At 34.0% G+C, this 127,114-nt stretch overlaps 8 protein-coding genes across 9 annotated transcripts; 6 read left to right on the plus strand and 2 right to left on the minus strand.

Annotated features, from left to right (window-relative positions):
- Positions 1 to 2,728: 2,728 nt before the first annotated feature.
- RPN13 (regulatory particle non-ATPase 13) lies at positions 2,729 to 10,387 on the plus strand. The gene is made up of 14 exons (XM_020360023.3): positions 2,729 to 2,899; positions 3,066 to 3,125; positions 3,490 to 3,582; positions 3,683 to 3,742; positions 5,656 to 5,694; positions 5,775 to 5,849; positions 5,944 to 6,010; positions 7,612 to 7,693; positions 8,788 to 8,903; positions 8,985 to 9,008; positions 9,235 to 9,329; positions 9,404 to 9,481; positions 9,569 to 9,623; positions 10,064 to 10,387. The coding sequence occupies exons 2-14, from the start codon at positions 3,087 to 3,089 to the stop codon at positions 10,204 to 10,206; spliced, it is 966 nt and encodes a 321-aa protein (XP_020215612.1). The 5' UTR covers positions 2,729 to 2,899; positions 3,066 to 3,086; the 3' UTR covers positions 10,207 to 10,387.
- A 1,120-nt stretch (positions 10,388 to 11,507) lies between these two features.
- On the minus strand, positions 11,508 to 16,066 carry LOC109799453 (Protein kinase superfamily protein). The gene is made up of 6 exons (XM_020360022.3): positions 15,734 to 16,066; positions 15,371 to 15,651; positions 14,687 to 14,822; positions 13,822 to 13,958; positions 13,084 to 13,207; positions 11,508 to 12,459 (listed from the first exon to the last, which is right to left on the minus strand). Exons 1-6 carry the CDS (start codon positions 15,807 to 15,809, stop codon positions 12,062 to 12,064), a joined length of 1,152 nt encoding a protein of 383 aa, XP_020215611.1. The 5' UTR covers positions 15,810 to 16,066; the 3' UTR covers positions 11,508 to 12,061.
- A 2,345-nt stretch (positions 16,067 to 18,411) lies between these two features.
- Positions 18,412 to 26,765, minus strand: LOC109799472 (lupeol synthase). 2 transcript variants are annotated; one of them, XM_020360044.3, is made up of 18 exons: positions 26,382 to 26,765; positions 24,376 to 24,564; positions 24,050 to 24,139; positions 23,408 to 23,605; positions 23,020 to 23,104; positions 22,718 to 22,884; positions 22,273 to 22,461; positions 21,875 to 21,988; positions 21,332 to 21,451; positions 21,115 to 21,237; positions 20,644 to 20,742; positions 20,479 to 20,535; positions 20,324 to 20,370; positions 20,093 to 20,236; positions 19,804 to 19,981; positions 19,617 to 19,697; positions 19,132 to 19,215; positions 18,412 to 19,029 (listed from the first exon to the last, which is right to left on the minus strand). In XM_020360044.3, exons 1-18 carry the CDS (start codon positions 26,574 to 26,576, stop codon positions 18,895 to 18,897), a joined length of 2,295 nt encoding a protein of 764 aa, XP_020215633.2. In that variant the 5' UTR covers positions 26,577 to 26,765; the 3' UTR covers positions 18,412 to 18,894. The 2 variants fall into 2 exon arrangements, with proteins under 2 accessions (XP_020215633.2, XP_082925195.1); XM_083069069.1 differs by lacking the exon at positions 24,376 to 24,564 and having other exon boundaries at positions 18,427 to 19,029; positions 26,382 to 26,764.
- A 31,940-nt stretch (positions 26,766 to 58,705) lies between these two features.
- On the plus strand, positions 58,706 to 59,719 carry LOC145955196 (uncharacterized). Its single transcript, XM_083069903.1, has one exon. It carries the CDS (start codon positions 58,706 to 58,708, stop codon positions 59,717 to 59,719), a length of 1,014 nt encoding a protein of 337 aa, XP_082926029.1.
- A 2,560-nt stretch (positions 59,720 to 62,279) lies between these two features.
- Positions 62,280 to 63,755, plus strand: LOC109804683 (uncharacterized). The gene has a single exon (XM_083069904.1). The coding sequence runs from the start codon at positions 62,280 to 62,282 to the stop codon at positions 63,753 to 63,755; it is 1,476 nt and encodes a 491-aa protein (XP_082926030.1).
- Positions 63,756 to 83,018: 19,263 nt separating this feature from the next.
- LOC109799571 (beta-amyrin 28-monooxygenase) lies at positions 83,019 to 86,836 on the plus strand. The gene is made up of 4 exons (XM_020360153.3): positions 83,019 to 83,685; positions 83,780 to 84,198; positions 86,061 to 86,248; positions 86,446 to 86,836. Exons 1-4 carry the CDS (start codon positions 83,147 to 83,149, stop codon positions 86,743 to 86,745), a joined length of 1,446 nt encoding a protein of 481 aa, XP_020215742.1. The 5' UTR covers positions 83,019 to 83,146; the 3' UTR covers positions 86,746 to 86,836.
- An 8,588-nt stretch (positions 86,837 to 95,424) lies between these two features.
- On the plus strand, positions 95,425 to 98,942 carry LOC145954556 (uncharacterized). The gene is made up of 2 exons (XM_083069070.1): positions 95,425 to 95,873; positions 96,815 to 98,942. The coding sequence occupies exon 2, from the start codon at positions 97,270 to 97,272 to the stop codon at positions 98,935 to 98,937; it is 1,668 nt and encodes a 555-aa protein (XP_082925196.1). The 5' UTR covers positions 95,425 to 95,873; positions 96,815 to 97,269; the 3' UTR covers positions 98,938 to 98,942.
- A 3,256-nt stretch (positions 98,943 to 102,198) lies between these two features.
- Positions 102,199 to 108,788, plus strand: LOC145954558 (uncharacterized). The gene is made up of 2 exons (XM_083069071.1): positions 102,199 to 102,639; positions 103,581 to 108,788. The coding sequence occupies exon 2, from the start codon at positions 104,036 to 104,038 to the stop codon at positions 105,701 to 105,703; it is 1,668 nt and encodes a 555-aa protein (XP_082925197.1). The 5' UTR covers positions 102,199 to 102,639; positions 103,581 to 104,035; the 3' UTR covers positions 105,704 to 108,788.
- Positions 108,789 to 127,114: the final 18,326 nt, after the last annotated feature.

Below are 127,114 nucleotides of genomic sequence, written 5' to 3' on the forward strand. Positions count from 1 at the left end.
AAAATATCCTAAATAGTTTTTAAACTATTGAAATTATATAAGTATTAACTAAAGTATTGCATATCCATAAATTCAGTTTTGGGTTGATATATTTTACTATATTAAGGGGTTAATTAAAAGTATAAAATGATACTTTAGAAACTATGTCGCATAATACGTAATACTTTTACTTATACAGTTTTAGACTTTTAGTAGTTTTAAACTTGTTAAGAAGGAAAAGTGATACTTCATAGATCAAATCAAATTGAGTATTTATTTTTGTTTGTGTAGAGTATTGTTGTTGAAGTAAAGAGTTGTAGAACCTTTTTTTTTTTTTTAAATCAAGCAATATATTATTTAGTTTTAATTAAATAAAATAAATTGGAAAATATGTGAACTTTAAAATAAAATGTGTTCTCATAATTAAAAAGCTTTTAGAAAGTACAAAGGATTTTAAAAGTTACTTTAAGAAGTTTTAAAATTTTGCCTACTAAACCCAAAAAAAAAAACACTTTTTAAAACCTTCTTACATTATAAACCTAATTTTGTTCTTCTTCATGTCTCATTGGAAGCCCTAGTGCCATTAGAGTCGTTGCTCCCAAAAAACAATGAATCATAGGAATGTCATCACTTGTTTTTTTATTTCTCTATATGAGAGAAAGTCAAGTTGTCTCATTCATAGGCATGACTTAGATTTTGAATAGAGAAGTTTATCTTATATCTCAACTGTTTGCTATTGTATGATTATGCGTGAGGGGAGTGCAATGTTCCCCAAGTCCCTATTATGTATGGTGATTAATTTATTGACTGAATTGTATGTTAATGTAATGTAATTTTTTAAATTAATTAGTTTTCTTTTACCTTTTATTAATGGCTTGATTATATGTTCTTTGATTTTTTGGGTGGTGTGGTGTATAATAGGTAAATAATTATTGACTGTATTTATATAGTAAAAACATTTTCAAGAGACTATATAGTATTTGAGTAGAAAATTATAGTTTTGTGGTGACCTTAATAGGAAGAAAAACCAAAATTATAGTTTTATACTATCAATGCAAGATGCAAACAACGAGCATTGAAGAAATAAGAGTGAGGTTTTGCCAAATGTGTGAATCATGAACATTTGACGTTAAGTGATAATGCATTTTTGCTAGGGGTAAAAGTCGTAGATAGCTACTAAAGTGTTGGGCCAAGTGTGGAAGTCCCTATGCTAACAGTAGAAGGTGTTGTAGGCTTGGCTTTAAGCAAGCTAATGGTCTTACGAAGAGAGAGAAGAACAAAGACATGGGTTATGAGTATGAAGTGTTCATGCTATACAAGCATGCAACTGTGATAAGCGTGAGTAGTTTGAGCACCAAGTGATTCCTGTTCTCATGAAGTGATAAATTATTGCATTAAACAAATAATGAATTTAAAGTGTGATTCACTAATGATTCTGTGTTGATATTGATCATATAATATGCAAATGAGTGTATGATTTGAGACATATGATATCACTATGACAAGTGACCTAATATGTGAGAGGTACGAATAGGCTCAAGTGATATCATATGAAGAGTAATGTATATACATCGAATGAGACATGCATCATGACATTGTCATATTGTATGACAAAAAGTAGCTATTAATTTGGATGGTGGAGGTTATGCCAAGTTTAGCTTGGATCTTAAGTGTTTTAGAAGCCAATTTAAATCCTACAAGAAAAAGGCATACTTACAAAGTTGAGTAACGTAATTAGTCACCAAATGACATCAATATAGTGTAATATGATCTATATCATAGGCATTGGACGTCAATGTCCCTTCTTATGGATAATCATTTACTCCTAAACTAATTCTTTAGTACTTGTAAAGTTGGGTAACTCTAATTACTTATTAAAGGATATCATTATAGAGTAACATGGTTTATCTAATATGAGCTTTAAAATTCTAGCTATTAACCTACCACATGTCTACCTTAATTGGAGTTTGATTACTGAGTGAGAATATGATTGGTGATATTCATCTCTGTCGAAGCTCGCTCCCGAATTATGTATTCAAAAGTATGACAAAGTGTTTCTTAATGACAAAAAAACCTTAATAGTAACACCACCATCAACTATCTTATCCATTACCTCAATAAAGTTGAAGGATAATCCCAATCATATGCAAGTAAAATATTGTTTGAAAATTTGAACCGAGCCTAATTAGCTACAAGAATACTCATTTTTGAACAAAAAAGTCTTAAAGGAGACAATTTTAGAGAAACAATTAATCGCTCTCAATAAACAATTTTTATCTAACATAGAATTCTTATACCAAAATAATTATAATTAATTTTTTTTATAAAAAACAAATAATACTCATTTTACACTATCATTTGTTTATTATAAAAAACCTAGAAGAAATATAATTTATATATCATAAAATTTTAATTATAACTATTTATACCTATTATAAAAGAGATATTAATATGTATAATTATTTTTGATCTCCATTTTTAATACACTATTATATTTTTTAATATTAAAAAAGTAATAATCTATGATATTTTTTTTTTGAATATGCATCCAAACCATCTATTTTATTATTTATATATATATATACATGGTGCACAGTTGTGATGATAAAATTCAAACCTAATCGACACCATTTTGGTTAAAAATCTGCATATTTTATTATTATTTTCATATCTCAGGAAATGAACGGAAAAAAATAAATATTTTTTTTATAATATCTCAGGAAAGAAAAGGAAATACATTAATTAGTTAATTAAAAACAATGAGAGAGGAGCGTTAGAGGGAGAGAACAGTGAAAAATAAATTAGAGGAACCCTCGATTTGTGCTACTGCTGCGTCCGCTCTATCTTTTACAATTTTCTTTCCTTCTTCTGCTTTCCGTTGATTCCAGTTTCACAACCTTCAAGCTTCAACTAAGCACTTGTAAGTTCATTTTTCTTCCACTAGGGTTTTATTTTATTTTTGCCTTTTATCTTCAAAAAATCACTTCAACTCATATTCGCTGCTGAAAAGTAACCGATATCATGCACCATTCCGAATACATGTATGCATGGCTTAAATTTATCTGTAATTGATTGATGTTATGCAGTTAATTTTGCAATCTGGAGCCATGAGTTCGTCTTCAGTAGATGCTTTTCCAGCAGTTCAGGTAATAACGCCTTTGAATTTTGCATTTATATAGAGAAATAAAGAATAAAATAAATGATTTCGCTCCATATTTGGTCATGAAATTTTCTATATGTTGAGCCAAACACAATCTGGATTGTTGTGCCAAAGCTTATGCTGGTGCTGTGCTAGATAGTTTATTGCAATAAGGATCCACAATACTTAAAATGTAGATGGTGATGATGTGTGTGTTAAACTTGCAAAATGTGGCTTGCCATTGTGATTTAATGGTAAATTTGTTTTGAATTTGATGAATATTGTCAAAGAGATCTGGGATCAAAGTGTTAGTGTTTTTTCACTGTGTTTTTCCCTCTTTGGTTTTTGTTGGATGAAATATATATTGACAGGAAGTTATGCTGGAGTTTCGTGCTGGTAAAATGCTTCTCGAGGGAAAAAGGGTTGTTCCTGATACAAGGAAAGGTCTTGTTCGAATTGCTAGGGTATGGTTTACTTGAATGTCGAATATTTATCTTTATTATTCCTTGTGTTTTAAACCCATGACTGCCACTGGAATTTTTAAATTGATTGCTTTTGTCTCAGGGGGAGGAGGGATTAGTCCATTTTCAGTGGCTTGATCGCACTCAAAATGTTGTTGAAGATGTATCCTTTGCTTTCCCTCCCCAATTTTGCACACTTGGTCATCGTCATTTAAGTGATGCACAATTATGTTCCTTCTTTCTGGTGAAAGTATTTTATACTCTCTTGTTTCTTGATTTGGTGTTTGTTATTCTCTGGAAGTGAATATCTTTTGGTTTCTTTTTGAGGCTGATTCAAGTATTCCGTAATGAAATAGACATGATAAAGATCTGGGGTTTTAAAAATAATTATGAAAATACTACCTTGTTTATGGTAGGCCGATTGTGAATGTTTAGAAGGCGAGGGAAGAAAGGAAATGTAGAAGGAGGGGGAAATGTGGATATTGAGCATAAGCAGCAAGGTCTGTGGGTGTATGTGAGGAAAAATAGGCAGGTGGCAAAAGAGGTCAAGCAAAGAGAAATGTGAAAGGAAAATATAACAGAAATGGCATCTGGCAATAGTGGAGAAGAGGAGGGAGATGCAGGAATCATAGAAGGATAAAGAGAAAAGAGGTATTTAGAGGGAAGTAACATAATGGATGGGCATGCTAGGCAGTCAATTGCACTGCTTTAACAGTGATTTGTGCTTTGCATACACCCTTTTGCTGGAGGTGCTATGCAAAACCTGGGTGAGATGTGGATTTAGGGTCGCCGAGGGTGTGGCCATGTTTTGCAGAGGAATCGCAGTGCCCATCTGTGTAAGCAGCTGTGATTTCCATTGTCAGGGGGAAAATTGAAATTTCCCATGTTTTGTACCGTTTCAAATTTGTTTTTGTTTTTAATTTGTTAAATCTTTTCTGTTATGACCCCCCTATTAAATAGTCTTTTTCATTTCCCTTTGTAAACGTATTACCAAACTGCCCGTATGAATACTTTTGTCCCTGTTTTTAAGTGAATGTGGACGTTTTCTAAGTTGTGCCTATTACCAAATTACATTAACTGACTTGCCCTAGTTTAAGTTCCCACTTCCCTCACAGCTGTCCACCTTTGTTCTCCAATTTCATCTTAGTTCTTCTCGTTAGTTCTTCTCCTATTTCCCAGACCTTTTATTTCTTTTCACCATGACATCATCTCAACCATGACTACATCTTTACTCTTAATTTGTGTATTTTTCTATTTTTCAGTATTTATATTTATGATATAAAATTATGAATATGTATATTTTTTCTGGACTTCGCAATAGCAGAAGCCCCACTATCTGCTATCCTTCTTTAGTGATTTTGTGAATGGCCGCTCTGTGCCACTATCCGGGATTGACTACTTAGTGGGCGTGATGAGTTTGAGGTGGGAATTGTAGGGACTGAGCCTTGAGGAGCAATCCTCGTCTCTATAAGGGGGTATTCTCATTAGTGAGTATCTTTTTATTCTTCATTTCTGCTAGGAGACTCTCTCCAACCATTGTAGCCAATGTAATATTTCATTTGCCTTTCTACCGAGCATACTTCATCAGAATTTTATGAGAAGTACAAGTTCATTTCTATATTTTGTGTTAATTCTGTTTGTGCCTATTAGTTTTCACTTGATTTCTTATTTTAAAGAAATTATATGAGAAAAAGTTGAAACAGGATTCTTGCTGTGGGTTGTGCAATATACATATAAGTTTTAAGATTGCATTTTGTGTAACAATGATGGGTGAATGAAATCTTGAGATTGACCTGTGAACTTATTAATCTTTCACTTAGTTTGTTCTCAATGTAATAACTCAGTCTCTGTCATTCTCCAGGAGTTTTCATTTCTTTTACATCTTTAATTCAAAGTGAAAATTGGTTTTGTACTCAAATTCAATGTTTTCGGAGTTGTTCTTTCTGCTCCTTTCTGACCATTATTCTATTGATTATCATTCTTTTTATACTGTATCTCTGATATTTGAAAGTGAAACATTATGTTGCTTCTTGTTGCTGGATTTATCTTGATTTTCCTTGACCCAAGCTAACACAGGATCAAATAATATTTCCCAATGAGGCTATTTTTGAGAAGGTTCCATTGCTTTACTTTCAATCATTTTGGTTATGTTATTTATTTGATGATTCTGACTGCTCTAATTCTTGGTTGCATAGGTTAATCAAACATCTGGAAGGGTTTATATATTGAAGTTTAATAGTGACGACAGGAAGTTCTTCTTCTGGATGCAGGTTGTTTTTATTACTTAATGTCCTCTTATCTACCTAAGTACTTTACCCATATAATTAGTTCTTACATTTCTACGTGATCCTTCATTGTGTCTAGGAATCAAATGCTGATGGTGACTCACAACTGTGTAGCTCAGTGAATGATTACATTAATAGACCATTAGGTTAGTTGCCTTCTTTTTTGCTTTAAAGTAGAAAATGCTGAGCTTCCTTTCTGCTAACTTAAGCATTTATCATCCTGCTTAAATGTCATTGTGAAATATGTTTTTTTGGTTCTTAATGTGAATGAAAGCATTAGCAAAGTAGTCATGAGTCAATACAACAATTTTCTAGGTCAATTGTTGAGTAGCATTTGAAGTACAGAATAGTCTTCTCTCTGGTCCTTTATATAAGAAATAAATGGGTGCATTTTTTTTTGTCCCAATTTTTAGATACATAGACTCACTTTCAGTTGTATTAATTGCTAATTTCCTTTTATACCTTAATTTGTCGTGAAATCTGTTAACGAGACACTCACTTATTCCTCATGCAAGTGGATGCATTCATTGACTTATTAACCATACAAGTCTCACTCATTGGTGGGAGAAAATATCCCTTTGAATTATGTTTAGTGTCATTAAGTATAATTACTAAAACCATTTAACTCTGAGTGTTTCTAGAATAAAATTTAAATTATAACATTGTTAATTAAAATTAGTTGATGAATTAGTTATTTGTTTCTCATATAAAGGACCAAAGGGAGTATTAAAGTTTGCTTTCGTTTTGTTTGGTTCAGAGAAATTTAATAAATTGGAAACCACTTTGATAGGCCTCTTAAGAATGTATATAGAAGGAAAGGAAATAGAGGGGCTGTGGAGTAGTGAAGGGATTTGAATGGGCTTAGGAAACCAAGCCTGTTGGTGTATGAGATAAGGAATAAAAAGATGTAACAGATTGGATATGTGGCAGTAAGAGTGGAGAGGTTATGTGAGAATCATGCAGTGGGGCCCAAGGGGGGAGAGAGAAAGTGGCTATGTGTGGAGGGAGGTAAGTGAATGATCAATGAAGGGGGGATTACTCTCTGGGATTTTGGGTGGTGGTTTTGAGGAGAGGCTGGCTCTCCTCATCATCTGGGTGTTAGCTTTCTTTTTGTTTTATTTGCTTAGTTGCCTAAATCCATACTTTTAAGGAGATTATCTCCAACCACATTTTTTTTTGTGTTTTTCTTTGGATTTCTCTTATTCCACTGTGATAGACCTGGTATGGGTACAACTACTATTTAGAAGTATCGATATGTCAGACTTTAATTGATTGCTTAAGGACAGTAATTGACAGACCTTACAAGTATAACTTCTAATCTTAGATTGATGTTTTTGTTTAGTTTTCTGTTATTTTTTTATGGGATATATAACACTAAAGCATTTTGTAGATTTTGTTTTTTGGGTTGTTCAATCCTTTTGATTAAGGTGGCCCGTATTTTCTCATTATTGGAACTATATTATTGCAAGACCCAGTAGTCTGAGTTGGCTTCATATTATCTTACATATACGTAGCTTATTGAATCTTACATTTCATCAATCCACTGGCTAATAGATACTATGATAATATATTTAGAGGTGCTCTCTAGCTATGGAACACTACTGATTTTTTTTTTAAGTTGGCAACATTTTTTATTTGGTTTTGACTCCTGGATTACTCTGGATATTGTTATGAATAATTTATACAGTCATTTATAACATGCTTCAAATTATCCCTATAAATAAGACGATTATATACTGATTAACAGAGTTAATTGGCGAAGAGGAGCCTGATGGATCCCTTCCACTTCAAGTTTCTGAAGATATGGCTGAGGATGACATCTCATCTAGGTACAAATACTTTATTTCTTGGTTTGGTTTTCTCTCTTGTAATTGATGAAAGTAATCTGCATTTGCTAAAGATCTCATGTTGACTAGTGATATGATTGAAATAGAGAATACAAGTTTTTTTTTTGGGGGGGGGGGGGGGGGAGGGGATCTCCAACAGCACTTGTTGCTACAAAATACTATTTTTTGGTTACCAGCTGAATTTATGTTTAAGTTCCAATAAAAGTGGAAAATAGTGCATGCTCATGCATTTTCTGTGTTTATTCAATCCTTCAGATCTTCTCACTCTACTGTCTATTTTATTTACTTCCCATTTTTGACCCATTTGCTAGATACCTCCATGCCTGTAGAATTTCAGAATATACTGTTTCTTTTAGATGGATTTATATCCTTTGTGATAGACTGATTGATTCAAAAGTGAACCACTGGACCTTGGCTATGAATTTGTACCCTTGCCCTTCTGTAAGTTAAATGAATCAGTTTAAGACAAAATCATCATTACTCTGGAGCTTAGAACCAACAAGTAGATCTGATTTGGGTGCAATATATAAGCTGCTTTTATAGCAAATAGTTCTTTAATGAAGAGAAAGAAAGTAAAGGCCTGACTGTCATGTTTTAAACTACCAAATTATTTTCATTAGCAAATTTTCTCATATCAGCCAGTCAAAGTAGTGAGTACCAAATGATGCATGGCTTCATTTTTTTATCTCACTGCTAAATATCTTCAAATTTTTATTTCTTGAACATGAAATGATGTTATTTTTAGGTTATTTAAGGTTATTCCTTTGAGATTTGGTTCCTCTAAAATGAAGAGTGCATTTTATTTATTTATAGGGTAAAATGTAGAGTTATAACCATTGATTGGAAAAATCAATGGTTAGGATTGTGATAAAATACAAACATGTGTATAACAAACTATGAAGTTGTTGAAATCTCGACTATTTTTTATTCGGTAGACAAATTGAACAAAAGTGAAGCTAAAGCTGTGATCTGGTGATAGTTTAGTTATCAAAGGGTATCTATCCAACCCTTCTTATTGCTTACTCTTATATATAGCTAACTGAACACTGAATTTATTGGATTTTGTTGTATATAAGAGCTGCAAACTTAGGTGTCCCAAACTTGGGTGTGGAAGCAACTAGTGATGTAACGTCTTCTGGTCCGGTTAAATTGGCAGATCTCCAAAGAATACTGAGCAACATTGGGCCTGCAGGTAATAAGTGAAATTGAAAGTGATATCTTGTGTTTTTTTTTTATAGAGACCTAACTTCTTGTTTTTCTGACGAGTTTGCAGATAATATTGTGGATCCTGATGGAGGTAATCATTTGATACTATTCTATTCCTTGTTGTCTATGAATAAATTAATAAATGTGTTACCAGATAATATTGCATGCTATTACATTCAAAGTTCAAACCAGAGACTTTATAATAGCCCATACTGAAGCACATTTTTCACAATGATGATGAGAGGGAAAATATATCAACTAATCAGAATATTCTTAAAATTTAAATCTGCTTTGACAAATTTATTATATTTCATTAGGCTTGGGACTTGGGGATATATTCAAGCCTGATCTAATAATGCCATTGATGGAGACATTACCTTTGGAGCAGCGTTTAGCTCCCTACTTACCCGAGGTATATGTCAATGCGGTGATTGAGTTTCAGTATTCCTTCATTTACGGATTCATCAATGATATTCTTTGATGTAGGGTAAGTGGACTCCAGAAGAAATATTGGAGTTGTTGCAGAGCCCACCTTTCCGTCAGCAAGTAGATTCATTTACTTATGTGGGAATGCTGTGCCTCACTTCTCTTATTTTACATTTCTTTCAAAATATACTTAATAAATGTGTTATTATTTATTTATTGTTATAGGTACTTCGAACGGGACAGATTGACTTGTCTCAGTTTGGAATTGATCCAAGTAAATGTGAGTAGTGCTTTCTTAGTCTTTAGCATAGCATATGCATTATTGAGTTCTATACTAGAGTTTCTAATGCCCACAGTAGTTGTTTCTTCTCTAATCTCTCTATGGACATGCCATTTTCCTCGTTTATTCCCTTTTTCTATTTGGTATGGTAGGGGTTTCAGTATCATAAACTTTCTTTAACTTTGGAGTGGCTGGTATAAGTGGAAAATGGAATTGTCATTGAACACAACTCAGATTGTCTTGCAGCATTTTCTTTCAAACTTCCACGTCTTTTTAGGGTTCAAACATGTTGCATGTTCACTATTTTTAAATCGGTATTTAAATATCATGTGTTTTTGGAAAGGAAACAAAAATGAGAAGTGTTGTTAGAAACTATTATCGGATTATTGGTTTGATAATTCAACATTGCTGATTTTTTTTTTTCTCTCCTTTCTTGGCAGACAAGTTCACAGTTTTGTCTTTTCTTGAGGCTCTTGAGGATTCTGTTTCCAAGACGGTAGATTCTGAAGAGGCCAGGCAAGATGATCAGGATGTAAGATCTCAATCTTGTAACCATCAGGACCCAATGGATGAATCACAGTAGCGTGGCTCTTTTAGCATCGTTCTTTTTCTATAGATACAAGAAACATCATGTTTTTTTCTTTCCCTGACATTTTCTGCTCGAAAAAAGAAATTTAAAAATACAGTGAGAAAAAGGTACAAAATTCATTTGAGATCTTTTAATTAATATGCACCATCAAGCTATATAGTGATTTATTGACCAATGAAGTCCAAGCCATCCGTATCCGTTTCTTCAATTTTCTTGTTTGTAAATGGAAAATGTTTTTTTTAATAATTTATAACTTGTATAATGACCAATGCTTCTCACAAGGTTATTGCTCTGGGTCCATCGTCGAGTAGCATAATTAGTTTGATGGTGCATTTTGGTGTATAAACTTGGAAAAATGTTTTCGTTACATTTTTTTTCATCAATTTTTTTCTTTCGTTACATCTAAATCGGTCTTAAGCAACGAAGTAGTTAGTATTTTATTCTTTAGTTAACGTGGCAGGGCAAGTGAATGTTCGGTTTAGTGTAGAGTTAAATATAGGGTTAGTTACAGATTAAAAAGAACTGATTCTGATGAAAAATAATTTAATGATTTTTTTAGAGATTTTAAAAGCAGAAACTAATTATTTGTTTTGAATTATCAAATTATTTTTTTATAAGTAGGTAGTTTTATGAGTAATCGTTTAAAATTGTTTGTGAATTTTATTAGATTTTAGATTTTTTGATTCTGATTATTTTAAAAAGTTGAAGCAAATATATGATTTTTTAAAACTAATTATATATATATTTTTTAAAATAGGTTTTCTATGAAATATTGTTACAAACGAGCTATAATTGATTTTGAAAAGGTTGCCAGATGTGCTGAAACGTGTTATCGTTAAAAATGTAAAAATCGAATTTCTAACGGTAACAAAACGGCATAACCCAGCACTTTAATTGGTTTCCGCAATCGAAAAATTTACCGAAAGCCATGAAAGCAGATTAATCATAGTCGATTATCACTATGCTTAAAAATGACTCGAATACATTTACGCTTAATCAATGTCTTATGCTCCTTAGAGTCTTGAAGGTTGCCGAGGGTAGGGATCAAGGACAAGAATCACTTTCAACTTAAAAGCATTAATCCGTGCAGCCAGTTAAAAAAGTGCACATTCCTTACTGATGATTGAAGCCTTTTAATGCAACCGCCAGCACCATCATAAACAGAAGCGACCAATGCATCCACAAATACCAGCAGTTGCCAGGAAATCAATGAGAGCGTGTAGCAATTTTTCATAGCAGTAATACAGGTTTCAATTGTTATATAGATTTTGGAAAAGAAATAATATGTAGCGATATTTGTACATAATAACCTCAACTCATCTCAGACATTTCATAAAATCCATCGTAACTATATTGATCACAGGTGGCAATAGATGAGATTGAGCTTGAATCTAAGGTATTTCTTAAATTCAAAGCTTAAAATCACATCCCCACCATTGATTTGACGCACCAGATGCTTAACTAGTGCATTTCGGGCGCAGAAAGTAATTAAAAAAATGTTTTACAATAATTCTGTTAAACATTCCAATAAATAGCGTCCTGATCACTCAAAATTGGAATAAAATACAACATAGGAGAATGAATGCTTAAGCCACATAATTGCCTTCGCCAATTCTGCTCAAAGCAAACAAACATCTGGAAACACCAACCGGAACTACCTGCTAGCATTTTGTACAAATTTTAATTGCCATCCACATTGGTGAGACTTCTACTTCTGGAAGAAGACGACTTATCTGTCGAGAGCACAAACTTGGGTGAAGGAACAACATAAATTATAGACATCTAAAGGCTGGCTTCAGCTTTTTTTTCCCATCAAGCTTCGCTCCTGTAAACCTCGTCAGTTTTAGCCCTAAGATGGAGGGTCATTGCTGCCCTTGGGAACCTCATAAAGGGTTATACTGGTACCGCCATTCTGAAGAATTTCATCTTCGCCATTTTCCCCCTTTGACTGAAAGTTTTCGAGAATTTCAACAACCTGGCTCATTAGCGGTCTGCCTTTCGGGTTTTGGCTAAGGCATTGGTAGGCTAACTGGGCCACCTTTATTGCAGTTTTACTTGAATATTGCCCCTCTAGTTTTGGGTCTAAAATTTTCAGAAGTTTCTTATTATGATTTAATAGAGGGCGGGCCCACTCAACCAAGTTGTGCTCTCGGCTGGGCCTGCTCTTGTCTAATGCTCTCCTACCAATAAGCATTTCAAGTAGCACCACCCCAAAACCGTAAACATCACTTCGAGCTGTCAAATGCCCTGTTCATGATGACAAACAGGTTAGTTCCAAGATGTAATCTCATACATACTCATCTATGATATAGGAGGCAGCACATACTAAAATAGTGGCTCGATCATCAGTTTAAGATTTAAAGGACTGTTAACAAGAAAAAAAAATGGTTTCCCACACCATAAATAGTCAATGTTTATACAAACTGAAAGTTAGAAACAAAAAAAGGACAGTCAAGTGCACAAAGCACATAGCCTCTTAACATATTAGGGGCTGAGAAGGGATGTACCCAGTCATAATCCCACAGGAAGAGAGACAATTCTAAATTTTTAATGTCACAAAACTCCAACCACGGACAGAAATCTAGAATATAGGAATTCACATAATTTCTTCCTTAGACCTTATAATACCAATGACAGATAAATTTAGAGGCTTCAATTTGTCAATCAATGCATGCAGACTTTCGTTTCCAACAACGTGCAGTGAAGGCTCAGGCATGTCTTTATAACAGTTGTTTATGACAACTAACAATTGAGTACATTACATAAAAAATGAGATTGCATTTTTTTTATCACTTGTGAATTCATGATATTTCAGAGAATTTAGAAAAATGAAATGACAAAATTCACTATAAATAGCTTCAAGTAACTCACCGGTCATGACATACTCAGGAGCAGCATATCCATATGTGCCCATTACTCGTGTTGAGACATGGGTTTGGTCCCCCATCGGCCCATCCTTTGCAAGGCCAAAATCTGAAAGCTTCGCATTGAAATCCTGCAGGTTTATACTGAATATTAAATAGTAGAAACCTAGACAAAATTCACTTGTTTTATGGTGGCATACAACATTTTCAGAAATTACATCCGGTTTTAAAAGCCTTCTGAAGAAACCATTAGCTGATCACCATAAAGAAGATAATATAAATTTTTATACCAGGTCTTTTTAAAATTCAATTCTCAAGTAATACAGGGTTGATAATTAGGATTTAGGAAAGATACTTATGGAAGATGAAAATAGTTTTTTCCTTTCAAATTTTGTAAAAGCAGAAAAATATCTAATGATGTTAAAAAGAAGAAACTACTTTTGAGAATACTACTACAAATGTCAGCTCCTAGTAAAATGTTGGCTACAAAAACTTAAGGCCCCGTTTACTTGGGTTTTCATTTCCTATTTTAATTTTCTATTTTCACTTTTTAATTAAAAACTTGCCATCTTTTTTCAATCTATTACGTGCTTTCATTCATTTGTACAGGAAACAGAGGGGAAAATAAAGTTGTTTTCAGTGTTTCTGTACAAATCTTCGAAAATAGGAAACAAATTGAAAAACAAGATAACAATCTTTATATACGTTATATATAAATAAACTAGAAGTCTAGAAGGGAACAAACCGCATCTATTAAGATATTTGAAGTCTTGAAGTCACGATATATGATAGGCCTTTCTGCACCATGAAGAAAAGCAAGCCCTCTTGCAGCATGTAAAGCAATTTTCATTCGTTTGGACCAAGTCAACGTTGAGCCCACTCCTAGCATCAAGAAACAGTGTGATGGTTAGGATTGTAAAGTAGAGGCCGTTTCCTAACCACTTTTTTCTTTTAGTTTTTGGTTTACATTGATCTAGGAAATGCACTTAAGGATCAAAGAATTGAATGATAAGAATCATGAGTTTATTCAAGACTTCCATGTCAAAAGCAAGCTGTGACAAAAGATGGGATAGACACTCATTACATGAATTGATGACAAGACTGGGAGCTTTATTTGATTATATTTCAAAGAGGACATTTACAACTGGATCAGTTTTTCCAACATCTTGTTTGGCCATATAACTAACTCATCATGCTATGAGCCATATAGAAGATATATGCAAAAGGAAAGCACTCCAAAATCATGGACAAGGTTAAATGTTAGTAATATATTAAAGGTGTTAAAATTCTTGGGACCTTTGCTGCCCCCAAGAAAACTACATAATGAATAAACACCCACATACATAAAAGGAGAGGAGGGGACTGGAAGGTGACCAACACAGTTTTGAAGCTCAAAGAAGGCTTCCCCTCCAATCCACTAGGTGTTAACATAATTAAGCTAGTCTTTTATATAAAGAGAAAAATATGTGAGCCTTCGCCAATAACATGATAAAGCACAACCTCCCTGGTACTAATCCAATTACAGATCATGAATAATCTGATCTCAGTATATATAACCTTAGTCCAATTTAAAAAATCAGATGCATTAGCAAATTTCATGCAAAGCTTACTGCGAAAAAGATGCTTCTCCAAGCTCCCACTTGCCATGTATTCATAGACCAACAACCGGTGCTCGTCCTCACAGCAATATCCAATGAGCTTCACCAGATTGGGGTGACTGAATTGACCTAAATAGCTAACTTCCGCCTGCAAAGTAAACAAAACCATGCAACTAAGTTTGGTCCTGTCAACTCTTTACTTCCTTCCATAAATCCCCTTTCATTCACTCTAAATATCAATTCTCATCGTTCAAACATAAAATCAAATTGAACCACGAGGATGCTTGGCAACAAACAGTTCATCATTTTTTCTTCTCAAGTCCCTCAACTACAAACCCTATTTACTTACACCACTCATTTTCTGCAACAGCTGAAAGTATAATTTGTCTATATAACGACAATGTAAAGAAACACTATCATACAACCAAAAATTGTCATACATGGTAGGTATTATGTAACTTTGTTTACTCTTAAAATTACTACCTTAAAAGTCATTTCTATCTTGATTTTTGATTAGTTAAGGGATTACAACATTTTTAACATATAATGCACAGAAATTAAATCCTAGTGGAAAACCGAACAGTTATACAATATTTGCCTTATGCAACACGTTTAGATTATTACTACATTTAAAGGAATAACTCAGAAAAAACAATTCAATGTCAAAGCATAAATAGGAAAAGTAAGTTTACGTACGAGCCATTCCCTATCGCCCTGAAATCCTTCGCGATTAAGCTCCTTAATGGCGACCTCGATGGTCTTGTAACCTGACCTTACGCTATCGTCTATGACTCCTTTATATACAACTCCAAATCCTCCCTCTCCTAAAATGAAATCGGGACGAAAGTGCTTCGTCGCGAGCCTCAGCTCCTCGTACGTGAAAATATCCACATTGCAGTGTCCAGCGCTTTTGCGGAGATCTTTGATGTTCATCGAACTCGACACCAATGGAGCGCCAGATTCACGATCTGCAGATCCTATTTCACACGCCGATCAACGTGAATCGATTAATACAAAAGAATCCATATCGTATCGGATCGAAACGGAAATCGAAGTTACCAGCAGGTTTAGGCTTGGCGCTCGTATCGGAGACGGAAAGGCGCTTTTCATCTTCAATGCTGAAGCACATCCCCATGAATCTGGATCTGAAACGAAACCGCGTTCACATTCACGTTCGCATTCACGTTTACAAGCGCATTGGCGTAGAGTTATATGAATTGACGGATTTAGAGATGGTTCGTCTGAAAATGAACCAACTCCAGAGGAATTGGAAATGGAAACTGAATTTGAAGAGAGAAAGAGAGAGAGAAAGGGTTTGACTGAAAGGAGTGAAGAATGATTCAAAGTTGAATGGCGTTGGGTTCACCGATGGCCGCAGAAAGCGCCAAACTAAGGGCTCCCAATCTTCTTTCGTTTTTGTCCCGTCTCTGTTCAAGAGAATACCCTCCACTTCTTCACTATTTTCACCTTTGCCATTTCCGTTATTCCAACCCTTTTATATTTAACAAATATGCTTGTTTGCCCTAGTGTCTTAATTATGATGGATTTCAAAAATATTATACTATTAATGGTTTTCAATAATTTATCATCTTAAAATTATGCCAGTAATTTTTTTAAATATATAGGATAAAAGAGTGATAAATAACTTTAAACTTCAACTAAGTTGTTTAGAATTTAATTTTTGTCTTAAGAACGAAACAAATTATATTAAAAGAAAAATATTCATTTTATGTATATTCATAATTTTTGAGATATGACAATAAATAATTCATATCAATATTATAATTACACAAAAAAAAAAATTAAGAGTTTACTCTAATGAATTATGTATTACTTCTCTTAAAAAAAATATTTTATGTAAGAATAACAAAATGTATTAATCTGGTTTATTTAGGTTCAACCTATCATTGGTCCATCAGACAAAAACAAGTTAGAAATTCTGGCTCACCATTTGACTCGACAAACTAATAGGTTAGACTATGATCCATTTTGTCACCCTTAATTTTATATACTACTGAGAGAAGTAATAATTTATATAAAAACTTTAATAAAATTTATAATAATACTTTAAATCCAAAAGTGAAATTAAAAAAGTGATAAATAATTAAGACCTACGAAAATATGAGAGATTTTAAGTAAAATAATAAGAATAAAAATGAAAAGAAAAACCTTACACACTAATTTTTTTATTCAACGAAATTAATAACTCAACTAGTGAACAAAAATGGTAAACGAAATTAATAACTTATACACCATAAACTATTTAAAGTGACTTTTAAAATTAAGTTAGAAATTATTAAAATAAACAAGTTAATTTTAATCAAAATATTTTATAAGTTAGCTAAATTAACTTATAAGTTAAAGTGATTTGTTAAATACACTCTTATAAATCAACAAGTGCAATAACACTTTTATATAGGTTGGGTGTGATATGGAATAAACTTATGATTATAGAAATAATTTGATTATTGAATTTTAGATTATAAGTTCATAAGTTTAGTTTATTCTCATTTTGGGTGAAATAGGTCTATTAACATTATGTAAAAATAACTTACAATGTCAAGCTCTTTATCAATTTTGTTGCAACCTATGTAATAGATAGCGTGATAACAAATTTGTATATAATGTTATAATTTTTTTTATAATAAATTACATATAAACCAATGTTGTATATGATATATGACATTGGGTATGTGTAATTGAGAACTCATTTATTGATTGAAATTACAAATATTTATTTGATATCATATATAATTGTATTTGTAAGGATATGGTGTTGTGATGCTTAACGAACCTAGTTGTTAAAAATCCTTTTTGAGAAGTTAACTTTTGATGTGAAATGTTGAGTCTTCTCTATGACTCTAGTCGATGTCGTATGGGGTTATGTCGAGTCATTCGTGTATAAAGCGACCAATGTAGATTTGTATAGGAGCAAAGTCAAGTCATACGCGTATAAATTGACAAAATTGAGTAAAATACAAGGTTGAGGGTCAAAATTTCTAACTAAGTACTAAAAATGGTACAATATTTGAAGGGTAGTCGATATGCTAAATTCATAATAGACTTAGTTATGCATGATAAAGTCATGATAAACTCAACTCAAGTTGTTCTAACCTTGATAAGAATACTAAATTTTTCTAGTTTAAGTGGTGAAATTTGAGTTTAAGCCCAAAAAGATTGTATTCTTAAGTTGATTTAGTAGAGTCAAACCACTTAGACTGTTCAACTGTGTTGTAAAAGACCTTTTAGTTGAAATGAGTGATGACACATTGTGTTGATGAGTTATGAAGTTAATATGTGGAAATGTTGTCTAATTTGTTGTGTTGTGAACTATATTGTTGATTAATTGTTGTATTGAATAGTTGTAACTTTCATAGATGAAACTGACATGTTGATTTGTTGTATGTTGTGTTATAAGTTGATGTTGATAGTGTAGTGCATTTTACTTCTACACTTCTTACGAATTTTTTCATAAACTTACCCTTACATATTTTCTTGTTGTTGGACTATGATAATCATATTTGATATGAAATCATGGTAAAGATAGATCAAAGGAAGAGTATTATTGAGAGTCATGTTGAAGGATGGTTGAATTCTTTTGATGTTACCCTAAATAATTATTTTATAGTGTTACTTGACTGATAACTTAGGTTTATATTTTCAATATTGGATTAATGTATATATATGTATGTACGTGTGTGGTTGTATAATTATAGTTGCAAGCTCACTGAGAAATTTATTTTATTATCTCAGTTGTTGATGAAATTTTTACACATGTATATATCCTTACATATATATCGAAGTATTGATTGCATGTTAACCCTAGATAGTTAAATTCATGTTTTCTACTACTATAGTTGTTAAGCTGTAAAAGAACTTATTAAGTCGTTACAACTTTACTATTAACTATATATCGATAATCATATATAATAAGATACATTTATTTTTAACCACTTATGAAATAAAATCAATTATATTTAACACGGAAATGATTAGTCTACTAATATATTTTCTCTCTCTTCAACATCTCATTTTTTTTTCTTTTACATATACCCAAGTTTTACATAACCTATAGAAAATGATTATTTATATAAACAACTGTCTCTAATTTTAAAGAATTCAAAATACTAAAATAATATTTTATTTTTATACGATCTATAATCGGCTCTCATATGCTCTAGTGGTGCATCGAGGCAACAAGCCAATAAAATGAGTTGGAGTTAGGTGGAGCTAAGCATTTGATCTTTATGCGTAAATACACGACGACGATACTCTCCTAAAGCCCATATGGGAAAAATGTTTCGATATGAAGAGTAATTCAGGGTGCAATTCCTCATAAATACTCCAGTGATTTCCTGTATATGGTAGTGAATAATATATTCATGAGAAAAACATAAATACATGTTAATAATTAACATGGGTTCACTTCATTTGACATCACATAAGATGAGAGTTACCTGTTGCGGGAAGTCTCCATCTTCCATTTGTGAATTGATTAATAACCTTATTCCGCGCTCTACGGGTGTTCGATCTATCTCAACCTTTTTGTTTGGAAAAAAAAATCATTTTTAGCACAATAACATACTACATTTGCGAGGAAACTTTATTCTCTCATTCTAGTTTCTAACTATCTTACTACACTTCCATTCTGTTGTGTATAGTGTTATATAATATGTTTTCCTTTCCTCCTATAATTACACTTTTGTTCATGAAGAAATTATATTGTCATGTAAGATAATACAAATGAATTTAATTAAAGAGTATACGGACAGTGCAATTTTTTTTAATCTCATCCAATCACTTATAACTCTACTTGTAGTAAGTTTATTAGTTTTTATAATAAATACTTTAACTTTTAATTAATTGACAGTGTAGAACGTGAGTTACAATTAAACTCGTATGCAAAATTAGTGCTAAAATACGAAGATTATTGTTTACTAACCTGCCCTGCATCAATAAGGGACATCAAAGCCCATGAAGTTTGAACTAAGTTTGCCCTGTTGCCTTCCAGATTTGTATATACCTGTTTGTCAAAGTAAGTATCCAAGTATATTTATGTGTAGATAGAAATTTATTAATATTTTCCTCTTTCTTCAAAGTTTAGTGTGTTGTTTAAAGCAATTAAGTACCTTGTTTTGGCTTGACAAGTAACTCTCACCCCATCCTCCATTAGGAAGTTGTTTTGACAACAAAAAATCGCAAGCTTTACGCAAGGAAGGACTGTTATGGTAGTTTTTTCCACAGTCTGTTAACCCCTTTACAGAAAACCAAGTGCCATAGGTACAGCAAATTCCCCAACAACCAAACCTGAAAAGTGCAAGTGTTTAGCTAACGTAAATGAACTGAACCTTGTCCTTTGAACCAAACATTTCCTAAATATACAATTACCCATATAAAAATAATAATAAAAAAAAATACCATGATCCATCGTGATTTTGAGTTTTTTCAATGTAACGGATTGCTTTAGAAATGCATTTTTCAACATCCTTTCTTCTGTGGTTTGGATATAACTTTCTAAAGAGAGCCAGGGCCTGCAATGCCGATGATGTGCATTCCACATACCTATTTCACCACATTTCAGAGAGTGAGAACAAGAATTGGTGTATATAGTGCATCAAAAATATGTTCAATTTGCCGCTGTAATCTTACTCCATCTCAATGAGGGTGTCTTCAAAGATTTCCGTTGGATTGAATTTCTGCACAAGTAGACACGAGTTATCACTTATCTGATATCTTATCTCTCAGTCAAAACAGTGTTATGAAATATTTCGTTTCATGAAATAGGAAAACACATATTTTCATACCTCTAACCAACGATATGCTCTTTGAGGCTCCCAAGCAGGGAAACCACCGTTGTTGCTCTGTCGTTGAACCAAATATGTTTCAGGTGTTACATCTAGTTAATAAATTGCATACTCAAAGTTACTGATAGAAATTGAATGGAACATTCTAATTAGAGAAAAGCACACCTGAAGAGATAAAATGATATCAACAGCTTCATAGAACCGCTCATCTTCCATTCTCTCGCCTATTAGGTCAGGAGACATTTGTGACAATAGAAGTGCAGCCTGTAGAGAAATGTACGTGCAGTAGTCAAATTCTACTCTCTCGAGAATTGAAGTGCATGTTTAGTTTGGATTAATTTTAGGATTATTTTAGTCTGCTTATCCAATAGCTTTTGAAAAATAAGCATTTTTTTTTAATTTTTTAAAAGTTGGATTAAACAAACACCAAATCAAATAAAACACGCATGAAATACTATTATAGGTTATTGATTTCAGATTTCAATCAGAATTCAAGTTTCACCTTAGTAGTATTAATAATTAGGATTATATTAAATGTCAATGTATATTAATAAAGTATAATTTCAATTCTGATTAAAAAACATGTATTGCATATGAGTTTTGTTCGCTAAACTAATGGATATAATATGTATAAACCTTTAATCCTTCTGCTGTGCAGTCAGAGACTTGCCAACCCTGATCCTGCATTGAGAATGTCCATGATCCTTTGGATATGTGTCGATGCATTGCTTTGAAGTTACCTGATGGATTTTCCCGTACCTTCAATAAAGAAAAAAAAATGGTGTCAACTCTCTCATTATGGTCCTCGTTCTAAGGGTTTTTCACGTCTATGTAATATGTAATTAAGTATAACCTGGGAAGCCTTCACGAATTGATGTGCTTTCCGGAGTGTAGGTCCATACTCTTCACTCAAGTCACATGAAAGGATTGCTTGTATGGCTAATGCAGCATCCCAGAGTTGAGAGCCAAAACTCTGCAATTTATTTTAGTGAATTAATACAAGCAGTTGGTGCATATTCCAATTTGTTATTTTGTGGTTGTCAAGGACTATAAACATCAAGCACCATATACCTAATTCCTTAAGATATTTTATTGAATTTAGTGTGAAGTTCACTCATGTGATCCGAGATGAATATGTTGAAGGATATATAAATGTCAAGGATTCATATACAATTGAGTGGTTCCTTCATAACCTATTGATAAAGATTTTGGTGACTGTTTAAGGGATTTGATTGCCTCCAAAAGATTTTTTTTATACACACGGATCATGGATCGAATCGCTAACCACATACTTAAGGAATAAGATTATTTCTCAACCATGCCACATCTTGATGGTCCCATGTGCTACTACTTCGTTCTAGCCTCAAGTGATTGAAATTTAGAAGGTGATACCAACCTGGATTTTCAAGCCATCTTCCGCAAGCCAGAAGTAATCAGGGATTCTAGCTAAATGAAGTTTGTATGCCTCTGAGTTTGGATCTTCGACCCAACGTGCAAGCAAACATAACACCTGATATGTGAGTAACTTCATTTAGTAATCAACCTCTAAATGGTGATTATACTTTTATTTAATAGTCAGAAATGTTAGCGATATATTTTCTAAACACACTCTTTTAAGTGATCTTTTTTATGGAAAAATATAAGTTTTGGTGGATTTCACGTCCTATTTAATGATTCTTTCTCTTGATTTTGTAATTTTCAACAAATTTTAACCAATTAGAGTATGTTAAGAGGAATGTAACAAAAAAATGTGTTACTAGTATTCCTTTTAATGGTTAAGCTAGCCATATTTACCTTTTCCACACTACCAATGCAAAGGTATCTACTATTCTCATCCTCATAACGTATATGATTAATTACGACCTCTAGTGCCTTCTCTCTCAGCATGGAAAATGGCCAGCTGTTCAGAAGAGGCTCTGCTACGTGATGAAGAGATGCCCATAACATATCTTGAATTTGAGGATGTGGGTAGTACAGATCCTCCTGAAATCGCATATTGGTCGAGTTTAATACACAAGAACATCAAATAGTTTCCTTCACCTAACAAGTCAATAAATTTACCCGAAGTACTATTAAAGGGATAAAATTTAGATACAATTTCTTGATAAATTTTGATGCTACTCTCTCATCACAATTTTAGTTTAACAAAGATATGCATTGAAAGTAATCAAATTACTCAGATAAAACAACAATTTTAATAAGAGAACAACACTAGATATTTTGACATGGGTAACAAAACCTTGGCAACTCTGGTTCGAGCATCATTCCAATTGATTTGATCATAAGGCTGGTTATACATTTCTTTTCTTAATGACATGATTAAGCCTGTAATAGGACCCACGAACCTCTTCCCATATAAATATGACATGGGCATGTAGACTAAGCGACAGTAGCATAACATTTTTCCTGTACAATATATTATGCAACAAACAAAGGACTTCAATAGATACATACACAAGCAAATAGTTGAAAATAGAAAAGAAGTATATTCTATTCCCCTTTCCCTCCCCAATTTAATTATGATTAGGAGGCAATGTAAACCTGGATGAATAGGAGTGCATTCGGGCATAAGCCATATTTCTGGTGGAAGTGGGTTGCAGCCTGACCACTTATAAACTCCAAGGACCTGTAAATTGATTTTTTTTTTTAAATAAAAAGAATTACAATAACAGCAACAAGAATTAAATCTAGATCCTTGTTGCATATTATATTATCTTAACTCTTACCACTAAACTAATCTTAATAGTTAAATTGTATAATGACCGATGCAAATAGAAAATTATAAAAATCATTTTATGTGTATAAGAAAATTGCACCAATCATTTTCGGAGTTTTTTGACAACATTTTTATTTGAAGTTATACGACCCCTAGCGAGTGAAATTGGCTCACAAACTAGAGAAATGAGAAATGATATATATATTTAGTTACCGTGACCCAGAACTTTCCCCATGATGGAATAGCTTCTAAACCACCATGGTCGAGGATCCATTTTCTGGCTCTAGCCATTGCCCTGTCTTCACCATCTTCACGCCCTTCTCCAAGAATTCTCAAGGCAATGTAGCTCAACGCTGAACCAAACATTGTGCTGTGACCCTCTACATGCAATCCCCAACCTCCATCTTCGTTCTGTCTCGTGTCACAAGAGCCATAGGTAATTCAGTTGACACAAAATTACGTCCATAAGTCTTACTTTTTGTTTAGTTTGTTGAAGCCCGAGTTACTATATATTAATTTCCACTACATGTTCCTTCTATTTTTTTTTTTTGTTTATAATCGTGACTTTTTTTATAAATTTTATTATTATTATTTTTTAAAAATTAATGACTTATTAATTTTTTTTAATTTTTATTCTTAATAATAAATATGTGTTTACTGATTAATATTTTTATTCATTTCTAATATATCTATTTCTTTTTCAATCACGTAAAGGGTATAAAAAAAAATAAATGATAAATATTTTAAAAATTAAAATATGAATTATTTTCTTATTTTTTTATATAAATCTTAAATGTCAAAGAAAAAGAAAAAAAAAACCGAGGGAGTACTACTTTAGTACCATGATAAATATACCTGATGATTATACAAATAACGAATAATTTCCTTCTGGTGTTCTGGTCCTAAAACAGCATTGAGGGAGCCTGTAATATAGAGTGCCATAACCTGCATACGTACATACATGGTATAATATGAATATACGATGTGTATAGGAAGCGTATAAGCTTCTATTGACGACCAAACTTACGAGTTTAATAAGGTAAGTTTGATGGTTATATAATAGACAACATGAATCAACTTTAGTGGTACTAATACTAATTCAGAAGGAAAAGAAAAACGAAATAATAAATACTAATGCAAGGGGTTGTAATAAAGAGAAAAGAAAAGGTGTAAGTGGTGACCAAAGGTTGAAGAAAAAACAAAGGACCAGCAGATTCAGCTGGCCAGTGGCCATCGTGGGCCTGAATAGAGGAATAAAAGCTTATGGCCCTTTTCAGTGTGGCAATCACTGCTTTCTCCGTCACGTGCTCTGTGTCTCTCACGTTCACTCTTGCTGGAATATTGCGCCCACACGTGCTTTCATTTCTCAGCTGACAAATAATTATCAAATACGAGTCAACTTAGTTATCACCCGTACTCAAAACAGAAAGTCGTTACTCAATAAACACGTTTAAAATTTGAGAAATGACCACGTGTGCAAATCAAACAAACGAGCTATCGAATTTAAGAGTGAGATACTCCGAGGATTTAATTTCATCTTAATTTTAAAGCAATATATAACTTTAATTTCATGACATATAGTAGTACATATACACGTGTTGGGTCTGTGGGTTGGTTTATCTCTTTAAAGTTGTGCTATTTTTTTTGTGCATCAGAAAACATCTTTAAAGTCATGCTATATGTGGCAATATAATTAAACGCACTCGTTTCTCCTCTTTAAAAACTTACAATTTTATAATAAAGAGTTTTATTAGTTATTATATATATGAAAGAGTAATTGAGAGAAATGTTCACTTTCAAGACACGTTCGTCCGTAATAGATCTCTTTATTATACACAAATCATTTAAAATCTTATTTAATAAATTCTTATACAATAAAAATTTAAGTTATAAAAATGCTTAAAATTCAATAAATTGTTACATTTAAATATATACATTAACAAACATTTATATAATTTAAAATTGTTTGGATGTATCATATTTAAGTACTTATAACATATTATCTCATTTTAAAAATTAAAATTATTATAAATTAAATTTTGACTAAAAGTAAAATAAAGTACTTAAAAATGTTTTTAGATTGTATACAATTAGCTTCTTTTGACTTTAGTTTTTGTAATAAAAAAAATACATATCCCTCTAAAATTAAAATTATTGGTTTTAGTCTCTAATTTTTGTGTAATTATTTTAATCATTTTTATTTATCAAGCAAAAATTTTAAGTGTTACATACGATTGTTAGTAATATGATATTACTGTTTGATATTTTTAAAGTTTTGTAAAGATCATTAAAATAAATGTTATTCACGTACTTAAAATAATCGTTGGAGACCAAAAATAGTGACCTTAATATATATATATATATATATATATATATATATATATGAAAATTAAAGAAAAATATACATAAAATTGAAATCAAAACTCTTTAATTTTACATTGAATAAAATCATATTTAAGTCAAATAAAAATATAAAAAGTAATTAAATAATTTTTAAAAATGATATTATACATCACTATAATATTAAAAATTATTAAAAAAAAAATTATTACTCATCATTCACCCAATTTTATTTTATAAAAAATAAATAATTAATAAATAAGATAAATCAATTATATATAAATATGATTAAAAATTAAGAATAAAAAAATTTTAAAATTAAAAATCAATTTTATATATTTTATAAAATCATGATTAAAAAATTACTGTATAAATATAACAAGAAAATTATTTCAAATATTCCATAATTTAGAGGAAAAAAAAAGTTGCAAATCTTTTTATATTTTAGGGGAATATAGATTTTAAGAAGAGAAAACAAAATTTAAAGAGAGAAACGAAATTTTTTGGAAAGAGTAATAAAAAAATATAAGAACTAATTTTTAGTAAAAAAATAAAAACTATATTTTATCAGTGACAAGCTTTAACTTAAGTATTTCTCAATAAGTTTTCACATAAATTTAGTAATAAACTATATTGGACAACTTATTAAAATAAAATTAAAATATCTTATATATTATTTATAAGATATTTTATAAATTTGTCCAATTATTCTTAGGAACACGTATAGAATAAGATAAGTAGTAACAAATTGTTTATAAGCTGTTTTAAAGATAGCCTAAATTTCATGTAAAGAATTAAGATACATGTAATTGAGAAGTAAGTAATAATTTATCGGAATGGTAGGTACCTGCATTCTGATGAGAAGGTCAGCACTTTGCTTGATGCGAAATCGGTTGTTTTTGTATTCCTCCCTTAGGCTTTCAATTTGATGACGTTCCTCTGGAGTTCCGGCATTGGGATCAAACTCCCAATGTTGTCGTCCGATGAAGTTGTTCACTGAAATTAACCTATCTCCTCCTTCTGCTATCTTCAACTTCCACATGCTACCTAAAACAATTAATTTACTGACTCAAACCTAAAAGAGAGTACGTGAGTGAAGGTTTCCAACTTCCAACAAAGTTAACTCAGCAAAGGTGCAAGTGTATGAGCATGGATTAAGACTTAAATAAGAGTCGCGATGCGTTCATGAGACTTGACGATGTACATATAACCATAAAAGGACATGAACCTGGTCAGTGATATATGGAAAAATCAAAAATATTTCATTCAAATGATCTGGCCGGTGTCATTCTACTTTTAATCTACCCCCACTACACAGGACCCATCATATGTCTTTCTAGTACTTCAACAACCATTTCCATCGCTATTTTTTAAATTTAATTTACGTACCTTTTAACAACAATTATCTTAAATATTAATATTATAGGCCACTGTATTATTTCAAATTACCAAAAGAATATTATAAATAAAAGTTTTTGGTAATTGAGTCTTTCAAATTCCAGATGTGCTATTTCAAATTACCCCACTACACTTTAAAAGTTTGTAATTAATAAGTCCCTAATTTTTTAATTTTTTTGTGATTGAGTTTTTCTAGTTAATTTATGGCAGTTTCAAACCGCCACAAAAATAACAATTTGTGACGTTCTGGTAACTCTAAAGATCCAATTTAATTATATTTTTTTAATTTAGAATCCTAATTGAATTTATTTAAAAAAATTTAGATAAGAATGATGTATTAAATATTTTTTATATTATACTTTTTTTAATGTTTCTTTCTTCAAATTTTATTTTCATAAATAAAATGAAAATAAATTAAATTTGAGTATAAAAATATTGAGAGTAAAATATCTTGTATTAATTACATTAGGTTAATACAAGTGAATATTGAACTATTACCGTTAACCTAATGATAAAAGGTTGAAATATTATATCTAAAATTTTATATCTAAACTTTAGTATTGTCATTATAATTTTAATAAATCAAAAAATATAAATATATTAATATTAAGTTTGAATTATTGAACTAATATGTCGAATTCAAACTCTATGAAAAATAAAAATGTGATTAGAATGATAGAAAATCTTCTAGAACAAAAAAAAAATTATAATAAAGCTAATATAATAGTTTCAACAAATCATTTTCTATTAGTTGTAACACCTACACCGTGCAAAACATGATATCTATAGAAAATAAATTTGAGTTAAAAGGCTTGATGATGAAAACTTTGGAATTTTAAACCATGAATTTAAATTCATCAAAACCATGATTTTCAAAATATAGATTATTTTTTATACTATAAAATAGTAAAAAATAATAAATAATAATATAAATAAACGAGAATGTAAATTGTAATGATAAATAACTAAAAATAAATAAATCAATGTACATAAAGTATTAATCTTAAAGTGAGAATTCATAATATATATATATATATATATATATATATATATATATATATATAAAAATTAAATGTATCTTTTACAAAAATAGTATTGTTTGAGTCGTTTTAAGCGATAAAACTTTCTTAATTTCAAAATATTTAACACAATTGCATGTCTAGAACTTGAACTCGAAACTACTAGTTAAATTACAACAACATCATCAATTGATTTACGTCTTCATTTTAGTATAAAGTATTATATTTATTATTTTACCAATTATAAAAATAATGAAAATATATAAAGTTGACTCATAGGCTGGTCCAATTTGTAACATCCTCTTTTAAATATGAATTATAACTATTTATTTAATTATTTAAAAGAAAACATTATAAGAAACTTTTAGATTTACTAGTGGGAAAAAGACTTTTAAAATCAGTTATTTTCAATTTTTAAAATCGGTTCCGTAACCAATTTTAAAAGAACCGATTTTAAAAAGTTAGACTTTTAAAATCGGTTAAGTAACTGATTTTAAAAGTTAACTTTTAAGATTGGTTATTTTATAACCGATCTTAAAAGTTCTGGCTCTGAAAAAAATTAAACTGGAACGGGCCGTTCCAGGTTGTTAAAAAGGCCTAAAAAGATAGTGTGGAACGGGTCGTTCTAGCATAGTTTGGCATAAGTTTAACCAATCCAGAACGGGCATCAATACAGCCCGTTCTCCTTGCAGAACGGGTCGTTCTCCTTGCAGAACGGGCTGTTCTCCTTGCAGAACAGGTCGTTCCAGATTCAAAATTTACCCAAAATGAACCTACAACGAAAATAGAGACAAAAGAAGAGCATGAGAAAAGGAAAAGAGACACAAGAAGAGCATGGGAAGACGAAAACAAAAACGACAACAAAATTTACTTTATTGAAAACTTTAGAAAATGAGAGTGTGAGAGAGTAAAAAAAGGAATGGAGGGAAAGATTAAAAAGAATGAGAATGGAGGGAAATATAAAAGGTTTCTGACAATACTTTTAAAATCGGTTATTTAAGAATCGATTTTGTATACTACATACAAAATCGGTTCTGAAATAACCGATTTTAAAAGTAGCACTTTTAAAATCGGTCATAAAATAACCGATCTTAAAAGTGTTCATATTATTTACAAAATTGTCACCGCGTCACTTTTAAAATCGGTTACAAACTCCGATTTTAAATCCAATTTTTGCACTAGTGATTAAATCTCCTATTATACTAAAGTGATTTGAGATAAAGAAATAATAAGTTTATTTATTACACATACATTGATCAAATGTCATTCCTATTAACATTTTTATCATAACTATCCTACAAAAGAAGGAAAGTAGTATTTTTTTTACAATCCCCCTCTTATTTCTTATATTTATTCACAAGTAAATATATTATATATTATATAGTGGATTAACATGATTTGTTGGTGAAAGAGTGAACGAGATGGTCACACGACCATTAAGAATGATTGACATTGTTTGATTTAGTAGTGATGTTACTAAGGAACCTGTTGGGATGCAAACAAAGTCTCACATCGTTCAAATAAAATGATGAACATTAGTTTATACACACTTGTCTCCATTGGTCAAGAGGCCTTTTGAGTGATGTCCAAAAGAAAAACCGTGAGGGCCAAAGCGGACAATATCTCACCAATGTGGAGACATATGTATATGTGTGGTAACCCCCTCGGTGCACAACAAGTGGTATCAGAGCCGATGGTCCGATCAGGTAACTAGCTCGATGAGTATGATGAGTGACAGGTGGATCCAAGTTTGGGATCCCTTGTATCGAAAGTCTTCCTAATGGTGGATCATGATGAAGCGGCAGTGCAAGCACTCTGAGAGTGAGTGAGCTCTGTGGGGCCACAATCGGATAATACTTGTAGTTTCCACTGCAGGGGAGGATTGTTGGGATGCAAGCAAAGTCCCACATCGTTCAAACAAGAGGATGGACATGAGTTTATATACACACACTTGTCTCCATTGGTTGAGAGGCCTTTTGGGTGATGTCTAAAAGCAAAACCGTGAGGGCTTGGGTCCAAAGCAGATAATATTTCACTAATGTAGAAACATGTGTATATAAGTGGTAACCCCCTCAGTGCACAAGAGAACCTTATTCCTTAAAAGTAACATTATTGTTTTGATGTCTATAGTTCATTGCAATTTAAAAAAAAATGATATAAAAGAGTGTGATAAAAAGGTCGACCATCTATTAACTTTTTAAAATAAAATATGTTAAAAAACAAAAAAAAAATAGTGGGAACATATATTATATAAGTTATATAATAAAAAATAACTTTACAGCCATAAACAAATGTGTATATACAACACATCATTTTTTTAAAATATTATTAGTTTGTATTTTTTATTCATTTGCAAATTTTAATTTTATTTTATGAAGAGATTTTAATTATAGATTTGTGATGATTAATAGGATAAATAAGTTTTAACTATCTCAATAATACAAAAATATCTCATCCTGATCAAATATATACTCATTTAAATTTTTAAAGACAAATCTTTAACTACAAATACATATTTTATTCATAAATTCAAATTTTTACTTCTCATACATTAGTTAAATAATATCAATTTACTAATCACGATAGAATTAGAAATAATATTTATTACTATAATAACTATTATTATAATTTTCTTTTAATTTAAAATGCTAAAAAGAAAAGGATTTTCTAATTTCACCTTTTTTTAAAAAAAAGTGAAATCGTAAAGTCACTAACTTTTTTTATTCATAATTGATAACAACACTCAAAACGAAAAGTCAACTTCTTTTTTGGCCCTTTGTTCTGCATCTACCTCTTCAGTCTTCTTCCACTACAAAACTCATGGCAAATACAGAGATGCAACTATTGGGGACAGCGGGACTTGAAATAAAATAGTAATAATAATAGAGTCTCTCTTTTGGGGACTGTCAAATACGTAAAGTCTTAGTCGGATAAAGTACCATATTCGTGTAGTTAAAGTCAACAGAAAGCAGCCACGACTTCTTTTTCTTAGTGGTTTTATTAGCTTTGATTAAATGTGAGTCATAAGGTGTGCTCTGATTTGACGTGTTTACGTCTCTGAATTAATGAATGTTTGACGAAATTCTAATTTGGAGTAGCAAGTCAGCTCTGGCCTCTTAAAATTCTGTTGTCTCTTAATTTGTAGGGCCACCTAACATTCAATTGTACGAGTTGCAACTTGCAAAGGTTACAAGTGCCAGGGGCAACTAAAGCACGCACTGCATTTGCAAACAACCTCTGCCCTCAGAACCTGCCTACAAAGATTCTACTGATTAGGTTGCTAGGCATGGCACCAAATGTTCAATTTTTTTTCTTTTATAAATGTAAAAAGTCTAGTTATACCTAATAGGGTCACCTAATAAATTTATTAAAAAAAACAATTCCCAAATTGAAAATACGAAACTAATAAAAAAAGTCCCCTTTTATCAGAGAGCATTACCTTATAAAAAATAAATAAAACTAGTCCTCAATTAAGGATAATGAAACTATTAAAGAAAATTGTCTCACTCTATGGAGCAACATTACCTAATAAAAAAAATAAATTAATCCCAAAAAAATTAAAGGACAAAAAAATTATCTATAATTCTTACGAGGACCTCAAGTTATAATTCCATTATTTATAATATTAAAAATTATAAAAATTGTTACTAAATGTTAACAATTTGACATTTGCTCACTAAAAATGTTATAACTTAAGTTTTAAACCATCTTTTTTAGGTGATTGCAAAGTCATTGGAAAACTAATATATAAGATTACAACTTTTATGAAAATAACAAAGTCTAATTTGGAAAGCATTGATCATCTCAACCATTTCAAAATCGTTTAGAGGATTCCTTCCTAAGACACCCCTATTCTCGTATTCAATTTCGTTCAACTGTTTCAAAATTGCTTAGTAGATTTCTTTTAGAGATATCCCTAATTCTAATCTCCAATTTTGCTCAACAGTTTCAAAAACAGTCAATGGATTTATGCCATAGACACCCTTGATTCTAGTCTCATTCCACTCAGTTATTTGAAAGCTGTTCAACAGATTTATGACAAAGACAATCCTTGTTTCTTGTAATTTTGGGATTTTGAAGCCTCTTTAATTCATCCCAAGCTCACCTACAAGCTTTAAACTTAAATTTAAACCAACAACATTAATTTGGACATCGTCAATCCTTCATTTCTAACAACAAAACAACTTACAACTAGGATTTGGTATAAAATCAACAAATTCAAGACTTTTTCCCAAAATCCCCAAAAACCTAGAAATTGTCCAAGAAACTAAGAACGCCAAGCGTCTCCTTGCAAACCAATTTAGCATTTAAACAATTGTGCATCATATGAGCACTCATACCACACATACAACATGAAAATCTATACAACCATCCACCAAGATCAAGTCTTAGCTCCCTTTACCTCGATTTCAAGCTAAACAAAGAAAGGAGAAGAGGAAGAGGAAGAAGGAAGCAACTCCAAATTCTTCACATCGACACACTTCAATCTTGTGCCTCAAGCACTCATAAATGCTCCCAATAGCAAGAATCCCACTCTAAAGTTCTTAGGGCCTAAGAGAAGAAGAAGAAGGTTTATCAAACTGAAGTCTATCCTCTATTACCAACGTGTATAGTATTACAATGCTAAAATCAAATTTAGTCGCAGACTTACATTATAGTTAGGTAGACAAATCACCCCCTACTTTAATTAAACTATTGGTATATATATAAAAATATTGTATTTTGTAATCCTAATTTTATATATTAAACCTACTGATGATTCTTTTTAATACTTATATTTTGTTCTTTGTATATATGAGGATGATTAATAGTTTTTATTCTCTAAAAAAAGTTACCCCACTAACCTTTAGTTCTGGATTCACTATTAACTATATGCATTACAAATAATTTTGTTGTTGATTTCAACGTTATTAAAATGATATCATGTGTTCATTTTATAAACATTTTTTTAAGAAAAAATTATATGACATGAGTGTGTTAGTTGGGTTAACCAACGACATTCATGATTAACTATCCCAAAATAGTAAAATATTTTAAAAGAATCCCAATTAAATAATATATTTAGATAATGAGCCTACATGCGTAAAAAGCCACCAACTGAAAAAAGTCACGATTTGTATTTTTTTCCCCTGGCTTTGCTATGCTTTATACCTTCTTGGTTTTCTTATTACAATGTTTAAATTTTGAACAGTTTATTAATTTTTTTTTCTAAATTGAAAATTTTAGCATGTTACAGAAAAATTGGTCCAGATTATAGATACATGTGGTTTCATATCATAAAATATTTTTTCTGAGCGTATCAAATAAAAGAAAAAAATTAGGGAACAAATTCTCTTTTATACAAATTAGAATAATTATGTTAAGTAAAATTATTCATAAGAACTTTTTTTTAAGTAGAAAGTTTTTAAGAGTTTTTTTTTAATTTTTTTTTATAAAAAAAATCTTATGTTTTATTTTTTGTTTTAATTGTTAATACTTAATATATACAATTTTTTTTTGGGGGAACTCCTTTTTAATCCATAATTTGAAAAGACTTTTAAGACTATTCTCAAATTAGTTAAGAATAACAAGGCCTTAGAAAAAACAAAAATAGAAGCCGAACACTAGGAGTTCTCAATCAAAGTCAAAGCATATATATCTTTGTTGTTTTTTTTCCCTAAAAGTTATTTGGAGGAAACAAATGTACAAGACTTACGAGAGTGACAAGTATACAAGGTCGGTAGTGGTAATAAATTTTAAAATGGCAAGAATAATCAAATATCATTAATTATCAAGATTAAATGATAGTAATTCACAATTTCGCAAACACATTTATAATATGAACCGCAAAGGATGCTTTAGATTTGATTTGATTTCAGAAAATGAGTATAGCTAAAATTAAAAAGGCAGAAAATAATATCTCTGTGTTTTTTTTGTTTTTTTTTAGGAAATAAACACACAAGAATGCAAGAAATTTTTTTTTGCCATACGTTTTCTCTTTTATTTGGTATACAGAATGCAATAATTCAATATGAAAAAAAGGAAAAACATTGGAATCAAATATTATTCTATTTCACCTATAATTCCTGATATGGATTTTAATTCTGTGACACCCTCTACCCCAACATAAATACAATAGATATAAACCATCTATATATAAATTCTTTCTTAGTCTAATATAAAATAATTATCTCAAGTATCATTGGGTAAAAGATGCACATTCATAATTTTCAACTATTTGTATCAAATTGTCAAGAAATAATAAAATAAAGATTATAGATTAATCCCAGTAAAGGTGGCAGGGCCTCCTAGTTAGGAATTAACTTATAATCTTTTAGTAAAATTATAATATGACAAAAATACACACTTTCAACATAAATAACATAAAAATTACAAAAGAAAAATAATAATAATTTAACAATTAGTCTAGCTAATCCCGATGTCACATCCTATCAGAGCGAAACCCAAACAGAAGCCTAAGCTTCACCACCAACATCCTCAGCCTCATGCTAATTATCTGCATCATAATTTAAATATACACAAAAATGACAAGGGAGTGAGAAACTTCTCACTCAGTTGCAGATATAGAAATAAAAGTTAAATAGCACACACACACGCAATATAATTCACATATATAATCAATCTCACATATATGCTTATGTATAATGATTTCCTTGACTTGACTCACTAATGTATGCATGTGGCGCCATACAGAAGTTTCAGAATTTATCACTGGTGACCCAAAGGTACACCTATCACTGGTGTTCATACACCTCGTTAGCATGTTACATCACTGGTGTCCCGAAGGCACACCTATCACTGGTGTTCATACACCTCGTTAGCATATCGTGGGTGACTCAAAGGTACACCTTGTTAGTCGTGGGTATGCGGCCTCAGCGGCACACCTGGAGTAATATGTGCATATGATGCATGTCATACATTCACAGACTCAACCTTTAGCATGTTACACATATTATATTCATATTTCATAATTAAGAATTATTTCAATAATCCAATTTAATAGTCCAATAGTCCAACAGTCCAAACAGTCCAACAGTCCAAACAGTCCAACAGTCCAACAGTCCAACAGTCCAGAGGTTGCTTAGGTATCATATTTTTCAATAATAATATATTAAGATCTTTTAAGTAAAGTAGGAAGCTTAAAAGGTAATATAAGATAATAAGGAGGCTCAGCCTTCCATTTAAATAACAGATTATAAATTTATAAATACTTAGGAGGCTTAGCCTTCCATTCAAATAACAGATTCTAATATGTAAATAAATAAGATATAAAACAAAACACATCAATAATACATATTCAAAGAAATAAACAACAGGTAAGGGATCGGGAGCCAATCCAACAAACAAACTATTTAACAATTATTCCCACACCCCCAAGCGAGGTTTCCCACTCCCCCCTTACCTGGGTTTACAGAAATTTGGGCAGAATCTCCTCCTCTCTATCTTTCCTTAAAAGGAATCGGAATTAGGGCAGAATCTCTTCCTCTTTCTCCTTAAACAAGGCACTAGAGCAGAACCTCCTTTTCTTTCTCCTTCTCTCTCTCTTACTTTCTCTCTCTAATTCTCCAGAATTTCCTTCTCTCTAGAATTCTAAATTTTCAAAACCTTAGGCCCCTATTTATAGAATTTTTGAAGTTACTATGCACTATGCACTATTCATTAAAATAATATTATAAGTTACTATGCACTATGCACTATTCATTAAAATAATATTATAAATTACTATGCACTATGCACTATTCATTATTATATTCAAATTAATTAAAATTTTGAAACGGAAAGAATCCGCAGCCCACGTTTCAGCCGCCCCTTCACTGTGCAATTGCATAGTAAAATACTATTCATACATACGTATTCGTAAATAGTAAAATACGTATACATAAATAGTAAAAATATGTATACATAAATAGTAAAATACGTATACGTAAATAGTAAAATACATAAATAAAATACTTATTCACATAAAAAAATATTTCTTTTCATTGAATAAAATTTGGGATGTTACAATTCTCCCCTCCTTTTAGAAATTTCGTCCCCGAAATTTTTGCAATGGTAAACTCTTCGCATTCTTACTTCTAATTCTTATGCAACATCACTACCTTGTTGATGTACAACTTTTATCAATTTCCTCAAAGGATTTGCTTAGGGAAAGATCTTGACGAATTTATCCACTTAAACACAAACAAAATCAATTTCTTAAGCGTCTTAGACAAATCTTCCACTAGGGTCTATCTATTCACCATCTTACTTCCAAAATGGAGCATCTAAGTGCTACAAGATTCTTAAAAACTTTTAGTATGCTAACCATAAATATACAATTGCTTTATTCCTCTCTTCATCTTAGATCACAAAATATCTTCTTAAGATTTTGGTACATCTTAGTAGTTTCTGAATGGATACTAAAGATACTCTTATGACCTTCTTCTAGGATTGCTTTATTAAATTCTAGCACACTAGGAATGCCCAACTTATCCTTAAATCTCAAAACTCCATCCACTCTAAATTTAAACTCACTCTCCATACCTTGATTCAAGTTCTCTACTTCGCTTTCCATATTAGACCATCACGCTTCCCTTACGCCACTCTGATACATTTTAGTAACTCCTAAATAAATGTTAAGAGTACTCTTATGTCCTTTCAAGTTTTATAACTAAACATTCAACTGTGTCCTTTCTGATCTCTTGCTTACTTGGGTCACTAATAAAGGATCTAACTCCTAGTTCCTCTAATCTCATCTATTAATCCGATAGTTACTTCCAACATAAATAATTCAATGCTACTAGGGTAATCTTACACATCAAGCATAAGTTTCTAAATTCTGCAATCAAATTCAATCCTTAAATCATCAAAATAATAATTTGGTTATCATTGTAATCCAGATATTTGCCACAACATCAACACCTAAGCATTAGATACACATATCAGATCACTAATTTTACTACTCTATCTACAACCAATTCAAACTCTTCTATGATCAATTCTAAAGATCAGGTACCTAAGCATAATGTACACTCGGTATCCATATCAGTTCTCAAGTTCACCCAAGTCATAATCATATCCATCACCTTAACCTATAGCCTTATAACTTGTTACCAAAATAAATCAACTAATTATGCTCCTATAATTTTCTTCAACAATCCATTCGCTATTCATACTTAATCTCACAATACTAGAAGTAACCTTATAATCCAAACTTAAATTTCTAATTTGAGCCAAAAAGATTCATCTCTCTAATCATAATGAAAGATAAAGATTTCCTCAAAACATCAATCATCACAATGGCTTTAGCCAAATAATAAGATCAAAATTTTACTCCTTAAGAAATTTCAACTATTTCTTTTATCTCGTATTCAACCCCTTTGGTCAAAAGATATTTAAGGTTCTTATGATCACTAAATACCTCAACCATAGAATCATATAGTTAGTGTCTCCAAATCTTAGTATAAATGACAAAGTCGCTAACAAGGTTATGGGTAAGGTAATTTCTCTCATGAATTTTCAATTTCTTAGAAACATAAGCTACTATCTTTTCTTCTTGCCACAATATTCTTCCTAAACCTATTTTCAGAGACATATTTATATATCACAATAATCTTACTAAAATCTAGTAATATTAACACTAGTCAATTTTTCCTTAAGAGTTTGAAAACTACTTCCTCAATTGTTATCCCATACTAATGTAACTCCTTTCTAGTCAATTCAGTCAAAGGTACTAGTAAGTAATTCAAAGAAGTAAGCAACGAAATGATTTGGGTAGTTAAAAATATACAAAGGTTCAAGAATTCCTGATATAGGTTATCCTTACGGTTGATTCCAAGGGTAGGCAAGAAACAACCTAGTGAACTGAAACATCTTAATAACCAAAGAAACGAAGGCAAAAGCAATTTTTATAGTGAGAGCAGTTTAAACCATGAACAGCTGTTAAAAAAAATTACTCACTGAATTTTCATATAAACTATCAAACAAGACTCCTGATTTTACTAATTGACTCAAGTATCTCCTTACTTTTCTCAATCAAAACAACTCTCATGCTACCTAAACCATAAATAATTAACATACCAATAATAACACTTAAGGGAATTACCATCATTTCGATCTCTCACCAAAGAGACAACCACCTTTAGATTCAACCTGCTACAACTATAGATGTCAGAAACTTCACCAATCATAAACTCTTAGTACACTCAATATATCACCTCCCATCCAAGGTTCTAATAATTCGAGTTGGCTAACACTATCATGATTATCATTCCTCTGATTACAAACTAACTTAACAATCTCAAACTCAACAATATCAACACAGGACGAACATCATCATCATAATACACAACAAACAAGACATAGTCAGAGTACACAACAGAGTCATGATAAGCACATAACACACACGGTTGATAAAATCAACCAGGCTCTGATACCACTAAATGTGACACCCTCTACCCCAACATAAATACAATAGATATAAACCATCTATATATAAATTCTTTCTTAGTCTAATATAAAATAATTATCTCAAGTATCATTGGGTAAAAGATGCACATTCATAATTTTCAACTATTTGTATCAAATTGTCAAGAAATAATAAAATAAAGATTATAGATTAATCCCAGTAAAGGTGGCAGGGCCTCCTAGTTAGGAATTAACTTATAATCTTTTAGTAAAATTATAATATGACAAAAATACACACTTTCAACATAAATAACATAAAAATTACAAAAGAAAAATAATAATAATTTAACAATTAGTCTAGCTAATCCCGATGTCACATCCTATCAGAGCGAAACCCAAACAGAAGCCTAAGCTTCACCACCAACATCCTCAGCCTCATGCTAATTATCTGCATCATAATTTAAATATACACAAAAATGACAAGGGAGTGAGAAACTTCTCACTCAGTTGCAGATATAGAAATAAAAGTTAAATAGCACACACACACGCAATATAATTCACATATATAATCAATCTCACATATATGCTTATGTATAATGATTTCCTTGACTTGACTCACTAATGTATGCATGTGGCGCCATACAGAAGTTTCAGAATTTATCACTGGTGACCCAAAGGTACACCTATCACTGGTGTTCATACACCTCGTTAGCATGTTACATCACTGGTGTCCCGAAGGCACACCTATCACTGGTGTTCATACACCTCGTTAGCATATCGTGGGTGACTCAAAGGTACACCTTGTTAGTCGTGGGTATGCGGCCTCAGCGGCACACCTGGAGTAATATGTGCATATGATGCATGTCATACATTCACAGACTCAACCTTTAGCATGTTACACATATTATATTCATATTTCATAATTAAGAATTATTTCAATAATCCAATTTAATAGTCCAATAGTCCAACAGTCCAAACAGTCCAACAGTCCAAACAGTCCAACAGTCCAACAGTCCAACAGTCCAGAGGTTGCTTAGGTATCATATTTTTCAATAATAATATATTAAGATCTTTTAAGTAAAGTAGGAAGCTTAAAAGGTAATATAAGATAATAAGGAGGCTCAGCCTTCCATTTAAATAACAGATTATAAATTTATAAATACTTAGGAGGCTTAGCCTTCCATTCAAATAACAGATTCTAATATGTAAATAAATAAGATATAAAACAAAACACATCAATAATACATATTCAAAGAAATAAACAACAGGTAAGGGATCGGGAGCCAATCCAACAAACAAACTATTTAACAATTATTCCCACACCCCCAAGCGAGGTTTCCCACTCCCCCCTTACCTGGGTTTACAGAAATTTGGGCAGAATCTCCTCCTCTCTATCTTTCCTTAAAAGGAATCGGAATTAGGGCAGAATCTCTTCCTCTTTCTCCTTAAACAAGGCACTAGAGCAGAACCTCCTTTTCTTTCTCCTTCTCTCTCTCTTACTTTCTCTCTCTAATTCTCCAGAATTTCCTTCTCTCTAGAATTCTAAATTTTCAAAACCTTAGGCCCCTATTTATAGAATTTTTGAAGTTACTATGCACTATGCACTATTCATTAAAATAATATTATAAGTTACTATGCACTATGCACTATTCATTAAAATAATATTATAAATTACTATGCACTATGCACTATTCATTATTATATTCAAATTAATTAAAATTTTGAAACGGAAAGAATCCGCAGCCCACGTTTCAGCCGCCCCTTCACTGTGCAATTGCATAGTAAAATACTATTCATACATACGTATTCGTAAATAGTAAAATACGTATACATAAATAGTAAAAATATGTATACATAAATAGTAAAATACGTATACGTAAATAGTAAAATACATAAATAAAATACTTATTCACATAAAAAAATATTTCTTTTCATTGAATAAAATTTGGGATGTTACAAATTCCATATTTAATTTCTCACTTTGCCTATTGGCTATTGGATTTGATAATTTATCAAAATCCTAATTTCTTAGGTAATTAAACGTTTACCCTAATATTGGCAACCCTAATTCTTTTTTTTTTTTAAAAGAAACATTAATATTAGAAATTCCTAACAATAGAAAACATATGATTGTTATTCCCAGCTTAAAGGATTAATTACTATATTTGTATCTCAGAGCTTATCTGTAAAGCAAATTCTTATTCACTAAATAGATAAAAAATTCTCTAATGGTGATCAAGAATTTAGAAATATTAAAGAAATAAAATACAAACACAAAATAAGAAAACCAAAATTTCGTTAGAACTCTTAAACCAGGGATCCATAAGTTACATAAAAATCCACCTAACCCCAACAAATAAAAGGTCTAGATAAGCATAGGAAAAGTTAATATAACGAAAGATTAAGAAAAATAATAATCATATAACTCGATAAATGCTTGAAGAGAGCGTGAACTTCTAGCCTAATTGTCTTTGTCATATCGGTAAAACTCCTAAAAGAGGAGAAAAAAGATAAAACTCTTGATGAAGACGATGTGTTAATGCCTAACAATAATATTGTAAATGATTTTTAACTATTAGTCAATGACAAGGTACTGTATAATTTTTTAATTGAATTGCTGACAATATATATATTTTTTTATATTGACAATACACAGGAAATAAAATCTTCCAAATTTCAAGGGAACATTAATTATAATATTTTTAAAAGTTTAAATTTTAAGATATCACTTCAATTAGGGGTGTTTATCGTGTAATTTAGTTCGATTTAAATACATTGTGAAATTTAAATTAAATTAAACCAATCTTTTATAATTGGATTTAGTTTATTTTTTTGGGTTTTAAAAAATTATTACTTAAAAATTAATTAAAAACATGTAATGTGTTGTTATTTGTTTAAAATTGTGCGTTGAAAATAAAACTAAAATTATACAAATACTAAAATATTTTAGTCATTAAATATAATCAGAAACAATTCTTATCTTTTTTATTTTATTGAAATTTTTTCCTTAATACAATTTTATTGCAATATATCTACATCATGCATTTGGTGAAAAACATATTTACATATAAGTAGTATGTGATTTGATTTGATTTATATTTTTAAACTATAAATTGAACCGCACAATTTAAAAAAATAAAGAATTGAATTAAATTGCAAGTTTTTAATTTTCTATTGGTTTAGGGTTTTTTTAATTATTTTTTATTTAGTTTGGTTTGGTTTTATTTCCCTTTAACTTCAATTACGTTCTTGTTATAATCTACTGTTTGTGATTCTATTTTGTATTGTGATAGCCAAAAAGGCATTTTCCATGGCTTCTACACGGCCATTGATTGTCACGTTGTGCGTGAAAAAAGTCACACTGGCTTACTGTGTTTTTTACTCATGAATTCAACTTCTCAAAGTTGTTGATTTTTTCACCGAGAGTTTTAATACACGGGTGTTTCAAAATGTGACCACCAAGCTTGGAATGATGGAAATCTTCACCATGTTGGGTTTTATCATAATATCCGGGTATTGTATAATATATATATATATATATATATATATATATATATATATATATATATATATATATATTGTATTATTTTTTGGGTAGTATATTGATGATGGAACAATATCATAAATGCAATGTTTCTTTCTTCTACTTTGCTGAATTTATATATCTCTAGCTACTTTATTCGTTTATCATATGAATGCCAATCATCGATTGAGACAACTCATGGAAACACATACCCTTTTTTTTCTTCTTTCAATAATTCAAACTTGTAGTGCCTTTTGCACCAAAACTAAAGCAAAAGATGTAACCTAAAGAAGGAAGCACTACTCATGTTCCTTTATCGTGAGTTGCTTCAATACCAAAATAAAGGAGTTTATTGATGCTTTCTAGGGATGACAATAAAGTGAGTTAGGTATAAGTTTTATCATCCTATCTCTGTCATTTTTTTTTCGTACTCTATGCTCATCTTTATCTCTATACGTGATGTATATGAGATTTGTGTCATCATTCTCATCGAATATCGAGTATACTTATACTCGTAGTATCTATTAAGAAATTAATTAAATAACTTTTAAAAAATATATTAAAAAAATAAAAATTTCAACATAGAGTAAGAATTATAAAATAAGTGTGCGGGACGGGTATGTGTATACTCATCTCGTCCCCATACTCGATTTAATATATCAAATATTATTCGTACAGGTACCAATACTTGGTCAAATGATCATGTATTTTCCATTAGAGTTAGAACAAGTTCAAGCATTATCCACGAGTACAAATTTACTTCTCATTTATAATATTTTGTAAATAATAAAATAAAATTGTCGTAAGAGAAGGGGAATGAGGAAATCATTGCAATATTTATTTCTATTTTGAAATACAAACTCTAGCAAAAAAAAAAAAAACTATTCACACACATTAAATTCGATTGCTTATATTATGCAAAACTATTTTATACGCACATTAATACAAGTGTTTATCTTATACAAAACTATTTTTATCAACTTCATATAGAAGAGTACTTTTAAAAAAAATTTAACGAGATAATTTTTGTAACTTTTTATTTAATTTAATTTTTTATTTATTATATTTAGATTATTTGAACAGTAAAAGACAAATGCAATCAAAGTATTGTAAAACAAAGTTCGAGGAGATAAGAATAACTGTCGACATGAAACTAGGGCATAAGTCTCCTTCCTTCAACCTAGAAGGACTTAATAAATTTTATGCCAATGATTGTAGTTCAGTACAAGAAAAAAGCTACCACCGAATCTTCAATAAAAAAAATTATGAGTTGCTATCAGTGACTGAATCAGCAAACAAAACAAATATCACTTTAACAAAATAGAGACGACAATAGCGACTGAAAAAAAAAACTGGCAAATCATCAGTCACTAAATAAAAATCGATCTGTATTTCGGTCTCTAAGCATATTAGCGATTAAATTGTACATTAACAACTATGAATGTCAGTCGCTAAACTTTTTTTTATTATTTTTAAATGCATGGTTATTTTCTAAATTACTTAAAAATGTAGTTTGGAAAATCTAAAAGAACAAATATTCCAAGGAATTCAAAGCATCCAATTTCTATTTCTATCATGGCAAATTACCCAATTCTATCCCATGCCCAATTTCGCAATTGTTGTGCATGCCTAAAATAAATTCAAAGAGCTATAAAAACTAAAGAACCGCATAAAGAACAATCGCCGACACATAAGACATCAAACTCAAATACTATTAGGAAAGATATCACTGAATTAACATAGAGGTTTAAATAAGGTTCATCATCCATAATCCGAAGCACTTCAGTTATATGCAGACAAACTAGATAAACTCAAGAATATTACCAACTCTCCCTTTGAGTCTTCTAACCTTTTTGATTCCTAGGTTGCTCCACAAAACTTCTTTCTTTCATTCTAAACTCCAAAAAAATAATTAACTATCTTTTTGCTTCCCCATAATCTCATTTTAACCTTTCTTAACCATTTGTGTAGAGATTTGTAGGAACACCTTCAAGAAAAAATATGCGTTTTGGCCATTAAAGGGCTCTTAACGCCTAGCTAGCCTATGCTCGACATCTAGCAGTGGTGCCTAATGCCGGTTGATAAATTCATATTTGATGGGTTTATATGTATGATTTCAATGAAAAAAGAAGAGAAATCACAAAATTATGCATAAATTTACAAAATTTTATCTTTTAAGTTTTTTGTGGAAAATAAAGCAAAACAAATACGAAGGGGATGTTGCTTCTCAATTCTCATACGTAGGATTATGTTTTCCATTAGGAAAAAAAAATAAAGCTTTCCATTTATCAAGGCTTGTGTTTTTGAATTATGTTGAATTTGAAGTCTTATTACCATGCACCATTTAGTTGATTTTTTTTTTTCTCTCTCAAAAACTCATACAAAACATTAGTTTTCTTATGTATATGATAGTGATAAACATATTACCCTCGTTCTCTTACAATGTTTGTTTAAGGTTGCTATATACAAATTAGAAAACATAATAAAATTTTCTATTTTTCAAATAGAATAATTTTCATGTTTTTTATTATATCCTTTTTTATTTTTACTTTGTAATAAATATATATTAGTTATGATATGTAAATTAATTAAATTTAGGTGAAATGTAAGAATATAATTAATAATACAATCATTAATATTGTCTTGAGGTGAAAAAGAGAAATAAATAGAAACAAAATCTTAGTTAAAAAAATCGACAAATAAAAAGCAAATGAGGGATAATTGCTTCTATTACCCGTACTTATTACTAAGTTTACAATAACTATTCAACCAGTACACTTATTGGACAAGAACCAAATTATTTTCATATTTTAAACCACTACAGTTCAATAATATTTACATAGTTGAAATTGACAAATATAATTAAAAAATAATATAAATAAATAAATATTGCTCCAAAAAAAATTGTCATTTTAGTATCAACATGTATCTTATTGTTAATAAAAAGTAGTGTTTATGTTATTAATGTAATTTTTATTTGATAAAGAAGATGTCCATCACAAATCCAACACCAAACTGTTAATATAATAATTTTTCAGTACGTGAAAATTTTTTTATAAAAAAAGCTAAAGATTATCATCTTATTATATTTTTGCAGGATGGGTTTCATTGGTAGGTAAGGTAGGTAACAGCGTACATACGTAATTGAAGACGTGAACGCAATAATGAATTAATTTTATAGTGCATCTAGCTCTCCAATTTATTTATATATTTATGCTAACTAGTAACTATCAATTTCAGTTAGATATTACCAACTTGTTCATTAACACAGACAACATCCAGCAATAAATTAATGGAGTAGTTTGTTTCTTGTAAGGGTAAATATATCGATATTCCTCGTCTTCCTATATTGAAAACAAGTAAAAGATAATGCAAGTCATTCACTGTCTTCGATCGACACCTTGTAAATGATTTTGACAAATAAATTTCTTTTTAATATGTAATAGATGGTCTTTGATTTGAATTTCCTGCAAGAGCCCTTTGAAAATGAATACATACTTTATACCGTAAGCTCATTAAATAATTTTTTTTTATAAACACTAATTAAAAAATATATAAAAAAAATATTTTTTTTCAATAATTGAAAAAAAAAATAAAATATATATATATATATATATATTTTAAACAAATAATTTTAATATAAATAATTGAATAATATATTTTATTATATTATAATTAATTAATGCATAAGATCATACGGTTATGTAAAATCTATATATATAGACACATAAATATTATAATAAGATTATTAATTTGTGAAATATACAAAAAATAATAACTTATTTTTAAAATAATATGAAAATTTATCGTACACTTATATAATTTTTTAAAAACATTTGCACTCCTCTTTATCATGGGCGGCCACACCTCAAGGACAACATCCACGATCGGCCTTAGGGTTGATAGCTATAGTAATGAACATTTTTATATTTAAGATTTTTATTTATTTATTGAGTAATGAAAGATAATTTTTTTTTACTATCTTTAATTAATATATATATATATATATTTATTTATTTATTATTGTATAATATTTTTTCATTTTTTTTTATCTTGACTCATAACTTTTTACAAAATAAACGTGTAATTTATATTTATGAATATTATTATATCAAACAAACCCATAAATCATGATAATGTCGTATCACCATTTCACCACTGTCCCAGTTCGCACGCGATATCTACTATGGTCGCAACCTTAACTGGAACGACAGTGACTTAATGTTGGATGGATTTATTCCTTCTTATGAAGGCCATGTCACATGTGTTATATCTGCTATAATAACACCACGCTTGTGTTTGAAAAATAAAAGGTAAAAAAGTGGAGAGTAATAAATAAATATTAAAAATAAGTAAAAAATACAAAAATTAATTGTTCAGGTGAATAGAAATAAAGAAAAATAGAATATATAAATAGAAAATAAAAAATAAAAAAGTGAACATCCATCTTTTAATTTTTCACTTTTTTATTTCTATACTTTCAAATCCTCAATTCATTGACAAGGTCCAATAGAGAATTTTCATAGTATTGACACTTGAGTCTAAAGGTTATGTATCCATATCTTTTAGATTTCTAATTGATCAAGTTGATTGATTCCAGCCTTTACAGGTTGTGAATGCATGAATCTAAACACTATGAATGAACCTTCTAAGTCTCTAATTAATCAAGTAGGTTGAGTAGACACTCTTCACGTCTTTAATAATTAAGTATGAAAGATCATAAACCTTCCAGATTATCTTTCGATCGAATATGTTAAATCGAGAATTATTTATAAGGTCTTTATTGAGTTGATTTTATAAAACTAATCAAATTTAAAATTTATGTGATTCTTACACAGATTCAATTATGATTATAAATGTGATTTATAAGTTTATTATGAGAAAGGGAATCAATATGCATTTCAAGTATTGAGATTAAAGAAAAAATTTGTATTCTTGATATGATACATAAAAGAAAAATAGTTTGACTAAAAGGTAACTAACACTCATTAAATATTTTGGATCAAAATGATGATTATATTCTTTTAGAGTTGGTATCATTAAGAATCTTTGGACTGTTATTCTTTTATCTGAACAATTTCTTATTAACTAAATTTCTCAACTTATTTTCATGATCTTATTTCTCCTTTTTTTTCATCCATTCCATCTTATCCAAAACCAAACCAAGCCAAACCATCATTTTTTTAATGGTGTAAGTTTTTGAAGGGTTTGTTTCTTCAATTGTCAGACTGGTCTATTCGATTGTGCTATACTGGAGCCTGCAGGAGGTGCAGTACTTATTGTGCGTCCTGTTTAGGACTTGCGTATTGCATCGCTGACGCTGCAAGTGTACACCTGTCTGACACGGAGTGCATTATGTCAACCATTGAGTACAATATCATTTTCTTTTTTCTGTTTATTCATTACTTTTATGTCAGTAGTATTTCTGATACTCCAAATTCAAATTTCCCAACTTCGCGTGTTTCATCACGCTCATGGATTTGGTAACATTACATTTTTCTATGTATAAAAATTATATAGGATTTTGAGATAGCTAGAGTACGCTATTTTCAACAAATACATCAGATAGAGATGAGGTGTTCTAGGTAGTTTGATAATTGCATTATAGTTCCAATATTCTAATATCCTGTTGTAATTGACTAACATAACATGTGTGTACCACGCTTTAAAGATTATGATTAGGGTTGTTCACATGTATTTTGGTTCGAATTTGAACGTATAATTCGAACAGATTAACTTTAATTGGTCGGTTTAATTCAAATTTTATATAAAAAAAAAATTTCATAATTCAAATCAAACTCACCCAATATTGGTTTCAGTTTGGATCATTGAGTTTCCTTAAAATATATATTTGATTCGGATTATCAAATTTGTCAAGTTGACTTGAATCGATAAATATTAATATAGATGTTTCATTATCATTATTATTAAATAACTTCAAGAAATCAATATTAAAATTAAAAGTCAACTCATTATCATATGGGATATTATTTCAATTTTGGATTTGGATTTTAAGAATGTAGTGATCTCTATAGATAAACTTTTTTTAGAAGTATTTATGGAAAAAAATGAAAAGTAAATAATTTTTAAAAAAAATAAAATTAACTTACGAGCTGTTAAAAATATTTTTTTTGGGAAGTTAATTATATAAAAATAAATAAATTAATTTATACATAAGTTGATTATACCTTATAAAAAAAAATTATTCCATTTTTTCTCTTAAAAAATTGTTTTAGGGAATTTTTTTTTTCCAAATATGAGATGCAAGATAATTTTAATTCCATCTTATGAAAAAGTTAATTCTATTCTATTTGAGTTGGGTTAGTATGAATGATAAAAAAGAAATTAAAGAAGAAGAAAAAAGGTTAATGTCTAGTTACGCTACCACATGCATATGTGATATGTCATGCGATTGAAGATGTGACCAACTCAATCAGTGTTCTGTGCTTTGCCCCAGTTTGTTTGCCACCGAGTTCACAAGCACGACAGATTTTGCATAGGTAAATAGACTTTGGACCACCATCATTATTGCCTTCTATACATGCATAGATGTTTTGAATATATAAAAGGATAACATATACTATAATTATAGGACTTTGAAAATCTCCCTTTCTTATGAAATAAGTTCCATAACTTACGCACGAGGGATTAAAAATAAAAATGGTTCTTGCTTCTGTTTTTTTCCCTTATTCAAAAAATGCATCTGGTTGTTCTGATTTTGTCGCCTTCTTCTTTTCTGCTCTGGTCCAAAAAAATACACAATACACGCTCTTTTTTATAATTTTTTTTGGGTACATTATTAATTAATTTTTTTTTGGCTCATCTTCTGTATTTGCGCGAGATCTGAATTAATGAGTATTCGATTAATCGTGATAACTAGGTAAGAAAATAAAAAAATGTGTGGTTGGTTTAGCCATTGATTTCGTGTCCACGACTGAAAGAAGACTCTGAGTTTAATATCCTTAATTAAATCAATATATACTACATTTAATTTATAGACATTATTTACATAATATTCCCAAACCCACAACTAAAAAATGATTTGAGTTGTTAGTCTACGGAGTTTACTGCCTACTTCAAAGTTTTAAAACATATTTTAATAAAAAAATTATTATTATTATTTTTTAAAATTGCATCTAAACATACTCTTAATATTATCTACTAATATAAATAATCATATTAGTTAATTTTATTGGTTTATAAAATAAAATTACAATGTATCAATTTTATTCTTCTTACTTGTTATTAAATTTTCATTAAAAAAAATATTAATTCATATCAAAATCATAATTTTTTTATGTTTTAAGTTTTTACTTCTAAAAAAATTGATGCTTTACACATTCTAAATAATATTAATTAACTCTTTTTTTATATATACATGTATTTCACTAATATTAAAAATATAAATTTCTATTTAACAATTGTTATTCTTACTCCATCATTGTTTTTATTAAAAGTATTAAATGAAGGTATTTTAAATTTAACATGTTACTATTGAATAAATCATCCGTTCCATTTTTTTTAATGCTTAACATTTATAAAAGAAAAAATGCTACTTCTTAATTTATCCTTAAATTTTTTGGATTTTTTTAAAAAAGAAGTATAAAAAATAATTAAAAAACGCATTAATTAAAAAATACAATAATGATTATTGCATATATAATAAAAACGTATTATTTTACATTAATACGATAACATAACAATTAATTAAAATAAATTAAAATTTTCAAAATGTTAAAAATAAAATGAAATGACAAAAAAAAAAATTCTTAAAGGGACATTTGGTAGAGAATTTTTTTAATATACCTAAGAATTATGATTCTTGAGAATTATAAATTTTGAGAATCATGAATGAAAATAACTAATGTTTAATTACTCATAAATATTCTTGGAAATATTTACATAAGATTATCAAAAATTAAATTTTTTTATATTTGATTATAATAATATATTTTTAGATTTATAAATATTTTTTTTAAAAATACTTTATTAAAATAAATTCATTAGATATATTTATTTACTCAAATCTTATTACAAAATGATAATAAACTGTTTTAAAAATTAATTAAAATTATTAATATACAGAATTCAACTTAAAAATGATATGTTATAATTAAAAAGAATAAAAATATGTCATTTCATTTCATTTAAATAAAATAAAATAAAATAAAAAAGTATTAATAAGTGTATAGAAATAAAATAAATTTTAATAATATTATTAAAATTGATAAGGTTAGAAAATAATAAAAAATATAATATATTCATAAAACTTTATCTCTAATTCTTAAAATGTTAGATTTCAACTCACATAAGAATATTTTTATAAAAAAAATAAGATAAAAATGATTCCTAAAATATTATTCATAAGATTTTTTTTTAAAATAGTTATTAAACATGAGAAATAAAAAATATTTTGCATATAAAAAGTTATCTAAAAGTGTGAAGAAAAAAAATTAAATTGTTTTTTTTAACGGTTAAGTGGAAGTACTTTTTTCTTTCTTTATCTTAATGATAAAATGGGCTGCAACTCTTAATTATAAAATTTGTTATACAAACAACATTTTTCACGCCTTAATATTTAATGTACCGGCAAAGATTTATTAAAGAAACAGCTAAATTTAGCACTGGGACCAACGACCAGCTGGTATTAAAGTCATTCTGATTTCTGAACACAGATATGAGATATCTGATATCAACGTAAAGGAAAAAGAAAAAAGGGAAAAGAAAATCTCCCATCCCATATACTTAAAAAGTTAAAATGAAGGATGTAACCAAAAACAAAAAAGTACTATTGCCAATGAAGGATCCACTTCGTGCCTAGTTTAATGATATCCTAGTTACAAAAGCCTCATAGGCTTTCAGAACCGACAAATTTAAATTAAATGTTATAGTTTAAGATTTTTATATAAAATAACTATCTTTTTTAATAAATGTGTGATTTTTATTGTGATAGTTGAATCGTTTATTTTTTTTTTTAGGTTCGTTCATGGAGTATCCACCGCCGACAGCAGTGATTAATCTCCTCGCTATGTTGGAAACACCTTAAAGGGTGGGATAGATGGCCCAAAGATTTAACGCGGCTGCATACACAAGGCAGGATTCGAACCTCTGACCTTGCTTAAGCGTGGATCAACCCCTACCGCTGAACCACACGCTTGGGGTTAGTTAAATCGTTTATGAAAGAGTAAATTACAAAAATAATATTTTCTTTGAACTCATAAATACTATTATTAAAATCATTTAAAATATTTAAATTTAAATATAAGTAAATTTTAATTAATTTGATCTTATTTAATTTTATTATTTCAATTTTTTTTAATTAAATGTGATGATTGTTTCTAATGAACACTATTAAGGTAGTTTCAAAAGGTAATATTAGTTTTTATATGAAATTAATAAAATTAAGTGAACTTTATTAATTTTCTTAATATGTATGAATTTAGATATTTTTGAGATATTTTTTAAATATTAAAACTACAATTATTTTGAAATAGGGGGAATATATATATATATATATATTAATTTAAAGTTTTTACATACATACTAAGAATAATAAAATATATATATATATATATATATATATATATATATATTTTTATATAATTTTATTAAAATAATTTTTCTTCTTCAATAAATACATTATTTTTAATTGTGATGATTAAATAATTTATAATAAAAATAAATTTAAAAAATAAAAATATTATAATAAAGAATGAGATTATTAATTGTTTTAAAATAATTTTTAAATAATAAAATCTTAGTCAAATATAAGAGCATCAAATAATCATTCCCAAACATATATATGTTCATACGTAGAAAATCAACCTCTTTCAAATTAAAAGTCTTCGTACTATACATAAGTAATAACTAACTAATATTTAAGAAGGTTAACTTATCATATTTACCTGTATTAACCTGGTGACCGTGACATATACGAAACATGTGTTATTTTTGTGTATTTTAAAATAAATAAATATTTTTGTATTTAAAGTTATAAAGTAGTCAAGGTGGTATGGATGGAAGACATATCCCTCGAGGGTTAAGGAAGAAATGAATTCGAATTTTCTTAACTAGCAATTTTACTATTTACTAACATTTACTGATAAAAAAAAATAATTATACAATAAATTTTGAGATAAAAAGTGAAATTTGTTTAGTTTTTATATTTTTAAAAAGATTTTGAGGAGAAATTAAATTTACATCAAATGCACATGCATCTTTCATATTTTATGAAAACTTATTAATATTTTTTTACAGATGAAATGAAAAATAAAAATAAATCTAAGAATATTACATGTGTTGCATTTGCCATGTGGTGTATATTATGTTTGTTATTATTTAACTTAAATTAAATTTAAATTTTACTAAGTATTTATTAAGTTTTACTCAACATCATTTTGAATTATAAATTTTACGCTATTTTAAAGATAAGAAAATTACTCAAAAATTATTTTTACTTTTACAAAAAAAGTCACTAAAGAAAATTAAAATTTGAAGTACATACTAAGATGTAGTTATTGTTGATTGTTTATTCACTAAAAAAGCAAACTTAAAATTTGAATGTACATATTAAATTTAAACAAACATCGGAAGCTATTGTGAATTTGATATGTGTTACTTTAATTTATGATTAAATTCGTAAATATATTTATAATGGTTTCGTCATGTCATTAATGTTCATATTGCTTATTAGATTTATTATACTATTAATAACAGATTAGAAAATAATTATGGTTTAAAATATTGAATAAAATAAGTACTCGCAAAATAATATAAATTGAGATGTGTTGTCTAAACTTATGTTTGAATTCCTAAATATATTTATAACGATAATATTCTCTTCATCTGATTAATGTTGGTCAGTACTGATTTCATTTATTGTATTATTAATGAAGAAATTAGGTAAAAAGTTAAATATGATTTATAATTAAACTAAGTATTTACGTAACATCATATATTGAAATATGTGTATCGAACTTTTGTGTAACTGACGTGTATTCTACATCTTGAAAAGTATTTTGAACTCAACACATATTATCTCTGTACTTATGATTTGTTTTGTAAATATATTTATAATGATTTAAATAAATTTATTACCATATGGGTAAGATCTAGCAAAACTTTATTAAATCTCTCCTTCATTAAACTTTGGAATTTATTAGAAAATTATTCAATTTTGATTAAGTATCAAATAAGTCCTTGCCCATTATTATTTCAAATTGTAAATTTTACACTATAATAAAGGTAAAAAAAAAAAAGTGTCTACTAATTATTTTTACCTTAATAAAAATCACTAAAAAAGTAAATTTCAAAATTCATATGTACATAGTAATAGGTAATTGTATATTGTTTAGTTCAGACACACCACGTTGAGTTGATCTAACTAGTTTGTTTACACCCAGTTTAGCTGCATCCAGTTAAGTTTGAATAAATATACCCATGATAACCTCACAATAAGTTCAAAGTGACATTGAAACCCCAATCTCAAAATACGGTAACGCATTAAAGAGTAACATAGAAATAATATTTTCATGCAATAAATCCCGTATATAATCATGGGGATATTTCATAACTACCTACATGATATCTATCATGGGGCTGAAGTGACACTATCCTCCGATCACACATGATCTTCACTCGAAACTAAATGATGAATAACATGGCAAGAACCTCCATAGTCAATGTTGATCCAATTCCTAGATGATTGTCGCTTCTCTCTACGATCGTCCCAATCCCACAAGAGAATCCCACATCAATTGCTACTGCTACAACACCACCATCAAACATTGAGTTGTTACAACAGATGGAAGCCCTGCAAAAGCATAATGAAGAAACCTTAGCTACCCTTGCATGCTAGATCTTATTAATTTTTTTTCTTCCCTCGTTTTCTTGTATACTAAATGAAGGAATTATTTTTAAAAAATATTTATCCTCCCCTCTCTTTTCCCTTCGCTTGTATTTCTTGTATTTGGAATGTAGTGCATACATCAAATAATTATTTTTTTTATTAAAAAACTTAGGTGAATTGCTTCAAACTTTATAAATACTTACTATACCGTATGGTGGTCGACTAGGCCGAACGTCCGAACCCGCGAATAATCAGGCCGGATACCCGAGCCCGTCGATGCTGAGACCGATCACCCGAGCCCACCGACCACGTATAAACGAGTGAAACGTGTCGGTGTGGTCGGCCAATCTCAGCGCCTCTGCCAGTCTGATTACGGATAGTTTAATTAGTGTAACACATCAGATTAGCCCCCTAATTTTCCGGGGCCCAATCCTTAATCATGGCCCAATACGAACACCTATAAATAGAGCTCCAACGAGGTATGTAACTAACTTTCAACTACCGCATTTATTACGCCGAGAACTAACTTGAGCGTCAGAGTGTCTTTGCAGGCACCCCCCACCTCGCTTCGGACTACCTGGACAAGAACGAGCAGACCGAGACCCAAGACCCGACCTGCTACGACTAAGATAATTGAAGTGTGTATCCTAACACAGGAACATTTGGTGCCCACCGTGGGGCCGAAGAGACGTTTTCAGCCCATTTTTACTCTACGACTGAGATCAAGACATGGTAGCAACGCGCAAGGGACAATCAACAACGACTCAACCGATCCCTAATCTCGGGAGCAATCCCGTTATGACCAACCAAGAGCGTTACCCGTACGGAATGCCTCAAACACAAACCGAACCCGTGATACAAGAGGTTCAGCCTAATACCGACCATGCTCAACCCGACCTCCAAGACGACTTGCGCGCATTGCGCAAAGAAATGGCCGCTATCCGAAGACAAAGAGAAGCTGACGCTAGGGAGTTGGCCGAACTGCGCCGCCAGAACGCCGAGCTTCGAAGCCTCAACCAGACATATGTGCCGTCAACTCCCACTCTCCAGGAGGAATCGGCGTATTGTTAAGTCTCAATTTTACCTCTTTTTGGATGAGACTTATTGAACAAATTCCACTCATCCTTTGAACCATTGCAATATAATTGTTCTCTTTTTGGTTCATTTTGTGTGCAGATATAACTAACCCAAATTCAGCTAACAATACCTTAATACACCTCATTTTTTGTGCAGGTATTGAGCTAGTGACTTGAGGATTGAAGACTCTTAGGATTGGAAACCTAAGAAGCTAAGGAGCAGAGAAGAGGTTCTGCGCCGGGCTCAATATAACCTGCGCTGGGCGTGACAAAAACAGAGTATTTCATCTCTGCCAGTTATATTGCGCCGGACGCAAAAGGAATTAAGCCGGGCGCAAAAGGAATTGCGCCGGGCTTGTGTTGAGACAGAGAGTGCTTGACTTCTCTGGAAGAACTTGCGCCGAGCGCGAAGAATTGTGCGCCGGGCGCGGAACCCTAATCTGATCTCCCAGGCTCGTATTTGAAGCCATTTTCGGGGATCTTTCTCTCCATTCTCACATTGGGCGCCTCCAGGAGCTGCGGAAGGGATTCCCAGGGCTTGGGATCGTCCGTGTGCGGATCTTTCCTTCGGTTCTTCATCCTCCTTTCATCTCTATTTTGTATTTGCCCTCTTTGTTGAGTGGTTTCACCCATTTTGTGGGGTTAGATGTAACCAACGTACTCTATTGTAATCTTTACGATTTTAATGATATATATACATGTTGTTTTATTCTTTGTTGTGTTTGTTTCTATTCTTAATGCTTGCTTTGGATTGATCACCCTTTGCATGATTTAAGGTTCCATGGGTATTGGAAAATAACCTTTGAAACTAGTTCTGAAACATATGCCTAGTGGTGATTGTATCTAGGGATAGAGCTTGACCCATTAGTAGTCTTAAACCCTAGCCCGTAATGCGGGTGTAGATATTGGGTACTCAAGGGATTGATATTCAATATCCGCACCTAGGCTCTTTCTCTAAGGGATTAGGTTTGAGTAAACTTATGGGTTGACTAAGCAATGAATTCAACAAGAGATTAAGGATACATTAGTGTTACGTTTGGTGAAATCTGACCCCCACAACCTCACAATACCACAATACCATTCCTGACCTTTTCCACTCACAAAACAATATTTATTTACAGCTTTCATTCCAATAGTCACAACTTTGAATTCACTGCACAAACTATGAAATTGGAATTATTCTTTAGTCACGAATAGTCAATAAATGCTTATATTACCTTCTAATCCCTGTGGATACGATATTTTTACTACTTGAACGACCGGTATACTTGCCGTGTTTGAGACCGTTGATAGAATTAAACAAATTTACAAATATTAACAAAAGCACTTCAACGGAAATCTCAACAAGTTTTTGGCGCCGTTGCCGGGGATTAGAATGGCGATTTAGTATTTGTAGCTATTTGTGACTTATTCTTTATTTTTATTGTTATTTTTATTTGTGTGTTGGTAATGAATTGTTGAAGCTAACCTGTGCGCTCTAGTCCTCTGCTTTCTCTTGTATGCAAGGAACTGTGAACTAGATTGACCAATTCCTCTGAGCAGTTGCTGAGCAATCCTCAGATTGAGCACAATGCAAGGAGGAACAAGAGCAACAGGAGGAGAAGGAGAGTAGAGCACTTCAAGTTGGTCACTGTCAGGCTCGGGACAGTAAACAAGCGCTTCCTGGGAGGCAACCCAGAGATCTGAACTGTGTTTTAGATTTTTGTTGCATGTTGTTCTGTGTTATAAGTGTTGTTTTGTATTATGTGTTGTGTTTTGTGTTATATGTTTTGTGGTATATGTTGTTTGTGTTATGTGTTAGTTGTTAGAATCATGTTTGAATGGGTAAATATAGGGTACATTTTGTTTGGAATGTGAGGAATGAGGCAATTCTGTGTCTAGGTGGAAATAAGGCCTGATCCTAATTTAAAACCTGGGCAAATTGACCTTTTAAAGTGACTACGCGCCGGGCGTGACTCTTTTGCGCCCGACCTAATACTCAATTTTTGGTCTCTGAAACCACCACGCCGGGCGCGTTTAACGCACGCCTGGCGCGATATCAGATTTTGAAACCTCGTTGATTTTTACTGATATTAAGCCCGACGCATCTGTGTTAAGCCCGGCGCACCACATTCCTGACAGTCCATATTTATCTGTTTTCAATCATGTTTCTTTATGTTCTGTTGTATGTTGTATGTTTGTGTGCTTTATGTTGCATTGTTATAGTTCATTTCCGTGTGCATGCATGTTGTGCTTAATTTTGGTCTAAGGATATTCTCCATTTTTGCTATATTTGCTTGGTCATCACTGTGTATAATTTTTGTGCTCACCATGTTCTTTCATGAGTACACTCTGCAATCACTTCTGGTTACCAGGACTTTCAGGCGTATACTGGTTGGCCTGGGGACCAGGCTCCTAAGTTTGGGGGAGTGGAGCTGCTGAGGTTGATGGAGTTGATGATGGTGGAGCAGCTCTTGGAGATGATGATGACCAGACCCCATAGATGGAAGCAGATGGAGCCTACCTTAGTTTACCTTTGTCTATTGCAATTTATTCTTCTGTCTTTTATTTTCAGTATTTAACTGTTTTTATATATAGTTTTTTTTGTGATTACTTTGTTGGTTCTTTTTGTGAATATTCTGCTTTAGCATGGTTTTTAATCTTGTTGATACTTGCTTTGCTTGTGGTTGATTCTGGATTGTAGTTTGCTTGATGTTTATAGTGCTTGTACCCTAGACATTTTCAAGTCACATTAGATCTTTAGTTCATGACTAGTTGCATACGGGTTTCAATGTTGATCATAGAACTGAGCTGAGCTTGATAGTTTGTGGATGCATAGCCGGGTGAGGTTTGAGCCTAAAACACTTATGAGTGAACTACGCTTAAGTTGCATGATAGACTTTGCTTGAGTTTCCCTGGTGGTTTGCTTATGTTGTGCACTTATATGATCAAGGCATTCATACTCCTCTATTTTGTAACCATCTAAGCCAAAAAGCCATCTCCACTCTTCACTTGACCCATACCTTTCTAAGCCTAAACACCACACCTTCCACTTGTCCCAAACCATGAAAAATTAACCATAACCCTTGCTTTGGTTAAGAGAGCAAACTGATGACATCAAATAAGTTTGGGGGAGTTGAAGAATGGGGAATTTTGGGAAGAAGAAAGTATGTGGTCAACCATTACAAAACAAAATAAAAAATAAAAAAAAACAAAGCAAAACAAAAACAAAAATATTAAGATGCAAAAATATAAATATGCATCTCATAAAGGCTAATGGCTTGGATCAGGTAAAGGGCATGTGCCAAATTGTTGTAATGGGGTATGGAGAGGGACATCATTGTAAAATCTTATTTGCTCTCTTAAGCTATAGCACCTTCAATCCTTGAAAAACCATAAAACTGCTACCGCTTGACCCTGCTTGACCCAGATTGCCCTAATAAAGATCTTGTGATAAGTGTCTGCATTTGTTTTACCGCTGGTTTCATTTGGAAACGAAGAGCAAAGTTGAATTATGTGGCGTGAGTAGTAGACTAGAGAGAAACACTCACCCTGATACACTAGTGTGCATAGAGAGAAACATTTTCCTAGTGAGGATGCATACACAGATAGTCATTACTCTTCTCAGCTCTTTGATCTCTTTTGAAACCTTTGTTTGCACCTTGTCATGTTCTATTGCAATAATTGTGATTGGAAATTCATCTGAGGTTCATGCTTGCGAAAAGAAGATACAAGTAAACTAGGATGTAGAAATTGACTCACTTGCATTGCTTGTTATCTGCTAGATTAATTACCTTTTGCTTGAGGACAAGCAAGGTTCTAAGTTTGGGGGAGTATCATGCCCCGACTGACCATGTAACTTGAACACCAGCCACCTCTTTGGTGGCCAACAAGGCCGACACCTATACTCACTCCCTGAGGCATCCTTTCTCTCGAAGAATAATGGAGGCAACCCTATTGGACCACTGGAAAAGTATACTGATCGACAAGTACGATGGGTCAACCGACCCCGAGGAACACTTGAATGTTTTCTTGACTCAAGCAACCCTCTCCACTCAAGACGACTCGGCTTTGTGCCGAATATTTCCCACGTCACTGAAGGGTAGGGCTTTGAGTTGGTTCACGAGGCTGCCGAACTCCTCCATTGATTCATTTAGCGAGTTATCATCCCAGTTTACCCTACAATTCGCGGCGAGTAAGCCGTACAGGACGACCTCGTTAGCTTTGGCGGGGATTCGGCAAGAGAAGAAGGAAAGTTTGAGAAGCTTTATGGACCGGTTCAACAAAATCGCCATGGAGATAGGTGATCTTAACCCGGCCGTGGCCTTGGACCGGTTGATCACTGCTCTGAAGCCGGGGCCCTTTGTGAATAGATTATGTAAGAAACCACCGGTCGACATGAATGACCTCCGGTGCCGAGCCGAGAAGTATATGCAAATGGAGGAGCTGGCGGAGACCCGAAACCAAGCTAGGGTTGAGGAGACTTACAACAAGAAGGAACAAGGCCGGGAGCCCATGAAAAAGACAAATGCCGACCCCTCGAATGCTCGCCTGCCGAGAGGATCGCGCTACACAGCGTATACTCCTCTCAACGCGAGCTGGGCCAAGGTATTGGAGCAGGCCCTAGCATCTGAAATATTAGTGATGCCCAAGCGGGCGAACACACCTCCAAGAGCCGACACGACTAAGTCGTGCCGATTCCATCGAAACTGGGGCCACTCGACAGAAGAATGCTCAGCGTTAAAGGATAAACTAGAGGACCTCATCAAGCAAGGCCACCTCGAAAAATTTGTGAGACCACAAGATCACCAAACAGGAGGGAGAGATCAACGCCCTCGAGAGGCACCACTGACAAGAGACCGACGCCACAAGTCTCGATCAACCGAGAGGAGAGATCACACACGAGGTTCCCGTGAAGACAACAATCGGCCGAGGAAGATAATTGATAAGTCATAATTTGATATGTATCTTATCCTTCAATTTAGCTATTTTACATTCCATTCATGGTTAATTATAGGATTTAGATAGATATGTGTGTTGTTGGGCCAAATTGGATAGTTGGGAATTATTATTCTAAATTTTCGCTGTTTTTGGGCTGATGAACATGTCTCGGTCTTCAGGGCATAACTTGGGCTGTAGTGATCCACATGGTGCAAACTCGGTGGCCCTGGAAAGCTAAGACAAAGACCTAAATATTTGCAGAAGGCGCCGTCGGCCAATTCGATCATCTAGAAGGTCTAATTCGGTGGAAAACAACTCGGTGCGGAAAAGAATAATGGAATCCAACTCATCCCACCAACTCATCCCACCAACTCTCCCATTTCGTTTTGTCTAAGCTTTTTCCATTATTTTATATTTCTTGTGTGTTATATGAAGGCTATAAATAGGCCTTCACTCTCCCATTGTAAGACACCCCTCAATACACCTTCAAATAAGTTACTCTTGGGTGTTCTTCTCCTCCCTTCTCTTTGTTTTCCTTAAGTTTATTTTCTCTCTTGTAGTTGCAGTTTATGTTTTATTCTCTTCTCCTTTTGTATGCATTTTAGTTCTTTTCTTTGCCTCCTCCATGGAAGGCTAGGTTGTTGCTACTTTTACTTTGCTGCTGCACACGAATTTAATTTCAAATTTATGGCTTTAATGTTGATTAGCTTAGGATTTAATTTACTAGCTAATGCTATGAGTAGCTAAGTAGCTTTGGTTGGATTTCTTAATGTGGATAGCAATGTCTCTTTGAGGTTAATGGTGTTTTAATGTTGTTTTTGAGTTGAATTACATTCCATAATCTCTATTTGAGTTCTTAATGAATGGTTCTTAGATTTTCGCTTAGTTAATTGACGAATCATTATTAATTTCACAAGTCATATAATTGGGTTTTCGCTTAGTTAACGAGATTATGTGAATTGTGATGAGATTTACAAATAGAGAATTGAAGTGGGTTGTGTAAGTGCTTAACTGCAACTTACTTTGTTTAATTCTTAATTAATCTTCGCTTAGTTGGTTAATTAGGAGCTCGAATGTGATTTAACTCAGTAACTTGCATGTTTAGATTAATTGAGGATAAGAGGTCAAGCTATCTAGTTAAGGAATCCAACTTTTTAGTTTATTGTTTGTTACCGTTTGGTTACCATTTATTTGTTTCTTTTTCAATCAAAACCCCCCCCTCTATTTTAATTTCCGTTGCTTGAATCCTATGGCTTAAATGCATTATTCCTTGAGAGAACGACCTAGGAGTCACTTCTTAGTACTACATTTACTTGTATTTATTTGACCGGATACGGCTTCGATCAATAATAAACACAATAGCCGGAGGTTTTGCTGGGGGAGGTTCCACATCTTCCGCCCGGAAAAGACATCTCCGAGCTGTACGATCGGTAAATAGCGTTAATCAGCCGAGAACACCGAAGATGCCTCTGATCACTTTCTCTGACCGAGATTTCCGTGGCGTCGATCCCGTCCAGGACGACCCCATGGTAATTTTCGTGGAGATGCATAATTGCATCGTGAAGAAGACATTGGTCGACCAGGGGAGCTCTGTCGACATATTGTACTGGAACACATTTAAGCAACTTGGGATCCCAGAAGAAAGCCTAGAACCATATCACGAGCCTCTACTAGGATTCTCGGGCGAAAGAGTGATGACGAGAGGGTGCATCGACTCGTACACTCGCTTCGGATTCGACCAGAAGTCCTCAAGAGAGATTAAAATCCGATACATCGTGGTGCACGCGAACACATCATACAACATCCTACTGGGCCGACCCTCAATCAATGCTCTAGGAGCAATTGTCTCCACCCCCCACCTGTGCATGAAGTTTCCGTCGAGAGATGAGCAGGTAATCACTGTGCATGCCGACCAGAAAACAGCAAGGGAGTGCTACCTCTCTAGCTTGAAAGTGCAGCCCATCTCCGACCCCCCGACGACGATAAAAGGCGTGAATGTGGTCAGACAAGAGATAACCGACGGCATCGACCTCGACCCCCGGTTAGGGGAAGACGAGCGGATCGAAGCCGCCGAAGACCTAGTCCCATTTCAGCTTGGTCGAGTACCCGAACAGGTCACCCATTTGGGATCCCAATTGAGTGAAATCGATGCGAACCAGGTGAAGCGAGCAGTCTGAGACAATAAAGACTTTTTTGCATGGACGATGTCGGACATGCCAGGAATAGATCCAAAGTTCCTGTGTCACCGACTGGCCGTATGCCGAGACGCCGACCAGTTGCCCAAAAGAAGAGGAAAATGGGAGATGAGAAGAGAAAGGCTGCGAACGCCGAGGTGCAAAAACTGTAACAAGCAAAGTTCATTCGAGAGGTCACCTACACCACCTGGCTAGCTAATGTGGTGTTGGTCAAAAAGTCGAATGGGAAGTGGAGAATGTGCACCGACTACACCGACCTTAACAAAGCCTGCCCCAAGGACGCTTATCCACTCCCCTGCATCGATCGACTCGTTGACGGCGCGTCCGGACACTCTATTTTCAGCCTCCTAGGCGCATACTCAGGTTACAATCAAATAAAAATGTACCCGGCCCACGAAGAAAAAACGGCGTTTATCACTGAGAACGCCAACTTTTGTTATAAGGTGATGCCATTTGGGTTGAAGAACGCCGGGGCAACCTATCAAAGGTTAATGGACAAAGTCTTTCGGGGTCAAATCGGCCGAAACATCGAAATTTATGTGGACGACATGGTGGTGAAGTCCAACTCCATGGCCAATCATGTAGCCGACCTGGCCGAAATATTTTGTGAATTGCGCAAGCACAATATGAGGCTCAACCCCGAGAAATGCACCTTCGGGGTCAGGGGAGGCAAATTTCTAGGTTTCATGCTATCGGCAAGAGGCATTGAAGCAAACCGAGACAAATGCCAAGCTATGATAGATATGCGAAGCCCGAGCAACCTCAAGGAACTGCAACGTCTTTCAGGAAGATTAGTCGCCTTGTCACGATTCCTCCCGCGTCTAGGCGACAAAATTAGCCTGATGACGAAGCTTTTGCGAAAGGCCTCAGCCTTCTCGTGGGATGAACCATGTGAAGAAGCCTTCATGGCGTTGAAAGCAGCACTAGCGACGCCACCGATCTTAACGAGACCTGATCCTTCGAGGCCATTTTTGGTATACCTGGCCGTGTTCGAAGATGCGATCAGCTCGGTTTTGGTGCAAGAAAAAGAAGGCACCCAAGCTCCTGTTTACTTCGTCAGCCGACTCTTACAGGACTCCGAAACCCGGTACCAGCTGATAGAGAAGGCAGCACTCGGTTTAGTGCACACATCCCGACGCCTCCGGCATTATTTCCAGAGCAACCGAGTTGTTGTCCACACGGACTGCCCAATTTTGAAAGTCTTAGGCAAACCTGACCTTGCCGGGAGAATGATGGCTTGGTTGATCGAGCTCTCGCAGTTCGACATCACCTTCAAGCTGAGAGGGCCGATCAAAGCTCAATGCTTGGCCGACTTCATAAACGAGCTACACCCTCAGGGTCAGTTCGAAGAGCACTTGTGGACCCTCCATGTTGACGGTTCTTCAAATTGCCGAGGAAGCGGAGCAGGAGTCATTCTAGAAGGACCCAAAGGGATAGTTTTAGAGCAATCCCTCCGCTTTCGGTTCAAAGCCTCGAACAACCAAGCTGAATATGAAGCCTTATTGGCTGGGTTGAGACTAGCCGAAGACATGGGTGCTTCGAGACTTAAATGCTTGACCGACTCTAAGGTGGTGGCCGAGCAAGTAGGCGGTAACTTTCAGGTTAGAGATCACAACATGATAAAGTACTACCATGCCTATCAGAAGTTAAAGGCAAAGTTTCAAGAGGTGTCAGTCGACCACATCCCGCGCGAGGATAACGCCCGAGCCGACCAGTTGGATCGGCTGGCCGCAACCAAGAGGCCGGGCCATTTGAGAACCATCATTCAACAGGAGATTGACCGCCCAAGTGTCGAGATAGAAACAGTCGCAAACGTCGAGGCCGACCATGCCGAAATTAATGACCCTCCAGACTAGCGAGATGAAATCAAAGCATTTCTCACCAACGGAATCACACCAGCCGAGCCGGCCGAAGCCAAACAGTTGAGAACACCAGCCAGCAGATACGTTGTCATCGCCGATCAACTGTACAGACGTGGCTTCTCTACCCCATTGCTTAAGTGTCTAAACACCTCCGAGGCTGATTACGTGATGAGAGAAGTGCATGAGGGCATTTGTGGAATGCACTCGGGAGCTAGGACGACCGCTACTAAACTAGTGCGAGTTGGTTATTACTGGCCGACCATGGGCACCGATTGTGCCATGTTTGTGAAGAAGTGCCAACCTTGTCAAAAACACGACAACTTGATTCATCAACCAGCCGAGCAGTTGCATTGCATTCCCCCAGCATGGCCGTTCGCCACATGGGGAGCCGACATACTCGGACCTTTCCCGGTTGCCAAGGGACAATGCAAATTCCTCATCGTTGCTGTGGACCTGTTCACCAAGTGGATCGAAGCCGAGCCCCTGGCGTGTATCTCGGCGCATCAAGTCCAAAAATTCTTATGGAGGAATATCATCACGCGATTCGGCGTCCCGCACACCCTGGTAACCGACAACGGCCTTCAATTCACTGACCGAAAACTTAACGAGTTCCTGGCCGGTCTCGGAATACAGCACAAGGTCACATAGGTCGAGCATCCGCAAACGAACGGCCAGGCCGAGTCCGCCAATAAGGTTATCCTAACAGAATTGAAGAAGCGGCTAGGGGAAGCAAAGGGAGCATGGGCCGAGCAATTGCCCGAGGTATTATGGGCTTACAGGTGCACTCCTTAGTCGACTACTCAAGAAACCCCTTTTCGCCTAGTTTATGGATCCGACGCGATGATCCCAGTGGAAATCAGAGAACCATCATTCCGCCGAGCCCACTTCGATGAAGCAAACAACGAGGCCGAGCTCAGGATAAACCTAGACATGGTAGGGGAAATTCGAGACTGAGCACTAGTAGTTGCCGAGGCCACCAAACGACGATACAAGAGAAGATTTGACAACAAGGTAAAACCTAGAGAATTCCGAGAAGGAGACCTCGTTTGGAGAACCACAGGCGAGGCAAGGAAAGATCCGAGACAGGGAAAACTTGCCCCAAACTGGGACGGTCCTTTCCGAATCCGGCACAACCTGAACAACGGAGCATACAAGTTGGAGTACCTGTCAGGAGAACCGATTCCGAGAACTTGGAACTCCTCACACCTAAAGATGTATTATAGTTGATGTAATAGTGCACTCTTTTCCTTGACCGACTCTTTTTTCCCTAAGGAGGGTTTTGGGTCGGCAAGGTTTTTAACGAGGCACTCAATTAATGCAAAGACGTCTTTGAATGTTATTTCGTTTTCTATTCAACTGTGTGCCTATGCTTAGGTTATAAATATGCAGGTCCGACCTCAGATAAGGCTCACCGAAGACAAGTAACCCTCGACCGACCACTCAAACGTGTACTCGAGCCCAACAGGTTTCCCTCCCAAGTACCCTTCTCGGCTAAGGATGTACCTAGGCCGAGCACTACACGCTCGCGTATCGACGCCGAGCAACCCTCGGCCGACCACTCAAACATGTGCTCGAGCCCAACAGGTTTCCCTCCCGAGTACCCTTCTCGGCTAAGGATGTACCTAGGCCGAGCACTGCACGTTGGCGTATCGACGCCGAGCAACCCCCGGCCGACCACTCAAAAGTGTGCTCAAGCCCAACGGGTTAGGCCGAGAACTACACGTTCACGTAACGACGTCGCACCCTCTTCAACCGAGAACTTTCAAGGTGCTCCGCACTATGTATTAAGTTCAATTCGAACCCTCTCTAACCGAGACCTCTCGTGCGTTCCGCATTGTATCAAGTTCAATCCGAATCCTCTCTAACCGAGACCTCTCGTGCGTTCCGCATTGAATCAAGTTCAATCCGAACCCTCTCTAACCGAGACCTCTCGTGCGTTCCGCATTGTATCAACAATCTGAACCCTCTCTAGCCGAGTCCTCTCGTGTACTCCGCAGTGTGTATTAAGTTCAATCTGAGCACTCCCTAGCCGAGTCCTCTCGTGTACGCAATATATATTTTCAATTCGAGCACTCTCTAACCGGGACCTCTCGTGCGTTCCGCATTGTATCAAGTTCAATCCGAGCACTCCCTAGCCGAGTCCTCTCGTGTATGCAATATATATTAAGTTCAATTCGAGCACTCTCTAACCGGGACCTCTCGTGCGTTCCGCATTGTATCAAGTTCAATACGAACCCTCTCTAACCGAGACCTATCGTGCACTCCACGCTGTGTATCACGTTTAATCCGAGCACTCTCTAGCCGAGTCATCTCGTGTACTCCGCAATGTGTATTAAGTTCAATCTGAGCCCTCTCTAACCGAGCACTCTCACACGGCCCATCGTGTATTTAGTCACTGGTTTCGACGCCGAGCGTGTTGAACCCGGACACTAACGAAACAATCAATCACCGCGCTTCAATCACTGATCAAATTGCGGTATTGGCCCCCTCGGCCAAGTAAGAAGTCAGTTTAATTTGAAAATTAAGCACTTATAAACATGGCAAAAGAGCAAAAGGAATTTCATTAACTATGGCCGATCAAAATGGCTACTTACAAAAATCAAATGTCTAAAAGGCACCGACACCAACGGCCGAGCTTACAAAAAGGTGCTGACGGCCCGGTTACAAAAAATAACCTAACCATAAAGACCGACCCCTACGCAGCCACTTGCTCCGTTGGATTCCCGTCGCCGACTACATCTATTACCGGGTCCTCCTCCTCGGTTGACTGCACAGTAGCCCGGCTAGACACACCTTGACGGGGGGCTTCGGCATCCGGTTGAGCCCCTTGAGGAAACTCAACATAGCTCATAAACTTGCCACCTAGGAAGTCCCGGCTAACATCAAACTGAAAGTCAACCGGGACATCACAAAATTGGTGAGCTTGCCAAACGGCGTGTTGGAAGCCGGCATCGTGCTGAGCGAGGATTTGCTCGGTGGCTTCGGCCTCAAACTGTGCGGCTGCCTCTTTAAGTCGGGCGATCTCACTTGCAGCAGCGGCAGCTTCGGCCTTCATCTTTTGCATAGCCAACTTCAGATCGTCGGCCTCCCTACGATGGGCGTCGGCCACCTTCTTCAGCTCCTCGGCCGACTCGGTCGCCTTGGCGTTAGCACTTAAGGCATCCTTCACCGTCGCCTCAGCATCCTTCAGGCGAGTTTGGAGCCTCTCGGCCGAGACTGCCGACCTCATCATCACGTGCTTTGCCACGAGTGAGGTCCGAGCATCAAGCTCACAGAAAAGCTTATACTCGGCCTCCGTCGACATTCCCTCCAAGTATTGGAGTCCCCCTCCAGTGGCTAGGTCAAGACTTACCAAATTCTCGACCTGCACGTCCGAGGCCAAAAAGTTCGACCCCGCCACAATAGCGGGAATGGCGAAAGCCCCGCACCCTGCCTGCTCCAATGATAATTGCTTCGGTTGCTTGGAGGAGGAGCTCGGACGTTCCAGCTCTATATTCTGCTCGGCTGCACGTACCCGAGACGTACTCCCCTTTTTCTTGGGATCGGCCAGGGGAATTAGTACTTGTGTGGGCTTGTCTCGCTGTACCCTGAGGGCCGACCTGGCCGGCGACACTTTCCCACTCTCCTTCGCCTCCTTCGCCCTCTTGGCGAGCATCGCGGTTACATCCAACTTGCCTCTGGCCATGAATCCTACAACAAAGCAAATTTTAACCAATTTAAAAACTGATTAAGTAACCGAATCCTAGCACACATACCTAGCAAGACCATCTTAAAATGAGACGTCTAAAAAATTTCCAATAGGTCTCGGACAGGAAGCTCCTTCGGCAGTTGATCTAACAAATCCACAATCTCCTTGTCCTCGGCAGGGAGTTTTGAGGCAGGGATCGCCTCAAAGCGCGTCGGACGGCTCGTCCAGTAGAATGGGAACAGCGGGGAGTCTTCTCGGTCATAGAAGCAATCCCTCATCTCTGACCCCCAGCGAACCTTGAAAAATCCACTTTTAAATCCCTTGTACGAAGAGGTGAAGGCCCGTAGAAAGCCACGTTTCGGTACCCGAGCTAAAGAAACCCACTTTACCGGTTTTCTCGGGCGGCAAGTATATTAATAAAGAAATGCGAGTGGCCGAGGCGTGAGGCCGAGACAAAGACACAAGTTTTGAAATGCTTGCATGGCCGCCCAAGCATTAGGGTGCAACTGGGTCGGCGCCACATTTAGGGTTCGGAGAACCCCCATCTGAAAATCATCAAAGGGCAGCTCTATGCCGAGGTCCTCGAACCAACACATGTATGCGTAGAAGTAATTGTCTTCACCAGGTTCCGCCTCCAAGAACACAAAATCGGTGTCTGATCCATCGTCTTCACACGCCTCGGCAAGCAGCGGAAACTCCTCGCCCCCACCCCCGAAGCACTTCTCAGAAGAGATGAATGTGTCCAACAGGCCCTGGTCGGATAACTTCGAAAAGTATACACTAACCTCTCCGTCCACCCACTCATACCCCGGCATCTCCACGGTACCATAATCCACCTTCGGCTTAGTCCGGACATTCGGACCGGCCATAGCCTTGCCTCGATTATCCTCGACCATTTCCAACTCATCCCCATTGCCTTCGGCAAGGACGGTTACTACATGGGGTCTCGGTTGCTCGGCCTGCGCTAAACCTCTGTCATCAACCTCAGTAGCACGAGCCAAAGCCACCGCCAGGGTCACCGGCGGCGATATCTCTACCACTTCGTCCCCGCTGTCATCTTTCTCGGGATGGTCGGATGGGAACACCACTTCACATTGCAAAGGGGGCAACCTCGAGACCTCACTCGAATCCGATCCTTCCCTATCCGACGAGGCGTCCGATGCCCCCGACGACGTCCAACTCCTAACCGAAGAATAATCTCTATCCATTTATTATTATAAATTAACGTATACAAAACTTACCTCGCTTGGTTGCTTCGGTTGAATCTGATTTCGAGAGAACTCGGGAAATTTACAGCGAGTAAATTCCCACGCAACCCTCCGCCTATTTATAGGCGAGGTAAACGGGGAAACTGAAAAGACATCTCCAAACCCTGACCATTTGATCAAAACCATCCAACGGTCCAGATTTAATAACCGTTGAGCCTGTAACCGCCAGGGCCAACGTGGCAAGCTACGCCTGCCTAGGTCTCGGCATAATTTCCAGTCATTCGAGATCTCGACCCAGCTTCGGATGTCAGAGCCCTCGGCTCCATCGTCATCCATACAAGGCCTCGGCTCGCCTTCGCTTCACAGGTCACGACTTAGCCATGCAGCACATACGGCCTCGACATGATTTCACGTGGTCTAGGCAATACCCTAGACACCGCCCACGGCCTCGGTGCAATTTCCAGTTACTCGAGGTCTCGACGCAGCTTCTTACGCCCGAGCTCTGAGTCCGGGCATCGCCCACGCGAGGCCTCGGCTCACCTTCGATTCACAGGTCACGGCTTAGCCATGCAGCACATACGGCCTCGACATGATTTCATGTGGTCTAGGTAATACCCTAGACACCAGCCAAGGCCTCGGTGCAATTTCCAGTTACTCAAGGTCTCGGGGCAGCTTCTTACGCCCAAGCTCTCAGTCCGGGCATCGCCCACGAGAGGCCTCGGCTCACCTTCACTTCGCAGATCACGCCTCAGCCATACCCCATCTAAAACCTCGGTCGATTTCACGAGGTCTAGGGCACACCCTAGACACGATCTATCAAGGGCTAGACCCTACTCCGCCTTGGCACAGTATAATTTCCATTTACCCAAGGTCTCGACGAAGCCTCTTACATCCGAGCCCTCAGCCCAGGCATCATCCACGCTAGGCCTCGGCACATCTTCGCCCGCTAGACCTCGGCACGCGTTCCCATTGAGATCTCAGCATAATTTCATATAGTTAAGACGTCGTCCAATGCAATGCTACGCATCTCATACCGTCTTCGTCTTTCCTAGCCTTGACGCTGCGGGGGTTGTATACAGTATTGTGGCCGACTAGGCCGAACGCCCGAACCCGCGAATAATCAGGCCGGATACCCGAGCCCGTCGATGCTGAGGCCGATCACCCGAGCCCACCGACCACGTATAAACGAGTGAAACGTGTCGGTGTGGTTGGCCAATCTTAACGCCTCTGCCAGGCTGATTACGGATAGTTTAATTAGTGTAACACATCAGATTAGCCCCCTAATTTTCCGGGGCCCAATCCTTAATCACGACCCAATACGAACACCTATAAATAGAGCTCCAACGAGGTATGTAACTAACTTTCAACTACCGCATTTATTACGCCGAGAACTAACTTGAGCGTCGGAGTGTCTTTGCATGCACCCCCCACCTCGCTTCGGACTACCTGGACAAGAACGAGCAGACCGAGACCCAAGACCCGACCTGCTACGACTAAGATAATTGAAGTGTGTATCCTAACACAGGAATACTTACATATTAACCAACAAAATTCTTTTGCACTTTTGTTAGTTTCGTGTTAGAGAAAACAGTGCTTAGAGCATATGCAGTGGGAGTTGCTTATAAACAACCTCCTATGGTACATTATGCCATATCAACTCTTTTCCACTTTATAGATTGCTTAATTTTTAGTAAAGTCGCTTGTAAAAGTTTCACTGCTAAAATTTAAATAGTTCATAAAATGAAAAAGAACTGATGTGATATAATATGGAACAGAAGATTACTTATAAGCAAAGTCCACTGTAAATGCCCTAATATAAATTTGAAAAGGAAAGAAATAATGTTGCAATCAGAGTTCCTTTATACATGGTGAAAGAGGGAGAAAAAACATTTTTGCAGCCATAGTAATTTTATGATTGTCGCCAGAGTCCAGATCCATGAATCGGTAACATGGAAATGTCTGCTTATTCGTCATCATCCTTCTATCTATTCTCAACTTTTAAGCAAGTGTACGCATGTGCTGTAAAAATAAAAAGTAAGTGTCTGCGTCAACGTATGTCTCTCAATATAGGAAACCGAGTTTTTCTTCAAGACTCTACTTTTCATACAGTATCAATGTATGACATTTATAATTAACAAATTTATCAAAGAACATTTTAAGGTAATTACCATAAAAATTATTAATTTTATCATGTGCATGTTTATTACAATTAGATAACATTATAAGTAGCATATTTTTTTTTTGCTTCAAAAAAAAAAAAATACTACTAGCATATCATATAATGAATAAATATTTATAAAATTAGTTGTATGATTTTTTATAAATAAATAAAAAAAGAAGACAAGGGAAAAAAAATAAATAAATGAAGAGTTCGAGAGAAAATAAGGTAAAAACTTAGATCCTTTTTGTTTTTTTTTATCATCAAATTTATAAAATAAAATAAAGAGTTTTGTTTTTACTTATTTTTCATTTTCAAAGTACAAGAGTATTTTTTTTTCTTCAATTATACTCTTATTTCTTAACAATTAAGTAATTACTTTACACATTTATGACTAGTATATATTTATTGTAGAGTAAAAATGAATAATAATAGTATAATAAAATCCTCAAAAGTAATTTATGGACCAATATTAATTGACACATTATTGAAAATTTAAATTTTGACATTTTATATGAAATAAACTATGTTGAGAAAAAAATATTTACTTTATAATCTTTAATAGAGATTAGTCATTTTTGACCAGTGATAGATCTAAGAATTTTAGGTTATGAGAACAATATATTCATATACAAACTTGTAATGATAAACATATGATTTCACATTTTTAGAATATAAATATACATTACAATTTCTTTCATAAATTCTAAAATTATAGAATGATTTTATTATTTTCAATACTTTTAAAATTATTTTTCTTTATATAAGTAACTAACAATCATTTAACCTTTGATTTCTTGTATTAAAAATTTATCTTTTTTTTTATAAATATAATATAGACTCAGATAAGTTGTCCCTTCTTAACTAAATTTACTTAACTCTTAACACACATATATTTTGGTTATTTATGGATTTTGTCGATAATAATATTTTTTTGATAGGACCAACTTTATAGAAAAAATTGTTGGTAATTAGTCTTTTTCTTATATATATATATATATATATATATATATATATATATTTCAAAAACTTACAACATAATATAATTATATAATATAATATATACATATAAGTTATATGGAGGTATATGCTTTTTTAAAAAATATATGCTTCAAAAAATAATGTATATTGATTTTAGTTTTTCTTTACAACATAAAAATATAAAGAATAATGAGAGTAGTACTTAGCTTTTAATATGATAAGTAGTATGATGTTTTTCAACCCACGATCGAGAATCCTAGTACTGTTTCGGAAGGAATAATGATTAGCTATTACAATATTTAGCCACATGTTTTAAAAGATAACCAGTTGCAATTGTAATGGACACAGACTAAACCCTAAACCTATAAAGTTACTTTCTTAATTTTAATCTGAGCTTCGAGATAGCCCTTACAAGTCAAATCGATACCTCCACTAGTAGAACCTCCACTGTTAAAAAGAAAACATAATTGGAATTAAAAGGCGATGTCAATAATAAAAACTCTGGACTGGTAAAACTCCATATTGCAATTAAAATAAAGAAGCTACATTATCATCACCATGAACCACCAGACTTTTATTTTTATTTTTTTAAATCTTTTTACTCATTTATAACCAAACACGTGAAATTGAATTTGCATTGGGTTAAACGTATCGGGACTTAAATAAGAAAAATTATTAGATAGCTTAACACTACTAAATGTATGTGTACTATCCGTACTGTCATGCCGAGCTCGAGCTCGGTATCACAGCGTGGAATAACTTCGGGCACGCACTGGGAGATCTCGGCCTAAGCGAGATCCGCAATCTAATCAGATCATAACTGATCTCGGAGATCTCGCTCCAGATGAGATCCGCAATCTAATCAGATCATAACTGATCTCGGGTATCTCGCTCTAGACGAGATCTACTATCTAATCAGATCATAACAGATCTCAGGCCCAAGGCCTAACACAACCCTAATTCACACAAAGGTACGTGCATTATTTATACGAGACTCATACTCCCACAAACACTAACTTTAGCATCGGAGTCTCTTTTGCAGGTATCACCCCCATCTTGGAGCATCAAGCGTACCAGCGAAGGAGGCTCACCAATCTTACTCGGAGGATCATCTCTACAGTAGATTTCCGATAAGAACATTTGGCGCCCACCGTGGGGCCGATCAAGACAGCTCTTATCGGCCACCTGTATAGTTTTCACCAGAAGCCACAGCAGACGCGCAACAGACGACCTGGATCACTCAACTACCATGGATAGTGATGCAGCAACGTTAAGGAGGATGATCGACCAGGTCGAACAAATGCGGCAACAACACGCCGCCAACCTACAAAGCATGCGTGCCAAGCACGAAACTGATCTAGCAGCAATGCGCACCTCTAATGAAGCCGACCTAGCGGCACTACGCGCCGAGAACGAGCGCATTCGTGCCAAACTCCCTCGGCGTCCCCCAAATCAACCCCCTCTGCAGAGTAACCTGAATGAGGGCGAAGGGCATTCGGTTTCTAAACCCCGAACTGCGACCAGAGCACCGACTCCACGACCTGCCACGCATCGGTCTCATGCACCGACGCACAAGTCGACTCAGGATGTCAGCAGGGCCCCTACTCATGTCACATAGGGTCAAGAAACTTTTCGTCGTCATCCTTTTGTGGATGGCATCATGGAGACTCCACTCCCCCGCAGATGGAAGCCTCTCCACCTTGATCGCTATGATGGCACGACGGACCCCGATGAACATATTGACCTGTATACGACCCAGGTAAACCTCTACACTAACAATGATGTTATCTTGTGTAGGGTTTTCCCGACCTCGCTCAAACGGGCCACACTCAACTGGTATACCCAACTACCTGCCGAGTCAATTGACAGCTTCGGCACTCTGATCAGACGATTCACGGCGCAGTATGCAACGAGTCGACCTCACCTCGTAACGTCGGCTGCTCTGGCCAGCTTCAGACAGGGCGACGACGAACCACTACGGACGTTCATGGAACGTTTTGCTGGCATCTCGGTGAAGATTCGCAACTTGAATCCCGAGGTCGCCCTACACGCCATGCTCATGGTGCTCAAGCCAGAACCTTTTGTGGACAGCCTGTGTCGCCGAGCTCCAGCTGATATGGACGAACTCCATGCCCGAGCTGCCGGGTACATACAGATGGAAGAACACTCTGCTTTTCGTGACCAGGTTCGCAACAAACCACAAGGAAAGCAAGACCAAGGTCAGGCCACAAACATTTAAAGTTGGCGACCTTGTTTGGTGGGGTGAGAGAGGCAAGAATAGACCCCTCCGAAGGGAAATTCGGAACTTGGAATGTCACCCACCTCAAATTTTATTTCTCTTAACTTGTAAATTCAGGTGACGTACTCTTTTTCCTCCTCAGCTTTTTTTCTCACTAAAGAAAAGGGTTTTTGGCCAAGGAAGGTTTCAACGAGGCACACCTCAAAAATAATCAACAAAACAACTCTATTCCAATACATTTTTGGTATTGGCACATTAATCGTGACGACTTGCCGAGGCAGAGTCCGAACCTTGAGATCCCATTTTATTAACCGAGGTCGAGTCCGAACCTCGAGACCACATTTTCTTAACCAAGGTCGAGTTCGAACCTTGTTATGCCGAGGTCGAGTCCGAACCTCGAGATCACATTTTATTAATCAAGGTCGAGTTCGAACCTTGTTATGCCGAGGTCGAGTCCGAACCTCTAGATCACATTTTATTAATCAAGGTCGAGTTCGAACCTTGTTATGCCGAGGTCGAGTCCGAACCTTGAGATCACATTTTCTTAACCAAGGTCGAATTCGAACCTTGTTATGCCGAGGTCGAGTCTGAACCTTGAGATTACATTTTTTTAACCAAGGTCGAGTACGAACCTTATTATGCCAAGGTCGAGTACGAACCTTGAGATCACATCTACTTAACAAGGTCGAATTTGAACCTTGTTATGCCAAGGTCGAGTCCGAACCTTGAGATTACATTTTCTTAACCAAGGTCGAGCACGAACCTTGTTATGCCGAGGTTGAGTCCGAACCTCGAGATTGCATTTTCTTAACCAAGGTCGAATTCGATCCTCGTTATGCTGAGGTCGAGTCCGAACCTTGAGATTACATTTTCTTAACCAAGGTCGAGTTCGAACCTTGTTATGCCGAGGTCGAGTCTGAACCTCGAGATCACATTTTATTAACCAAGGTTGAATTCGAACCTTATTATGCCGAGGTCGAGTCCGAACCTTGAGATTACATTTTCTTAACCAAGGTCGAATTCGAACCTTGTTATTTCGAGGTCGAGTCCGAACCTCGAGATCACATTTTATTAACCAAGGTCGAGTTCGAACCTTGTTATGCCGAGGTCGAGTTCGAACCTCGAGATCACATTTTATTAATCAAGGTCGAGTTCGAACCTTGTTATGCCGAGGTCGAGTCCGAACCTCGAGATCACATTTTATTAATCAAGGTCGAGTTCGAACCTTGTTATGCCGAGGTCGAGTCCAAACCTTGAGATCACATTTTATTAACCAAGGTCGAGTTCGAACCATGTTATGCCAAGGTCGAGTCCGAACCTCGAGATTGCATTTTCTTAACCAAGGTCGAATTCGAACCTTGTTATGCCGAGGTCGAGTCCGAACCTTGAGATTACATTTTCTTAACCAAGGTCGAGTTCGAACCTTGTTATGCCGAGGTCGAGTCCGAACCTCGAGATCACATTTTATTAACCAAGGTCGAATTCGAACCTTGTTATGCCGAGGTCGAGTCCGAACCTTGAGATTACATATACTTAACCAAGGTCGAATTCGAACCTTGTTATTCCGAGGTCGAGTCTGAACCTCGAGATCACATTTTATTAACCAAGGTTGAGTTCGAACCTTGTTATGCCAAGGTCGAGTCCCAACCTTGAGATTACATTTTCTTAACCAAGGTCGAGCACGAACCTTGTTATGCCGAGGTTGAGTCCGAACCTCGAGATTGCATTTTCTTAACTAAGGTCGAATTGAACCTTGATATGCCGAGGTCGAGTCCGAACCTAGAGATCATATTTTCTTAACCAAGGTCGAGTTCGAATCTTGATATGCCAAGGTCGAGTCCGAACCTTGAGATCACATTTTATTAACCAAGGTCGAGTTCGAACCTTGTTATGCCGAGGTCGAGTCCGAACCTCGAGATCACATTTTATTAATCAAGGTCGAGTTCGAACCTTGTTATGCCGAGGTCGAGTCCGAACCTTGAGATCACATTTTATTAACAAAGGTCGAGTTCGAATCTTGATATGCCAAGGTCGAGTCCGAACCTTGAGATCACATTTTATTAACCAAGGTCGAGTTCGAACCTTGTTATGCCGAGGTCGAGTCCGAACCTCGAGATCACATTTTATTAATCAAGGTCGAGTTCGAACCTTGTTATGCCGAGGTCGAGTCCGAACCTTGAGATCACATTTTATTAACCAAGGTCGAGTTCGAACCTTGTTATGCCGAGGTCGAGTCCGAACCTTGAGATTGCATTTTCTTAACCAAGGTCGAGTACGGACCTTGTTATGCCGAGGTCGAGTCCGAACCTCGAGATTGCATTTTCTTAACCAAGGTCGAATTCGAACCTTGTTATGCCGAGGTCGAGTCTGAACCTTGAGATTACATTTTTTTAACCAAGGTCGAGTACGAACCTTATTATGCCAAGGTCGAGTACGAACCTTGAGATCACATCTACTTAACAAGGTCGAATTTGAACCTTCAAACAACAAATTTGGGAACTCCTCAGAAGCCCCTTTGCTCTTACATCACTCGGTGCTTGGGGGGCAAGTGTACTGGCCAGCCGAGTTATCGACTTGTGCTTAACCAAACTGCTGACTCGGTCAAAGGTTTACCAGCCTAACAAAGCAGTAAGCTCATTATTGCTGAGCTCCTCAGCTCGACCATGAAACATGGACATCGGAACACCACATCGGCCCAAAAAGGCCACGCCATCAAAACAAATAAAAATACAATCTTGTCGCCGCGCCGCCCACGCGTTATGGGAACGAGGTGATGGCTATGACACATGGCATCTCGACAGGCAGATGTACGCAAAGGGCCACAGCCACTTGACGAGCTCGGACTTAACTCCTCGACCTAGGGTCTTCGGAGCTCGGGGGGCTAATGTACTATCTGTACTGCCATGCCGAGCTCGAGCTCGATATCACAGGGTGGAATAACCTCGGGCACGCACTGGGAGATCTCGGCCTAAGCGAGATCCGCAATCTAATCAGATCATAACTGATCTCGGAGATCTCGCTCCAGATGAGATCCGCAATCTAATCAGATCATAACTGATCTCGGGTATCTCGCTCTAGACGAGATCTACTATCTAATCAGATCATAACAGATCTCAGGCCCAAGGCCCAACACAACCCTAATTCACACAAAGGTACGTGCATTATTTATACGAGACTCATACTCCCACAAACACTAACTTTAGCATCAGAGTCTCTTTTGCAGGTACCACCCCCATCTTGGAGCATCAAGCGTACCAGCGAAGGAAGCTCACCAATCTTACTCGGAGGATCATCTCTACAGCAGATTTCTGGTAAGAACAGTATGTATATATTTTTTTTCTTCTTAAATATGTTTTTAGTTCCTTAAATTTAAGATAAATTTGTTTTTGGTCTCTCAAATTTAAAATTGTTGTTTTTAGTTCCTGTAATTTTTAAAAGTCTTGTTTTAGTCCCTTATTAGATCACTAATAACATATTTGAAAGTGACTGATTAAGACAGTTATGCAATATCAACCGGATTTAATATGATATTTTCACTAATAAGGATACTAATAGGTAAATTTTATACAATAATATTTGATAAATTTCTTAACAAAATTTAAATATAGGGACTAAAATAGGATTTTTTGAAATTATAAAGACTAAAAACAACAATTTTAAATTTGAGGGACCAAAAACAGAATTACCCTAAATTTGAGGGACTAAAAACATATTTAAGCCATTTTTTTAACCAATTTTTACGTTACATACATCTAAGGGCATCTCCAATGGAAGCAACTCATTTGAGTTGTTTCATGCATTGAAAAATGAAAAAAGTGGTCCCTACTGTGTCATGTCAGTATTAAGCAACTCAAACACAAATTTACTCTAATGGTAAGAAACTTTAAGAAATTCAACTTTTAGAAAAAAAATTTTAATCACTTATGAACCAATTTTAAATTTTTATTAAAAAGGATAATTGCACTAAATTGAAAGAAAATAAATTACGAGAAAAAATACACAATAAGTAAATATTAAAAAATAAAATAAAGTAATAGTAAATACATAGACGTTATACGAAATTAATTTTCATCATTATTATTTTTGAAACATTCTCAAATATGTTCAATAAGATCTTCTTGAAATCTGGTAAGGAACGGTTGCTTGAGGAAGTAACTCTCTTCTTCAAGCAACTCATGTTGCCACGTCAGAGTCCTCCAATAATAAAAAATCGGGGCTTAAGTTGTTTCATGAGACAAGCAATTCCTATTAGAGTTGCTCAAATTTATTAATATATATTAACTATATATGCATGTTACTAATGTAAAGATTAATCAGAAAACATGTAATGTAAGATTGTGAAATACTTTCTTCTTTTCCTCAATTAGAGTCTTGATTCTGGTGAATAGTTTGTAAATTGTAAGATATAGTAACCCCGTGGACACTCGCTCCTGAAGCAGCAGCAGCAGCAATGACCTTATGAAATTGGATTTTGCCAAACGCAGACCTATTTATTAGGGCTAACAAATAATCACTCACTTAACACAAACAATAATTGCCAGAAGCGTAATCAAAGAGAAAAGAGATGAGCATGAGCTTCATTTATTGTTTGACTCCACGCACCGTAGTTAATATAATAATATTCAGGTCACTTCTATTTTTATTAATTTGGATCAATTACACTTTTTACTTATTAGATAAATAATTCAAATTTTAAATAAATTGAATGAGTAAAAATTTAAGAAGTTATTTTATGAATTTATAATTTAAGATATTATTTAGATTTATAGACTTTTATTTATTTTAATATTTTTTATAATTCTTTTTCTTTATTTAATTAGAAGAATTATATAATTCAAATTTTGTATTATATTTTTGTTTTGTTCTTTATATCAAGAAATAAAATATGTGTATTTTCCATTTAAGATCTTTGGACGTGTGCATAATCTTAATTATGATATAAGGAGAGATTTTTCTATTAATAATTTTATGTCCGAGTTGAATTTCATCACCTAATTGCACATTTTAAATATCTTTATACTTACTAAAATACGATTAAAAAAATTTCATGATAAATATTTAATTATGAGATTTTTTTACTTTATATATTATTTAATAAATAATTAAAAATATAAATAAAATAATATTAAATTTATTATAATTTTTTGTTATTAAATATTGTTAATGATAATAATAATGATAATAATAATGATAATAATGATAATAATAATAATGATAATAATAATGATAATAATAATGATAATAATAATGATAATAATAATGATAATAATAAAAATAATAATAATAATGATAATAATAATGATAATAATAATGATAATAATGATAATAATAATGATAATAATAATGATAATAATGATAATAATAATAATAATAATAATGATAATAATAATGATAATAATAATGATACTGATGATAATAATAATGATAATAATAAATAATAATAATGATAATAATAATAATAATAATAATAATAATAATGATAATAATAATAATCAGACATTGTTGGACAATATAGATTTGCTAATTGGCTAGCAACTCTATCTTTAAATATATTTGGATCTCCTACAAATGTTGAATAATAATATAAATAAGAGTTGCTACAACATCTTCCTTATTTTCATTTTCTGTGGCTCCTAATATTGTTTCTCTATCAGAGGGAGTGCAAAAATTATCCCACCATCCTTTTAATTGTCTTGTAAGTCCTTGGACGAGTCATGGCAGTGGCTCTATCTGAACTTCCTCTTCTTTTGTAGGCACTAGCTGCCATTGTCATTTGACAAATAAAATCTAATATTCCTTGCTCACTCATACCATCTATATTCCATTCACATATATCACTACCTGAATAATTATTTTAAACTAAATCTCCTTGTTCTTCATAAAGAACATCAGCAGGAGAAGGTCTTGGATAATAAGTTTTAAGTTTGGGATAGGTTTTTAACTTATTGAGGGAAAGATTTTCTATAACAATCGATCATAACTAGGAGGCCCTGCCACCTTTACTTGAATCAATTTATATTGTCTTCATATTGTCGTCAAAACGATAATATTTCTAGAACATGGACATATTCATATTACTTATAATGAATATCCTTATCCCCATCTTTCGATTAATTTCTATCAGTATATATGGTATCAGAGCCTTGAGTTTTGATATTATCATCTTATTCCAGATCCTACTTTACTCAATAGATTTCTTATAATTTTGTCATTTTTAACCTTCTTTGATTCTATTAGTAATTTAGGATTAAGGACTAAAAATAAGCAAATAGTTATTAGAAATCCTAGTCAACAAGATGCATCTTCATCAACCTCACAAGACATGATAGAACAAGAGCTTAAAATAGCAGAAATAGAAAACTCTCTTCATAATTGGTCAATACCTTTAGTTAAAAAATGTGAAGTTTATAAACAACATAGTATATGGTCTACTAATCAAGATGAAGTTCATATTTTAGAATATAGTTATCCAGGAACAAAGACTAACAAGATAATTAATTTATTAGAGCAAACAGTTTTAAATGAGCACATTAGAAATGGGTATAATTTTATACACATGGGATTAATTCAAGTAGCAGCAAAACCTAATTATAGATTAGGATTTAATAGTCCAATATTATTGTTATTAAGAGATCTTAGAATGAAACAATTTTCTGATTCAATAATAGCAATATTAGAAAGCAACTTACATGATGGTCCGACCTTTTTTAATTGTTATCCAAACTTTTCAATGAATATTAGAAATGAAAAAACTTGTAATGCTTTAAAATTATATGTAGAAGTTTCAGATGAGATATTAGATGAAGAGTCAGGACCAATACAAATAATTTTTAGAATTTATTACAAGGTAACTAAGATTGATTATAATTATAAAGCTTTAAGGTCTTCGCCTAAAAATGAGACTATTTTAGTCAAAGCCAATCTTAAAAAATCCTCTATACAAGTTCCAAGACGTCTTAGTCATGAAGAAGTTATTAGCAAAATCCCTGAAGATTAGTATTTAGAAGATATAATAGAAGAACCTAAAATATATAACACTCAGGTTAGAGATATTATTCAAGAAGGAACCAATATTAAATTAAGAATGAATAGATCAAAATCATTAAAAATACGAGAACCTCAAATGATTTATAAAGGTAGTAGTGCAAGATATTCGGTAGATGGTTCAACCCATTAATATAGATCTTACCAAATTAGATATCAATTCAAAAATATCAAAACCCGTTTATCATCACGATATAGAAGAATATCTGAAGATTATAATCCTACTCCATCACATGTATTAAACACTATTACTAGAGAAGAACCTTTTAAAATTGATAAAATATGGATTAATGAAGATTTTAAGGCAGATTACAATAAAGAAAAAAGAAATTGGTATTTTTCAACTTTTACAACAAAAAAAACAATAGATTTTAGAACCTTATATTATAATTTTATGGAAGAACAAGAGATAAATATTTACTTTTTTGATTGGTTTGAAAATTTTTGTAAAGACAATAAAATAGATTATCCTTTTGAAAAACTTATAAATCCTCTTTCAAATACTTCTACAAATTGGACAACTATTGATAATAAAACAATAAAATCAAAATATCCTCCTACATTAGGAATAAAATTTACAATAGATAATTCAGAAGTAGAAGCTAGTCCTTATAAAATTATTAATGAAACTGAAAAGGAAGTCAATAAAAAAGATATTAAAAAATTACATTTTCAGATTAATTATTCTAATATTATGTTAGAAATTATGTCAAAACAGTTAATTAGAATAGAAAATCAAGAACATGCTAGTAGTAGTACATCCACAGCTCTCATTAAACCATTAGTTAAACCTATTTACTAGCTCAATACTCAAATAGAAACTATAAATCTAGAAAGCAGAATTGATAAAAAGATAGAAGAAATTAGAAAAAATTTAGAACAGCAACAACAACAACAACAACAACAACAATAATAATAATAATAATAATAATAATAATAATAATAATAATAATAATTGTAAGGGACAACAATAATGATGCAAAAAAAAATGATAATGTAATGTCTAGACTTTGATTTGTCATAAATACTGTGAAAATTGATATATATCTCTCGTATACGATATGTGAATAACATAAATAGTTATATTTACTTAAAATTTGATTTTGCTTTGTTGTTACGTTTTCTACATTATTACACTTTTGTATTTTATGTTTTCGTCGGGTATTTTGCGTTTTTCTTTTTGTGTTTCTTGGGTTGTTCATATATAGGATCTGATTCTTATGGCTTTCTTTTTTTATATATTTAGCAACAACAATATAAATTATACTATATCTATCTATTTTATATATAAAAGAAATATGAACCATCTTTTTTATATAGTGTACTTTTGATTAAACTATTTTTTCATTTTTATTAGAACTGCGAGGATCACTTCTATTGTCTTAACTTTTTTTTATTTAAATAAAATGTGCAGAGACATGAAGCATCTTAAATTATTCTATTTTAAATCTTAAAATAATTAAACATATAAAAGAAAATATATACACACGCATGAAGTGCTTCTTTTTTATTAATTTATATTTATACTTTTGTTTTTGGGTACACATTTTTGTGTCCAGCAGCTTTAATCTATAACTACTTTTAAACCACTCATTTTTTGTTTTACTTTCCCGTAAAGTTCCACTTCATAAATCATGTAGACTCATTATTATATAATTTTTAACATCTCCATTATTATTTTATTTTTTTAAAAAAAGGCATGAAGTGGTTATTTTTTCCGTGATACAGAGAGGAAATAATAATAATAATTTGATGCACATATTTTGTATTTTGCAAAGAAGAGAAAAGAGAGGAGCATGATGTTATTTTTTAAAAATTAAGGAAAGGAGCATGATGTTCACTGTTTGACTATATGACGCAGGGTGTAGTTAATATAAAATTATAGGTGACACGAAGTAGCGTACCCTCCTAAGATGGTGCCTATAAATTGGCACACACCAAACGAATTGCCACTACCACAACACACTAACCTATAAGAATATCCTTTTCCTCTCTCTCTCTCTCTCTCTCTTTCTCTCACGCAAATAGCAATTAACGAAGTCACACACTCTACGTGACACGAAAAGCATGGACCAATATCTCTACCTATCCCTACTGCTCCTCTTTGTTTCCTTGGTCACCCTCTCCCTCTCCATCCTCTTCTACAAGCACAGGTCCCCATTCGCGCTCCCCAACCTCCCACCGGGAACAACCGGTTACCCCGTCATCGGGGAGAGCCTCGAGTTCCTTGCCACCGGATGGAGGGGTCATCCGGAGAAGTTCATATTCGACCGCATGCTCAGGTTCTCCTCGCACCTCTTCAAGACCTCCATTCTAGGGGAACCGGCTGTGATCTTCTGCGGCGCGGCCTGCAACAAGTTCCTGTTCTCCAACGAGAACAAGCTTGTGAGCGCCTGGTGGCCCAGTAGCGTCAACAAAATCTTCCCCACCACGCTTCAGACGGACTCCAAAGAAGAATCCAGAAAGATGAGAAAGCTGCTGCCGCAGTTTCTTAAGCCTGAAGCTCTCCGACGCTACGTCCCCGTCATGGACGCCGTTGCTCAGACCCACTTCGCCCAGCTTTGGGAAAACCAGACGGAACTCACCGTCTATCCCTTGGCCAAGAGGTGAATAATATTAATTGATCTGATATTAATTTCATCATATCTTATTATTTTGTTACTAATTGATCTGATATGGTCACTTAACACACACTAACAGGTACACCTTCATGTTGGCTTGCCGTTTGTTCATGAGCGTGGAGGATGTGAATGACGTGGCGAAACTAGAGAAGCCTTTTCATCTGTTGGCGAGTGGGATCATATCAGTGCCCGTTGATCTTCCGGGAACGCCGTTCAACAAAGCAATAAAGGCAGCCAAGGGGATCAGAAAGGAGCTGTTGGAAATCATTAGGCAGAGGAAGGTGGATTTAGGAGAAGGAAAAGCATCGGCAACCCAAGACATTTTGTCTCACATGCTCCTAACATGCGACCAAACTGGACAGTTTATGAACCAATTGGATATTGCTGACAAGATTCTTGGCCTTTTGATTGGAGGACACGACACTGCCAGTGCTGCATGTACTTTCATTGTTAAATACCTCGCTGAACTCCCTCACATTTATCATAGAGTCTATCAAGGTGAATACTCTATTATCAACTTCATTAATTCCATCTTAACTTACCATCAATATATATATATATATAATTAAGGAGAAACTGCTAGGGACTCATGAAAATTGAAAGATTTTGGTACTTCACATTATGTGAACAAATAAATTTTAAAAAATAAATTTAAAATAACATAAATTTTAGATTAAAAATTTATATAAAATAAATCAATTAAAAAGATTAATTTTAAACAAAATAACTAAAAGGTCAATTTTCATAACAAATTTTATTTATATTTGACCAAATTAAAAAATTAAAAACAAAAAATTATAATAATATTATAAAAACATTAAAATAAAATAAAAATATAACTGAAAAACTAATTTATTCTATAAATTTAAAAAAGTTATCACCAAAAAAAATTAAAACATATTAACAAAATATTAATATTAAACTTTTTAATTATAATAGATGCTATATTAAGATATAAATTAAAAAATATATAAATAATATAAAGATACAGATAAATTATTAAAAATATTAAATTAAAATAAAAATAAAACAAGTAATTATAAATAAAAAAATGACTATTCCAGTACCCCACAATTATAGTGAGTACCGTAGAATTTCTCTAATTAAGGAAGGATGTATTTATTTCATGAGTAAATTTATTTAAACTTACTCTATTCAATAACTCATATTTTACATTAATTTTCAAGAATTAAATCCTTGAATTTATAGTTATTAATGATTAGATCAAATTTATAATTTTTTTAAAATTTTATAAATTTAATCTTTATTAAAAACTTTAAATTTAATAATTTGATTGTTAAAATTTGATATAGAATATGAATTATTGAATAGAATAATTATTCTTCAAATATCACTTACTTGTGTTCCAAACTAATATTTACGGAACATATTTAACTTAACACTTGATTCCATGTCACTAATTTAACATTATTTAATATTTTAGTTTGGTGCAAAGTACATTTCATAGTTAAATAAAAGTAATTGATAACGTCTGAAACGTGAGCTTGAGAATATGATATTAAATTCCATAAACTTTAATAAAATGACATTATCATTTCTTATAACTTCCAGTCCTGTTTTCACTTATTTGTTCTTTCTCTCGTAATTTAAATTTTAAAAACTATTTTTAAATAATCAAATAAAAATTAAATATGTTTTGCATTTATACATAAAATCTAATAATAATATTTATTGAAAGTCATTCATACCAACAATTATCTATCTCATGAACATTTAAAGTCAACTATCAAGTCTACAAGTCAAAATCTTCTTGATTTCAACCCTCTTAACTTACGTCAAACTCTCGCCGAATTTCAAATTATTCGGTTGATATTTGAATTACGAACTAGCCTCCAAAAGAAATTATCAAGGCTGACCTCATCATTTATGTGGTTATTTGTTGCTCTGATTTCGTGCTATTTTTATCAAAATTTAGAAGAATCCCACTTGAACCACTTCATTCAAGTAGTCAAGCTTGATTTTTATTTTATTAATATAATTATATTCTTTTGTTGAATGTGTAGTATAAACTTTTTTCGTATATGTATATACAATTCCACAAGAAACCTTTCTTTTAGAACACTTCATCCTGAAATGAACAAGTCGTAAAAAACTAAATAACAAAAGCCCAAAAGTATAATTGAAAATTAAAACTAAATTTAAAACAAAACTTAAGAATTCCCTATATAAAAATACAGTCTTGAAAATTATTGTGTTAAAATTAAAAGAGACAGTATTTTTTTCATAAAATGAAATAAATATTCATCAAATAAACATTTTAATATATATAGATATGCTGTGATTCTTTTCCTAATATATATACTTAATTATTTGTGTTCCTTTTTGTGTAATTTGTTTAGAGCAAATGGAAATTGCAAAATCGAAATCGCCAGGAGAGTTATTGAACTGGGATGATATCAACAAGATGAAATATTCTTGGAACGTAGCTTGTGAAGTAATGAGAATTGCTCCTCCGCTTCAAGGAGGTTTCAGGGAAGCCATCAATGACTTTATTTTCAATGGGTTCTCAATTCCAAAGGGATGGAAGGTAAGAAAAAATTGTATAATAGGATTCCCTTAAATTTTACTAAGCCATACACATGTTTACGCTCTTTTCATTTTCTTTTGTTCTTGTTAACTAGGGCTTGAAACTTACGTCATGTGCTTGGTTTCTATAACGAAACTTTTTGTTATTGTATAGTTGTTCATTGGTCACTTAATTTAGTTATTTTGAAACTTTTGCAGTTGTATTGGAGTGCAAATTCTACACATAAAAATCCAGAATACTTTCCAGAGCCAGAGAAATTCGATCCAAGTAGATTTGAAGGAAATGGACCTGCACCTTATACTTTCGTACCATTTGGTGGGGGACCAAGGATGTGCCCAGGAAAAGAGTATGCTAGATTGGAAATATTGGTTTTCATGCACAACCTAGTGAAGAGGTTCAAGTGGCAAAAACTGATTCCAGATGAGAAGATCATCGTTGATCCCTTGCCCATACCTGCAAAGAACCTCCCAATTCGTCTTTATCCTCACGAACCCTGAAAAGATACATTTTATTTGAACCAACACAATTAATTGTACTGTGCTATTTAATGGACTTATAAATAAAATAATTACATAAGTTTTTACCAAATGTCTTTGAAAAACCAAGAATCCATTTAGAAAAACTTATAAACAACCTATTTATACTTATTTTATTTCGTAAGTATTTATAAGAGTATTTGAATAAATTTATATAAAATATTTTATTGTAACCTGTAAGATGTTTTGAGCTTATGATTAATTTGGACAAGCAATTTATTTAAGATTTCATATAATAAGCTTTTATACAATAAATACTTATGATACAAGCGCTTAAAATTTAATAGGTTGTTGCATTTGAATATATATATATATATATATATATATATATATATATATAAAAGTACTTATATAATCTTGAAGTGTTCTGATGTATCATTATTTAAGTATTTAATTATACAATATTATCTCATTTTAAAATTAAAAAATTACAATTTAAATTATGATTGAAGGTAAAATAAAAATATAAAAAGTAACTAAATAATTTTTAAAAATGATGTTATACATCACAATAATAATAAAAATGAAAAAAAAATACTAGTTACCATTCACCTAATTTTAGTTTATAAAAAAAAATACAATGTTACAAGAAACAAACAACGTACGTGAATGTATAAAAGAGACACAAATCTAATTTAGTATAACTCTATCAAAATAAATTCAACATTAGACATGCAAAGATGAATTAGTACGGTCACATCAACACAATACATACGACATTACAAGAAAAAATAATGATAAATATTAAAAGAACTACAAAATTGCAAGTATAAAGATTAATTAAAAAAAATATAAGTATAAAAATTAAAATGGTTTATTTTAAACTAAAAATTAAAAGGTAAAATAAATAAAAATATAAAAATAAAAATATATTTTAATTTTAAAATAAAACAATTTATTAAATATTAAACACTTACATCATAATTAAAAATTTATTAACATCCTTATTAAATAAGATATTAAGTAAATTGTTAAATAATTTAAGTAAATTATTTATGTGATTACCTAATTCATAAATAAATGTAACTTGCAGAATTGTGACTTTCTCTCTCAGTCTTGCCCTTTTTAATTAACATCCAAATATTCTTTGGAGATGAATTTGAAATCTTCACGTGAAATTAAAAGTGGTTTTTCTGATCGATTAGGATTTTTTCCTCCCTTTAATTTAAATGACTGACATCCACGTATTTGTTCAGGGGAATCAAATCTCTTTATTCTAAAAAAATTAAAACTTTTCTTACCACGTAGGATCACTTCAATAGCAAATGCTCGGTTGCTTATTTTTAAGACACAGCGCTGGAGGTGCTCATGGGTTTCCACTTTCACCGTACGTAGATCAGTGAGGGCTTGTCTGGTGGCTCTGTTTTCTCCTTTAAAACCGAAAATAGAAAACCAGCAAAGGTTGGAAGTTGTTGTGTATCCTTAAAGATCGAGAAATTTTAATACATTTTTATATGTAAATTTATAAAAGATTTAAAATAATTAATTTAATTATAAAATGAATAATTTAAATTATACTTATAAAATAAAAAGTAAGATAAAATTATAGAGATTAAAATTATAAGATTTTAATAATATTATAAAATATTAAAAAAAGGAAAAAGTTAATAAACAGTAGAAATAAAAAATTATTAAAATTACAATATAGAAATTTAAAAATTTAAGACAAAAAGATAAAAAATATACTTAAAAAATTATTAAAATTAAAATATAGAAATTTAAAAATTTTAAGTGAAAAGATAAAAATATACATAAAAAATTATTAAAATTAAACTATTTAAATATATAATAATATTATTATAAATAAAATAGAATATATAAAATAAAAATAAAATGATTAAATAATTTAAAAATTAAAAGAATAAAATATCATAAATATTATTTAAATAAATTATTAAAAATATAAAATATAAAAAACTGTACCAGTACCCTCTCAAATTACATGAGTACCATAGAATTTCTAAAAAATATATTAACATGGCACAAGAGATACACACTTAGAATTAGTAGTTACAGTCTATATTTAAAAGACTGAAATATAATAAATAGAAGGTAACCAGCCATACATTGAAATACCTCCCCTGTATTAATATCCTAACCAAAACCCATTATCCATTTGTCTCCAAGCCAAGCCAGTGATATGTACTGTCATATATAGTGAACCAGCAAAACTGCTCTCCATGTGATTAAATACTCTCCACATGACATAATTTCTAACAGAGATTAATAAATCACCAAATCAAGAGACTCGACAATAGCAAAAAAGTGTGTCTTCTGCACGTTTTATATAAAACTTTTACGTGGAAATATCAAGTCAAAGTTCAAGGTACGTATACAGTTTGCAGCTAGCCATCTACAAAGCAAGTGCAGTATTTTGTGGCCCTTAAAGTATAACGTAACACTTTAATAAAGTGAAAAGCTATACACAAAATACTGATAAATGTATATACCTACTTACTCTTAAATCTAATTAGGTATACACCAGCCTTTTTACTCAAACTTTATGATAAATGCATCCCTATTTGTGTACTTATTTATAGGTTCGCTTTAAGAAAATGTCACTTTCCCTGTAATGTTTAATTGTTTAGCCTCAAAAAGAAAAGAAGATAAGCTATTTATGATTATAGGTGTGAAAATCTTAACAAAAGTAAAGGGAAACGAAAGTATACATGCAAACATATGCAAAGGGAATGGAAAGAATATGCATGATACTCCATTCTTTTCATTTTTTTTTTAATTTTATGCGATTTATTATAGAGTTAATGAATATAACAATGTGGAAATAGGTATAATTCTTTATATGATTTATGTAAGTAGGTATATATATATTTTTTTTTTGGTCCCAAAAAAATAAATAATTTCCTTTTGACATCTTATTTATAAAAAATATAAAAAAACGTGTTAGATATTATCTTTGTAATTATTTTTTTTTTTTTTAAGATCTCCTTTTAGTCATTCATTTGTAAAATTAACAACTAAATAACACATCTTCACGAACGAGGGGGTTAAGAAAACGAAGATTTATTTTAAAGAGACTAAAAATGAGCATGATCTTATATGTAGGAACTAAGATCTTATGATTGATTATAGTTCAAAAACTAAATTTAATATACATTATTATATTTGGGATCGCAACTGGACAACACAGAAAATAAATTTAATAAGAGTTGTCAACAACATTTATTTTTAAACAAAAAAAAAACTATTTCAAAGGAAAATAGTATCCAAAACTTGATTTTCAGGTGTGGAAATTTAGATAATTTTATAAAATAAAACAAGAACATTTTGGAATATTTTATTTACTATTTATTGAACGCAAGTATTTTTATTATTTAAAACAAATTTTATCAATTTTGAAAAGAGAGAAAATTAAGAAAATTTATTTTTTAACTCGGATAAAAATTATTTTTCAAAAAAAAAAAAAACTCGGATAAAAATTAATTTTAGTCCCTCTAAATTTTTTTAATTTATTATTAGTCTTTATTTTTTTTATTAAATTAATTACTCTAAAAATGAAACATGTTGAGGTCAGTCCTCTAACCGTATAAATAAAGATTGACCTCAACATATTTTGTTTTTAAAGAGATTAATTTAATTGAAAATTTTAAATGACTAAAATTGAATTTTAAAAAAATTAGAGAGATTGAAAGTAATTTTTACCCATTTAACTTGACAAGGGTTGCTTCTGCTTTGTATTTTCAAATATATCAAGAAAATTAAAAGTTACATAATTTTAGAGAATGTTTCTGTCAAGAATTTTAATTTTTATTTACTTTTTTAATTTAAAAGAATTTTACGATAACCAAACAAACTAAAATGCATATTACTGAATCTTTTTAATTAAGACTTTCATAATAACCAAATAAAAAAAATGTTCAAAATTATTATTACTCGACCTTTTAGTTTTTAATTAAGACTTTTGCAATAATCAAATAAGAAACGCATCTAAATAGTAGTAGGCCTCGGAATAATATCCATATGATCATAAATCCGAAATTACAATTATTTTTATTCCAATAGATAAAAAAAAAATCAGAAAACTCGAAAGGAAAATAGGGGAACAACCTATAAGGATTTTGCAGCGAAAAAAAAAATGGTGTGGACGAATTTTTCTCTCTTTTGAATTTTTTTATTTATTTAAAATTTGTTCTTCCTATTTCTATTTAACTTGCATGTTCTATATTTTTGTTCTCTTTCTTTCCTTTTTTTTTTATTTCTTTATTCTCTAACAGATGGTTAACTTTAGAATGAATCCATGTGAACGATTTTCACATTCTCTTTTGAAAATAATTGGTTGACGGTTTCTTTTTTTATTTAATTTCCATTCTCTTTTTTGAAAAGCTCACCAATTCATGCAGCCTCAACTGTCAATTTATGATGAAGGTTGCGTTCTTGTTGATGGAAAGTTGTCTAACCTACTAAATACTATCACTTTCAAAGTGACGAAGAAAATAGCCACTATCGCCAATTATTCGCCTTTATTTGCCTTTTTTTCTTTTCATCCTATCATTCTTAGAGAGATCAAGACTAAGAACAACTTTAATAGGAGTTGCTTGACCCATCAAGCAACTCTAATACCAATTTTTTATTATTAGAGCAGTGTGACGTAGCAGTAAGAGTTTCTTGTAAAAGAGAGAAGGTTGCTTAGTGAAGCAACCGTTCCTTAACTTTGTGAACGGAAAGAGGCGCGGTGGTGAAGTGGAAGAAAAATGAAAAGACACCGGAAGAAGATGTTGGACTTAAAGAAATAATAAATAAAAAATAATAATAAATAAATAAAAATAACGACCAACCCACTGCCACAATATACAATCTTGTTATAAATACAGTATTTTATAAAATTAACTTTATTTTCATTTTTGTAAATATATAACACAACAACTTTTTAAAATATATAAATAACAAAAATATAATTAATAATGTATTAAAAATAAAAATAATATTCATTTTAAGTCTTTATTTTTTTCTTATACCACGCTTAATTAATAAGTTGTAATGAAACGGAAAGAATAATGAAATTTTATAATTAACTTTCTCAGGTATTTAAATATGTATCATTTTTTTTATTGTAGTGCAATTGTCCTTTTTAATAAAAATTTAAATTTGATTTATAAATGATTAGAAAAAAATTTTAAAGTTGAATTTCTTAAAGTTTCTTACCATTGGAGTAAATTTCTGTTTGAGTTGCTTAATGCTGACATGGCACACTGAAAATCACATTTTTCATTTTTCAATGCATGAAGCAACTCATTTGAGTTGCTTCCATTGGAGATGCCCTAATATAACAAGTGGTATACTCTAGTCCATGATTATAAATGATCATATTCATTTTATTTTATGTACACGAGATCAATCCACATATTTCATGTTTCTAATAATTATACATAAATAAAATAATAAAATATTATATATAATTATTTTAAAAGAATATAATTTTTTTTTATAAGATATGAATCTTTTTTATCATAACTTATTACAATACTTTTTGTAAATTGGAATATTTATTTTGATATAATTAATTTTTTAAATTAATAAAAATATATAAGATATGAAATTTTTTTTATTTTTTTCTTTTACACTAGTTCTTAACAAAATAAATGATTTAAATAATTAATTTACTATTTTTTTTTGTCAAATATTAGTCTAAGTATTTTAAATCATTTTGAAAAAATCAAAATAACTTTAAGAAGAAGATAATAAGATTTTATTTGCTGAAGTTGAGGGAAATGTTGTAAATTCTTTATTAAAGTTGCTCCTTATAATTTATACATAAGTATAAAAAAAAATTCAATTTATCATGACTCATAATATATATAAAAAAATTATTCTTACTAAATTCAAACATTTCATATATATATATATATATATATATATATTAAGAATTTAAAAAAAATAAAAATTGAATTGAAAAATATAAACATGTTAAAAATTAAACAATTATAAATCAAATGATCAAATATTTTAAAAAAACAAAAAAAAATCCAAAACTTTTTAAATATATAAAGAAAACGTAGAATTTCTCTAATTTTTATATTCTCTTCTTTAAATGTAGTTTCTTATATCTCCCCCATGATTTATTTTTCCTACAAGTTGAAGGATTAATCTTTCAATTTTAGTAGAGGACGGGTGTGGGGTAGAGAGTGTGTGGTGGAGAAGAGGAATTATAGGTTGAAGGATAGGTTTTAAGATGATGAAGCATATAAAATTGAGTTTGAAGTTCAGGTTTCAACATATTACAATGCAGTGTCTCCCCGTACCTAATGCGAGATATTAGAGAATGAGAACGCAAGAGAGAGACAAAATAAAGAAAGAAAAGAGAATACATATCGTACAGAGAATACGTGTTAAAATTATGCACGTGAGATAAATATGATGGTTTGTAATCATGGACCATCACTACTTGTTATACGTACTGAATCACTGTACCATATATACGAGTCCTGTTATTAGTTTATAACTTATAAAATACGTATTTTAAGACATTATATTTATTAAATATTACAATTTTTATTGTTAAATTCATAACATTTTTTGAAAAATTATTCCGTTTACCAAAAAAATATTGAGAAATGGAGAATAAAAGCAAAAAAAAAAGACAAATATAAATATATTATCATAATAATTTATACGTAGTATATATAAATGTTATATTACTTTTGGATTTCCACTTTTTTAAAATACATTTACCCTTTAATTATTTATTTATATTTATTTAAAAAAATTTATTTTTATCCTTATTTAATATTTATCATTAAAAGTAATTTTTAGTGACACATATTATGTCACTATAGGACATGTGTCATTATATAAAAATTTTCTTGTAGTGTATCTTTTTAATAACCTTTGTTGTTTTTATTTTTTGAACAAATATGTAGACAATGTGTGCATTTTTTCCTCTTCTATACTATACTATATATAAAGGGGGTACTGATTGTATAGTCTCCACTTTTATTACACCATTATACAATTCATATAACTATTTCATCTCCAATTTATATTTTTGATCGACATAATAATTTATATAGAAGGTAGATTTTAATCATGGTGACAAATGAACTTTTAAAATCTAAGTAGCACATGTGAACCAAGGTTCACATACTAAAATAACAAAACAAAAAAATTAATTAACCTTTTTTTCCTTCCTTTCATATGTGTATTTATTTTATATAAGAGTGTAAGAGAAACTCTCTCAATATTTTTTTATTAGAAAATATGGTGTTAATAGTTTTTTCTCCTAATATCCAAAGCTTTTTTTGCAAGTGCCTTTTTTTTCTTGTGTGTATTTATTTTATAGTTAAATCGGAGGTATTTCCACTAAGTATTATCTCCTAGTCTCATAACTACCAATCTTGTATTATTTTCATAACCTTTTAGATTGATCTAAATTTTTTAACATTATTGGGCCAAACTTTTAGTTATATTTTTATAATTATTAAGAAGATCATATGTTTTCAAAGTGTTAAAAATTCACTTGGAAGGACTTCAAATGTTTGATTGTCAATGTTTTTTTTCTTGTCAATTGAATATGAACTTTGACATTCCCTTTTATCACCTAAAACAATCTAAGTCAACATAATTGAAAAAAAATCAAATATATCTAGTGTTAATTTACATTCAATTAACATATTCAATGAAATACTTGGGATCAAAGATAGAACATAGTGATTAATTTGTTCGATGGTCTCAATGATGGATGCCTTAATAGCTTTAGATTGCAAAAGCAATCTTAATTTTGTATTGTTAAATTAGGTTATGTGTTATGAATAATGGTAGATGTGAAATCATTAAAGAATGTTACTAAAAACTCTTGTGTAATATTAATGGAAACATAATCATCATTTAATTAATGCATTTTTTTTATTTCCAATATCTAATATTTAATGTGAAAATTGATTGAGTTCCAAAGTACTTATGTTCATTGAAAAAAAATTATTTTGTACCAACAAATATCCTATAGTGATACAATATTTGTCATTAAAAATTATTTTTATTTACAATATATGTTGGTACGGGTTAGCAAATATATTCTCATAATTGTTAAAAAAAATATATAGGTATAGGTTATAGTGTGAGACCCAGATTCCTTTTTTTTTCCCCCTTTTTCCTTTCCCCGAACCCTCAACTCTCACTCTTGTAACATCTCAGTTTTCAACATGATTATTACTATTATTATTATTATTGTCATTATTACTATGTGGTATTTGGTCATAATTTGGTGGTTATATTTTACTTCAATTATAGATAATTCACACTCCATTTATGCTTAGAAAGATATGTGTGTTGTTAGATCTAATTAGATAGTTGTGAAATTTTTTTTTTAAGAATCATTTCTCGCTGGGCTGACTGACTAGTCTCAGTGTCCGAGGCATAACTTGGGCTGTGATGGTCCAAATGATGCAAAATTGGTGTCAATGGAAATCTAAGAGAAAAACGCACAACTTTTGCAGAAATAGCCATTTGCAAAATCGGTCGTTTAGGAGGTCAAAATTGGACTTTTATTGATACAATTGTTTCTCGCTGGGCTGATTGGCAAGCCTCGGTGTTTGGGGTATAACTTGGTCGGTGGTTGTTCAAATGATACAAACTTGGTGGCTATGGAAAGATAAGAGAAAATCCTACAACTTTTATGAAGAAAATATTTTCAGATTCGGCTGTCTATAAGGTCCAAATCAGTAGCCAAAGTCGGTGCGGAAAAGAACATGGCACCAACTCCATTAATTCACACCAACTCCATTAATTCATCCCACCAACTTCTATAATTCATTCCACTAATTCATTCCACTTAGTTTTGTCTATCTTTTTCTCCATTATTTTACATTTTTTTAATATGTTTTGGAGGCTATAAATAGGCCTTCACTTCTCCATTGCAAACCATCCCAAGAAATACTTCTCATCCCTCAATTCCCATTCTCTCTTCTCTTATACTCTCTTCTTTCCCTCTTCTTCTCTTTGAAGACCAAGAGAAATCCAGAGGAAGAGGTTCTGTCCTAATTTTAGCTCCGGTCCCTGTTTTAGACGGAAGGAGCCTTGGGGAGGCAGCTGTGCTATAGTCTCAGTTTCTGCCCGAGTTTCAGTTCAGGATTATCCAAGTAAGGGTGGTATTTATAAAATTAATCTAGTATGCTAAGTAAGGGTGGCATTTATAAAATTAATCTAGTATGCTAAGTAAGGGTAGTACTTATAAGACTTAATCTAGTATACATGAGCATGATAGGAGTAGTATAACTTTTAATATGCTATTTTGTTTGTATGAAGGTTGTTATTTATTTAAGTTGATGGTTGTTATTTATTCAAGTTGGTGGTTGTTTTGGATATTTAATTTGGCATGGTTATGATTATATTTATATATATAATTATGAAGTATGTTATGTGTATGTGGTTTGGAAAAGTAAATAGAACTGAGAGGAGTAAGGTTATGGATGGGAGATCTCTTGGTGAGATCAAGGATATAATCTTTGGAGAAAATATGGAATTTCGGAATCCCATTGTGAGGATTTCCAATTTGGAACTTTTCCAAGGATTATATAGTAAACCACTTCAGATGTTAGGTGGATTCTGAAGTACTCCTCTAAGTATCTATTTGCTACCGGTATGGGTCTGGGTCGAGTCATACCGATGGATGAGGTGACCCCACCAGGGTTATGTGACGACGTAATCCAACTGTATACTTTCCATGAGAGGTTAGGCGTGAGACATGGGTTGCTGACATGTTTCACCGTATCAACACTTGGTTTGGATAGGTGTTGAGGCCAACATTTGGTTTGGATGTGTTGGTTACATCATGGATTATACGGTGGTGTGACTTTGCTTTGGATGTGGATTATGTATACATATGGTATGGATTGTATACTAGGGTTATGGATTTCTTTAATTAATATGTATGCTATTGGTTTATATCTATCTTGGAAATACATGTTGGTTTGAACAAATAATTGTTAAATGATATTTATACTATGGTTGGTTTTATACGTGCTAACCCTTATGTTTCCATGTGGTGGAACTGTGATGATCTCACTATGTGGGGGAGCAGATCAGGTGTGAAGCCATAGGATAGCAAGGAGTCTTCTGGGTAGCTGTTTTGAGAAGTGGCTAGGCTTAGAGCTTGACCAGCACCTAGGGTGTTTCTGTTAATGGTTAATGTTAATATATTTTGGATGACTGTATGATTTTACTGAGAATGACTAATATACTTATGTTTGCTATTATGAAAACAATTTTTACACTCTAGCGTAGCTGGCTTTTGCTCTATTTTTTTTTATTATAAATGCTCTTTTATTTTGGTTGGTTATTGATGTGATGACCTAAGGTGGGTCGTTACAATTTTGGTATCAGAGCTGGTCAAGTCTCTTTAGGGTTTGTGGGAAATGGTCTTGTTGCATTTCCGTTGTGTGGAAATGAAAGGAACTTCATGAGTTTCTTGATCTTGATTAGGAATTTCTTATGAGTTTTAGTGTAAACTCATAAAATTCCTTGATTTTTTTTAGGATGGTTGGTAGGGGAAATCATTCTAATTCTTCTTCAAGCATGGATGAGCGGCAAATTGCTCAAGCTATGGAGTTAATTGCTGCTGCTATTGGACAACAGAATACTTTGTTGGCTCAGATGGAGGCCAATCGGGCTGCAGCTGAGACAGCTAGGACTAACGTACCTGATGAGTATAGGGGCTTGTCAGAGTTTAGAAAAGGGAATCCTCCTCAATTCACAGGTGTTGATGGACCAGAAGTTGCTGACCAATGGATTGAAGAAATAGAGAAAATTTTCATGGTGATGCAATGCCCCGAGGAGAGGAAGCTTGTTTATGCTACTTATATGTTGGTGGGTGAGGCTAGCTGCTGGTGGAAAGGTGCTCAGGTTATGATGAAGGCCAGAGGGGAGGCGGTGAATTGGGAGAATTTTAAAAAGGTATTTCTGGAGAAATATTTTCCAGATAGCGCCAGATATGCTAAGGAAGCCGAGTTTTTGAGACTGCAACAAGGGAACATGTCAGTACAGGAGTACGTGGTCAAGTTTGAACACTTGGCTAGATACTATTCTCAAGCTATCACTGAAGCATGGAGATGCAGGAAGTTCAGTGAAGGTCTAAGATTTGAGCTGAAGAAAACCATTGTTCCTATGGGAATTATGGAATTCCCAATGCTGGTTGAAAAGGCAAAAACGGTTGAAAGATTTGAGGGAGGGAATAAAATGGTGAAAGGACCAGAAGGATCATCTGGAAGGGGGAAACAATCTCAAAAGAGATCATCCCAATTTCAGATTGGGAATGCTAATAAGAAACCCATGGGGACTACTACTACAGGAGCTGTTAGATGCTATACGTGTGGAGGCCCACATATGATGAGGGACTGTCCTACAAAGAATTATGCGTGTTTTAAATGTGGCAAGGTGGGTCACATGGCTAAAGATTGCAATATCAGAAATGCTCCAGCTAGAGAGAACCAAAAGGTGGATCGACCTACTGCAGCAGGACGTGTTTTTGCCTTAACAAGTGTTGAAGCTGAAACATCATCTGAGCTAGTAAAGGGGAAGGGCAAAATTGATGGTAATGATATTTCTATTCTATTTGATTCTGGTGCATCACATTCTTTTATTTCTTACGAATGTGTGAGGAGATCAAAATTAGTTGTGAATTCCTTGAGTGTGGATCTAGTTGTTTCTACCCCAGCTTCAGGGTCTGTTTTGACTTCTGAGGTTTGTTTAGGATGTACAATAGAAGTAGAAGGGCGTTGTTATAAGGTGAACTTGTTTTGTTTACCTTTATCAGATTTGGATGTGATTTTAGGGATGGACTGGCTTTCTATCAATAAGATTTTGATAGATTGTTCAGAGAAGAGATTAATCTTTCCTGCTGTTAAACAGGAAAGGTTTATTTCTAATAGACAGGTGGATGGGTTGTTGAAGGATGGAGCTCTAGGGTTTATGATCCTATCCTTTATTAGTGTAGAGAATGAAAAATTGTTGAATAGTATTGAGGTTGTTAGAGAGTTTCCAGAAGTTTTTCCAGATGATATTCCTGGATTACCACCAAAGCGAGAGTTGGAGTTTAGTATTGATCTTATACCAGGGGCGGGACCAGTATCCATTTCTCCTTATAGAATGGCACCAGCAGAGTTGTCAGAATTGAAAAAGCAGATTGAAGAACTTTTGGAGAAGTAGATGATCAGACCTAGTGTCTCTCCGTGGGGAGCACCCGTGTTATTAGTAAAGAAGAAGGATGGTAGTATGAGGTTATGTGTAGATTATAGGCAGTTAAATAAACTGACAATCAAGAATAAGTACCCATTGCCAAGGATCGATGATTTGATGGATCAGTTAAAAGGAGCTTCTGTTTTCTCCAAGATTGATTTGAGGTCTGGGTATCACCAGATACGGGTAAAGGAGGAGGACATACCAAAGACTGCTTTCAGGACTCGGTATGGTCATTATGAGTATATTGTCATGCCTTTTGGAGTGACGAATGCTCCAGCTGTTTTCATGGATTATATGAATAGGATTTTCAGACCTTTTTTGGATAAGTTTGTTGTAGTATTCATTGATGATATTCTAGTTTACTCTAGATCTGTAGAAGAACATAGAGAACATTTGAGGATAGTTTTGCAAGTATTGAAGGAGAAACAATTATTTGCAAAATTATCAAAATGTGAGTTTTGGCTATCTGAAGTTAAGTTCTTGGGCCATGTAATATCTGGACAAGGAATTGCAGTTGATCCTACTAAGGTGGAAGCAGTTTTGAGGTGGGAGCGTCCGAAATCAGTTACTGAAGTTAGAGGTTTTGTGGGATTGGCTGGCTATTATAGAAGATTCATAGAAGGATTTTCTAAAATAGTTATGCCTTTAACACAGCTAACCAGGAAGGATCATCCCTTTGTATGGACGGAGGAGTGTGAAAGGAGTTTTCAAGAGTTAAAGGAAAAGCTGACGTCGTCTCCAGTGTTGATTTTGCCAGATCCTAATAAATCTTTTGAGGTTTATTGTGATGCATCTCATCAAGGTTTAGGATGTGTTCTTATGCAAGATAGGCAGGTTGTGGCCTATGCATCTAGGCAGTTAAAGACTCATGAACGGAATTATCCTACGCATGATCTAGAGTTGGCGGCGGTAGTTTTTGCTTTGAAGATTTGGAGGCATTATCTCTATGGGGCAAAGTTTGATGTGTTCAGTGATCATAAGAGTCTGAAATATTTGTTTGATCAGAAAGAGTTAAATATGAGGCAAAGGAGGTGGATTGAATTTTTGAAAGATTATGATTTTCAGTTAATGTACCATCCAGGTAAAGCAAATGTGGTGGCAGATGCTTTGAGTAGAAAATCTCTCCATATGTCTTACATGATGGTTAAAGAGATGGAGTTGGTAGAGAAATTCAGGGATATGAATCTTAACGTGGTGGTTGCCCCAAATTTCATTAGTTGTGGTATGACTACCATTACTAGTGATTTCTTAGAGATGGTGAAACAAAAACAAGTTCAGGATGCGAGTTTGAACAAGGTTAAGGAGTTGATGAGTTCTGGGAAAGCTGAAGGATTTGAACAAGGTACAGATGGAATTTTGAGGTACAAGAGTAGAATTTGTATTCCACAGGATGAGGAGTTGAAGAAATTGATATTTGAGGAAGCTCATAAAAGCAAATTGAGTATACATCCAGGTATGACAAAAATGTATCAAGATTTGAAGAAAATGTTTTGGTGGAATGGAATGAAAAGGGAGATAGCTGAGTATGTTGCATCTTGCATTGTGTGTCAAAAAGCTAAAGTGGAACATCAAAAACCAGGAGGTTTGTTACAAATGATGGAGATCCCTGAATGGAAATGGGATAGTATAACCATGGATTTTGTTGTTGGATTACCAAGGTCTGCTAAGAATTGTAATTCTATTTGGGTGATCGTGGATAGATTAACTAAGTGTGCTCATTTTCTTCCGGTGAATATAAAGTGGTCCTTAGAAAGGTTAACTCAATTGTATATTAAGGAGATTGTTAGATTACATGGTGTGCCCTCTAGTATCATCTCTGATAGGGATCCTCGTTTTACATCCCGATTTTGGCAGAGTTTGCATCAGGCATTAGGAACTAAGTTGAGACTCAGTTCTGCTTATCACCCACAAACTGATGGGCAGTCTGAGAGGACTATTCAATCTTTGGAGGACTTGTTGAGGGCTTGTATTTTGGATCATCTAGGGAGTTGGGAAGAGATGTTGCCTTTGGTTGAGTTCACTTATAATAACAGTTTTCACGCAAGTATAGAAATGGCACCATTTGAGGCTCTGTATGGGAGGAAGTGTCGAACACCTTTGTGTTGGTTTAAAGAAGGAGAATCAATGATGGTGGGACCAGAGATTATCTTGCAAACTACTGAAAAAGTGAAACAAATTCAGGGAAGAATGAGAGCTACTCAGAGTCGACAAAAGTCTTATGCAGACAAGAGGAGGAAACCTTTGGAATTTTCAGAGGGAGAACATGTATTTTTGAAGGTAACTCCTACCACAGGTGTGGGAAGAGCTATCAAAGCGAAGAAGTTGAATCCTAAGTTTATTGGACCGTATCAAATTCTCAAGAGGATTGGACCAGTGGCATATCAGATTGCATTACCTCCATTTCTATCTAATCTGCATGATGTATTCCATGTGTCACAACTGAGGAAGTATATTCACGATCCGAGTCATGTCTTGGAATCAGAGGCAGTGCAAGTGAAGGAGAATTTAACTTTTGAGAAACAACCAGTTTCAGTGGCAGACAAGAGAGTTAAGAAGTTGCGAGGTAAATCTATCAATTTGGTGAAGGTTATTTGGGATGCAGACACTAATGAAGCCACTTGGGAGTTGGAAGACAATATGAAGGATCAATACCCATATCTCTTTTGAGTAAGTGAATTTTCGAGGACGAAAATTTTTGTTGTTGGGGAGAATTGTAACATCTCAGTTTTCAACATGATTATTACTATTATTATTATTATTGTCATTATTACTATGTGGTATTTGGTCATAATTTGGTGGTTATATTTTACTTCAATTATAGATAATTCACACTCCATTTATGCTTAGAAAGATATGTGTGTTGTTAGATCTAATTAGATAGTTGTGAAATTTTTTTTTTAAGAATCATTTCTCGCTGGGCTGACTGACTAGTCTCAGTGTCCGAGGCATAACTTGGGCTGTGATGGTCCAAATGATGTAAAATTGGTGTCAATGGAAATCTAAGAGAAAAACGCACAACTTTTGCAGAAATAGCCATTTGCAAAATCGGTCGTTTAGGAGGTCAAAATTGGACTTTTATTGATACAATTGTTTCTCGCTGGGCTGATTGGCAAGCCTCGGTGTTTGGGGTATAACTTGGTCGGTGGTTGTTCAAATGATACAAACTTGGTGGCTATGGAAAGATAAGAGAAAATCCTACAACTTTTATGAAGGAAATATTTTCAGATTCGGCTGTCTATAAGGTCCAAATCAGTAGCCAAAGTCGGTGCGGAAAAGAACATGGCACCAACTCCATTAATTCACACCAACTCCATTAATTCATCCCACCAACTTCTATAATTCATTCCACTAATTCATTCCACTTAGTTTTGTCTATCTTTTTCTCCATTATTTTACATTTTTTTAATGTGTTTTGGAGGCTATAAATAGGCCTTCACTTCTCCATTGCAAACCATCCCAAGAAATACTTCTCATCCCTCAATTCTCATTCTCTCTTCTCTTATACTCTCTTCTTTCCCTCTTCTTCTCTTTGAAGACCAAGAGAAATCCAGAGGAAGAGGTTCTGTCCTAATTTTAGCTCCGGTCCCTGTTTTAGACGGAAGGAGCCTTGGGGAGGCAGCTGTGCTATAGTCTCAGTTTCTGCCCGAGTTTCAGTTCAGGATTATCCAAGTAAGGGTGGTATTTATAAAATTAATCTAGTATGCTAAGTAAGGGTGGCATTTATAAAATTAATCTAGTATGCTAAGTAAGGGTAGTACTTATAAGACTTAATCTAGTATACATGAGCATGATAGGAGTAGTATAACTTTTAATATGCTATTTTGTTTGTATGAAGGTTGTTATTTATTTAAGTTGATGGTTGTTATTTATTCAAGTTGGTGGTTGTTTTGGATATTTAATTTGGCATGGTTATGATTATATTTATATATATAATTATGAAGTATGTTATGTGTATGTGGTTTGGAAAAGTAAATAGAACTGAGAGGAGTAAGGTTATGGATGGGAGATCTCTTGGTGAGATCAAGGATATAATCTTTGGAGAAAATATGGAATTTCGGAATCCCATTGTGAGGATTTCCAATTTGGAACTTTTCCAAGGATTATATAGTAAACCACTTCAGATGTTAGGTGGATTCTGAAGTACTCCTCTAAGTATCTATTTGCTACCGGTATGGGTCTGGGTCGAGTCATACCGATGGATGAGGTGACCCCACCAGGGTTATGTGACGACGTAATCCAACTGTATACTTTCCATGAGAGGTTAGGCGTGAGACATGGGTTGCTGACATGTTTCACCGTATCAACACTTGGTTTGGATAGGTGTTGAGGCCAACATTTGGTTTGGATGTGTTGGTTACATCATGGATTATACGGTGGTGTGACTTTGCTTTGGATGTGGATTATGTATACATATGGTATGGATTGTATACTAGGGTTATGGATTTCTTTAATTAATATGTATGCTATTGGTTTATATCTATCTTGGAAATACATGTTGGTTTGAACAAATAATTGTTAAATGATATTTATACTATGGTTGGTTTTATACGTGCTAACCCTTATGTTTCCATGTGGTGGAACTGTGATGATCTCACTATGTGGGGGAGCAGATCAGGTGTGAAGCCATAGGATAGCAAGGAGTCTTCTGGGTAGCTGTTTTGAGAAGTGGCTAGGCTTAGAGCTTGACCAGCACCTAGGGTGTTTCTGTTAATGGTTAATGTTAATATATTTTGGATGACTGTATGATTTTACTGAGAATGACTAATATACTTATGTTTGCTATTATGAAAACAATTTTTACACTCTAGCGTAGCTGGCTTTTGCTCTATTTTTTTTTATTATAAATGCTCTTTTATTTTGGTTGGTTATTGATGTGATGACCTAAGGTGGGTCGTTACAATTTTGGTATCAGAGCTGGTCAAGTCTCTTTAGGGTTTGTGGGAAATGGTCTTGTTGCATTTCCGTTGTGTGGAAATGAAAGGAACTTCATGAGTTTCTTGATCTTGATTAGGAATTTCTTATGAGTTTTAGTGTAAACTCATAAAATTCCTTGATTTTTTTTAGGATGGTTGGTAGGGGAAATCATTCTAATTCTTCTTCAAGCATGGATGAGCGGCAAATTGCTCAAGCTATGGAGTTAATTGCTGCTGCTATTGGACAACAGAATACTTTGTTGGCTCAGATGGAGGCCAATCGGGCTGCAGCTGAGACAGCTAGGACTAACGTACCTGATGAGTATAGGGGCTTGTCAGAGTTTAGAAAAGGGAATCCTCCTCAATTCACAGGTGTTGATGGACCAGAAGTTGCTGACCAATGGATTGAAGAAATAGAGAAAATTTTCATGGTGATGCAATGCCCCGAGGAGAGGAAGCTTGTTTATGCTACTTATATGTTGGTGGGTGAGGCTAGCTGCTGGTGGAAAGGTGCTCAGGTTATGATGAAGGCCAGAGGGGAGGCGGTGAATTGGGAGAATTTTAAAAAGGTATTTCTGGAGAAATATTTTCCAGATAGCGCCAGATATGCTAAGGAAGCCGAGTTTTTGAGACTGCAACAAGGGAACATGTCAGTACAGGAGTACGTGGTCAAGTTTGAACACTTGGCTAGATACTATTCTCAAGCTATCACTGAAGCATGGAGATGCAGGAAGTTCAGTGAAGGTCTAAGATTTGAGCTGAAGAAAACCATTGTTCCTATGGGAATTATGGAATTCCCAATGCTGGTTGAAAAGGCAAAAACGGTTGAAAGATTTGAGGGAGGGAATAAAATGGTGAAAGGACCAGAAGGATCATCTGGAAGGGGGAAACAATCTCAAAAGAGATCATCCCAATTTCAGATTGGGAATGCTAATAAGAAACCCATAGGGACTACTACTACAGGAGCTGTTAGATGCTATACGTGTGGAGGCCCACATATGATGAGGGACTGTCCTACAAAGAATTATGCGTGTTTTAAATGTGGCAAGGTGGGTCACATGGCTAAAGATTGCAATATCAGAAATGCTCCAGCTAGAGAGAACCAAAAGGTGGATCGACCTACTGCAGCAGGACGTGTTTTTGCCTTAACAAGTGTTGAAGCTGAAACATCATCTGAGCTAGTAAAGGGGAAGGGCAAAATTGATGGTAATGATATTTCTATTCTATTTGATTCTGGTGCATCACATTCTTTTATTTCTTACGAATGTGTGAGGAGATCAAAATTAGTTGTGAATTCCTTGAGTGTGGATCTAGTTGTTTCTACCCCAGCTTCAGGGTCTGTTTTGACTTCTGAGGTTTGTTTAGGATGTACAATAGAAGTAGAAGGGCGTTGTTATAAGGTGAACTTGTTTTGTTTACCTTTATCAGATTTGGATGTGATTTTAGGGATGGACTGGCTTTCTATCAATAAGATTTTGATAGATTGTTCAGAGAAGAGATTAATCTTTCCTGCTGTTAAACAGGAAAGGTTTATTTCTAATAGACAGGTGGATGGGTTGTTGAAGGATGGAGCTCTAGGGTTTATGATCCTATCCTTTATTAGTGTAGAGAATGAAAAATTGTTGAATAGTATTGAGGTTGTTAGAGAGTTTCCAGAAGTTTTTCCAGATGATATTCCTGGATTACCACCAAAGCGAGAGTTGGAGTTTAGTATTGATCTTATACCAGGGGCGGGACCAGTATCCATTTCTCCTTATAGAATGGCACCAGCAGAGTTGTCAGAATTGAAAAAGCAGATTGAAGAACTTTTGGAGAAGTAGATGATCAGACCTAGTGTCTCTCCGTGGGGAGCACCCGTGTTATTAGTAAAGAAGAAGGATGGTAGTATGAGGTTATGTGTAGATTATAGGCAGTTAAATAAACTGACAATCAAGAATAAGTACCCATTGCCAAGGATCGATGATTTGATGGATCAGTTAAAAGGAGCTTCTGTTTTCTCCAAGATTGATTTGAGGTCTGGGTATCACCAGATACGGGTAAAGGAGGAGGACATACCAAAGACTGCTTTCAGGACTCGGTATGGTCATTATGAGTATATTGTCATGCCTTTTGGAGTGACGAATGCTCCAGCTGTTTTCATGGATTATATGAATAGGATTTTCAGACCTTTTTTGGATAAGTTTGTTGTAGTATTCATTGATGATATTCTAGTTTACTCTAGATCTGTAGAAGAACATAGAGAACATTTGAGGATAGTTTTGCAAAAGATTGATAGAGGCTTGAAAATTAAAGGCATGGGCGCGGGGACCCGAAAGATTGATAGAGGCTTGAAAATTAAAAGAGTGAGCACGGGGGCTCAAAAGATTGATAGAGGCTTGAAAATTAAAAGAGTGAGCACGAGGGCTCGAAAGATTGATAGAGACTTGAAAATTAAAAACATGGGCACGGGGACCCAAAAGATTGATAGAGGCTTGAAAATTAAAAGAGTGAGCATGGGAGCTCAAAAGAGTGAGCACGAGGGCTCAAAAGATTGATAGAGGCTTGAAAATTAAAAGAGTGAGCACAGGGGCTCGAAAGATTGATAGAGGCTTGAAAATTAAAAGCATGGGCGCGGGGACCCGAAAGATTGATAGATGCTTGAAAATTAAAAGAGTGAGCACAGGGGCTCAAAATATTGATAGAGACTTGAAAATTAAAAGAGTGAGCACGGGGGCTCGAAAGATTGATAGAGGCTTGAAAATTAAAAGCATGGGCGCGGGGACCCAAAAGATTGATAGAGGCTTGAAAATTAAAAGAGTGAGCATGGGGGCTCAAAAGAGTGAGCATGGGGGCTCAAAAGAGTGAGCACGAGGGCTCAAAAGATTGATAGAGGCTTGAAAATTAAAAGAGTGAGCACGGGGGCTCGAAACATGGGCGCGGGGACCCGAAACATGAAAGTGAGAATTTTGATGGAAACAATGTTGGTGCCAAGTAGTTAATAAACTTCAATGAATGTGCTATGCAAGTACATTACTTGATTACATGTGCATGATAAGTACCGAACTTTGGTACAAATGTTGTGGATGCTAAGCATGTATTGAACTTGAATGCATGAGTTAGTGATGGACCAAACTTTTGGTGATGCAAATGACAAATATGCATTGGGCTTGAATGAATGTGTTAAACAAAGTATTAGACATTAATGTGAACAATGTGGATGTTGGACAAGTATTGGATTTGAATGGGTGTACCAAACTATGATGTAATGAATGTCAAACATGTGCCAAACTCAAACGTAGATGATATAGATGTCAGACAAGTGCGAGACTTTATATGCAAGTGATGAATTTGAATGCATGTATTAGGAAAGTACCAAACTTTGATGCAAACAAAGTGGATGCCAAGTGATGATTGGACATGAACGAACACTTCAAACATATTAATACAAATGATGTAATGCTTGATTCGGTATTAGGATGCTTATGAGGTGTCATAGACAAATTTCATTTTGTTTTTTTTTTCTTTTCAAAGAAAACCATAAAATGATTATTTTCTTTAGAGAAAGCAAATTCATGCAAAGCCCTTTTTGTGTCTCAATTATTCACCTTTTTTTTATCCTCTTTTCAAATCCATGAAATCCTGTTCTTTTATTCTTTGAAAAATGATCTCACAATTTATCCTTTCCAGCTTATCTCACCTAGAATCAAATGAGACTCATTTGGCCTAACTTATCAATTAAGTGATTATCACCATCTTGTTATTCCCTTTGAAACATCATTTAATCAACATGCATAACAATGACACATGATTTTTTTTGGAAGACTATTCAAAAAGGATATTTGAACGTGAATTTGTTTTGATGTAGAGAAAATAGAGCAAACGACCCCAAGATATGACAAAAATTGAGAACCTGATGGAAACAAGTGATTGAGCAATTGTCCCAGTTTGATGTCAAATTAATGGAGTGAAAATTGGAAGAATTTGGACTAACTTGGACTTTGAACAAGTGAGACAAATGATTTACATCACTTTAGACTTGAGTGGATAAAATCAAACAGTGACACATATGGGAAGGATCACCCGTATTTAGAATGGTGGAATATGGATGATATAGGCATTGACTTGATTAAACTTGAGACACATGGATCATATGGTTGGAGTGAAAATGTGATGATAGTTGACAACTTGTCCGGGTATAAAAGGAGTACTTTGAGTTGCCCTAATTTATGAAGAAATAGGGAACAAAGTTGGATTAGACAACTATTCCAATTGAAAGTTAAGGTGATGAAATGACAATGAGATCCTTTGCACCAGTGTGAAGTGGTTGTCCCAATTTAGTTTTGAAAGGAAGGGGTAGAGTAGGAGACAATGATGAATGTGATTGCCTTCTTTTCTGACTCAAGGAAATAACATTGATGTATGAATTGATGGAAGAGTAAGACATAAAACAAATGTCTCATTTAATTGGGTAAGGGGAATCAAAGGAAGGCATGACTTGTGATTTGTTCCCAATCTATCCTTTTGAATGATTCTCATAATTATTGAGCATAGTAATCAATGAACACTGATGAATAGAAGATTTTGCACCGGATGTTTGTTTCTCTCCATGATGTAATGGATGTACAAGTCTTACGAGCATTTGTATTGTTTTTTTTTTAGCAATCATTTTAACAATGATAGATGAGTGTCGCCACCGGCCCGAAACGGGCTTTCGGCATTCGCGAAGGATGGTTGGACTCTTTTATTTGTTTAAAAATATGAATTGCTAGAATGACTTATTCTCAAACTGAGACCTCGTCAAACGAGCAATTTTATTAAAAGGCTCACCAATCCATGTTAATCCTAAGCGGGACCCTCCATGGATTAGCGGTTTTCATAAAAAGGAAGGGTTCATGGAGTCGCCACCAATGTTTTACTCAAAACATTGGAAAAAGAAGATTAAGGCAATCGATTCAAAAATCGACTTCGGCCATTACAACCAGAGTCAGGTAAGGGAGTCGGTTACGCGTGGGGAAGGTGTTAGCACCCCACAGCGCCCCTTTCGGGTTCCCTATGACAGATTATTTAAAAATAATAGTGCGAAATTACTAAATTACCCCTATTTATTCTAAGCAATTATAAATTAACTATCTACATGATGACAATTTAAATATGTACACACAGAAAGCGGTAAAAGAAGGGACTTTAAAGAGATAAACCTTTGAAGCGTGCTTTCTTATATATCTTGACAGAAATTGGGAAGCGTTTTGGCGTTCCCTCCCTCTACAAGACCGCTCGCTCCCTCCTATAAAATTTTAACTATGGAAATCCGGAGGATTTCCCTTCGACTAAGTTCGAATCTCCAAGCTAAATGCTCGGAATTCCAGAACTTCATCGGATCGACTCCCAGAGAGATTTCTAGGGCAGAACACTGCTCAAAAACCCCAGAATACTCAAGGAGGGAGTCAAAACTGTGTGCAAAAGTGTAGAATGACGTCCCATTGACGTCATATTTATAGGGATGAGGCTCAATACGGTCTCTGGGGGTCAATACGGTCCACATTGAAATTTTGAACTACAATACGGCCGTATTGAATTCAATACGGCCGTATTGAAGTTCAAAAAACCTCAATACGGCCGTATTGAAGTTCAGTGCAGCCGTATTGAAGTTCAGTGCAGCCGTATTGAATTCAATGCAGCCGTATTGAAGTTCAGAAACTTCAATACGGCCGTATTGAGTTCAGTGCGGCCGTATTGAAGTTCAAAATGTTCAATACGGTCGTACTGAACCTCTGGGAGGCCGTATTGGGCTTCATTCCTCCCACTTTTCTTATTTTAGCTATCCTAAGACCTCTAGACCTATAGAGAACCCTCCTTGGGCCTTCTGGAAGTCCTTCTGGCTGATCTTCCTTCAGTCTTCGAGAGTCTTCAAGCTTTATTTCCGACCCGGACAATTTTAGGGGTCTACAGCTGCCCCCCCTTTACTTAGTCGGACGGCCTTTTGGTGTACCGACTGACAAGTAAAGGAGTTGACCCAATTGTCCGGGTGATGTGCCAACCTTCTGACTTGTAGCGTCTTCCGGTGGAAAATTGTTGAGTAGCCTCTCCAGGTTGTTGCATACCTCGGCGCTTCTGACAACCTCGGTAGCTAAGTTTACCCTCTCCAGGGTCAACTTCACTCGACGCCCGAGCTGGAAGTTGAACACCAACGTGCCTCTGACGACGCTGATGGTTGAGTACTGTCTCTCCAGACCTTGAGTACCGTCTCTCCAGACTTTGAGTACTGTCTCTCCAGACCTTGAGTACTGTCTCTCCAGACCTTGAGTACCGTCTCTCCAGACTTTCTTTGAGTACCGTCTCTCCAGACTTTCTTTGAGTACCGTCTCTCCAGACTTTGTTTGAGTACCGTCTCTCCAGACTTTGTTTGAGTACCGTCTCTCCAGACTTTGTTTGAGTACCGTCTCTCCAGACTTTGTTTGAGTACCGTCTCTGTTGAGAATTCCGTTGAAACACTTTTGTTAATATTTGTAAATTTGTTTAATTCTATCAACGGTCTCAAACACGGCAAGTATACCGGCCGTTCAAGTAGTAAAAATATCGTATCCACAGGGATTAGAAGGTAAAATAAGCATTTAATGACTATTCGTGACTAAAGAATGATTCCAAATTGTAGTTCGTCATGTATATGAATCGAAGAGCATGACTACTGGAATGAAAGCTATAAATAAATAATGGTTTGTGAGTGGAAAAGGGTAGAAATGGTAATGGTTTTGTGAGGTTGTGGGGTCAGATTTCACCAAACGTTACACTAATGAGTCCTTAATCTCTTGTTAAATTCATTGCTTAGTCAACCCATAAGTTTACTCAAACCTAATCCCTTAGAGAAAGAGCCTAGATGCGGATATTGAATATCAATCCCTTGAGTACCCAATATCTACACCCGCATTACGGGCTAGGGTTTAAGACTACTAATGGGTCAAGCTCTATCCCTAGATACAATCACCACTAGGCATATGTTTCAGAACTAGTTTCAAAGGTTATTTTCCAATACCCATGGAACCTTAAATCATGCAAAGGGTGATCAATCCAAAGCAAGCATTAAGAATAGAAACAAACACAACAACGAATAAAACAACATGTATATATATCATTAAAACCGTAAAGATTACAATAGAGTACGTTGGTTACATCTAACCCCACAAAATGGGTGAAACCACTCAACAAAGAGGGCAAATACAAAATAGAGATGGAAGAGGAAGTGAAGAACCGAAGGAAAGATCCGCACACGGACGATCCCAAGCCCTGGGAATCCCTTCCGCAGCTCCTGGAGGCGCCCAATGTGAGAATGGGGGTTTCTCCCCCGAAAATGGCTTCAAATACGAGCTTGGGGAGTCAGATTAGGGTTTCGCGCCCGGCGCATAAGTCTTCGCGCCCGGCGCGGGGCCTTCCAGATACTCTCTGCCTTAGGACAAGCCCGGCGCAATTCACATTACGCCCGGCGCAATGGCTCCCAGAGGTGAGATACTCTGTTTTGCTCGCCTGGCGCGGATCACCTTGCGCCCGGCGCAGAACCTCTTCTCTGCTCCTTAGCTTCTTAGATTTCCAATCCTAAGAGTCTTCAACTTTCCACTCTTCCTCAATACCTGCACAAAAAATGAGGTGGATTAAGGTATTGTTAGATGAATTTGGGTTAGTTATATCTGCACACAAAATGAACCAAAAAGAGAACAATTATATTGCAATGGTTCAAAGGATGAGTGGAATTTGTTCAATAAGTCTCATCCAAAAAGAGGTAAAATTGAGACTTAACAGTCTCTCCAGACCTTGTTTGAGTACCGTCTCTCCAGACCTTGTTTGAGTACCGTCTCTCCAGACCTTGTTTGAGTACCGTCTCTCCAGACCTTGTTTGAGTACCGTCTCTCCAGACTTTGTTTGAGTACCGTCTCTCCAGACCTTGTTTGAGTACCGTCTCTCCAGACCTTGTTTGAGTACCGTCTCTCCAGACCTTGTTTGAGTACCGTCTCTCCAGACCTTGTTTGAGTACCGTCTCTCCAGACTTTGTTTGAGTACCGTCTCTCCAGACTTTGTTTGAGTACCGTCTCTCCAGACTTTCTTTGATTGTCTCTGACGACCTAGGCAACTGAGTTTGCCCTCTCCAGGGTCTGCGTCCGTGTCTTCTGATCACTTCGGCAATGCGAGTTTACCCTCTCCAGGGATCTGAGATGATTTTTTGGTCTCCACAGTCCACTATGCTGCTTCGACGTTTTTCTGATTTTGTGTCACTGAGGGCTGGATAACGCAGGGATCCATCTAGGGGATATGCAGTCATTCATAGGTTCTTGTGCCCCAACTTGCATTTGCATAGTTGGTACCCATGGGGAATTTCTGACTCCTTGGGGTGTAGACACAGATGCTCTTCTTGAATTGAGCGATGCCTTATGTTTGGCTGACGTCCTTTTGACGTAAGTGGAGTATCCCGGTTATCCTTATTCGGGTGTCTCTCTTTGATTTTCTGATTTTGTAGCCTCTGTGTAGGCTATTATCCACTAGGGGTTCTGGATGTTGATTTTGATTTTGTCTCCACAGTCCACGATGCTGCTTTGACGATTGTTTTTGATTTTTGTACCACTGAGGGCTGGATAACGCATGGATCCGTCTAGGGGATGTGCAGTTACTCATAGGTTCTTGTGTCCCAACTTTCCTTTGCATAGTTGGTGCCCATTGAGGAATTTCTGTTTCCCTGGGGTGTAGACACGAAGATGCTCTTTCTGAGATGAGCGGTGCCTTATGATTGGCTGACGTCCTTTCGACGATGGTGGAGTATCCCGGTTATCCTTATTCGGGTGACTTTTTTTGTTTTTCTGGTTTTGTCGCCTCTGTGTAGGCTGTTATCCGCTTGGGGGATTTTGTCATTGATTGTGATTAGCCTCTTCTGTTAGGCAGATCATCTTGACGCTTGATGTTTGGCCAAGAGCCGGATTCCACTTGGGGAATGATTATTGATCTTTTGATTTTTTTCTTTTTTTGTAGGAATGCCTCTTGAGTAGGCGACTGGGGATTTTGGGGATCTTATGTATCCCAGAGTATTATTTAGGAAGCCTCTGCAGGCTTAGCCTCACTCAGCGCTTGAGTCAGAGAGCTATCTTCCACTGAGGAAGTTTTAAGTCCTTTGACTAGATATACTGCTTGGGTGATCGTGCTTCCATTGGGAATTTTGTCGATCTTGCTTTGATAGCTCTCGCTGGGGATTTGTTCTGTGAGCTTGAGTTGGGGTTTCTCTGGGGAGTATTATTTCTGCGAGCCTCTCCAGGCTCAATTATTCTGATGAGAGTATTATTTCGGCAAGCCTCTCCAGGCTCAATTATTCTGAAAGAGTATTATTTCGGCAAGCCTCTCCAGGCTCATTTATTCCGAAGGAGTATTATTTTGGCAAGCCTCTCCAGGCTCAGTTATTCTGTATAATTTGTTGGATTTTCTGTATTTTGCCTTTTTGTTGATTTTGGCTTTTTCTGTGTTTTTGCCTTTTTTGTTGATTTTGGCTTTTTCTGTGTTTTTGCCTTTTTTGTTGATTTCGGCTTTTTCTGTATTTTTTGTTGATTTTGGCTTTTTCTGTATTTTTGCCTTTTTTGTTGGTTTTGGCTTTTTCTGTACAGAAATGTCTAGGAGTATTATTTTGACAAGCCTCTTCAGGCTCAGTTATTCTGAGAGAGTATTATTTCGGCGAGCCTCTCCAGGCTCAATTATTCTGAGAGAGTATTATTTCGGCGAGCCTCTCCAGGCTCAGTTATTCTGCGAGAGTATTATTTCAGCAAGCCTCTCCAGGCTCAGTTATTCTGAGAGAGTATTATTTCAGCAAGCCTCTCCAGGCTTAATTATTCTGAGGAAGTATTTTTTCAGCAAGCCTCTCCAGGCTCAATTATTCTGTACAAACTGAGGAGTATTGTTTGTATCCTTGCCTTTTTTCGTTTTCGGCTTTTGTTGACTGCTGTCATACACAAGCAATTTTCTATTTTTTCTATTTTATGCAATTGCCTCGTGGTAAGGTCTTTAAATGTGCAACTAATGTGTGTGATGCACGCGATGCAAGTTTTTATTTTTGTTCTTTAGAAAAGTGAATGGCTCTCCCTATCCTCTTCTTCTTTGGAGGAGTTTCTGTCATAGACGCGAGGGAGGATTTTTGTGAGCCTTTTATGCAGGAGATTATGGATTTTATAGGAACCCCTCCAATTTTCTTTATTGACCGATTATTAAGGAATTTCATACAATTTTTTTTAGAAATACCAATTTAGAGGCATAATCACATGGTCAAGAGAGAAAAGAAATGAATAGATATTTTATTAATATTCACAAGTGTTTTTACAGAAAGATATACAGAAGGAATTTCTGAAGAATGGCTGGCCAGGGTAGGCTATATACATTTTTGGCTTAAACAATTATATCTGTAATTGTCGCTCTTCCCGTTCCCCTAATCGCTTCGGGTGAGATGCCTGAGCCAGGAGTGTAGATGCTGCAAGACGCTTGCTTCTAGAAGATAATCACTTGAACCGCCTTTCGGTTTTCGATTCAAGTGACCGTTGCTTGCTTTGCTTTTACATCTTATTCTTTTGCCCCTAACTTTTGCCTAGGACGTATCCTAGCGGGGATAATTTTGCCTTTGTTTTGCCTAGTACCCTTGTACTGGCGGGCTTTTTGTTTTGCCCTAACTTTTGCCTAGGATGCCCTTTTTCGGGTTTTCATCCTAGCGGGCTTATGCAAGCAACGTCTTCAAGCATAGTACTTCTTTACCTCGTCAGCGTTGACTGGGTATCGAAGTTCTTTTCCATCCATGTCTGTGAGGATCAATGCTCCTCCTGAGAAGGCTCGTTTTTCCACGTATGGTCCTCCGTGATTTGGGGCATACTTTCCGATTTTGTCCTTTTGAGTTGGTAGCAATTTCTTCATTACCAACTCTCCCTCATGGTAGACTCGAGGGTGGACCTTCTTGTCAAAAGCCTTTTTGGTCTTCCTCTAGTAGGCTTGACCATGGCATATGGCGTTCAGCCATTTTTCTTCAATGAGGTTCAACTGGTCATACCGGCTTTGAACCCATTCTTCCTCGGAAAGTTTTGTTTCCATAATTACCCTTAGAGAAGGTATCTTGACTTCGACGGGTAGAACTGCCTCCATCCCATAGACGAGGGAGAATGGAGTAGCTCCTGTAGATGTGCGTACTGAAGTCCTATAACCATGAAGAGCGAAAGGTAACATCTCGTGCCAGTCTTTAAATGAGGCAACCATCATTTGCTCTATTTTCTTGATGTTCTTATTGGTTGCCTCGACTGCCCCATTCATCTTTGGCCGATATGGGGAAGAGTTGCGGTGTTGGATCTTGAATTCTTGGCACAGTTCTTCCACCATTTTATTATTCAGATTAGATCCATTTTCAGTGATGATTTATTTCTCCATGCTTCCACTAGATTATTCTAAAATCATTTGGGACAAGAGAGAAAAGAAAGGAAAGATATTTTTTGTTCTGAAGTTTGTGTTTTAGAGGGGATGTATTTTTCAAAAATGGTTTTTGTAAGAATGGATGGCCAAGGTAGGCTTATGTGTTTAGGCTTGTTTGATTAAACACTTATGAAGTTAAAAAGTCGTGTTGTGATTCGACAACTTGGATAGCTTCCCTTGAACCTTTCTTTTTGAATTCGGTTCATGGTACTATCATGGATTTATTTTTGTTTTTTGATTGTCCTTATTTTTGCCTAAAACACCCTTTTGTGGTGTTTCAGCGGACTTTTGTTTTTTGTTTATTTTGCAACCCTAATTTTTGCCTAGGTCACCCTTTCGTGGGATTCCTAGCGGGTTCTTTGCTCTTATTTTTGCGCATCCCCCTTTTTGGGTTTTCTGCCGAGCTTCTTTTATTTTAAAGGATTTATTTTTATCCATGATGGCACTTGTCGAGGCCAAGGGAAGGTGCTCCAAGTTGTCACACACACTTCCACATAAAAATGATGTGGGTTTATTATTATTAAGATGATTTTAACCTCATTCATGTTTATTCAAACAGGGTTAAAAATAATGTGGTTTAGAATTTTATTATAAGCAAGAAAAGAAGCAATGAAGAATGATTTTATTATAATCATAGCGGAAACATGTGTCCTTATTTCATCACTGGTATGGGTCCTAATGTTGACCTCTTTTATCTCTCGGCCATGCCCCAAATTTACAATCTCCAATTTCTCTTGACGAGCTTCTTGATCTAGCAATCTTTGCAGATCCGGAGAAATGGTCTTCTCATCACTGTCCAACTCAACCCTTTCACCTTCGGATCCCGGTCAGAGCGAACAATTACAGACATAATTATTTTATTGGTTCTGTTTAGGTTTAGAATTATTAATGTTAATGAGGAAAGAGAGAAAAGAACAAAAAAGAGAGTAATGTGAAAAATGCCTCTTTATTGATATGTATTAAAACTGTACAAAAACCCTTATTTACATGAAAAGGTTCTCATGATCTCGGGTACTGATCATGAGTCCCTAAAAGAGAAATATGAAGGGGCCCTATCGTGGCTTGTTCTTCTCTCTACTCCTGCTTTGGCAGAGGATTCTTGCTCACGTCGAGCGCTGTCGAATCGAAGGTGACCCACCCGGCATCAATAAGGTTTTGGACCTTGTATTTGAGAGCTAGGCATTTCTCTGTTGAATGCCCTGGTGCCCCCGAATGGTATAAACATTTGTCTTGTGGCTTGTACCAATCGGGGTAAGGTGGGTCGATCTTCCTTGGTGGAACATGAGCTAGAAGTTTGGCTTCTACTAGCTTCGGCAGGAGATCGCTATAAGTGGTCGGAAGTTTATCAAACTTCTTCACAGGGGTGAATTGCGATCTTCCTGACTTCGAAGTGGAAGAAGATGAAGAAATGGTTATGGCGTTGACTCCTCCCTCCTTCTTCTTCCCGAAGGTCTTCTTAGCTTCGAATGATTGGGAGGGCTTTGCTAGCTTCCCACTTTTAAGTCCTTGTTCCACTCTCTCCCCAATGGTGATGATGTCCGAGAAGAGTGTCGTTGTGTTCCCTATCATTTTATCGTAATAGGGACCAGTCAACGAGTTGATGAATAAGGACACCGTCTCCTTATCCGACAGCGGGGGCTCTATCTGTGCCGCCAACTCCCTCCATCGTTGGGCGTACGCCTTGAAAGATTCATCATTTTTCTTACTCAAGGCTTGAAGATCTGACCTATCGGGTGTTAGGTCGATGTTGTATTTATAGCGCTTGAGAAAGGCGTCGGCCAACTGCCTCCATGTATGTACTAGATTTCCATCTAGCTGCATATACCAATTGAGTGCGGTTTCAGCCAAGCTCTCTTGAAAGCAATGAATTAAGAGCTTTTCATTGGTAGCATATGCAGCCATTTTGCGACAGTACATGGTGAGATGACTCTTAGGGCAAGTCGATCCCACGTATTTTGGGAAATCTGGCACTTTAAATTTAGGAGGGAATTGGATGTCCCTCACTAAACACATGTCGGCGGCATCTTTAATGTCAAAATCATGCCCCTCCATAGCCCTCAACCGATCCTCTAGGGCGTGGAATTGTTCTTTTGAAACCTCGGGCTCTTTGATTACAATTCCAGCCCCTATAGGTATAGCGTGTGGAGGCTCTTCCTCGTGCTCTTCCTCCTCTCCATGATGGGACTCATGGTCACTGTGGTGTGATCCATGCATATTGTGGTGACGCATGAGCTCCATCATTTGCGCCATCTGTTCTTTGAGCTGAGAGAGCTCGGTTGTGAGCTTCTTATTTTGCTCTTCCAGCGCTTCCATTTTCTTGATTTTCTGCGCGCGCGTGAGGACAGAGAGATGACCAGCCACTTTCTAAAATGAATGTTTATTCTAATTAGCTTATTTATGATATGAATACACTCTTGATGTGAGCTTGATAATCTTTCATCTTTAAGGCGCTGCCTTTTTAAGATGAAAGTTTATCACCCTCCCTAGCCTATGATCTCTCCACAACGGAGAATCTCAATAGTCACGGGTCTCTTTTACTCACATCGAGAGGGTATTAGTGAACCTATAAATGATGATGAGGATGCATGAGGTATTATTGATAATGATGCCTATGCTCCTTACTTTTATTATATTTTTACACATTGGTTTTTCCTCTCATGTCATGACATTTTTATGCATGGGGATTATTCTTTGACCTTATCACGAGGTTATTTATTAATGCACAAACAATTGCACATAAACATTTACACAAACAATTCACTCATCCACGAACAGTCACGAGCGAATCACGAGGTAGGGGTTTCCTGCAGAAAGGTGCATATTCAAGGTGGTTCTAACTGTTCTCACCGGTCTGAGGCCCCCAAGGTGCCCCCATTATAGGGACCCAATTCCTCTCGTCGTAAGTCGATGGAAAGCTCCAACGCACTGTCGGACTCGAGTTCATGGTTATCACCTTGAGTGATGCTTTCCGACAACGGTCTACGGGCACCTATAGACCCATTCGACAACCGGCCGTACTAACATCCACTCCCTATAGCTTACCACTCATGCCCCCGGGTATAGAGGGAACTGTTGTGTGCAAAGGTTTGTGTACAGTTTGTATTTCAAACAATTGCGGAAAATTAAACAAACAACAGTTATTAAAGCCATATAAATAAAGCATGTTATCATACAAGCAAGGGGTAATGAAGTAATTTTAACTATTATTTGTTAAAAATAATCTGTCACTAAATGGGACTGACTCTCGAGGCTTCCCCAGTGGAGTCGCCATCTGTCGCCACCGGCCCGAAACGGGCTTTCGGCATTCGCGAAGGATGGTTGGACTCTTTTATTTGTTTAAAAATATGAATTGCTAGAATGACTTATTCTCAAACTGAGACCTCGTCAAACGAGCAATTTTATTAAAAGGCTCACCAATCCATGTTAATCCTAAGCGGGACCCTCCATGGATTAGCGGTTTTCATAAAAAGGAAGGGTTCATGGAGTCGCCACCAATGTTTTACTCAAAACATTGGAAAAAGAAGATTAAGGCAATCGATTCAAAAATCGACTTCGGCCATTACAACCAGAGTCGGATAAGGGAGTCGGTTACGCGTGGGGAAGGTGTTAGCACCCCACAGCGCCCCTTTCGGGTTCCCTATGACAGATTATTTAAAAATAATAGTGCGAAATTACTAAATTACCCCTATTTATTCTAAGCAATTATAAATTAACTATCTACATGATGACAGTTTAAATATGTACACACAGAAAGCGGTAAAAGAAGGGACTTTAAAGAGATAAACCTTTGAAGCGTGCTTTCTTATATATCTTGACAGAAATTGGGAAGTGTTTTGGCGTTCCCTCCCTCTACAAGACCGCTCGCTCCCTCCTATAAAATTTTAACTATGGAAATCCGGAGGATTTCCCTTCGACTAAGTTCGAATCTCCAAGCTAAATGCTCGGAATTCCAGAACTTCGTCGGATCGACTCCCAGAGAGATTTCTAGGGCAGAACACTGCTCAAAAACCCCAGAATACTCAAGGAGGGAGTCAAAACTGTGTGCAAAAGTGTAGAATGACGTCCCATTGACGTCATATTTATAGGGATGAGGCTCAATACGGTCTCTGGGGGTCAATACGGTCCACATTGAAATTTTGAACTACAATACGGCCGTATTGAATTCAATACGGCCGTATTGAAGTTCAAAAAACCTCAATACGGCCGTATTGAAGTTTAGTGCAGCCGTATTGAAGTTCAGTGCAGCCGTATTGAATTCAATGCAGCCGTATTGAAGTTCAGAAACTTCAATACGGCCGTATTGAGTTCAGTGCGGCCGTATTGAAGTTCAAAATGTTCAATACGGTCGTACTGAACCTCTGGGAGGCCGTATTGGGCTTCATTCCTCCCACTTTTCTTATTTTAGCTATCCTAAGACCTCTAGACCTATAGAGAACCCTCCTTGGGCCTTCTGGAAGTCCTTCTGGCTGATCTTCCTTCAGTCTTCGAGAGTCTTCAAGCTTTATTTCCGACCCGGACAATTTTAGGGGTCTACAATGAGTTCAATTGTTTTGTCTTAAGGCTAAACTTTAAAAAGAAGCAACCAATTTTTGATTTGTATGTATTTTATTGGGTTGTAACACTGGTCGGTGAGATGGATATGAAAGAAAGGTTACAAAGGGGCTCAAATGTGTGTTTGAAGGTTATTTGAAACAAGGATTTTTTGCTATAGTGTTGGCTTCAATACTTTTTCGATTTCTTTTCTTCGCCCCTCTTTTTTCACTCTGTCTTTTGCCTAGGTTTTTCTTTTGGAGTTTGCAGCCTACCAGGTTGCTCTAACTTTTGCCTAGACCGCCTTTTTGAGGTTTTCAGCCTAGCGAGCTCTTCTTTCTTTTATTCATTTTCATTTTTTTTAGACCTTAACTTTTGCCTATGCTTCTCTTTTCGAGTTTTTAGCCTACCAGGTCGCTCTAAATTTTGCCTAAGCTGCCTTTTTAGGTTTTCAGCCTAGTGAGCTTTTTTATTTTTGTTATTATTTTGCATAATATTTCTTGGCTGCATCAGAATTTATTGGGTTCAATAGATCTTCCCGTCCACTTCCCTTTTATGATCTTTTTGAGGTGGTAAAATCTTCTTCAATACCAAATCTTTGTTGAAACTCTTGTGGGTGGACCTTTCTGGCAAAAGCTCCCTTGATCCTTTTTTTGATATAATTGACCATGACACAAGGCATTCAATCCCTTCTCTTCAATTAGGTTCAACTGAGCATAGCGAGCCTGAACCCATTATGCTTCTCCAAGTTTGGTTTCGGCCAATACTCTTAGAGAAGGTATCTCAAACTCAATGCGAATGACTGCTTCCACACCATAAACCAGAGAATACAGAGTTGCCCCAGTAGAAGTGCAAACAAAAATGTGATATCCATGTAAAGCAATAAAGAGCATTTCATGCTAATCCCTGTAGGCGACCACCATCTTCTGAATAATCTTCTTTATATTCTTATTTGCCGTTTCTACTGCCCCATTCATCTTAGGACAATATGGTGAAGGATTGTGATGTTGAATTTTGATGAACTTAACCACCACATTACTTGTCACACTAGCATAAGAAGCTATCTTAACCAATAACATCAAGGATAAAACAATTCCTTCTTTATGCCTTTGGTTCATTTCTCTTCTTTTCCTTTTCCATTGTTTAGATGGTATCATGAACAAATTGAATGAAATGGGAACATTATGTTGCCTCTATTTTCAGGGTGAGCCTTGTTTGAGGTAATTTTTGAGGAAAATTTTCACTTTTAGGCTCAAATTTGGGTGACAAGTGATGGTCATACATCATTTCAAATCTTGACTACTTATTTTTTAAAGGTTAATCCTAAGACAAAACTTAATGAACTCCATGTTACTCTTTTTCTTTTTTATTTTTTCTTTTTTTGTCTGTCCTAACTTTTGCTTAGACCGCCCTTTTGGGTTTTCAGTCTAACAGACTTTACATTTTTCACTCTTTTTTTTTGCTCATAAGACTTGTCTCCATTAAATGTGGTAGTTGGTGGGCCAAATACTCATAAAAATGATAAATTTGTCCCGATAAGAAATCTTCAAATTTTTGCCAAACTTGCTAATTGAGAATCATCCAATAAACTTGACTTTTTATGAGGACAAATTCTTTATTTTTGAAAGAATAATGAGGAAACTATGAGATGTAATGGGACAAAGACAATTTATGACAATGAAGATAACAACACAACTTGTTATGCAAGCTAATGAAATGAATACTTCAAAAGGTTAAAAATGGATTTAAAACCACGTCAATTGACAAGTTAAATGGTCAAAGAACTCATCTTCTCAATTGAGAATTAAATGTAAGTGAGAACAATAATTTCATGTTCTTTCCCATTTTTCTTTGTTTCCTGTTTTTCTTTTTTTTTTCTTTTGAGACATTGCATAAATTTGTTGCTTAACATCCTCTTTAAAAGAAAATAATCAAATTAGATAGTTGTTATTTTATTTTTTAAAAATGACATGAATGAGCAATCAATTAGACCTTTATTTTACTATGAAATGCATGTATAAAAGAAAAATGTTGGAGTGAAGAATTTGAAATGAATTTTTTTTTTGTTTTTCTTTTTATTTTTTTTGTTTTTTTGTTTTTTAGAGAAACAAATGCATTTGATTCGCGATGATGAAATGAGAATGAATGCAATTATGGAGAATGATAAGAAAAGACGATGGATATGTTGATGAATATACCTAACATGATTACTTAATCTAAATAATGCTTATGCGTGAATGTCATGAGGGATTATGAAAATATTGAATGTTATGAGATACATTTTAGACTAAATGCTTAAATGAAATAATGATCTTACTTTGAATTATGCAAAAGAGAACTTTATTCATTTTCTTTAAGAAACAAAAATGTTAATGATGATGACAGTTGCAATCTTTTAAAGTTGTATGAATGATTTTATAGAATACTATTTTTTATGCAAAGATGTAAAATGTATATCATGAATAAATTACGAAATGTAGATGGATGCATGCATGCATGAATAATTTTTTTTTGTGATGAGTGTTATATTGAAGAGGCGTGAGATATGATAAAAGTTAAAAGATAAATGTATGATGTGTATTATGGAATAGAATAAAAATTTCTCTTTTTTTTTTGCGTCATTCGAACGTAAAGGTAGAATATTGCTCCTGTGATACTTAATAAGGGCATCCTTAAGTTGAAAACTCTATGGACTACTAACACGTGTTCCTCTCAAAAGGGTGGGACTTTAGTTCTAAAATAGGTTCCTAGAGTCAATAACCCTTCTTAGGATATTAGTCACAATAATAGGTAAACTATTAGAGGTGATAATACCCTTGAAAGGATCAAACTCTAAGTGAGGCCTTCGTAATAACCAAACAAGATGTTCATCAAGAAAGTTACTACTACTCAACCTCTTACTACCCTAAGTTGCACTCAAGTCCGGGCATAGGACCCCACTCATAAACGTGTGTGAAATTGTGTAAGTGAAGTGTGTAAAGGGAGCAACCTTATACTATCAAATCTACAAAACATAGCACATATGATAAAAAAACAAAATTCTAAAAACACATATTTATATAATTCATGCAAATAAGACAAACAACAAATAAGAGACATAAACAATAATAATAATAATAAAATAAAATAAAACTGAGACAAACATTTTTTAAAAGTTATTAATTAGTTTAACTAATTATTATAGGCTTGACTCTCAAAAATATCCCCAGTGGAGTCGCCATCTGTAGCAACCTCGGTCGCGACGGGACGGAAAAAAATAAATTGAAAAAGAGGAGTCGCCACCAATGTTATTTTTTACGGAAAAACATTGGAAAAACCATAAAATAGAAAATAGTCTACGAAAACCAAATTTTTGAGTTCGGGAGTCGATTACGTATGAGGAAGGTATTAGCACCTCACAACGTTCGTCCTAAGACGATTACCTTTAATTAATTAAACTAATTATTTATAATTTATAAAATATTTATCTCACTAAAATTATCAAATATATTTTATTTAACTAATTTAAATTATGCGTTGAAAAAAAGGTTAAAATTATTATTGTTATATAAAAAGGAGGATAATATATTTTTTATTTTTTGTCTCGACAAGATTTAGTTCTTGCTCCTACGTATCTTCATGTATAATGAAGAATCAGAGTCACGTAGTTCTTTAGTAGAAAATATTTGTGTGTTCATATTTTTAATTAAATTTTATTTTTGTTAAATATAGGATTATTGAACTGTTTCAGCTCATTCACCTAAAAATATAAAATTGACTAAGGTGTACACCAAAGTCAATTCAATAAAATTTTAATTATAATTATTGCTAGAGATGTTATGATGTTAAAAAAATTTCTTGGTTGAACATTTTTGTTTTTGGAGGAAAAACTTAAAGATAAGCTGTCACAACTTGTACTTTAAATTCAAAGGTTAAAAAGATGTCACATCTAATTAACCATTCCTCCAATAAAAATTTTGATACAATAATTTCAGATATTTACATTAAATATTGTAACACTATATTTTGATATTTAATCACATTTTGAATATAAATAAGAACTAATAGCAGATATTACTAATATAAAAAAAATAAAAAAATAAAAAAATAAAAAGAAATAAATTTAATATACTCACAATTCTTCGCTACAGAAGTGGGTCTCCTTCTCTGGATTCCCTCTGGTCCAAGGTGGAGATGTGTGTGGGAAGGGTGTGTGTAGGTAGGGTGTGTGTGGGTAGGGTGTGTGTAGGTTTTGGGAAGGGGAAGGGCGCTATTTATAGACTTTCTGGAGGGACCGGAACGACCCGTTCTAAATGCAGAACGACCCGTTCTGGGGTGGCAATTTTACTCACAACGGCTACTTTCGGAACGGCCGTTCCAGTTTGGGAACGGTCCATTCCGGGGTAAAAAATTTAGGTATTTTGGCAGTTCCAGAACGGCCGTTCTGGGCTAAAAATTATAGGCCTTTTTTAAAGGTTGGAACGGCCCGTTCCAATTTTTGGGAACAGCCCGTTCTGGGCTAGGATTTATTAGTCTTTTTGGATGGTTGGAACGGCCCGTTCCAGTTTGGGAACGACCCGTTCCGGGCTAGAAATTGTAGTTGTTTTTGGAGGGTTGGAACAGCCCGTTCCAGTTTTGGAACATCCCGTTCTGGACTAGAAATTTTGGGGCTTTTTGGAATGTTGGAACGGCCCGTTCCAGTTTTGGAACGGCCCGTTCTGGACTTCTGAAATCATATGAAAATTACTAAATTACCCCCATAAAAATATAAAAAAAATGAGGTGTTACATTTGGCTTCTATATTTTTGTCTTTTTTATTCTTTTTTGAATATACCTTTTTTTCTATTTTTTTAAACAAAAATTGACATTTCCCGGACGAAATTGGGTTACTACACTAGATGTAGCGATTGACGATGTATTTCGTTTTGGATTGGATGTTTTTGATACACTCTAACTCTAGTTGGATTGAGGCTTTGTATATTTTTATATTCTAGACCCTATAATTATATACTTGCTCTTTCTACCTAGTGTTTCCGGTGTTCAGTACGTTGTGTAGGACCTGTCGGGTCGTTACATATAGTGTCACATGATATATATTGTTGAAACTCATTTAAAATTGATATTAAAATTGTGTATGAGCATATGTCAAAAAAAAGTTATACATACATATATTATATCTATATACTTTTTGTATGCCACTTTGTGTAATATTTCTTGTAGTGATTGTCTAATCTGTTTTGTAAACACATCTTTTTGTAAGTTAATACATGACAACGAACCCAAAAATAGGATGCATTAAATTGTTACATAAACAATATCGAAACAATTTATCTTGGTATGACTGATAAAATTTGTCTATAGTCTCCACCAAAGACAATAATCTTTCCTCTAAAGATTGACGTATTTTTATGATCTACTTTCATGATGTCCATTAGAGTTTTATCGATAACTATTTCAAAGGAAAATAGTATCCAAAACTTCATTTTAGGTGTGGAAATTTAGATCATTTTATAAAATAAAACAAGAACATTTGGGAAATTTTATTTATTATTTATTGAAAGCAAATATTTTTATTATTTAAAATAAATTTTATCAATTTTGAAAAGAGAGAAAATCAAGAAAAGTAATTTTTTTAATTAGGATAAAAGTTAATTTTAGTCCCCTTAAAAGTAACCTTTACTTATTTAACTTGTCAAGATCCCTTGCTCGTTGTAATATATCAAGAAAATAATTACATAATTCTATAGAAAAATGTGTTAAGAATTTATATTTTTATTTAAATTTTTTAATTTAAAAGAATTTTACAATAACCAAACAAACTAAAATGGTTATTGCTAAAAAAAATTTAATTAAGACTTTCACAATAACCAAATAATAAAAGATGTCCAAAATTGTTATTACCATACCTTTTATTTTTTAATTAAAACTTTTACAATAATTAAATAAGAAACACATGTGTATAATGGTGGGTGTTGAGATAATATACACATATTATATACTCAAAATATGTTATGGTAATTTTTATATGAGTTAATCACCTATACATTGTCAGTGTAAAGTTTTTTTATATTGGTAATCAATTATATCTTTTAATTATGTTATGTCATTATAAACACATTTACTTTTAATAGTGACATGGCACAATTAAAAGATATAATTAGTTGTCAGTGTAAAATAATTTTACACTAACAATATGTAGGTGATTAACTCTTTTTATTTTGATAGATAAAAAAAAATACATCTAGAATGATTACATGTCACATAATAAATTTCATATTCCTGAGACCCAATTAATGAATAGACATTGATTAATAAGAAGAAAAAGTAATTAAAAAACTCGAAAGGAAAATAGGGAACAACCTATAAAGATTTTGCAATGAAAAAAGAAATGAGTTTTACTCTCGTTTGAAATTCTTTTTTAAATTTGTTCTTCGTATTTCTATTTAACTCGCATGTGTTCTCCTTTCTTTTATTTATCTATTCTTTAATAAACATAGTATTAATAGGTCAATAATTGGAGATATATAGTACTTTGAAAGTGATAGGATTAATAGGTTAGACAACTTTCAACGGCAACGCAACCTTTATCATAAATTGAGAAGGCTACCACTGCATGAATCGGTGAGCTTTTCCAAAAATAGAATGAAAAAAAAAAAAAAAGATAATCCTTCAACCAATTATTTTCAAAAGGGAATGTGAAACAGTAAAAGTCGTTCAAAGTGTTCCATTCTAAGGTCAAGCAGCCATAAAAAGATTTTGAACACGCCCTAATAATGTTTGGATGAAAAATTTAAATGAAGTAACTTATTTATTTAAAAAAATTTAAATTTTTTGAGATAAAATATTTTGTTTGGATGAAAAATTTATAAGGAATTTGAAATTCAAGTATTTGTAAAATTTCTTGAAATAATAGAATTTCAAATTCTCCCAGAAGAGTAAGAACTTGAAATTTTTCATATTTTTTTTCTTCTTATTTCACTTATATATTTTATCTTATTTCTTATCTCTTCATGATTTTAATTATTGAATATTCAAAAATATATTTAAAATTATTAATATTATATAATATTAATTTTTAAAATTATTAAATATTTAAAAATTAGCTAATATGGGATTAATGTGGCTTTCCTTGTATCTTTCTCTTTTTTTCTTCTCTTGTTGACATTTTAGTATAAAATATATATATATATATATATATATATATATATATATATTATATTAAATCAATTTTATCATGGTAGAGTCAAATTATCATATCCAACTTAACAATTTAAAAT

Source organism: Cajanus cajan, chromosome 2 (genome assembly GCF_000230855.2).
Source record: "Cajanus cajan strain Asha chromosome 2, NIPB_CcT2T_4, whole genome shotgun sequence".
Lineage (NCBI taxonomy): Eukaryota > Viridiplantae > Streptophyta > Magnoliopsida > Fabales > Fabaceae > Cajanus > Cajanus cajan.

Excerpts from the sequence above, each read along its gene's own strand:
- LOC109804683 (XM_083069904.1), top strand. The coding sequence starts at position 62,280 with ATGTACCCGGCCCACGAAGAAAAAACGGCGTTTATCACTGAGAACGCC.
- LOC109799472 (XM_020360044.3), bottom strand. The coding sequence starts at position 26,576 with ATGTGGAAGTTGAAGATAGCAGAAGGAGGAGATAGGTTAATTTCAGTG. Across the intron at positions 23,606-24,049 it reads GTTATTTGTATAATCATCAG|AACGAAGATGGAGGTTGGGG; the intron begins GTATATTTATCA and ends GACACGAGACAG. Across the intron at positions 23,105-23,407 it reads GGGGAAAGTTCTGGGTCACG|GTCCTTGGAGTTTATAAGTG; the intron begins GTAACTAAATAT and ends ATCAATTTACAG.
- LOC145954558 (XM_083069071.1), top strand. The coding sequence starts at position 104,036 with ATGGTTGGTAGGGGAAATCATTCTAATTCTTCTTCAAGCATGGATGAG.
- LOC145955196 (XM_083069903.1), top strand. The coding sequence starts at position 58,706 with ATGGAGGCAACCCTATTGGACCACTGGAAAAGTATACTGATCGACAAG.
- LOC109799571 (XM_020360153.3), top strand. The coding sequence starts at position 83,147 with ATGGACCAATATCTCTACCTATCCCTACTGCTCCTCTTTGTTTCCTTG. Across the intron at positions 83,686-83,779 it reads GTCTATCCCTTGGCCAAGAG|GTACACCTTCATGTTGGCTT; the intron begins GTGAATAATATT and ends ACACACTAACAG. Across the intron at positions 84,199-86,060 it reads TTATCATAGAGTCTATCAAG|AGCAAATGGAAATTGCAAAA; the intron begins GTGAATACTCTA and ends TAATTTGTTTAG.
- LOC145954556 (XM_083069070.1), top strand. The coding sequence starts at position 97,270 with ATGGTTGGTAGGGGAAATCATTCTAATTCTTCTTCAAGCATGGATGAG.
- LOC109799453 (XM_020360022.3), bottom strand. The coding sequence starts at position 15,809 with ATGGGGATGTGCTTCAGCATTGAAGATGAAAAGCGCCTTTCCGTCTCC. Across the intron at positions 14,823-15,370 it reads AGGGCGATAGGGAATGGCTC|GCGGAAGTTAGCTATTTAGG; the intron begins GTACGTAAACTT and ends TTTACTTTGCAG. Across the intron at positions 13,208-13,821 it reads CAAATATCTTAATAGATGCG|GATTTCAATGCGAAGCTTTC; the intron begins GTTTGTTCCCTT and ends ATAAACCTGCAG.
- RPN13 (XM_020360023.3), top strand. The coding sequence starts at position 3,087 with ATGAGTTCGTCTTCAGTAGATGCTTTTCCAGCAGTTCAG. Across the intron at positions 3,583-3,682 it reads GTCTTGTTCGAATTGCTAGG|GGGGAGGAGGGATTAGTCCA; the intron begins GTATGGTTTACT and ends CTTTTGTCTCAG. Across the intron at positions 9,009-9,234 it reads TATTGTGGATCCTGATGGAG|GCTTGGGACTTGGGGATATA; the intron begins GTAATCATTTGA and ends ATATTTCATTAG.